This window comes from Sipha flava, unplaced genomic scaffold, assembly GCF_003268045.1.
Source record: "Sipha flava isolate LNK unplaced genomic scaffold, YSA_version1 36_pilon_pilon, whole genome shotgun sequence".
Classification (NCBI taxonomy): Eukaryota; Metazoa; Arthropoda; class Insecta; order Hemiptera; family Aphididae; genus Sipha; species Sipha flava.
In genome coordinates, this window is record NW_020273076.1 from 1,744,400 (window position 1) to 1,868,275 (window position 123,876).

A 123,876-nucleotide genomic window follows, 5' to 3' on the forward strand; every position below is an offset into this window, starting at 1 on the left:
TCCGTTTTTCGGCTTGATAGTTTATACCGTTAAAACAACTGTTAATACAAATAATAATAGTTAATTTTGTCAAATTGCGAAACAAAAATATGACTAAAAGTTAGTTAAGTATGTTTTAACTGTAAAAAAAAGGTCATAGGTAAATGTATCTTATCTTCTTGAGTATAATATCATCATAATTAGAATAAATATAAGCGAATCAATTTCAATAAACTTAATAAACTATTAACTAATAATAAAAACTAAAATGAATTTAGTTCTACTGACTTTTTATATAAAGAAAAACAATATCCATTGTTCTCGTGTCAAAATTTAAATATGCGTATAAAAAGATAAAAAAAAAACTTATAAAAGTATGAACTTACACAATCTGTGGGGAGTACAAATATTAAACTTATATATAGAGGGCGGTCTATCAATCGTAGGACATGATTATATTCTCGTGTTTTTCTTGCCTATTAATAATTGAAATTTATATAATTAATTATATACAACTAGGCTATTTCACATCATGAGCAAATGCTTAAATCGAAAATTCAATATAACATCCAAGGACTCCATAAACATAAATCAAAACAATTTTGAATAGATACGGAACCTAGATATCAATCAATGATTATTTTATGTTATTATATGTTATATCCATGGCTCGGAAGTTGTAGCACTAAAAATTTTACTTTTTAGCTCTTAAATATGCACTTAAAAACTCTAAAATATGCGCTATAAATAGCACGAAAAATCAAAAAATATGCATTTAACTTAAAAAAAATGTAATTTTACAAATTTTTGAGCTCATGAGGCACAGTCTGGACTGATTGAATTTTAAACTGTTAACAAAAATGTTAAATTACTTAAATATATTTGTAAAAATGTACTAATTATTAAATTATTTTATATATTTACCTGGGAAATTATCCTAGATTATTAAAATGTTTGATAATCTAATGCAATGATATAATAAGGGAATAACAATAACGTCACTAACTATTTATACATCAAATTGTCGATAAAAACATAAAATAAATTTGATGAAGTCTATTTATTTTCTATAATTAAAATATTTTTTAAAATCATAACCAAGTAAATACAATTATTATCAACAATATGTGATTATTTCCTACATTATGTGAAAATATACCTGAAAATAGCATCATAAACCCTAAATTAGCAAAATAGCAATAAAACCCGTAAATATGCAAAAAAAAAAAGAAAAATTATATTTTGTATATGATATCCGAGTAGTAAAAAACATATTTGTATCTTACTTTGAATGTTCTAAGATGAACCAAGAAAAATATGCATTTGCTAGAACTTCTGAGCCCTGGTTATACCTGTATTTTAACATCTTGCTTCGACTGGTCTTTCATTATGATATATATTAATATGATATATTTCTATAGTTCGTTGTCATTACTACATAAACCATAGAAATAAATAAAAATAATAGATAAGTATAATATATAAGGTGAAACTCAGAACATTTTCCATAAGATACAAATCTTAAAAAATTAAATGACGTTTAAAACTTAAACAATAACCAGAATTTTGTAAATCAAAAGTCATATAGTTTGCGTCCGAAGTTAGAATGAATTTCAAGCTATTGACCGAAGAATTTTAAGGAGATCAGTATAGATAAGAGACCTTGTTTTAACCACAGAGGGTAACTTTCCAAAGGGCAAAATTATTGGTTATGGGAATTTAGATTAGCTATTCCACCAAAGTTTTGAACTGAATTACTGATGGAATTGTAGCAAAAACATTTTATATGGTGGCCAGATATTGACCTGGAAATAGAAATAATTTCCAAAAAAATGTTAGAAAATTTATTCTGCATAATAATAACCGTCTTAAAATTATGTTAAATTAAATAAGCATTGGCTGAAAATATTTCTCAAATACTTAATTCTGATTTGTAGGCTAATTGAAAATAATGGCGTCAGTCATAATGATTCATTCGTACTAAAAATGGATTTTTGTATAAAGTATAAAATACATTATATAAAACTGTACTTAATGCATTGGAATATTTATTTTTTTTTGTTTCTATAGCTGAAAATTACAAAAACAACTGATAACCTACGAGGGGAACTTTTGGTGATGGTAAAATATGGAAGAGACATATACCAATCAAATAATAGCTTGTACTTATTTTAACAACAACGATAATTATACCATGAAGAAGAATAATACGGGAGCAAACTAAATTAAGGATAACAAGACTACGAGAAACATAGACAGTATAACTGAAATAAATAGTGAACAAAAAGGATTTCGCGTATTTTCATAGTTATAATCCTATATTTCGTTTTTATATTATACAAGTGACCATTATTATCATCATACATTATCGCCTTGGTGTGCGATTCAACAACTGATACGAAATATCTGCTATAATATTTTGTTTCGCGATATTGTCACCTAAATAAATATCATCGCCAGATGTGTAACGAGCAGTTCGCTGTTCGGTTATTAAAACATACTACAAAGTGAGCGGAACACGAATCTGCTGAATACGATTTTATCGAAACCATAATAGCATACATCATAAATATTTAAGCGCGTCCGTCGGAGTGGACACGATCACGTCGTGCTTGCATGATGCGCAAATAGCACACCGCTATCGTTCGCCACCGACGAATCAATCGGACCGAATAACCACCGAATTGTTTTCCGACCGTGAATCGTTCGCGCGCATACTTTCGGCGAACGAAAGAACACGCGCAGCGCAATAGAATGTAATACGTAAAACCATACGCACATCCGTATTATAAGCTGTGCGGCGGACGGCTGAGGGAGACGACGAAAAGGTGTTGTTGTTGTGGAATGTATCGATTTTTTCGTTAAAACCATTTCCGACCTGTTGCGCCCGAAACCGCGAGTGGTTCCGAGCATCAGAAAATCGACGGTGACAGTTCCCACGCTTCGCAGATCACTGCCGCGGTACAAGAGTAGTGTACGTGATCGCATGAACTCCGCAAGGGAAATCCGAATTTTGACACACATTTTACCATAAACGAATTTGACACGGCAACCGCGAAATAATAATAGAAAAACAAAAAAACAAAAACCTAGAAGAAAAACGATTTAAAATGCTTATGTAATCACGTGGTATAAAAAAAACATCAGTAATCATTAAAACAGGTTCATATTCAATGTCGTTCTTCCGAACTATAATACGGATTACGTTAGACGTATAATTACACATTTAAATCCCCTATTTCAAGCGACGAACAACGCACCTTTCCCAATCTGTTTATGCGCTTGACCCCGCTGATGGTTCTAGTATTATAAAATACACGAGTATTTGTTGATTGCAATGAACAATGATAACTCCAGACTGTTATTGTTGGAGACACAAATCGAAAAACGTTTTCGTTTAGAATGAATAAATTGTCTAGCCACTTAACCATATCAAAAATCCTTTATTGGTTATAAAAATGTATTTTAACTAAAAAATTTAGTAAATTATGATATAAAGTTATTTAATTATCGTTTACGTTAGAAAAATGAAAACAAACGCGAACGTTTTAAAGCTATTAAATTAATGTTGGAGCTTTATAAAACTGATCTACCAGACTAATAATTTCACGGCTCATTATATATGAATTTCCATGAATTCATCATAGGACACAAAAAAGTGCATCTAAATTAAATTTAACCTCAATATTTTTCAATTTTCATCTATATCACAATTATTTAATGGGCCTCAACAACAATATATTATAATACACAACTATCCTACAGACAAACAAATACTTATAACCGTATCTAATATAAATATTAGTCAACAACTTAAAGCAAAAAAAAAACTTTAGGCTTACAAATTTAAAATTGAAATTCACAACCTCAAAACATAAAATTAAACAATTTAAAGTATACGATTTCAAAGGATACCTTCATAATTTAAAACCTTCTTCTTCTTTTTTTCTTATGTGCCTTCACAACTCTGTAAGAGTTTTGGATGCCACCATCCATCACTAATCTTTAAAGCCTGATTATAAAATATAACAAATTTATTGTAACTATGAACCATACTAATATTTTCAGGATCATTTTTAGAAATGTGTCGAATAAAATCATTACACTTACGTAATTGTGAATTTCAAGAAAGTAATCTTGGATCCCTCAGCAAGCATTTGAGTATGAGTATGAGTTGCTAAAAACAATCCTATTCTAAAATATACTTCCAATGGCTATCTGATCTAGACAAGTCAAATATACCGGTGATCGTTATCACAGTTCCCAATATCACAAAAAACAAAACAAAAAAACTTCCAAAATATTATATGAACTACGAGAGAAATCGTTAAACGAATTATAGAAACGACGGTTATTTTATTAAAACGATTTCTAACATAAAATAAACCATATACAACTCAAAACCAACAGATTCAAATACATTTACGAATATAATAGTATACCAACCAAACATTTTTCCAAATCGCTTAGGAACAACGAGGTACGGGACAGTAGTGCAATGTTATACATGTGTAACCAATACTAGCATTAACCATGTCAAATAAATTACATATTACGATAATATTTCACGAAAACTATTTACTATTTACTATTACCACTACTAATAGCTATTGAGCGATTCGCGTAGAAAATAAATGAAAAGCAATCGGTCAGTTTTCCAACATAAATTTCTTAAAACCCTACACTGATGAAGTTCCACAAGATCACATTTTATATCAAATGATTAAGAAATCTAGGAAACAATATTACAATAGGTACCATAAGGTATTCACCAAAATACGTTTTAGAAATAAAAACAGAATCCTAGGCATTTTTCATTTCCTTCCTCAATCCACTTATTATACTATTTTCTCGTACATTGGAAACTAATCAGAAACTGTGATTATTTTTGACATCAATCATCCAGTTAAAAATCGTATGCTAAACCAAAATAATACTCATATCCATGTTTATTAATTATTCGATTGTATAAATAATGACATTTATACGATTTATAAAAAATAAAACAGAGCGTAACAATTATTTTTTATAATACCTCCAAGGGGTAAAATCCTAAATACCCCATCCGCTTCCACGTTGATTGAGTGACATCAACGTCATGAACAATAGCAAAGCAAATATTATGATATTGTTTGTTTATAGTTGTTTGCAGCATCCGAATCGGGTTCTGTAATGAAAATATTATGCTAATTTGATCCCAAAGTTGACAGCAAATAGCGGACATTAGTTGAGTCCCATAAAAAAATGCCTACCTTTCCACAATTTTTATAGATTTAGGATTTGATGTACAAATATTTATTTTTTCTGTTTTAAATTTATCATATCTTGAATTTAAATATATATGTTTATAAATTCAATTTCTAAAATCTGAAATATATTTCAATGCGCATTATAAAACGTAAGTAAAGTGTAAAACATTACTTAAATAACACTTGATCGCAGGAACGTATATCCTTCTCAAAAAACTTTAGTTTCATTTTAGATACTGAGTGAAGCGAAGGATCTTTGATTTTACAATAATATTTATTTATTTTTTTTTCTATTACAACTAATTCGAATAGAAATACTAGTCCAAAAGTTTCATATAGTAACTTTAGAGATTCGAAATCAGCCTACGGTGGTACTTTAAAAGAGTAATTTTTTCAAAATCTCAACAGTTTTTTTAGACGTGAGAAAATACTACCGAAAAACCGAATAAAATCACGTTGTAAACGAAATTTTCACTTTTCAGATTTTAATTAAATCTCCAAAAGTAATGTGGCTAGAAACTTGAAACTTTTACCATATAATATAAGCGTATGTATATAAATATATTATTAACGACATTTTTTTTCTTATTTGATAAAAAAATTTAAGCACTTTAGTTTAAATATAGAACTTTTAAAATACCACATTTTTTAAAAGATTATATGAAATACAATTTTTATTTTTGGATATTAAGACTTGAAATTTTAACATTCTTTACTCATATACATTCCTAACGATAATGTAAAAATTTTAAAAATTGTTAGGCAGAATTTTATTTTACAAACGTTTAATTATTAAAGCGTAATTTATTACACAATTTGTAAGTTACTATTTTTACATTAATTTTCAACTTTAAATGTTTATTTAAAAAAAAAATGGTTCGGCCAATTATAATGAAACGTTTCATACAAATAGAATAACCTAAAGAAACTAATTCTGTACACTTAAAATTCAATTAAATTATACTCATATACTTCTAACCTAACGATAAAAAAAATGCAAAAATTGTTAGTCAACATATTTTTTATAATCGTTAATTAAATTTGTATACAATTATTATAGAATTAAATTAATTATTTTATATCAATTTTTAACTTTGAATCATTATAAAAAGGAATTCGTCAGTTCAATCGGAATGAAACATTGGATACAGATAAAACAATATGTTTTGAATATTTTTCCTTCGTCAAACAAGAAAATTTAAAATAGGTTGATAAAAAAAATAAAACCTACCGACAATGAGACTAAAAATGGTAAAATAAATTAACATTATATATTAACATTATACTGAAGCACTGCTCAGAATCATTTTAATTAATGTCAATACTATACTAACTAAAGCTCAATACACTCATTACCATTATCCAGCCCAAAGGCCCAAGGGGCGAGTACAAACTTCCGCCACTATTATGTTACCGCTATTTATTAATTATTATTATAACATGTTCATATATAAAAATGTATTTTTGTGTTAAATGTCGTTTTAAGTTTGAGGAAAATTACTTATATATAATGTTCCATGGATATAAAATGTTTAAGTGTGGTGTATGCCTATGATTGTTTGTTATTCAAGTATTTTACCGAGAATCTCAAAATGTTTGTATAGTACAATATTTCTTATTTTTGTTTATCTGAATACGTACTCTACGTGTGTCGTATTAAAAATTAAGAACAATTGTACAAAAAAAATTTAAACCGAGTCTAAAAGAGTTAAATTACGATTGAAACTATTTGTATGTTTTTCATGTACATCTGCATCGCTTAATATCATTATTCAAAGGTTTTGTGAAATAAAACTGATACCCATCGTTCATCAATAACAAACATCCTTTTACTTTTTACACTCATACATTATGTTCAAACTATTTTCAGGAAGCCATGAAATGTAAATGTTCGCAGACAGCAAATATAAGTTATATTGTAAATCCTTTCTAATTATTTTGGCAGACCCAATTCGAATTCACCGCGTTGGAAATCTTAAAGGTTGTATGCACCACATAGTTGGAATTTGATATTAGTATCGAACTTTTTTCAGTCATGTGTGGACCAAATTATAAATTATAACACACCAAAAATAATCACAAGTCCTCATTTAGATGCACCATTTTAATTTTGTAGATATATAGATACTAACATCAGGCTCGCCCTATCCGACCATAACCTCGTACAATTCTTGTTTCACATTTCAATACAACTGCAATAACCAATGTGATGATTCATCATTGATGAATAACGCTTTAATAACGATACCTAGTTAATTAAAATCATTATACATTGGTCGGGAAAGTCATATGTCACTGATCTGAACTACAGAAAAGTAAATTCGAAGCAACGTATGAATTTAATATTACTATTTTAAAATATTCATAACACGATAATTATTACATTAGCCACTTCCAAGTAATTTTACTTCATGGATTAAGAACGAAATTGGCTAATATGCATGGTACCAACCGATTTTAGACTCCAACCGTAACATATACATATTATATATAAAATAATTGCAGAACAATCAATCGGATATTTTATTGTTGTTGTCGCTGAAGGTTCAAACATTTTTACAGATGTAACTGTTACGGCACTTTACCATTATCTTACCTTAATACCTGAATTTCGAAATCGATAAAATACTAATTAAGCGTGATTTTTTTCTACTATTCGACTTAAAAAATAATATACTCATTTAAATGAAACTTAACCATTATAATCAAATTCCCCAGAACAATAAGCTACATCACTAGATACTTATATATTTAAAAAAATTTCTAGTAGTATTTGATTTTTAGATTACTTTTTTTAACGCACTAATTCGTCTTGTTTATTGTCCACTGATCCGAACCAAAACAATAGTAATACTACCAAATGGTGAAAATCAAATAAATATAAAACAAGTCAGATTTTAACTATAGCTAGTTTCATAATTTTGTAAACGATAAAATAGTTTGAATAAATTACTCGCTCAAGACCATCAAATTGTTGAAACTGCACAGAAGTTATTGTATAAAACGTTCACTTCCCTGCTGTTATTTGTCTCGAAGTAATTTTCACAAAACCATTGACTTTTAAATGATAGGTAATATAAACCTCGTTCATTGTTCAGCTATTCGGTGATGTGTCGAAATTCAAAAGCGTTCAAACACGCTAAGGAAAAAAAATTTGAATGATTAAACATTTATTTAATAGGTTTTATTTAGAAAAATGTGACGGGGCAGTATTAACAATCCACGGTTGTCATCGCTCTATAATATATGGTTTCCGAATATGGATGGGTTTGACGCTCGATTGCTTGCTACACCAACAGTTGCGGTATCACATAGAAGTCGAAATTCACATGTATAACTGAGGACATAAATATAAATTAGTCGTGTAGCACGTAAGTCGGCCGAAATGTTTATGTCTCATCACCGCAGAGACGGTAGAAAGGGAGGACGTATGGTAACGTCCGATCGCACGGGGTTCTCAAAAGGTAAGATTTGACAATAATACATTTCAACGAATACGGGTTATGCAACCAACCGCGCAAAATTCACTATATATTATTTTGTTTTAGATCACAGAACCGCAAACATATTGCTACCAATACAAGATGGCAATATGTCAGAAATATACAAAATAAGGCTTTTAATATTTCATCGGCTGAAACTAGGGTAAACACAGCTTTGAAAATTGCTTAACACTTTTTCATACGATAAATACTGATATTACTATACATAACTACTTGTATATATACATATAAACTTAACTATTTTACGACGTCTTAATTAGTGATACGTCTTACTAAAAATAATGAAATTAAAAATAATGAAATAATGAAATAAATAAATAAAATAATGAATGTATAAGAATATTTGACTCTATCATGTAACGATTTGACAAGAACTATAGAAATAGTTGCAGCTTTTGAAAAATGTTAACGTACAGATTGAAAAACGAAGACATATTTATTTATCTATTTATTTTTAATTTTTACATTAATTATTTAACTTTGACTTGTATTCAATTTATACGGCAACAAGTATGATCTACTAATTATTACATTGTTAAAATGCTGTTATAGTCATAATATATTGTTAAATAATCTGTTGTGAATTAATAAACAACACAAAATTTCCTAATGCAATTAAGAAAAAGTTCTTCTTGAACGCAAGTAAATTCAAGGAATCCATCGAAATATTTCTATTGACAATCCACTACTGTTTTTAAAATTAAATAATAATCTAAATCAAAGTAATTAATAATTTTCTATTTCCCAATCTGTTAAGTCTACTATAATATTACAATTTCTAATTTCGTCAATGTTTATAAACTCAAATACTTAATACCATCTTCGGAATTAATTTTTCGATTGTTATTAAACGGAAATAAAAATAACTTCAATATTTCAAAAACCATATGATTTTTTAATAAATTAAAAAAGTCTAATTTGGTTCAACAATCGAGGTTCAAAACTTATAAATGCTCAACATATCTAAAGTCATCCACAGTCACGAACTAATTAAGCTTGATTTGCAAATGGCGCAGACTGTACAACATTTACCCTGAACATCGCAGTGTAAATATGTACGTACTAAACAACGTAATTCGTGATGATAACTGAAAACAGAAAATCATTAGACTACTAATATCAAAATATTTAAACAACAGTGAATTCTGCAAAAAGTACCTACAAGATAAATTATTGTGTTTAACCCGTGATTAATAATTTTTCGGTATAATATAACTAAAATATAGATATATACATATATAAATATAAATGTATGTAGATATAACTAAAATCGAATAATTATCCATTCTCTTAAATAACCGATGGTTAAATATCCCGTAAACCCGAATAAATAACTTATACGACGGTCACGTACACGCACTTATACATACACGAGTATTTGCATATACATCCTTTAAATCAGGGGTCTTCAACCCGCGGCCCGCCCTATCATAATATGCGGCCCGCGATCACATTTTAAATTTAGCATTTACATTTTCTAGTTCAATAAAATTATAACAGTTAAGCTATCAGAAATATGTGATAATATAAATTTAATTACCTACCAATATACAATTATTATTGTCTGTTGGTTCGTAATCGATTGTGGAACGAGCACAATATTTTCGTTTATGTGTAAAAATTTCAATTTCATATTTTTTCTTCGTAATATTTGTACAATATGTCGGTGAGTAAAAAACGCAAAATCTCGGATGAAAAACACGTTTTTCAAAAAAAATGGTCCAATAGCAATTTTTTTTAATTATTAAATTTACTAACTTGTAATTTTAAATGTACCAACCTAATTTTAAAAATTGTAAGAATAAAACTAAATTTTTATACATAATACATGTTTTTACAACGAATGCAGTCCGCAAGATTTAAAAAAAATAATATGTGGCCCTCTGCATAAAAAGTTTGAAAACCCTTGCTCTAAATCACAGCAAACTCAACAGCATCTAATTATTTTTAGTTTCCTATTATAAACATATAGTAAACTGCCTAAACCAAAAAAAAATGTGCATAACGTGTGGGTTTAGGTTTATTATGTACCTACATTGCTAATTTACATTTGTCCAAACCATATGAAAATTTAAATATACACAACAAATGAAAACTTTTACAAAACGAAATAATAAGAATAGTACTAAAAATGAATACATTATAGCGGTCTATATAAATGATTCGCACGATTATTCTCTATGCGACTTTCAGAGCCAAAACATTCAAACTTTGATAGTTCATTAGAACCTAGTTAAATCTTTTATAAAACGTTTAATGAACAGCAGGTTGTGAAATTATTTAAGAAGTGATAGTTACTTCATACTTCTAAAATAATTTGGTCGTGTTTGTTAAATTATAATTTTCTTTTTTTTTTATTCAAATACACAGAGTAGTAAAAATACTTTTCAACCGTCTAAGCGATTTTGTTCATCCAATTGGTAAATTGTATAAAATTCGTTTAAACAAACGTTCGTAATAGTTTGTTGAGCTATTGAAATATTTTACTTATTACCGTAGTCCAAAAGGTATTCATATTTTCACTGTGTGTATCAGTACGTGTAATGGAATAAGTAATATGCTACCTACAAACAAGTAGTAAGAATTTCGATTATATCAAGTAAATCAGTAGTATTATACTACGTTTACTTCCAAGGTCAGAATGTTTTCTTCATACAGTATCATTTGAGGAGGACTGTAATAAGGATTTCAACATCATAAGTCATTGTCAAACACGGATATCAATTATTTTTGCAGTTCAAAATAACATCAGTTTCCATTCCCATAAATGACCATGTTTGAATGGGTTAATCATTTTTAATCAAACTTCTCTATTTACTAAGATCTACATAAATATATTATAAATATATTTAAAGCGACCAAATGGATTGACTAATGATTAATGATTACTAAGTGTCGTTTCTATAGTGACAGATATTTGTGTATAGGAATCGTATAACACAGTACACAACGTGTACACGTGGGCCGTGTCAATTTACACATGTTCTTCGCTTGATGAAATACGTAGACACGTCCGTCTGTCACTTTCTCTCTCTCTCTCTCTCTCTCTCTCCCTTATTTTCCCCTCGCCTTCTCTCTCTCCTTCCCTCTTTTTCCCGTTTAATACACACATAAATTAGTATATATACAATGCAAGGGTAGGATACACCTAGTATAGTCGCATGGGGTCACATTAGAATTTTCACACATAATCATTCATTCAAGCGTATCAGATTCAGTTAACGTCACTGAGCCTTCCCATGTCGCTTTTCGTGATAGCTTAAAACTGATGTAAACATCACACAGCTACTTCATTATCAATACAGATATATTCGAATTAAAAGTGTAGTAAATAACTTAAAATATTATAATTTCTGTAAAAAAAAAAAAAAATAATAATAATAATAATAAGAGGAAAATATAAATAAATAAACGTGTTTACCATGACAATGTTTGTGTGTGAAAATGTTGGGTTGGTGTACAAGCAAAATCATGAATTAATTCTAGGAAAAGTGAAACACCGACCAGTGGACGTAAATTAAATCCTCTACTGATTCCATTTTCAAGAACACTGAAAAAATAATCTGATTGATCATAATATGATATCGAGTGGCAGCTACAGTAAATTTACCATGTGCATCTAAATTACTGAAATCTGTGGACACCCTCCCACCAACAACAGTATTTTTTTTAATATGCAAGAACATCTATATAAGATTCTGTACATGTACAGTGCCGAATTAATGACCGAATCTGCCCTGGAGCAAATTATGTTCCCCCCCCCCAAAAAAAAAATGAGGTTTAAGTGAGACCAAAAAAAAAAAAAAAAATTATGGTTTCTTTGTATAAATTAAAAAAATAAAATACTATTATAAAATATACCTAATATAATTATTAATCTACTTACACTAAAAAGTATAATTATATGTTTAATTCCACAGAATAATTTTTCAGAGAATTTTTTTAAAATAATGGAAAATAGTCACAAATTACAATCATAATATTAATAAATTGGTTCAAAAATATACGGATAATAATTAAAGTAAATTTCAATTAAAAAAAACAAATATAAATTATTTTTCTTTAAATATATTTGTTTATGAATTTAATAGTTACAAGTTTTTGTATTAGTTAAATTTATCTAGCTAATAAAATAGCTAATAAATTTAGCTTAATTTCATCGACCAAATCAAATTCTATGCATAAAATTGATAAATTGGAAATTTTTTCTTGTCATCTTAAATAATTTTTTATACCTACGTTTTAAAACAGAAAAATATCTCTTGCCACTTGCATTTGAAGAAGATAAAGCGCAAATAATTTTAAAATTATTTCAATATTAGGAAACGATACCTCTAAAGACGATATTTTCAGTGTTCTCAATAGTGATGTAAAAGTATTATTGGTTCATGACGGACAATTTTGAACAATAGTTTTGAACTGTACCAACTCTTCTACAAAATATGTTTCTATGTCTAAATTGTACAATTTAACTATTAAGAAAACAACAACTGAAAATCAAATCGAAATCATAGAAAATACTATAAATAACAATAACAAGTCTACCAACAGAGCATATAAAAATTATGTCAGATTCAAAAGTTGTACACTTAATGAAATTTCCTCCATATTTTTTTTTTCTAATCATTATTGAAAAACTTTTGCTTAAATAATTAAAATAATTGTACTTAATATTTTTTTTTTGATAATTATATTTATGCTGCCCCACTAAATTTTCCACCTTGGAGCAAATGCTTTTTTTGCACCTAGGTTAATCCGGCCCTGTACGTGTATACAGTCATTCGAACACACTGCAAGCACCTACTCACCCATCCACCAAAATTATATGTATCCATCGATACACCTGAGGTAAAAAATATTCACCACCATAGGTTAAAACTAGAGGGGCGCAAATGGGTTTTTAGCACCCCTGAGTTAAAATGTAGCACTATTATTTTTTTCAGATCTAAATAACCTATAGTAATTACAGTGAAATACCGTTCAATTTTATTTTCAGCAATTTCAGCACCCTAATATTTGGGCTTTAGTCAGGGCCATCTCGAAGGGGGTTCTTTGAGGGTGTCTCAACCCCCCCCCCCAACGAAAACAACAGTCGGCAGTCGGACTTGTTTCATTATAGCCTAGAAGGACCTAATTTTACTTACGGAAAACAAATATTACATATTTCGTAATACAATGTATATACGAATAAAATTTATATAACTACTTATTATACAATATAACATATATATATATATATATATATGTATAATTAAATTGTCAATTTTAAAAACGCACGACACTGACACATATTAAAAAGTAAAAATACGACTGAATATAGTTAATTATACTACATACATTGAGTAAAAAAATTGTAATTAGCATTTTTCATATTATTCAACCCCCTTGATTTTCATCTTCTGAACGGCCCTGGCTTTAGTTGCTGATGATGATATCTAATAATATCTGATGATATCTAACATCATATTATAATGTATCATAATCAGTGGCGCCCACAGGTTTTACATGAACAATGCAGTTATAATTATAGGACCCCCAAATTTATTTTGGTCTTATATCTATTTCGGTTTTACATCCATATGGCCATATTCATTTGATTGAAATAATCTTTTTTCAAAATTGATTTTCAAATGCATATTTAACTCAAATAAATTTAAAAATATTGCAAATTCCAGTAAAACATTTTTTTAATAGGGGTTTGAATTTAAAATTTGACAAAAAAAATCTTCACCGGTCGGTATTGTTCAGGGCAGTTTTTCAAATACAATAACTTTTTTATTATTAAAGATTTCAAAGATAATACTATAACATACATAATCATTTTGATCATTGATTTAATTTAAGACATTGAATATATGTCAACTTTTTTTACAAAATATATTTATTACTTCATCATAATTTATTTCTATATAGTATATACATTACATATTAACATAAAAGCATATAAATCTTAGGGCGACTTTCTGAGCCCTGATACTAACTACAAACACAATCAACGTTATTATAGTTATTTATATTATTTATTATATATTTATATTTGTTTGCATGTTTGGCATTGCCAACTCTTTACGTTTAATTCAACAATCTAAAGATCCAGATTAGTTGGTTATTTTCGTGTTAATGTTTTTAAAAAATCAAAAGCGTTTATATGATTTATGAATATTTGTAAATAAAATGTCCAATTAAACATATTAAACAATTTCACACTTTGATTTCCAATGACAAAAAATTGACCATAATCAGTGATAACAAAAAAAGGAGTTTTAAAATTTACAATAAATCTTAAATTAATCATGTCAAGACTGAAATAAATTTGAGACGGCGTAACATATAAACAATTGGAGGACATATTTTTAAAAACTCGGGTAATTATTATGGTTTTGTAAATTGATGGAACTAAACAGAATCATTTCTAGAGTAGGTACATTAGAGTGTATTAATGAAAAAGAGAAACTAATATTTTATTAATAATACAATTTTAAAAAATATAAGTTGTAAACACAATAAAGTTCTAAGAATAACAAAAACAGAACAATAAAATACTCGCCTCAGTGATGCATTTAAAATGGTAATTGAACAAAGAAGTAGAAAAAGTCCACTTTATTTCAATTACAATTTCAATATAAATAATAACACACAATTAATAATTGATTATAATATAACTTTATAATAATATATAAATAAATAGACAGTTTGCTTAGACCATTAGAAAAATTAAATATATACATGTACATATAATATAATATATATAATGTACATATACATTTAATGTTAAATTTTGTGATTTAGAAACTTTTCTAGATAATATTATTATCTCGTGTAATAATATTATTAAGTTAAAAATATAGTCATATAATTGATAACAAAAGTCATTATAACTGTTTTTTCAAGTTTATATTATTAATGTTTTAAGCTACGTATACATAAACACACTTATTTACTGAAAATAAATGTTAGCCTATTAATAACAAAACAAAACTATATTCAAAAGCTTTACAAAATCAATGTCAAATTGCAAACGATTTATAAGTACATAAATATTCTATTGAAGTCAAGAAACATATTTTGTGCTGATTTAATTTTCATTGGTGGCAATCAGATGATGTACAACTATCAATCTACTGTTTACTAATTAACAGTCAAATATGCTCCTAAACTTAAATAGAATACAAACATAGTGATTAATAATAACTATAATTTAAATATATTTTTGAATACTTTTTCTTTAAGATAGTAGAAAGAACCGAATGTAACATATAAATAAGATCAAACATAAATACGTTTAGTCATAACATAACAATTCATAACTACAAACTAACCTACTACAGAATTTTAAAAGAACATTGCTTCTTTAAAAAGCTTTCCTGTATCACTAGTTAATAAATTGTGAGATGCAAACATTTTTCTTAGGTATGTAGTCCATTTTAACACTTATAGTTGTTAAAAACTTGATGAATAATAAGTTGTAAAATCAGTTTTACAATGTAAAAGGTGTAAGTTAATCTTTGCAATATTATTCAACTTTAACATGAAAAATAACTGTTGTCTATAAGCTCAAAATTTCATTCCATCATTATAAATGGTAATATTTAAAAAATAATAATGTATAATTTAAATTACAAGTGATACAGAACAAAGCATCTAAATCTAGTAAAAACATATTCTCTCTGATATAATAACTAAACTTAATTGTAAGAAATATTTTGTGCCCGCTTTCCGTTTTTTTTAGAACCGTATACTTTACTGTTTTTAACATATTTGGTATCACCCTCTTCTAAATAAATATTCTAATATAGTATCAAGTAAATCAAAGTTAATTTTAATTATAATTAATAAATAGAGTCCTTAAGAAATTAAATAAAAAACCAAACTGTTGTAAAAAAAATTGTTTTCAAAAACTTGTTTACTTTTAAATACTTCACATATTACATCATATTTAAATAGAAATTTTTTAATTTAAACAATTTTTCATTTATATTTTCAAAAATTATTTTTACAATAAATAAAACATACATTCATAACTTAGCAAATAAAACTAACCAGTCTAGAACAAAAATTAATAACTTAAGGTTCAATTGAAAAATAACTAATAATTTTGAGAAAAAAATTGTATTTAAAATTTAAAAATAATGAATATTGATAAATGTAATCGATTTTATAGGTTATGGCTTGTAATGTCCAGTCTTATCAGTTACACGGTTCATAAATGTTACATATGTTTATTGTGCATAGTATGCATATTAATATTCATATTATGATACTTAAACATTGATAAAAAAAACTGCATTATTTATATTCAAAAATATGTATGCAGTTTTCAAATTAATGCTATTCAAGTTTATCTAGAGTATAAATATGAATATGAATTAAATAGTATAAAACAATTGTATATAAATTTCAGTTAAATTTAATTTCAACTTCAAGAATAAACATTGCCGTAGTATTTTTTTTAATAAAACCGTATACAATTTAATTTAAATTTTCTTCATTAATATCTTAAATGATATAATTTAGCATAAATACTTTAGCATACTTCAATAATTTATTAATTGAGGCTGCATAATAAGAAATATAATAAAATAAATTTAATTTATTATAACAGTTTGATAATTATGTTATTTTACAAACAACTTTACTAATACACATACAATACAAAATTTTTAATTTGATTACAAATTATATAAATTAAATTTCTATGTAAAAAAAATTGATTTGATATTTATCACAAATGTATTGTTGTATTTTCATGTAAAATTTATACATGAAAATAATTTTGTTACTAAAATATATAAAATAATAAAAATATATTTGAACATAAACAATAATTGAATGAAAACACATTTTTGAAAAATAAACAATTAAATATGTAGCACAGGTAACTAATTATACCAATAGACTAATATTTTTTCTCGTAAATTAAAAATAAACACATCACCAAAATTAATTATCAATGAGATTTGTTGACTGCAATGCTGTCTTAAATATAAAATAAATTAATATTAATTACTATCCAGGTCAGAGTAAATACAAATAAATATTTTGATTCATTCATAATACACTACCCACAACCAGCTGAAATCAAAATGGATTGGCAATGTGGAATGTGTTGAATGGTTAAATCATTCAACAAATTACTTTTTAGTCTTTATACCGCTCATCAAATGATAACAAACATCCAATGGCACCAAAGTAACCCTGAAAAAAAATGTTGATTAACTAATGATATTTAATATGAAAATATAATTGTTTTAACAATTAGGTATAAGGTTAAGGTTAATAACCATGCAAATTAGCTAAGTTCATTACTCAACTTTATATTTTGTTGAGGAACTATATTAGACAAATGTGACATCATATAACACAATGGTATACTAGTACAACTAAAATAGATAATATTATAAATAGATAATAATAGACAAATGATAGATCATTTTCTTCAACAATGTCAATGTAAATTGTATACATATTACATATTCAATTAATTTATTAGTCACTATACATACATTTTAAGAAACAAAAAAAAACCCTTCAAAAAAATCATACTATATCCAAAGTAAGATTAGGTTAGGTTATGTTGTGCATCATATTACTATTTTATTATTTTAAACTTGAAACCAATTACAATTTGAAAAGAGTTAATTTAGAATTTGATTCCTGGTTTTACAACTTTTTTTTCAATATCACGAATTAAATACTGATTTTCAGCACTTAAACAAGTATAATTGCATTTATACCATAGGTTTATCTAATTTTTATTATTTAACTAACATAATTAATTTTTTTAATTATGTATAAAATTTAATTTGTAATATTATACAAATAAATAATCTAAGTGATAAAAATATCTATTATGATTATGTTATGAGTCTATGACCTTATTATTAATGAGCATTTATGAATGATATTATTTGAACTAAATTTCATAATAAATATTATTATTATTATTATTAAGCAATAATGCATATAAATATATACATACTTCGTGATTTAAAAATATAGCTTTTTGTGAACCATTCGACCAATAATCCATTGCATGTGATAATAACTTCATTGATATTGGGTTCACTCGCAAAAAGTTACCAACAAAGCATACCTAAAATAACATTTATATTTCATAACTAATTAATACTATGTAATTACAATAAACTATGAAACAAATATTACTCTGTCAATTCTTTCATTTAATGCACACATCCTTGCAATTGATGCAATGTTGTTTGTAATGGTAACTAAAGTTGCTCGAGCCAAATCTTCTCTGGAAACCTGTGCCCGTTTCTCTTTAGAATTCATATGACCAAAACTATAAAATAAGAAACAATTAATTAAAGTAATGAATCCCATAATAATCAATATATTACCTGCTAGCTACTAATTCTCCAGGCAGACCAAATCGACTATAACTACCACCATATATGTCACGCACCAATTTATCAACTTTTGTATTATCACCATTAGCAGCCAATTCAATAGCCTCCTCAAATGTATTGCATCCAGTTAACAAACTACATAATCCCAAAAATGTACCACCTCCTATACTAAAATAACAATAAAAAAAATATGATTTTATGTTGAAATGCATTTTGTGTGATTGGAATATGATAACATTTTTTTTTACTAACCTGGTTCCAGAAATTCTTTTATAATTATTTGGACCATAAACTGCCAAAACACTTACGCCAGATCCTATATTTACTACCTACAAATCACAATAAAAAACAATTAATCGCTTATATAATCATACAGGTAAAATTATTTCTTTGTTTATAATACTTACGATAAATGGATATTTATTATACTGGAATGTATACTCTTGAGTTGAACACTGTTCATCTTCAGTACATTGAGACCAAAAGTAACATTCATTATTATTGGAAGCTACTGTAAATAATAAGCCGCGAATCAAACTATCTAATTCATCACATTTGCATAACTTCAAATTTAATTCCTGTTAAAAAAATAAAATTATAATTTTTTTTTTTCAAAATAAATATTTGACGTTTTAAGAAAAATAATATATAACAATAATTATAATATTAATAGTAATATATACATATAAATATACAAATAGATTTTATATTTAATTTATAGATTAATACTTAAAAGTATTTCAAACAAATCAATAACAACAACTTTAGTAAGTAAATTTAAGTAAATTAATCAATGAGAAATCAATTTAATTTATTAATCAAAAATATTATTAAATAAAATAGAATCTAATAACCTAATATCAGAGAAATACACCTAACTTGATGTTTAATAATATTTTGATTTGTGTAATTTATTAATTTTATATAATTAGGATTTTGTTTTATTAATAAATACATTTAAAAATCAATAGATAATTATGTTTTAAAATAAGGAAATCATTTTAAAAATATTTCATACTTGAGAATTTATCTTGAATAAATCACTATTTAAATTACTAATTACAAAGAACAAAATTTCATTATATGATTATCCAAATAATATTAATATAAACCGTATTTTTTGATAATAAATTTAAAATATTAAAACTTAAAGCCAACCTAAATTCAGATTAACAGCAGATAACTGACTAATCAGTAAATTTTGAAAAATTTATAATTTATTGATTCTTGACGAGTATGTTAGTTTCACATGTACATTGGAAACTAACAACACTAGATTACCATGGTTCAAAGTCAAATCAACACCATTAACAATAACACAGTTATTTTTAAATATACTCATTTTGTTATCCAAAAAATGCTTAAGTTATAAAGTATAGTAGTAGTAGTTTAAACATGTCAATATATTACACAATATCAAGAGTTCTATATGTATAATATATAGTGCCTACACATTATCTTATAATTATTTGTATAACATAGATCTAAAATTAATACTTATTAAAATTTAAAAATCAACCCACCAATTATATAAAAAGAGAAAGATAATTCTATATTAAAGTAAGGAAATCATTTTAAAAAAAATTTCATACTTGAGAATTTGTCTTGAATGAATCACTATATAAATTACTAACAACAAAGAACAGAATTTGATTATTTAACTATCCAAATAATATTAATACAAACGATATTTTTTGATAGTAAATTTAAAATATTAAGACTTAAAGGTTTAGAGGTTAGAGACCGCATCAAGAAGAGATGGAGGACAAGAGTACTGTTACAATATAGTTGAGAGAAAAAGTGAGGATAAAGAAAAAAATTATTAATATTATTATATGTGTAATCGATTATATAAACAAACCTTTAAAATTAATATATTATTTTTATATTATAATTATTAAAATTATCTAAAAAAGTGTTTTATACCCAATTGAGTATTATTTTAAGTCGCGATTTTATTAAATTTGTATACACCTGATGATGAATTTTTAATTCCAAATTGGTTATATTTAACAATATAATAATACTCTAGGCTAAGCTTTTATTTATTTCTATATATATACTATTTGTTTATTTATTTATATATTAAAATTATCTAATAAAAGTGATTAATATAAACATTGCTCAATGAAAACAAAAAATTAAGATACCTACACGAAATTACCACTAAGAAATACTAGGTAGTTTTTTCGTTATCAGATTCCCTAATCAATATCATACTAAGTAGAATTAATTAATTTAGTAGACTGAATCATTATTTTAAGACGTATTTAAATCATATAAAATGAAGGTTAAACAAATAATTTTCTGCATAATACCTAGTCATATATATTTAACGTTTACTATAAATAACTTTAATTAGGACAATTAATATGTTTAAATTATTTATAATTAATATAATTTATGTATTTTTTAGGCAAAATAATCAATTTCCGAATAACCACAAAAACTAACATTAATGCAAATTGAGTCTTGATAAAATAAACATTAAAAAAATTACTTAACATTAATTGCTAAAACATTTTAGAAATTATATTAATTTAAAAATTTCATTTTATAATGATTATTAAATTTTAAGACTTACATTTTTGAAATTTTCTTCAAATTTGAAAGCTCCACCACCAGTAGCACAAACTGTAGATACACTTGCTGCCATACCTTTTCTTTTGGCTAGTTCCAAAAAATTGTTCATTTCACTAGTTGGAAATCTGATAAAGTGCAAAGTACCTATCCTATTACAAATTTTCACATTGTCCATCTGAAAAAAAACCAATTTAATAAATTTGTTTAAAATAAATTAATTACAAACATATATACCTGTTGATGTGCATCTCTGTGTCCTGATTTTCCATAGGCAGAATTTTTCGTCAAATATTTAGTAACATTGGACATGAGTTGAGTTTCATCTTCAGTTTTTTCTGAAATCGCATCTTTTGGTTCGAAAAATACGAGTTTTGAGAGTGTCCCTCCGATATCCATACCAAACCATGGCATAGCTAAAAAGAAAAACGTTATAATAATTTCAGGATTAAGGTTTTCGAAGTATTTATTAATTCACAAGAATTTCTTTTAAATAAATATAGACCCGAATTAGTAATTCAATCTAAATTATTAAATGTTTTACTAAAATACAAATAATTTTAATGTATCATGAACATTATAAATTTTATTTTACTTAAATTACAGCTTTTGCACATATAGGTACAAACATTTTTATTAAAATATATACATAATATATAAACAACAACATAATAAATTAATAAATATACATCTAGAATAATAAAGATAGTTTTAATAATATAATTTATTAATGTAATTTAATTTAAAATACGGTAATAGTAGCTAGCTTAAAATAATATGAGTATTTCAAAAATGTATTTTTAATGCCTAATTATCAATTTACTAATAAATAAATACATAATTTCAACTTTCAACAATAGGAATACCAAGTACTACACTAAATTAAGTACTTACGTTCATGTGTATAATATTTAAATACCTTTAGTTTTAACAACAAATATAATACTCTACTACAGCGGTCCCCAAACTTTCTTTTCGGCGGTGTCTTTTTCTTAGACTCATATTAGCCACGGTGCCCTACTGTGAATAATTTAAAAGAAATACTAATAAAAAATTACTAATAAAAAAAATACTTATTGATAACCAATATTACTAATTTTATTCAAATTTAACTTTATTATAAATGAATGAATTTTTAAACTTAAAAAATAAATAAATAAAAATTATTATTATTATTATTATTATAATAATTACATAAAAATATTAAAGATTAAAATGAGAAACCTCTCAATGTCCGAATGTCCGAATGTCCGATTATACAAATGAAAATATTTCATTATTTGCTATAAAATTTTTATGAAAACAATTAGAAAAAAATTCTATACATTTTAAACTATTTGTTATAAACCATAAACTACGGTACCCTTAGAAAGTGCTCGCGGTGCCCCTAGGGCACCGTGGTGCACAATTTGGGAACCACTGCTCTACTATAAAGATTTAATTTAATTTTGAATTAATTAATTTCATATTGGATTTTTATATAGTTAACAGTTAACTCTTACAAACGTATGTAATCTCCTATATGGGTACAGTGTTAACTCCTTGATGCAAAAAAAAAATTTGAAATTATTTAATAATAAAAGTATGTAAAAAAGTAAGTAAAAAAAACTTTTTACCATTTTGACTGTATATAAAATCCATTGTAATAATTATTTTATTATTATTTTACAAAAATACTACCGACTCTAACGATGGATGCAGGAAAAAGACTGTTCATACGGCGTATTTTCGTATTTTTTTTTACGTTATCGAACATACACGATAAGGTAAAAAACCTTTGATAAGATTCCAAAAAAAATATATGTAATACGTCAAAATCCTAAGTGTTTGTACAAATATAAATTTATACTATAGTGTATATAATGCTTATTATGAATACACAGTAATAAATATAATGAACAATCAAACAAATCAAATAAATATTATGAGATATGAGTATAATGCACAATACACCAGCTCGATAACGATAGAACGTTATATTATGCAACAGACTATTTTTAAGTATTTGGCGTTTATATCATGTAGTTTTAACACCTATCTAAAAAGGGTTTGTATAGTTTACACCATCTTTTACTGGCAGGTAAAATGTGTTTCTGCAGGAAATTACACTATGTTTTAAATTTAAGTAAAAAGATCATTTGTGTAGAAGTTTATATGCAGCCATGCATTTATACATGATAAGTAGGTATGATATTTTCTAGTTTCTTTTAAATCACCATACACATATTACATACCTAGTATATAAGATCTAAAACAATAATAATGGTAATAAAATGGAGAATAAGAAAGTTTACAACTCACAAGTTTAGTATACTTAACTATTGAAAAAGAATTTAGAAATCATAATTAGATGGAGAAGTTTAAATTATGCATTCGCCAATAGCCGTTCGACATTGAAGCGTAAGTAAAACTGGTTTCAACATTTCCGGTACTAAAATATAGACGAATATATACAAATAAAAACATCAATGGAGATAAATATGTAACCTTACCTTCATAATACTACAGATCTAGATATGTTACACGACAATAATAGTACTAAAATTCTAAAATAATTAGAAAAAATAAACATTTATTTTCAAGGTAATCAACCAATTACTGACAGTATTTATATTAAGAATAATAAATTTCCTAGTGATTGTTATGATGATTATATTCAAATTATTTTCTAATTTTTGAACGAAATTAAATTTTAAAGAAATATAAGTAAACTTAGAAATTTAAAAATTGCGCATCATACACTTGCCAAATAAATTTATTGCTATACATTTATTAGTTCCATTATACGTACAGTATTATACACCAATATTATAATAAAATAATTATATTATATAATATTATAATATTGGTAGTATGTCTTAAATCCCAATTCTATAACTTACCCAGGTACTTAATCACTGGGGGAGGCAAGAGGCAATACATTGTCTCCTTGGAACTAATCGTTGCCCTCCCAACAAGTATTAAATGTGCATATGTATTTTGTAGTGGTATGTATGCATTACCTATATATATTTTAATGTCCCCCCCCCTAAAATTTAGTTTGCTCCACCTGATCATTTGGTCTGGCTAAAGGCCTCAACTGACCTAAATTTAGATAAACATAGAATTTATCGTCATTTTACTATTTTTTTTTTCTTTTAATTTTTATGATGACAATTTCTTGTTTTGTGTTAAAATTATAATTACATAATCAAGGAAATTTAAGATTTTAGAAAATAGTGTAAATTAATTTTTCTTGAAATTTACTCAGAATGATATTGATCAGAATAAGTTCACTAATTCATTAACAGAAATTATTATGATCGGTTTTAAAAATATTTAGAGTAATATTGAAGTATGAATATACATTTTTTCCAAATTTTCGGAAAATCCACGATTTAGTAACACTAATATAACCTAGATAAAACATAAATAATAAATAAAATTTGACGTTTAATTTAAAAAAATTTCTTTACAGTTTAATAGTAATATGTTTTTATGTTTTTTATGTTTTTTAATCATTTGTTTGAAATTTAAGACTTTAATAACTGTTCAAAATTAATAATTACTTCATTAAGTATAATAACTGAGTAAGCGGTTGAAAAACTTTATTTTTTAAATAAAATAAATTAGTAATTTTGTTCAATAGAGTTCGATGAAAACTGATGAAATAATTCGACTTATTTTCATTAAAAAAATACAATATATTACTTTTAATTCAATTACCACAATATCTGTCCACATTTGGTATCATAAAAGAGCAAAATAAAAACGTTATAAATTCCTATATTTAATTTTTCGATTTAAAAATAATTCAGAATAATTTAAAAATATCAGATTCTTATATTGAACGACTATCTGTGATATTGTGAATTTTGAAGGTCAATTGTATTTATCTGTTTATGACTTATAAGTTATTAACGTAATAAGTACATTAGTAAAATTATACCAATTAGATGCAACTTGCAATTGTGTGGATTAAATAGAAATGCACATGCAAATAATATAAGTTTAAAAATACATAATAAATTAGTTATAATTTAGTTTGTTTATACCATGATATAATTAACTAGGTATGATGTCAATAATCGTATTTTAGTCTTATATTGAGTAAATATAGCACTGATCTTTCGCCACTTCCCATTGGTTCATTTATTATCATGATTTCAAACTCTTTTGGCGATAACCGAATATCTAGTTTTTATCAAAACTTTTGTATTAAAAATATTCACCTATTAAATTAGTGTTAATGCTAATTTTTCATGTTATTAATATTTAATAAATATCATTATTTTAAACAAGTAAATTTTCAACTAATTACAGTATGAAATAATTAATTACAAGTCCAAATAATCATGTTCGACAAGTTATTAGAATCTGTACTTATCACAATTATATAATATACAACAAATGAAAAACGGCGAAAGTCCGGCGTCATATAGCACTATAAAAGTTTTGGGTGGCAGAAGAGTGTATGCATATCATGAAACAATACATCACACCTAGTTTAATATATTATGATTTATACTATACATATATATATATATATATATATATAAATAATCACTATATAAATTATAATCATTTGTCACTTATTTAAAATCAATATACCAACAAAAAAAATTGATAATATTCATAACTTTTTATAATTTCATATAACACGCTAATTAAATTTATTATTACTTTACTAAAAAAATTGCGTAGTCTTCTAAGTCGATTTTTTTTCCTTTTTAATAAATCTTCTAAAACACATTTTTAAAAATATCTACTGTGGACTTATCAATTCAATAAATCAATCGTTTTATTTTTATTTCAATACTCCTAAAAATTAATAAAAATTGTGACACTTAAATATTTAAGATGAATACTCGTATTAGTAAGTATAAATAAAAGTCATCATAATTCTAAATAAAAAAATTTTAATTTTAAACTAAGTATTTCAATACTGGAAATCAATTTCAGAATTAATCAGACACTGTATATGGCATACGTCATAGAACAAACAAATAAAAATAATTATCATAAATTCATCGTGAAATATGCATATGCATACAATAGTACTAACACTAATACAATAAGAATATTTTAATTTTTAATACCATGTTATTACAACTACATAATTTAATAGAAATATATACCCTGAACACAAAATAGTCAATATAGGTTAATATATTTATATAGTTGTAATTATTTAATCTTATATTCGTTAATTTTCTTTAAAACTCATTAAAATGTACTTACTGGAATTTTTAAAATTAATACTAAATAAATTAAAATTATTATAAAAGTTATAAAAAGCTGAAAACGAATATCTGGTAATTTATGAATGATATTTTATTTATTATTACTTATGACCTTACATACGTACAATAAACGTTAATTTTCATGTCAAAGATATATTTCACAAGTAATATTAGTAAAAAAAAATTAACTTAATCTAAGATCATAAGTTAATTATTATCTTCAAGTTAACTCATAATTTTATTACTAAGCTTATTATTTATTATTTTATTATTAATCTTGTTTATAATTTTATTATTATAATTATTATCTATTAACTTCAAAGGGTAAATAACAATTTTCATAAACTATTAATTTTTTTACAATTTCTATTTTAATTTACTTAATTGGTTTAAAAAATATCATCACGGTTTTCTTAACATTAAAATCTCTTATAAGAGTTAAGTAAAATATTTTTAGGCTACTACAAATAATAACAAGACTTGTTTTTATTAAAAAAACAAAATAATTATGTCATAGAACAGGGGTCTTCAACCCCCGGCTCGCGGGCCGCTTGCGGCCCGCCCTATCATAATATGCGGCCCTCGATCACATTTTAAATTTAGCATTTACATTTTCTAGTTCAATAAAATTATAACAGTTAAGCTATCGCTATCAGAAATATGTGATAGTATAAATTTAATTACCTACCAATATACAATTATTATTGTCTGTTGGTTCGTAATCGATTGTGGAACGAGCACAATATTCTCCTTTATGTGTAAAAATTTCAATTTCATACTTTTTCTTCGTAATATTTATACAATATGTCGGTGAGTAAAAAACGCAAAATCTCGGATGAAAAACTCGTTTTTCAAGAAAAATGGTCCAATAGCAATTTTTTTTAGTTATTAAATTTACTAATTTTTAATTTTAAATGTACCAACCTAATTTTAAAAATTGTAAGAATAAAACTAAATTTTTATATATAATACATGTTTTTACAACGAATGCAGCCCGCAAGATTTAAAAAAAATAATATGTGGCCCTCTGCATAAAAAGGTTGAAGACCCCTGTCATAGAAAGCAACTACCTAATTGACATAAGACTTAAAAGTATGATAAATAAATAATTTTAATATCACATAACTTTTAACAATTTTATTATTTTGATTGACCGAAAATAAAAATTTTCAATTGTGTATTAAATCATAAGCTATCGTTAAGAAGATTATTTTGACCAATGTAATACACACTGAAATAGAAATAAAATAAATATTTGATAATTACAAAACTAATAAGGTAAACAGTAAAATGGAAGTAAGACCAAATTGGAAGATAGCTTAAAAAAGGTACATTTCATAAAAAAAAATACAGTTAAATATGTACCTATACACATTCATTACTTGTTATATCAGTAACAAACTGTAGTATCTGTACGGTTTTCGAACATTTCCTGTTTCGATATTCAATCACTTTCAAATTCAATATTTATGTATGTATGGCGTATTACACTGTGCTTGTATAATTCCGTAATAGTTATCCGGTTTAGGTTTATTTGTTTCGTAATCATCGACAACATTTGATAATTTGTTAATAAATTATCAATGACGATTTTTTTTTTTTTAAATTAAAAACATTTTTTGGAAAAAAAACTTTAAAATTTAACCTAATATTATAAATACAAACCTAAGTCTTATCAAAAATCAATAAACTTTCGTCGAACTTTACAATATTTTAATATTAGTATTAATGACAATTCTGTAGCAATTATTAGTAATTCTAAATTAAATAATTAAATATATAATAAATTAAAAAATAAACCTCATAAAGGATCAATCAATTTTCGATTAGCTCATTCTTAGATTTAAATGTCTAAACGATAACTCGGAAAACTCATTGTAGCAATTACATACAATACGAATAAGTTATTAAATACCTAGTTGATTAGAAATACGATAGAAACAATGAAATTATCGTTGCATCATTTGCACCACGACATAAATTGATTAAACATTTTATTATTTTAGCCCAAACAACCTTCTGTTTTTAGCCCTATCAATTAATGACATATAAATATTTTTACATTTTAATTTAATATTATTTTTAAATAATTAGATAATTACAATTTAGTAACTACACATTCATGTTAAAAGTATAATGATAGAATAAATTATGTTTTCAAAAGAGTCCACTTTCTTTATATTATATTGCAAAATTGAACAAATAGCAAAATGTCGAAAGTAGCCTACTCAAAAATATACATAATAAATAAAACTTAATAACACTTAAAAATAAAATAACTATTAAAAAAATGATAATATATATGATATAAAAAAAGTAGAGTTTAAATAGATAAATATAAATACATTAAAAATATACAAAAATAACCTACTACAGTATTCATTTGTAATCATTTGAAATTAGAAAGATTGAAATATTAATGAGACTTAATTCTCTACAAAGAGTTTGAAAATACGCTTGATATAAGACTAAGATCAAGAAAACCATCATGGGTAAAAACCAGAGAACTAACTCTGTCATAGTTCTACAGTGCAAATATATCGAAGGAAGATTAGCTAAATTAAGCGGGTTTACATAAAAATTTGATAATGGTTCCACACAAAGAATAAAAGGGTTTGAACTCCCACGATAAGATTAGATATTTCTTAATCGACTAAGAAGGAGATTAAGAGTAAGTGGAATATAAAGAACAGCTAAGAATGTGACAGTATAAATGACAGTCAGACTATGAGACATATTAAAAATAATTTCCTGAATAGAAAGTTCGATTTGGGAATCAATGGAATCAATGAAATTACGAAGGAAACCGTTAGGACGTTGAACGTAAAAATCAAGAATTGACTACATATGATACTATAATGTATTGTTATTAATTTATTTGTAAATATATTTTAAATTTTACTGTGTTATTGTCACACAAGTATATGTATTTATATATACATATACCATTTGAAAAATTATTATATTGTCAAAAAATTATTATATAAAGTGATACACAAACGAATTCTAAAATAAATTAAGTAGTTATCATATTATGGAAACCAGTTTTAAAGAATGAATATTTTTAATTTTTTGAAATTAATTCGACGTGTTTAACATTTAAGAACCAATATTTAATAGATAGTTTAGTCGTTTTAAATTATTCAAAAATGTATTAGCATAAAATAGTTTTGATTTCACGTACAAAAATAGTAATACATATTACACTGTTAATTAATTATCTATTATAAAATACTACAGTTACACATAATTGATGTAACCTACCCTTAGGTATATAATTATTATCATTGTTATAACTTTACATAAAAACCTATGATTATTCAATTATAATTGGAAAATGTAATGAATACACTTTATATGCATAAATATAATTAAACCCATCACCTTTTATTTCAGATAAAATTATTAATATTTATGTGTAAAATACAATAAAACTATACTGATAATCTACCAACATAAATAGGAATACTTACGTGGAATAATACCATTAAAATGGCTTTTACGTATTGATATGCCATTAGTCAAAGAATTTGAAATCACTGTGGTGTGGCTCTGTTCCATAATTTGTAATGCTGAACACTCTTTACAAGTATATGGACCCATGGTTAATACCTAAAGGGTAATAGAAGAACAATTAACTCGATCTAGTATTGGTAACTACTAGTTATTGGTAACTAATAACTATAAGATTTAACTTTGTACACAAGTCAAATCTAGAGCGCTCCTCAATTCCTAACGAAAGACTAACTGAATGATAGGTTACCAGAATATGATGGTTATGATATAGGCATACCACTAAATAAGATGATAGAGAGAGGGAATGTGCGTATGGAAAACGACTAATTAATTTACTACTATGCACCTTGAGCACGTAAAGGAGAAATTATTGTGCACAATTAATACATGACTATAATATAAAAGTTAAATTTTATTAATTTGGCAATATTTTTACAAAAAATGTTTTAAAACATAAATTGTTAAAAAATAATTTCTATATTACTTAAATTTAAGACATTTTAAATTAACTGATAATAGCTTCAAACTAATCTTAATTTTTATTTTACAATATTATTAAAAAATAGTAAATGCACTGATTTATTGATTATATTGTATAATTTTCAATTATAAATATTTATTCTTATTTGTTAAGATATTAAAAGATAATGGTTTGTTTTATACATTTTATTACTCCTAATTTTAGAACCCAAATTCCATAAAAATGATTAGATAAACTAATATATTCCACCGAATCCATAAATCCATAGATTTTAGTACAAAAATTAAATAAACATGAATGTAGATGTAAAAATGTATATGTCAAATTAGCAATGTAATCTACGTGCATATTTTTAGCTACTAAATACTTATATAATTAATTATTAATAACTATTAATAAAATAAAGGTATCGAAAAATATAATAAAATTTAGATAAAGTTCAAGACTTTAAGTATATTTTAAGATAGTTAGAACTAAAATAAAATCGAATAATTTACGAATTGATTATAAAATAAAATCCATTAAATTAACAAAAACAACAAAACAATTGACTGTGGAGTTAGAAATTTCAAAATACTAACAACAAGATGATGTATAAAAAAAAATGGTGTCGTTCATTTTTGATATTTTTTATTATTATATAGTGTAACAATATTTTGTCTGTTAAATCAGTTAAATACTAGACATTTTTGTGATAGTATTAATACGCATTTAAAACCTGTTTGAGAGTAAAAGAGATTGACCTTCATGACATTGGCGGAATATTTTATACTAAGACTATGAACTTAGGATGCAAAACTTATTTATAATAATTTAAGTAGAAAATATTATCGTTAAAATATTATTTATATTAATACTTTTATGTTTTTCGCGTAATTCATTAATAATATCTCACCCAGTAACTTGTAAAATGTTACGTTATGTAAATTATTATAACTTATATGAATTAAAATTTGTACAGACAAATAATACGTTACTAATAAAAATATGAAAACATATTTTAAAAATTCCTAACTATACCTATATATATATATATATATATATATATATATATATATCTAAATCTATATACCTATAGGTATAGTTATATCCATCATAGATTTTCTATAATCAATAATATATACTAAAATAAAATTAATAGTTAAATTATAAATACGTTATTAATAATAACTTTATATTGACTATTAATTACACTTAAACTATAACCCATAAGAATCGTTTTATTATCTTTTTAATTCGAAACTTAAATTTATAATTTATTAATTAATATAAAATTATAAGTTTCTTTACTTCTCTAAATAAAAATGTATATTATATAAATTATCATTATTATAAGGTTTAAGCTGATTTTTAGAAATAATATTTTATAATACAATATATTAATATAATTATAAATTATTTAATGGTAATTAAAATTTAAAAATATATTTAACCAAAATTATGGATAATATATTAAGAAAAAAATTATATAAATTATGAAGTTATCGGACATACAATAATTAAAATAAATACATAAATACTTCAATCTGTGTACCTAACAAAAATTATAACGAGAGTTAATTTCTAAATCAAAAAATTATTATGTAACCTAACACTAATTATTTAATATTATAACAATTCGAATTAATTATAGCTTCTATAAAATAATTATAGTATCTCAGCATATGAAAATAAAATAATAAATACGAAAAATAGAAAAATATTATTTATTAAAAATAGTTTATGTACGGAATTCTTTATAATAAAAGTCTACGAATAAATTGTTATAGATAAATATATTATATACATACATTGACACATAATAAAAAAATAAACACACTATTTTTCACTCAATATCCAAGAACTGGTAATTTCAAATAATTATTTTACCGCATAATACATAAATGAAATCGATTATTTAAAGAAACACTGTTACAAGTTGAAACACGACTCTACGTTGTCGCGGACATAATCAACTGATAGTCTTTAAAAACCATTTATAAATGAACATATGCTTAACTATCGAAACAATTCAATAAAAACTATCGATATTTCAAATGCCTTTGGCCGTGATACCAAGGTATTGATATTTAAACACAATACATATTTCTACAGAAGTTATTAAAAAATGTTGCAACTTTGATATCAAATTGAATGTATTATTTTTTTATAGTTTTAGTTATAAGTCTATTAATAAAAATATATTGTAATATAATTATTACGAGTTATTACATATTATAAGTCATTATTATGTTTAAATAAATATATCCTAATACAAATCTTAAAATAACCTAATAAAGTTAGTTAAAAATCACGCATAATTTATACAATAAAAAATAAAAAAATGTAACAAGGTTTATAGAATAAAGTTGTTATTTATCAATTATTTATACTTAATAAAAACATTACAAAAATTAACAAAAAAAACTATTTAAGAATTCATATTGGATTATAATGTATAATTAATCTTGATCAACATTTAGGTAAATAAAATATGTAATACCCACAAAAAATTTCAACTTTAAATTGAAAATTAATTTTTATTTCAAATTACTGTACCATTTAATGCTTTAATTTTACTATTTTCACAACACACAATAAATAAACTCAACCTTGAAAATTCCCAGTATGTCATACAAAAACAGATTTTCGAAATAAAAATATATTAAATTAGCCAAACAATATTATTACGTATACTATAAACATCACACTACACGAATAAAAATACACTACTAATATAATACTCTTTAATATATACAAATGCATAACTACGAATTAATTGGACATAATTAATTTGACCAATTACTTACAATATCTTATACTAAGAATCAAGTGAACACCTTTTAAAAACCAAAAAAAAATTCTTTTGGCTTTATTTTAAATATATCATTATTATAAGCGACAATCTAAAAATAATTGAATAAACCTTATTTGAAAATTAAAAACAGTAAACGTAAATAAACAAAAAAATTAATCTTATAACTCATGAAATAAAAACCTATGTATTAGTTTTTACTTTTACTTACATCGAAAACCATTGCTCACTAAATATTTTTAATTTATAGTTTATTTTATACAAAACGAAAAATAAGGTAACTGTACCCAAAAAAAATTTGATATAATATTCATGTGCAAATTATACATTGGATTCGTTCAATAAAATTAATAAATTATGACGTTATTGATTTATGAATGTTTCAGAATGTTTTTATGGTTATATTAATAATATATAAAATTAATAACTAAGTATTATAAAAAATTAAGAATAATATTATTCTATTTTAAGTCGGAAATTAATATTGCATTTTTAATAACTGACAAGATAAGTTAAATGAAAAAATATAACAATGTAATTTGTCAATAAGTGTGCTATATCAAGTAAATTTACTGAAAATACTTCATAACACTCATCTAATGAATTTGATTATTAATAATTTCATTCAATTATTATCTAGGTTTAATTGAACTAAGATTTCAATGTGTTAGTAAAATTATTAATTCGTACTAAATATTAATTGTTTTTTGCCTTACAGCATTATAGCAAAGCATAGATTAAATATACAACGTATAAAACGTAAAACAATGTATATTTAATCTATGAGTAAAGCTACTACGAATATAAGTTTGGCATAATTACATAAATGCATTTAACATACATTAAATAAAGAAACTGGTACTAAAAATGAAATTAATGATTAAGGATTTTTTAAAAGAAGAACGTAAAGTAAGAAGAATAATGATGACGAGAGAAGAATATCCCAAAGGAGATGTGAAGTCACAATAAGTCTGATGAGAACGGGAAATGTAGACTAGAGAAGAATTTAGAGACGAAATTAGTGAGTAGGAATGACAGCCAAAGCGAAGACGTGAAAAAGAGACGGCCGAGGAGCGGGGGAGATTTGGAATCCGAGAGAATAAGAAATACTAGAAAAAATTGATCTATTCCAGGATGGAAAATGAGGAGGACTATGCTTTTTCTAGGTTATGTAAAAAATGTTTATCTTACAATTAAATATTTGTTCCATATTACTTTATCAATTTATATTAATAGAATTATACCGGGAATTATACATACACATCAATGTATTTATTAATTGTAATTCAATAAAATAATAAATATTATTAAAAAGTATTGGACCTAAAATAGTATACCAAACTAAAACTAAAATCTTTAAAAACATTAAATCTGACAAGGATGTTTTTAATTATACGTTAATATTTCAAATATTATAATAAAAATTGTTAGAAATTTAAATAAAAATGTTGTACTCTATTATGATATCTAGTTTTAAATACATTTTCAACAAAATAAAAAAAACAAATATATAAACAGTATAATGAATATGATATGATGAATATATAATATAATATAAAGAATTCGTTGGAGAAAGTTTGTCCACAATATATTACAGTTAATTCACAAAATGATACAAATAATACTATAATCAACAATTGGGATCTTAAAAATATTTAGAAAGATTGAAATATAACCTAATTAAATTATAAATACCTATAAATTAAAAACATACACGTAACATCATCTTCCTTACTATCATTCTTATGGGAAAGAAGGATATATTAAAATACCAGTAAACTGCACGCATTTGAAAAATAACTATAATTAGCTGTCCAAAAATATTTTAAATCTTCGATATACACTTTCCAAATCACAATAGTTCAAAATCTAATGGAAAAAATACTTTATCACGTCCATAATAATAAACAAAGTAACAAACAAACAAATTCCCAGGTCAATATCGCCATTGTCAACAAGATATTATGTGAAAATAAACATTATTTAAAATCTTGTTTTATAAACAAAAATATTTAACATACTTATAAACATAGTTTTTTCAGTAATTTAACCGATGACTACCGATGAAATATATGATAAATATTTTAACTTTCTAAAGTATACATATAACATGTAATAAATATTTACTGAAGACAATAAAGACATAATAGTAGAGTGTATTAATGCATAATCCAAATTACTCATCTAACATCAATACTTAACCATAAAGCCTAATAATTAAACTAACAATTTTCTTACAAAACGAAGAGAAGTAATTTGTAAATTGAAATTATATTTCAAAATTAGAAATGAACTGTAGGAAATACTTTTTCTAGTTCTTTATCTAGAAATTTTTTTCCCCTGTATTGTAAACCCAAATTCAAGAAAAATGAACAACTTTTAATAAGCTTAAGAGAAGAAATCAGTATATTCAAAATGATAAATTAAAGTGTTAATTAAATTATACTATAGTCTATCCAATGATGACGAATCTATAACACACGTGTCACAGAGTGACCCGCGTACATAATTTCAGTGATACGCTGCTTTAAATATAATTCATAATTTTTGCTTAATTTAATACAAAAAAAAGGATAACTACTGATGAATATACCAACTGAAGGTTAGATAAAAATGTAATATATTTTCTTACAAGCAGATACTAAAAGGTTCATCATACCAAGTCCATTCGTTTATAAATATACTCCAAGATTTCAAAATTTTACATAATTTGAAGTATTTATTCTTTTTCCAAATAATACCAATAAATTTACAAGAAAATATAAAAATAAAATTTTCTATTCAAATAGGTATTTTAATTAAATTTTTAAAATTTTAGTAAAAAAACGTATTTATATTGTGTTTTAACTTTTAACTTTGATGACATTTGAAATACATATAGGAACATTTTTATTATATCAATAAACCATAAAGTAAATTTATGAACTACTTTAAGTTATCAAAATATAACTTTAACGGATTACTATTTTTAATGGATGTATTTATGTATGTTTGCATTAATGCAGATTACTATGGATCCATATTCTAAATTTTAGCAGATTTTATTTTTAAGAAAGGTCAAAGAAAAAATATGTAATAAATAACTGATAACCTCATGACTCTGAAGTAATAAAAATCTGTTTAAAAATGCCCGTAGGAATCATCACTTAACAGTTGATTTAACTAAAAAAAAATTAAATATTTAATTCATTACTTAGTTTAATATGATAATTACCATAATAAATAGTTTAAAAAAATACTTTTCATATTATTATACTATATACCAAAATTCAATAAAAATTAAAATAAATACAAATTAAATTAAATTAAAAGAAAAAATACAGCAAAAAAATAAAATAAATTTATAATTTTTTTAGAACTATTTAAAATGTATGCGATATTGGGAAAGTTAAAACAGAAAAATAATAAAACTACTCATTTATATTAAATCCATTGTAAAAATATAAACAAATTGTTTTCGGTACTGAAAATAAATTATAATGAAAACGTAATACTTTCGTTACGTTTACTATCACGGTTATCTAATCCTGGTTACTTAGACTGAGACATTACGTAACGTTACTACCACGGTTATCTAACCATAGTTACTATCTAAGATTAAATATAATATTGTATATAATAAACAATAATCGATTTTATATAAAATAAAAATTAATTGTATGATAATCAAACATAGATCATATATGAAATATAATTAACTCATTTGATAATCATTATAGATCATAATATGATATATATGTATATATATGTTATATTATAACATATGATCGATTTTAAGAATGAATTGTAATATTGATATTTACTTAATTATAGAAATAATCGAATGATTTCAGTGATCGATAAATTATTAATCGAGACATTCACTAGATTAAAAGAATCGAAATATTATTGTTATTAAACTTTTTTTTATTTTAAAAATGCTAATCCACATACTCGTATAATAGGTGTTATTATAATAAAAAAATAAAACAAAATACTTAACAATCCTTAGCGTTAGAAATAAAGATACTAATTACTATTAAATCGATCTAAGTATAACATATTATATCATATTAAAATTACTAATTAAGAATATTATATAAGTAATCTAAATATTTTGGAGACAATATCTACAGTCTATTAGTTCTATTAGTTTAAGGAGATTCAATCCTGGTAGTTTTTAAGGGGTTGAATATAGGCAATTTGTCACCATTTGCCTGACCATATTATTTGGCTGATGCCGGAACTAGTCTAACCGTAGATTAAACGCGTGGTTCTTGTTTTTAGGGAAGATAAGTCATTTATCTGTAACTCCCGTGTTTAAATCAGGCGATATCTCTGATGTTTGTAACCAACGTCCGATAACCATTCTTAGTCATATCTCTAAGCTCTTCGAATCCCTAGTTTTGCGCTATGTTTAACCAGTAGTTAATCCCACCTTAATAGAGGAACAATAAGTGAACAATATGTCACAAATAAATGATTGGGCCGATAATTTGGGTTTGAAATTTTATATTCAAAAGTGTTAATCTATGTCCTCCTACAGAACTCGTCGTCCTATTACGTATAATTACTTATTAAAAGGAGTATCCATTGATGTTATTAGTACAGCAAATGATCTCAGTATCACATGTGATCAAGATCATAACTTCCATAATCATATAAAAAATCTTGCTATAAAGCACTTAAGACACTTGGTTTTGTAGAGTTTCCACGGAATTTAACTTATTAGCTCCAATAAAATCTTTGTACTGTGGTCTAGTGCGATCTATTCTAGAGTATACTGTGGTTATATGGGACCCTAATACCGAAATCGCTAAAAACCAGGTAAAGAGGGTCCAATGGAAATTCTTGTATTTTGCTGCCAGGTTACTCCATATTACTCACCGGCCACACAACTATGAACCAGTATTAACTAGAGTTAGCAACAATAGCTGATACGCGTATTTCTACTAGTCAAGACTTTTTGAGAAAGCTTATGGATGGATCTATTGATTGTCTTGATTTATTATATGTAATTAATTTCAAAGTCCCTAACTTCTATTCTAGATCACAATATCCTTTCTTCATCCCGATCTGCACTACTAATTATTCATATAATATACCTATTTTCAGGATAATGCGCATTGCAATTGAGAACATCTCCAACTTCACTTTTGTATAACTTGTTAGATCAAATAATTATATATGTATGTCTGCATCTACAAAAAATGTACTTTATGCCTCGGCTTGTTTTGTAAAATAAATAAAATAAAATAAATAAAAATTTAAATATTGACTGATCGCCCTCCTCCATCCAAGAACTATTATGTTGTTTGATTATGTTAGATAAGAAAAGATTAAAAATAATACATAATGATTCAGTATGCGGCTTATGTGGATAAAGAATTTGATACGACTCGCGGTTGCTATGTAAATTTGCACACACTAACAAGTCTTATCGTACTAGACCTAATGTATTGCCTATACATACTCCTTAAAATATGCCTGACTAGACCATTATACTCGTATGTATGAACTAAATAGTGAAAAATATAAAAATTTATTTTTATTTTTGACCAATGCTTATAAGGTTATGTATCCTTATATGGTAAAAAGTCGGTAATATTTTAACTGCATTTTTTTCTTAACTGCTTCATTTTATTTGTTTAGCACAATAAGTTTTCAATAGGTTTACACAATAAGTTTCACAATAATAATATGTAATTATTTCGAATCTGGTAAATTAATAGCTACTACTAAAAAATATTCTTAAAAGCCCCCTGTCGTATTTCAAAATGTAAAGAAATATATCCAGATCTTAATTTACCTCCTGAACCAGTCATGATAAGATGGGATACATGGCTAGAAGCTGTTTAATACTATTGCGATCATTTTGACAAAATAAAAAATATTATTTGAAATTTTGATACTGAATCTGCCATAGATATTGAAAAATCAAATTCACTGATCCGAAATATAAATTTAAACTAAATAAACAATTCAATAAAACAACTTGGCACTGATTTCTGCAAATTTTTATTTTTTGGTTTAGACAAACAATTGGAAACTTAAAACACATTTTTAATAGGAAGTATTAACATTGTAGAAAAATCTGCAGATTTCTTTTTTTTTATGAAGCTTTTATACACCATTTAGGTTCTTTGCTTTTAAAACCAAATACTTCTCGTGCGTAAGAAATCTGAAAAATAATCGTAAAAATTTGCAAATAACAAAATATCAAAATATCTGGATCACCTGCTGTGCTGTAAACACGGAAATAGCATAATAAAGGATGTTTTTATTTTAAATGTTACTAAAAAAAAAAAATTCGCGATTCTACCGTCATTAGTGTCAGTCGTTCATAGTCGCTATAATTGTATTATTATTCATTACGATCTGTTTCGTTCGCATGCGCATTTATTAACATCTCGGTTAATTAATTAAAATAATTTTAATGTCTCTGTCCGGATTAAAATCATATTTTCATCGGCTACCATAGCGAACAATTTTCTTAATTCATCAATTTTATCTAAGTTTAACTGGTCCTCTTCCATTCCGTCTTCTTTGATATACTCTTTCGGTGCGATACGGATCGAACCGTCATTTACGAAAGAAGAGTTTTGGGACGGGGTTGTTGCCGATTTGTCTCAGGTTTTAATAGAATTTCCTCGTACTGAGACGGTTCACAGTCATCGTCTACATAAATTGAACATAAGTTCAAATCGATGTCTCTTTTGTTTTATTTTCACTTTGTATATTTATTAATTATTTACTCATGATTTCATAGTAAATCATCACATTTGACAGAATAATATTATATGTATATTTTGAATTTTCATATAAAATTAATATTAGACAGGAGACCTAATTTATTTATAGCCTAGGGGGCCTTCCCTATTTAGTTACACTACTGCCTATAGATATATATCAATATACAAATTAATAAATTATAATTTATAAATAAATATTATAACGTAGAGTTACATATGTTAATACCAAATAATAAAATAATATTGTTAACTAGCTTAAAATTCTAAAAATCAAATGTAAGAACTAAAATGATCAAATGAATAAATTGAAAATAGAGTATTAAATAAGTATTATGATAAAAAAATATTTTAAGTCTAATAATTATTGATTTATATGATTCGAAATGATGAATAAGTAGATAGTTATTGATTTATTAATTTTTGTTCTATGAATTCAAGTATTATATCAGATATTTTTTATTAATAGTAAAATAAAAGTATATGTTATTACTTATTAAAACTCGAGTAACTTAAGAGTATTTTATTATTAAATGCTCAGTCATTTTTTAATTTGATTCTTTTCGAGTAACTATAATTAATTAATAATTACTCCTATTATTTGATTATTTTTTCCAATATTCAAGTTGATTAAATAAATCCAAGTAATTGAGTAACTCAATTATTTTCTCTTGATTGTTTCCATCACTAATATTTACAACTTACGGTATCTAAAAATGATAATTTGTCATAATTCAGTAAAAAACCTCAAAAAACACCTAAAATAAATATTACTATCAATATATTTTGTTATAATATATTATATTAAAAATTTAGCATAAATAATGGTCTGTAATATTTTTAGTGTCAACTATTTTCCTATTAATAATTTAATATTAATGATTAAGTTCTTCTGATTTATAGTTTATTTTTAAACAAAAAACAAAAAATTTAAGTTTTAGATACCTAGTATTTTTCACATTTTGTTCAAAGCCGTCCAGAATTTTCATAATTCAATAAAAATAAGTAAAAAATTTTTTTTTTTTATATAGAATACTAATGCCTACAGGGAATAGGATAAAAATTGAAATTTATACAAGTTGTAACAGAATAGATTTATTCAAATAATTTTCCTGCATACATTTGTAAGCAATGGTAGGTAATTAATGAATAATCGCACTTAGAGTGAAGGTCTCTATATTATAAACATAATAAACTTAATGTTTTGTATCATCATTAAGTGGAAAATTATAACCAACCCTCTTAATATTTTACCAACATTAGTTGGTTTCTAAATTAAATTATTCTATATTAAATTTTAAAACAAAAACATATTTTAACAAAATAGAAAAAGCAAGAACATATTAAATTTGATTATCTAATTTATAAAAGCAAAAAGCATCATGAACCAATCTATATGTCTTATTTAAACAAATAGTGGAAGTACACTAAAATGTAAACACTATCTCGTTATATCATGAGCACATAAGAATTTTAACTAAATAGTCAATTACATAAGGTATATCAAATATTTACTTTTTTTTATACTAGCAACTAGTTAACTAGTTTATAATTGAAAAGTAGTAATTTATACCTAACATATAGTACTAATACCTAATATACCAAATCATTAAAATTGAATAAGCTTAAAAAATTTATTTTTCTATAATAAAACAAATAGTCTAATTCAAAATATTTGGATACCTACTGATTTCACAATTTATAATGCTAGTGGATAGTGGATAGAATGAGTATATCTTATATTATTACACACAAAACATAAAAATGTATAGAGCTTTTCAAAGATAAATTTATAAATAGTCTATTAAATAAAGAGAACCAATGTCAATGATTTGATAAGTAGAAAGTGATAAAATAAATACGATGTACAAAATCAATTGATTATAATTTTGATTAAAGCCATAACCACCATGTTGGTGTTAAATTATAAGTCCCACTGCAAAAAATTACTGAACAAAAGAATTAAATTTCAACCTGGAAAGCAACCACTCAGGAACTTAACATAAATATTCTACAATTATCAGCGTACGAAAGCAAATAACAGAAAAATTAATGAAATATCTATAAGATTTTTATACTTATATTGAAAAAAATTGAAGAAAAATAGCCAAATCATTAATATCTAAATTATCAAACAAGTCCCTAAATAATAAACATTAATAATATAATTAAAATGTTAAACTAAAACTCAACCAAAGCACGTCATTACCAACTAGGAAGCAAAACCTTTAAAAGACGACTTTGACCTTGACTGCCCAGACATCCTCCAAACGGATACTGAGGAACTCTGATCAGAAGATGAACAATAAATGTATCATTATAATTATTATATAAATGTAAACATTTATTTATATAATGCAATCATAATTTTAATAGCACAAAATGTGCTGAAACATTTTAAATAAATGAAAAAAAAAGTAAAATTTAAACTAAAATTATTCATCAAAAAAATTAATTACTTCAGTATTGCAACTTAACAATAACATACAATTATTATCTATTATAAATATAAAATTATTAAGTAAGAAGATTTAAGGCCACATATAATTAGGGCCTACAAATAAACAAAAATAGTACTACTTCACTCAAATTGCAGAAATACAAAAGATTACAAAAAACGTATAAGAACAATATAAATAAAATAATTAAAATGATAATAGTTTACTACTTCTAGTAGCTAATTTATTTACAACATTGATTGATTCTATTTTATTTGATAAATATTTTTCTACGTTCATCAGCATTAAACATTCCAATATATCTTGCTACGAGGTAATTCTTAAGTAATTTTTAGTATATTTCAATTTGGAAAAATTTCTTTTGCAACCTAATTGCATTACAGACAAAGTTAACATCAGCTTATAAGCAATAAATAAACTGGGATATGCATTAGTATATAAATTCTATTCCACTAAAACACCATAACTACGTAGAATTGTACATTTATACTGGCATTATGACTGCATGATCCTAAATCTTCATCACTTGAATATTCTAAAGAAAGAAATTTATAAATTTTATAATTAATATAATACAACAAATAATTATGATAAAATAATAAAAACCTGTTACAATATCCAATAAATATCGTCGGTATTGATTATTATTATTATTATTATTATTTTAATTAATTATTATATTTTAGATCTTTGTTATACGAGTACATAATCTAGTATATTTTAATATCTACAATCATACACAGATGAACTTTGTTATAAAAATGGAGCAACGAAACCTTAAGAAATATCAATAGTCATCTGTAGGGCTGGGATTTTAATGCAAATGAATTTTTTTACTGATATCCTAATACATAGGTTTGCAGTGGCACAACTAAGGGTGGAATTTAGGTGTTGTAACCCCCTCCCCCGAATTTTTGATGAAGTTTTTACAAATTCTACATAGGAAAAAAAAAGGTTTATCTTGAACACGCGAAACGACCGATTGATATGAAATATGAATATTATTCGTATTATAATTGATAAAAATAATAACATGACAATATAGAACGTTTTGTAACATTCCGTTCTACTTTAAAACATTTATAACCTTACTAATACGATTTCTCGATAGTCGATTGTATAATACTTTTTTTTGTGGTATCACAGCATGTAATAGAATTTAAACAGTTTAATTTATTTAAATATTTTACTCATAAGCCTAACTTAATCTTAATTTCTTATCCCCACCAAACACCTGCAGAAAATGCTTATTTTTTCCAAATTCAGAAAATTTATTTTTACTATGGAATTTTAAAGTATTTCAAGACACCAATAATAAGATAATTCTACAAATTGTGACAACGATAGATCACTATTACATTGATCATTTTTATTATACGTGAAAAATGTGTTACTTTTACGGATGTATTGAGTTCTTTGTACATCGTACCACGGTTCATTCTTTTCCTCTTTATTTACGAGCCACAATAAACACAAAGAGGAGTGTCGATTTCAATAAGTCCTCTTTCATAAAAAAATGTATGGTATTTTTCTTTGATTGAACAATTGAATAAAATAAAATTGTTTAGCTAACATAATGCTTAGTGTTTAAAAACTGTAGAAAAATGTATCACGTATAACAGCACGAACTAAACTGTAACGGATTTTCTAATATTTTTACGATTACAGTCACGATTATCGCCAGACTTTATTATTGAAGTTCAAACTTAATCGCAGTCGAATAAATGGGAATGACCTTATATATATATATATAGATGTGCAATAAATGACAGGTTAGTGGTAGACCAAATATGAAGTATAGAAACATGCATGGTAGACAAGTGAGCGATAAACCTCATACGACTAGAATACCAAACCGCCTGTATTTTTTTTTTAACCTACTCTCAGAGTTTCGAGGTTGGTTTTAATTTTGATTTTATGACAGTATGAAATTTTTGAATCACAAAAAAAAATTCAAAATTGATCTATATAAATTTTAAATTATGACTATATCCAGCTTCGTTTAAAGTTTTAAGTCCATTATATCACAAAGACAATGACATAAAAAATAATATCTAAGTTAATTTATAGTAAGCAATAAAACAAGTAAAATATATTTTCAAGTTAACTTCTTAAGACAATGAAAAATCTACCAACTTAGCATTTTTTAACTATTTTTTTTTTCTAACTAAAATAAATATTTGAGCCAGAAATTAAATACACCATTGAAGACAGCATGTTATACAAGATATAATTTAAAAAGAAGCAGTTATATAGGTAAACTACATTGGTATCATGTGGTTTTAAAATTTACTTACTGCAATTCATCATAATTCAAAACCTTTTTTCACTTAATTTTTATTGTTAAAATATCAATATACCAAAAAAAGAATCTAAAAATCTAAACTGAAATTAAACCAAAATCTTAGTATCTACATTTTTATATAATTTTAACTGGGTATTATTCTTCTCTAAACTATGTCTATGTTCAACATATCTCCACAGTTAATTATGATATAAATATTATAAACAATGTTTAACAGGTTGAACTTTGCATTTGTAATATTTACATAACTATCGTTATTAGTATTAAAACTATTATTTATTAATATAAAATAAACATGATAAGAAGTTGTATTGATACTGAAATATGAATTAAAATGCTAGAATATAACCATAAGCATGTGCATAAATCATTGGCAGGATAATCGTACATAACACGTTAACATTTAATAATAACAACAAATTTGGATGGGGTAACTTCATTTAACTTAATAATTATATTTTTCAATATTCTTATTAATATAAATAATATAATATTGAATATTTTGGTGAGGGAGGGAAGGTTTACGGAGTAGTCAAGTATCTATCTTGACTGCTTATACAGAGTTGCGTACAGCACACTTATGTACATAACCTACAGTTTATACATAAAATATTTACTATTTTCTATTAAGAATTTCAAAATATGATAAATTTAACTAAAATAAAATGTAAATAATAAATAGGTACGATTCAAAATGTTTTCATGATATTAAAAATGTTATCCAATCAAAAAATCAGAATCAATACTATCATAGAATGATAACATAGACTAATTAATAGACTAATTAATTAGCAATGTTATTAATATTTTTTTTAAATAATCATAAAGAAAAACTGTATGTTAACCGACAAATATAGACAAGAAATTTAAACCTATAAGTAATTGATACTTATTCTTAATTATCTAATAAACTTCAGGGACAGCATCAAGAAGGAAGGTAATGAGATAGTCATCCTTCTATTGCCTCTTTTTCTTTTTTTTTATTTATTATGTATATCACACTGATAAACTTAGTTGATTGATTCTACTATTCACATTAAATATCCTAAAATAGTGATATATAGAAAATATAACAATTTGCATTACTTATACTTATATAGTGTAGACAACTACACAATACAATGTCCCTGTAAATTCATAAATACATTGATAAGAAAAATACATTATTATTGAACTATCTCAACAATTAACATATATGTAATCCCATCAAGGCCACTAGGGTTAACAAATAAATCACTAGCAAGACTTCTAATTTTAAAACATTAATAATAACCCTTCAACATAGGTATGTACAGTGTAAATTAGATACTTGAATTTATCTTATGCTAATTTATAAAAATTTAGAAATGTATGCACTGTAATTTTCCAAACATTGAGTTAAATATAATATCCTCGATAAAAGTAGGAGAAAGCTAACAACGTATCAAGATTTAATTTTAGGAAAAGGCAACAAAAACGCCAGGTATTAATCACTCACCGAATTAACATAAAATTATAACATTAATACTCACCATTCATTTCGGTTAAGGCCATCAGGTAACAGACGAACAGATGCAAGACTCTAGACGTTCTACGCAGTCGTAATGTTTTCGCGCTAAACTCAATACTAGCAGCTTACGTTGAACGGGAAGGTGAAAAAATATCGGTCGGGGAAAAAAACGGACGAAATAAATTATTGTGTAACGATCGGCGGATCCTCAGCCTTCTTCGCGATCGAAGACCCCCTTAAGTTTTATCTTGAGTACCCAAATAAATATTAAAAATATACCGTAAATAATCTGATAACGTAGCATTGGCCACCACCACAAATCTACTAGTATTCACGATTTAAGGTGGTCATATTTTAACCCCTGTTAACCACGTACTATCTTGTACCTACAGCCGTGGCCACGATGGCAATCTCAAACCGTGATAGCATCGTATTCGCCGACGATAACACAATGACCGTCGCGTCAGTCTCATAACCAACCTGCAATTTATTACCTTTTTGTATTTATTTATTTTCTCATGAAACAGACGGACTAATTTATCACAGCAAGTTGTCTTATCATGAGTTATCAGTTTGCCATTGATAACAGGTTGTAACGGCAGTCGAGCTCGACGAAATTATTGTGTTCTCGTTAAGTTGGTTCGTGTGATTAGCTTTTAGCTTATTTATTCGTTTTCGATTGTGTAAACTTAGTTCGAAAATAAATACCGTTATCGAATCGTTGTGGAGCATTTATTAATGTAACTTCTATAAAGTGCTTTGATATATCGAACATAAATATGTCTAATCAAAAATGGTCTGAAGGTTTATCTAATGAACGGCTTACAGTGTTGATGGCTCCATTTAAAAATCGGGAAGTAAATGAAGTAAACTATGACAATAAAATGAAGTTCTGGAAAAATACCATTATAGCTGAGTGTGAACGTCGATATCGATGTTCATTTTCTATAGATGAATTAAAAACATGGTTTTTGTTCAAAGGACGATCACCGTTGTGTCTACTAATTGTTGTGGAGAATATGTTAAGGTAAAATTGGCTAAAACTTGGATATAATATATCATAAAATAGACTGATGATTATTATCTTTTGTACATTAGTATAAATTACTAAATAAAACTAATATACCTAATGAATATTTATTGCTAGTAATTTTTCAAATTCAATGATTTATAATTCTTTATAATTTATAAATTCTTCTCAAACGTATACAAACAAATAAGACTAAATCATAAAAAGAACTGACAGAATTTATCTCTTTCAATATAGCTTTTTGTATTATGTCTTTCAACTTTAAAGAAACACGATTAGTAATTAAATATTAAATTTTAAATTTTATATTCATGTGACTTTGTAAGTTCTATAATATTATCCATCTCTAAATAAATATTTGTTCAATATTTTACAAATAAAGTTATTAGGTACAATTTAGATTGTTTTTATATTAAGTATTATCTTTAAATGTAAAAACTGTTAAACATGTTTTGATATTTCAAGATTATTAATCCACATTTTAATTTTTAGAGAAGGAATTATCAAATTAAAATCAAATTTCGAACAAATGACATTTCAAAATAACAGTAATTGGTCAACTTGGGCAGTAAATACATTAGTTAAAAGTCCATTATCGTGGTCAATTGGCAGAATAAAAGAATCAATTATATCACCTACTTCTGTTATTGATGAAAAATCTGAATATGTAATTTTACAGCTAAATGAGGTAATATATCATTAAACTGTATTTATTTGTTATTATTTTTAAATATAGCTTAATTTAATTTTTTTTTTTTTAGGATCAAGCAAATGAACTATTTAATGCAATATCCTTAAATGAACAGACACAAATAATGTTTATGGATGATTTACAAAAACGCTTACATAATATGTGGAATCATGAAGTTTCAATGAGTTCTACTGAATTAATTATACATTCATTGGAAATTCGTAATAAAGCTTTTGTTGAGCATGATGAACATCTTGTAGCAAATAAAACATTAGTTAAGATTGCTAGTTGTGGGAAAGATGTTGAGCCTATATCAGAATTAGAAAAAAACTTTTTTAAATTAAAACAAACCGAAAAAATATTGATTGGTGAAATTAGCATTATGGATGAGGAAAAAGAATCTCTAGTTAAAGTAGCTAAAGATTACATTGCCAAAAATATGAAGCCTATAGTAAGTTTGTAAATAATTAAGAAAATATGAAAAAATTTAAATTAAATTCAATAATAATTGTAGGCACTTACATACCTTCGTAAAAAGAAAGAAATTGAAAAACGAATAGAAAAACAATTGAAAGCTCTTGATAATGTGCAAGCTTTGATTTCAAGAATAGAAGAATCCAAGTATAATACTGAAGTAAAAATAATTATTAATTTTCAATTTGAACTGGCATATAACCTTTGATATAATTCTTCAGGTATTACAATCATATACTCATGGACTTGCTGCCTTAAAATTAACTGCTAAAGATACAGGTCTGACAATTGACAATGTTGATGAAACAATGGCAGAATTAGCAGAAGTATTGACTACAAATAAAATATTACAACGAGCATTATAATTATATTTATCGTTTTAGGTAATACATGAACATGAAGATATGCAATCAGCACTAGGCAGTGTAGTTAATGTCAAGCATAACGAACAAGAATTAGAAGATGAACTGGCCGATCTTTTAAGTAAAGACAATCCAGCCGTATCAATCCCAAGAAGCCATAACATTCCAGGTATTATCTGTTACATGTTATATATTGATTTCATTAATTAAGAAATTTATTTTTTAGATCTTCCAAGTGTACCAGATAATAGTTTAGAAGGTGAAGAATTAGATCTTGATCAAAGGTTCCAATTGTTGAGAGAACATTAAATCAGCCATACAAAATTCAACGTATTACATGTCTGTTATAATCTTTATAATAATGAAATTATGATTGCTCAAATGTTATTGGTTTTCTAATTAACATTATGGTAATACTTTTTTTTCATTTCATTGATAAATATATTTTTGTTTTTTACTGGTGGAAAAATTAGGTAAAATATTATTTTACTAAATACCTAATATCTACTTCATTAAACACAAATTTATTTTTGGTAAAACAGGTTAATAAAATTAACATAAATTGTAATCACAGATTGAAGTTAAGCAAACTCTTACATAAGTGAACTTCAATTTTACAAACCTATTAATAATAATAATAGCTATATTTTTATTAATAATTATTGTACTAAAAATACATAAAAGTTATTATTGATCTATAACAATTCAACAAATAAATTATGTGAATGTACCTACTCTTTATAATTATTATATAAATATTACAACACATTTTTAAATGAAGCACATGGTTTACTTCTATAAACTAGTAGTATATAAATACTGAACACTAGTAAACCAATTATTCATCTACAAATTAGTGAGAAAATATGTATTTTAGATATAGTTAAAAATGCTTTTCTTCATTTGAAACCGTCCAGTTTTTTAAAATATTTCATAATGCCTATGAAAATAAAACCTATCTAAAAGCTTATATTAATTTGTTGAAATAAATACAAAAAAAAAAAATGAGATTTTTTTTACAATTAAAACTTTAAAACTATCTTTAAAATCAAAAACTAAATTCGATACATTTTTATGAACAACTAAAAATATGATTTTATTATAATAATTTACGTGATCATTACTGGAAGATAGTCATGCATGAAGATACAACGTATTCTAAATATTTATAAAATCACGATTATCTGGAGCAATCCCAGATTATGATCATTTTGGACCCAGGGCCAAACAATTTTAGGGGCCCATAATCATAATCAAAATATTGGTGATCCAGACATAAATATATTTCAAAGACGAAAAAAAAATTATATTCTAATTTATTAATTTATTTCTTGCTTTTTTAAATATAAAAATAAAAATTTTATTTGTATAAATAATTTTTTCCTGCTTCTTGGGAAGCAAACCTTTTTATTATATCATTGGTAGTAATTACCTCCAAAACATCACTGTCGTCTGAACCCTAAACCATAAAACTATTTAAATTTTCTTTAGAACTGATCTTTCTATACTTGTTTTTTATATGAGGAAAAAAAACTTACTATCCACCAGGGGTCCACTATTGTTTGATATCCGTTGTGACCCTGGGTCCATGACCCCTCCCCTTAATCCGAGTTTTATCTGGATTTATTATAGAAATGAGTCACACGAATAAATGAAAACCAAAGTTAATCTTTATTTTACAAATTTTAATTAATTATTATAACATTATATTTAATCTATATTATACAAGTACATATTTCATTTTTTTTAAATTTTAAGGTCTTGACATTTGAAGTAATCAGTTTTTGTTTTTTTGCGTTTTTAAATTATTTTTTTTTATTTCTACTGTTTCTTGAATTCATGTCATCATGGAAGTCAACATTTTCCTGCTCGCAATAGTTCTGGAGAAGTCCATAAATCTTTTTAAAATATAATTCATACATTATTTATTAAATTAATATTATTTATCGTCATTAATCTATATACTGTTTATTTTTGGTACACGCAAATTTTTAGAGGAATAACACGGTTTACAACCAAGATTACTTTATATTCAAATAATACTCTATATTTGACAAAGGTCACTTAAAAATTCACAATTTTTGGTGCTTGTAATCCAGAAATATTAACAATGTCATACATCAATAAATAGTTAAATTTTGAATGTATAACTTCAATAAATATAGTCATTTGTTACAAAAATAGAGTCATTAATCAAAACGTGTAACACGGAAACCCGAATCATAGATAAAACATACAACTTAAGTAACACAAAAATCAAATTCATCTTAGCCGGTCTGTAGTCATAATAACAACCTTCACGTCTAATTAATTAATGTTATTGTAATATTTATTTGGATTATTAATTGTAAGAATCTTATTTATACAGAATAAAACATTTACTCTAAATTAAGTAATATTTGAACACTTTTTCTGGACTTAACATAAGTATTCAATTAATATATATTTTTAGATGTTCATAGTAGATAATAGGATCATGTTATATCTCTGCTCTGAGATCAATTAGAACTTAGTTTAATCACTTATTAAAAAAAAAAAGTTATATTAAAATAAAAAAATTTTTCTTTGCTCAGAATTTAAAATAGAATAAAAGAGCACATTTTATTTCGTCACTTAAAATTTATGGCTGTTGAAACAAAACGGCCTAGTACTTTTATATTTAAAAATTAATTGAAGCCACCGTATGCATTGTAACATCTATAACCAATTACCAATTTTATAAGATAACAAAGAAATGTATTTTCAGGTGTGTAATAAAAATATCTATAACATCAAGAAACCAATAAATGGTCATATAATACCAGTTTTACTTTGTCATTATAAAATCATTTTTTATACATTTGGTGCAATGTATCCTACATTAAAAATTAAATTACTTAGTACCTCAAACATACTCTACTTAATGTACAACTCTAATCATTCATCAGCCTTTTTAAGTACTATCTAGACCAAAAATGAGGAACCACAAACACTGAAACTTAAATAATAGATATTTCAAAAACAATATATTTGAAAGGGCAGTTACTAAATTTGTTCCAATTCATTAAATATTGTTTAATGAATTAATTGTTATGTAGCATGTTTAATAGGATATAATTTTTTGAAATATCAAAGTTATATTTATGTAACTTATGACAAATACACAAAAATAACTTATTATTATTTCATAATTTAAATTAAAATTATTTCTTTTTTGAATATTCTCAGTTACAAATATGATTAGAGTAAATATAAGTAGTTGACTTCATTGGAATTGAGAACCCTTTTTTTTTTTTTTTGTAATATAAATAGTATATTTTACAAATTTGAACTACTAATTCCAAAAAATAAAAATAAACAACTGTTGCAATAAGATTTACAACATATTACAAAAAAACTTTGTACGTATTAGATATTAAGCTTCTATTTTTAATATTTTTTACAATTAAAAAAAATATATATATATATATATAAAATACTAATATAAATTAGGCTAGTAGTTAAAAATAAAAAGAAAAAAAAAACTACTACCTATCTGTCCTACACAAAAGCATTTCAATAAGTCACAAATCCTAAGGCCACTTCTGAAAGTTTATTATACTTTAACATTATACATAGTACAAATTATGAATTCTATACTATCATGTTTATTAAATATTTGTACTTCATCCAAAAAAAAACATAAATACTTGTTGAGAAATGTTTTGTAACAATTATTTTTCAAAGATCCCGAAATTAAATTTTATCACTTTCAAAGCATGGTAAATAAATCTGAGTAAAATAGAATTTCATTACCTTCATAATGATGAAAAGGAAGCGATAAAAATATTTATCAATGTGGACATAAAAAAAAATGTACACTCAAAACAAATTTGATTAAAAGATTTTCAATCTAATTATATAATATATTTTATAGCAGTTGAGCAAATTGAATAAACAAAATGAATATGCAATTGTGACTTTGCAATATAGTATTAATAAATGTTGTCAGACAAAAAGATTTCCTAATATAAAGCTTGAAGAAAAAACAATAGATTTCAATTACAATAATACCATTAAATAAATAAGAAAAATATAAATATCTACATAAAATATTAAAATTATATAATATTAAAACTATGTATATAATTATTTTACATGTATAAGGATTAAAAAAGGATGTAACACAAGATTTGTTTAACTATCAAAAAAGATATTTTCATTTCCAATTGAGTTTAAAAATAGTACACAAAAAATATATTAATAGAAACATGAATTACAATACCAGAGGATTATAAATAATTTTAAAATAAGAATCCTTGAAGTTCATTGTGTTTACATGAATTTCTTTCTGCGTTAGAAAAAAATTATTTCCTAATGTCTTTAAAATCTAAGCATTCTAAAACAAAATTGTATTCCAAAAACCTGTGTTAATAAGAATGCATCACCCTGTATTATTCATTGCATTTTATTAATGGAGTACTCAAAAAAAAATAAGGGCTAACACAAAAATGAAGTGGTAAAAAATATATATATATATATTTTTACAATTAATGGAATTATGAATATTTTTTACTTTTGAACAAAAAGATAACAAGTATAGGAAATTATTAATGTTTAAAATGATAATAGAATTCTTCATTTTTTTTTCAACATGCTTATGCTAAGATGCACTGTACTTTTTTGAAGTAGCCCGAAGGATTCAATTGGTATCCTAATTATTATCCATCTAATAATCGTCAATATCATAAAGTTCATTTGGATCCAAATCATCACACTGCATACTTTGGAAATCAACTTTGTAACGTAATAGTCCTGAAATATATAATAAAATAAGGTTAACCAAATATCAAACAGAATAATTTAATAAAAAAAATCAAACATGAAAACAGTATAAAACTAATAAAATATGTTTATAACTAAGGCTGGTATTTCAATGAACTTTCCATTTGTTTCAAAAGTTTGCTGTGCAATGCTCTTATTGTAACAAACTTGTTTCATTTGCTTTTGAGAGAATATAAAAAATTGTATTTAGCATTTTTTTTTTATATTTTATGAATATTTTCTTAATTTTTAGATTTTTTAGTGTTTTAGCAGGCATTTTTAAAGACTTTAAATAAATTCAATTTGATTTAAGATTTTACACACAATATGTTGTTATATAAATATAAGAAATTATATAATAGGCACTCATAATTCATATTATATAATCAGACAATATTTGACATCAAAACCTAGATAATAAGGACCGGGGCTTATAATCTCTTATGTGGTGTATTTAAAATGAGAGATCGAATATTTAGAATTGGTATAATCAACATCTGATGATATCATTTAATGTGAGTTTTATTTTATTGTAACTACCATATGAATTAATATTTTTTAATTTAGTTGTTAATTTTCTGAGGCATTTTTTGAGTTTTTCAGATCGTTTTTGCTTTTTTTTTAAGAGCATTAAAATCCCAGCCCTATTTATTGCCTATTTTTAAACCATAACTCAAGTATAATAAAAACTATAGTTTCCAAGTAAGCATGTTACCCTCCTCTCTAAAAAAAGCAAAATATAATCAAAAAAAAAAACTTAAAACTTGACTTAAAAAACAAGCATATCAAATTATTAAACATATATTTTACTATACAAGATTTTCTTTGCATAAATATTAAAAACAAAAGATAATTTACCAAAAAGTGGCTCTACATATATAATATTAGAACAGATAAGACTTTTTACAAAATAATACAACATACTTAAAATTAATATAAGTGGCAAATATAATAAAATTACTTTGTATAAATATTCATACTTCTATGGCCAATATAAATTATTATTATAAATGTTTATATTATAGCGAATAGTTTTATATAATATATAATATATAATCAATGATAATATTTAATAAGTATATTATTGATTATATCAAGTTCATAAATAGTATTTTTATGCAATTTTAATGTTGGAATATTTAAATTTCATTTTCTTTAATTATAAGGATGGTAAATTTTTCTCGATACTAAGTAGTTATATATTTTGAAAAATATAATATAATGAATGTGAAATTAACAATTCTAGACTTTATATATACCATGTAAATGAATATAAGTATAGAAATAGTATGGAAAATACAATGTTTTAAATTTAAAAATAAAGAGTATTACTTAGATAAATTATACAAATATACAGAAATGGAACATATCTACTATGAACACAAAACGGAATAATTAAAGAATATTAAAACTAAAAATCAAGTGGATCCAAGTGTTAATGATTGTAAGTAATAAATCTTTATACTTGGTAATTTAATTCTGAACTAAGGTCTATATGAAATAATGAACATCTTATCTTATCTTATACGATTAATAAATACACTAAATAAAAAACCACATTTAAGATAGAAAAGATAAATATTTTCCGCCTATACATACAAAAAAAATCCAGAAATTAGATATTTATTACTATAGTTTTATGTACTTAAGTATTGTTTTTTTTTTTTTTTTTTTTTTTATGAAATAAAATAAAGAAAATATATTTCTCATTATTTTTTCTGAACTTTGTATAAAACACAATTTAAAAAACTATTATCATTCAAACTAACTTACAAAAATCTACAGTTAAATATGTTAAGAGCAATAATTTTTACAAAAAAAATAATATATTTAATTAAAATATTGTTTAAAATAAATAAATAAATTGGTGAAAGCTGTACTATTTTTTTGGTAAAAAAATACCACACATATTTCACATGCATAGTTATCAAATCATAATACAAAACAAACTCATGCTTTTAATGTAACACATAGCAGTACTTGTTAATTGAGAATGAAGCTACCTTAGGTTAGTAAACAAAGTTTAGTAATCATCAAGATTCACATCGTCCAATGGCTCATCCGCTTGCAAGGACTGAAAGTCAACCTTGTAGCGGAGAATGCCTGTCAATAAATTTAGATCTTTATACTTTAGAAAAATTCTCTAAGATGTATCAACCATAATTTGAAAACCATTTATATTATATAAGCTTAATATTAAATATCACAAGTTATAAAAAAATATGTGACCAAATAGTTTGAAAAATTTTTGATCAGTATTATTTAAGTTAAATATAAATTATTTTAAAAAAAATACTGACCTCCTATGCCACCAAATCCTCTTACAAATTGTGATCCTTCTTGAGATTTATCTGTAATTATTTCTAAGGTAGCTCCAAACATTTTGTAATTATTTGCTAACCATTCCAAAAGTGGTTGACATTCAACTAACTCCAATTCTACTCCAGTCTATAACAAAATAGTTTTATAATTAGTTCAAAGTAGAATCATGTTATGATTTCTGAAATATGCATTTAAAAATATATATTGGAAATATATTTTATTAAGACTTGTTTATATTGAAACATTATTATTATTGGTTATTTATAATTTTAACATACATCTCTTTCTGTGAAATGTGTTTTGTCTTTTTCTTGTTCTGGTGTCAAATGTAATATTTTTTCTTCGGATGTGGTATGATTTTTTAAGACATATCTCTGAATATCTAAGTTTTCCCAACATATTAATGTTTCGACAGACCCAAGTTCAAGAGCTTTTAAAGTATCCTCAACACCAAAACAGTATTTTCCAGTATCTTGACTAATCTCATCAAAATAGCGACCTAAAAAAAATTTACATTGTAATTCAAAGAAAAAGAACTATAGTAATTGTCTTTAATATTAAAAAGAAAAATAGATACATAAATATTATTTTAATACATAATGCTTTAAATCTAAAACAAATTTACTCTATAAAAATAAAATAACATATTTTTAATGACTTTTATTTTATAAAATATTATATTAGAGCAGGTCATTAATTAAAAACTGTTAGAAGCATAAGAACTAAGTAACTGCAATTACATTAGCCGTATTGTTTTTATCAATAAATACCCATAGATCCTACACTAATAAACAGATCATTTTATTAGTTCCCCAATGGTCAACAATGACAACGCTGATCACAAATAAGTTACTGAACATATGATATAATTGTATACAATTATAAATTTATAATTTTACTCGGATGGCATTACATTCAATATGCCATATCTCGCACGTCTATCAGTTTTTATGTACTCCATCTATTAGTAAACAGTTTATATTTTTCAACTATTTTCTATCAGTGATCAACAAGATGTTATTTTATTTTAAACAGCTTAAGATTATTTTGCCATATATAGAGTAATATGAGATATAATAAATTTATTTCTTACCAATTAATTTTTTTTCTTGAATAAATTTAACATTTTGTAATGATTCAGCAGCTAATTCAATAGCTTGATTAAAACCATTTTCACCACCATATGATACATCAACTAATTTAATAATTTTAGCTTGCAACCGCTAAAACAAAATTAGAATATTACTACATAGGTACCATAATATTAATGAATATACTTACAGGATCAAACATATCAGATTGACTAAGTTCTGTTTTGAAGTCTGCACTACCAGCCAATATTAATCCAGCTATATTAGGTTTGTCATTTGTAATAAAAAGTTGAGTGGCTACTTCTGCTACTTTACGAACATAATTGTGACGTTTTTCCATACGTAAACGAGCAAAACGTAAAGCAGATTGACCTCCTCTACCGTGCTTCTTAGGTAAATCAACAGTAAATTTATGCAGAACCTTAAAATTGAAATAAAAATGAACAAAATAAATAATTAGCTAAATATAAAGGTACTGAAGTTACCTCTCTGGTGTTTCCTTGTAATGTACCAAATAGTGCTCCATTACCATCCATCACAATGAAACCAAATTTATTGTCATCTGCTAAAAGTGCTGTCAATGCTTCAGTATGGAACTATAGCATAATTGTATAAGATATAAATGTTGTCAAATTAAAAATACTTGAAATATAAATAAATAAAATGACTCACCTTATTATCACAAAGGTATAAAGAAGTATTAATAGGTTTGAATGGCTCAAAGTCAATATTGACTTTCTTTTCTTTACCTTCCTCAGTCACAATGGTTCCACAATATACTACTAATCCATTAGGGGGAACTAAAAAAACAATATATATTGTTAATATACATGACAAATAAAACGAATAAAGAATTTAAAAAAATTACCTTTTGTGTACAATTTTAATCTTTGTTGTACTGATGTAATAGCACCCAACACTGACAATCTGTTTACACGTGACTTGATGTTTGATGCAGTACCATATTCATCAGCCAACATTTTACTTACTCTAGAAATCTGATCTTTAGGTGGTATGATTAATGAGATCATACTTGTTCCATTCCTAAAAATATAATAAATAAGATACTTATAAAGATTCTTTTGAATAAAAATTAATCTTTTAGTTGTTTCTGATAACAACAAACTGATTAATTCAGCAACTCAAAAATGTTACAAATGTAAAAATGATGTTCCAAGTATGTATGTTTAATGACTATAGACCAAGTTGAGTAAGATTATAAGATGTGAATCAAACACTAAAAACATTATGCTAGACCAAATATAACTTTAATTTTCAATCATTATTTGTGTGAGCACCATAGAGCATTGAGTAAGCTTAATCAAACGTAACAGTTGGTAGCGCAACTAAAAAAAATGGTATATTTTAAATAGAAGAAATCGCTGCATGATACAAAAAATGCTGTGGGCGAAACCAAATTAGTTAGCATATTTCAAGCGGGCATTTACAATACAGTAGTACCATCAATAAGTCAAAAAATGTTTTTTACACAAGAGGCATGATAATAAATCTAGCTAGGATGAATTTTCAATGATCCATTCAAGAATTAGCTGAGTGATCGAGTACACAGAGGGGTGGGTGGAAGGAATAAGAAGATCGAGTATAAACCTCGGGAAACCGTAGGTCAAGGGGCAACGTCGACAAAATCGACCTAGCATTGGCCGAGACGTTCGAAAGCACGTAGGTACGACCACGTCAATAGCGGACACGTTTCCGACGTGTTGCTATCGATGACACGGAGCAGGTGCGAAAAACACGCGCGGACACCATGGTGGCCATAAAAACTCCAACGTCGGGTGGGCCGAAACGATGGCCGCTGCATCCGACCGATCGCACTCCAAACCCGCAAAAAACTCACCCTCTAGCCATCTCCAAGCTCTTGATAAGCTTCTTGATCTTCCATATTTCTACGTTCCGATCGGACGTGGTTTCCTCACCGTTCGTGGTCATTGTCGTTAAGTTTCGGGACGAGAATATGAAAAATGCACACGAGTATCGGCCGAATGACAGAAAAAAAGAGAGAAAGAGAGTGAGAGAGAGAAAAGAGAGTGCGATCTGTGTGCGTGTGTTAACGATAAATAGAGAACGGCGGGGGAGAGGGGAATAAAGGTATGAAACGATCGTGGGGCAGCAACGCGACGCGACGGAAGACAACGGACAGCCTGGACGAACGCGTACGATCGTGGATATCGGAAAACCGGGAAAACGTATTGTTTCGCGATCGCTTTGCAATTTGGCGAAGTAGGTTAGGCGCGAGGAACACACACTGGTCCGCACACGCAGACACACTCACTCGATCGGTCGCACGCACGCGTTGCTGACGGGATCGCGAATGGTGGTGCGGAAGAGACGTTCGCGGTGCCCGTGGCGTGGTCTCCGTGTCGCCGCCGCCCGACGACGGGTCTACGGTGTGACGTCCGCGAGTGATAAGACGGTGATAACGCGCGCGGGACACATAGTCGCGATGTGTTCGACCACCTCTCGAACTTCTATCCACGGAGCCACGTTACTGACGTCCGCTTGTCGTGAACAAGTTATTATTTACCAGTTCTACGATTTTATCGCGGACCCTACCTGTACAGCAACGATATGCGGTATACTTATTTAAAATGGGCTATTTTGGATAAACTCCCGTTCAGGTTCTTCGCGATTTAAACGATTTATCGGCGGGGAACACGTCCCGTCGTGTCCAGTGACGTATTTGCGGAGGCATAGATCTTACCCTTATCTTTTACCTATGATCATACCCCTCTTGAGCTACTTATTTTCTACGAGTACTTTTCAATATTATATTACTTCTGTCTTGTAAGAATGCTTAAAATTCTTATGGGTATGACAGATGTGAATATTTTATCTTGGATGTGACTTTTTTAAAACTAAAAATATGTACATATTGTTACTATCGGCTAATAGGTAAACGAATTATCGATTATCGATCCCTATAGTTATTATGACGATCGTCGGCGTACTGTTATGCACACGAGTAAATATTAAATCGCAGCTCCCAACGTAAATGACCTACGATTTATGATTAGTTATCAGTGGAACGAAACGATCAACGAACGACAAAAACTTTCCAGCTGTTCGATTTCAGATGCTGTTCCGAAATTCCAAGCACGTGTACGGGAAAGAGGGAAATCGATGGCTAAAAAATAGCATGGCCCGTAGAGGTCAAGGAGACCACAGCGACATCTGTGAACAATGCATGCGATGGACGTCAATACATTGACTATATCACATTGTATAGTATTATGATTTATTATGATTTCGTGTCTTATTTTTACTTAAAAAACTCAAGTACAACCACATACGGTCTGCTCAGTGGTTGCGTCCTTTTATTTCGTACTATAACTGAAAGCCAGAGGATTGACATTGGTGTAGGTCTCGAAACCCGTATTATTTACGATCCTACATTATAGAAAATAATATATACACTACATAATTCCTGTAAAAATGTCTATGCACTGTAATAACTAAAGACTGTAGTTTTCAATACCAATATAAATTGGTAAAATATTAATATTTGAAATCGTGGTAATTACATCGAATACATTTTCAAACAAAGCATGTTATGACCATTCCTTAATCTACAAAAACACCAAAACTTGTGCTTAGTGATAACAACATGATCAATTTATTTTGATAACAGGATATAGATATTAGTTATCTCTCAAATTTCTAAAATTTAAACTTTATTTCTTACATAGACCTTTAAAGATATGTGTCTATAGTTTATACATAATTTGTTTATTCTAATTTCAACATTATAACTTGCAGACATTTTATGTTTCATTTATTCAAATATGAATCTTCTAAATCAATATATTTATATAATTAACATGTTAATATTATTTAATGGAAATTGATGGCTTCAAATTGAAATTATGATAATATAGGTAACAAAAGTATGCCAAAAAAAAATAAAAAACTTTTTTCGTCTAGATCTCTTAAACATACAAAGTAAGTACATTACGACTATGAATTAAAAAAATAATCATAAAATACTAAGTTCATGAATTTTATAGTATTATATAAATTAAAGATTATTTAAAATACTATAATTTCTAAATATTTTACCTTAGTCTAACCTACTTTCTTAACTAATTGAATTCATCCAAACCATAAAAAAAATTATAATTTATTTTCATTTATCATATGCCTTAATCGTCTAAGTTATCAGCTTTTCTCATTTTGCTTCCAATTACCTATATTTATTTTTTTAATCAGTTAACTCTTCCTATAATTCCTCATTAATATCCCCGACGATTCTTAAGTACCCTTATAATTTCTCAAAAAATCTAATAATTTTCTATCACATTTCATCCATGATCCTTCCCTTATGTTTTACCTATATTTTTAAATATATATAAATACTCAATTAAAAAAAAAAAAAAAATATGACTTTTATCAATTTAAAAATAGCAATTTTAATATTTTTCTCAACTAAAATAAGATTTAGTTTTATTTATAATTAAAAAGATTAACTTATGTTGATAAATGTTAACTCTCAAATAGATTTTAATTTTTAATTTATCTAAAAAAATGTAATTAAACTAAATTTAATTTAAGTACCTATTACTCTTTTCTATAAAAAAAAAAACCTAAAAATCTTGATGATTATTGAAGTTGAGTTGTTGGACCATCAATATTTAAGAAAATCTTTAAATTTAAATGTAACTTTTATATTTAGTTAAAAAATAAAAAAGAAGGTAATTAAATTTTTGAGTCATGTGAATTAAGAATATAAAAAAATATGATTATCTTGTTAAAACAAGAGATTTAGCAACTAATATATACTCATAGGACAGGATGTATTCTTAAAAAGTACATTCTGATGTACAAAGAGGACTTATATTATTCATCTGATACTTTATTGAGAATTATTATCTTTTGAAAAAAAACTTTTCATTTGTTTTTTATCTTTTAACTGTCGCATAGTGTTTTGTTAGGAAGAGAAGAGGGAAAATATAGAAATTACAATTTATCATTACTATATTTTGTATAAATTCATTTATTTACAGATATAAAAGTATTACTAGGTTATGGTCTCTTTGATCCTTTTGCCTACTACTGTTCCTGTACTGTAATTATTATTTCAAAATAATTTTTTTATTGTTCATTATATATTGAATCATTTATATTTTAAATATTGATTTCCATTCATTAGAATTTTTATTATTTTTTACAAATATTTTTATTTTATCGTGTATAATAAATTAATTTTATATTTTTTTTAGGAGCACAGAAGAATGTCTAGACATTATTTCCACTTCTTCTTTCTGGACAAACTTATTAGGAAAAATTAAAGAATTATTAAATGAATCTAATCCATTATCAATCCTATGTTATGGGTTAGGAAATTTCTTGGAAAATATACAATCTAAATATCAATTAAGTTTACTTTTAGCAATTAAAAATGAGTTAAATGTTGAAAAATGTTATGTTTATGATCCTACATTTACGGATAATGAACGTATTTATTTAGCCAAGATTGGATGCGATTTGATCAGTCATAATGAGGAAGGAAAACGGAAATTGTCACCAGATACATTTGTATACATGCCACATTGTCCAAAGCAGTTACTGAATAATTTACTATGGGCAAATTGGGATAAAGTTGTACTAACAACTTGTATATTTGTTTGTAATAGCATTGATCAAACAGTTACTTCAACACCTAATAGGATTTTAAATAAGGATGCATATTACATACAAAAAGTATCTCCATATGTCAATGAACAAAAATTTCCTAATGATTTTATATATGATGATATATTCAATGATATGTCACTTCATACTTTTCCCTATGAAAAATTGAATGTATTAGAAGATATTTTTTGGAAACGTGGTGAAGAACCATCTTATGACAATGATGTATTAGAATTTATAACAAAATTTGAGTGTATGTCATTTCGTTAATAAAATTTAAGTTTTATGTTATAAATTATAACAATACAACTATTTACTTATTTCAAATATGTGTTGTTCACAATTTGTTACTTATTCAAAGTTCTTATATTAGTCTATATTATAGTCTATATTAGTCATAGAGTAATATAGAGGTCATGGAGGCTATAATAATAACCCAACAGCCCAACATTTTCGAACAGCATATAGAAAATTAGTGATCAAACTGAATAATGTCCAATGTTTTAATACTGGAAATTACATACCACTGGAAGATATTGATATTTTGTACTATTCTAGTACAAACTCTATCAAAGTATTGAACAATAACTCCTTAGGTATAAATTCAGATGCAATAATTAATGAAGATAATGTCAAAGATATAAATTAATTTATCATGGATAATGACTATATTGGTAACAGTTTTCAACATTCTTTAAGCCAATTCACAAAAAAGATTATATTTTTATAACTGGTTTGTGTGGTCCATAAACTTTGTAATTCTCTTAAGTGTGATGAATGTAGTAATATAAAACTTGCATTAGTGACTGTGAAAAAAAATTGTTTTTCTAAATTCTTTAATTACTCTAAAGTAAGTGATGAAATTTAATTGCTATCTTTATTATGAAGAAATACTATTTGCAGGCAGGAATGGACTTTAAATATTTTACCGGGCCGGATCAGGCTGGGCTTACACAAATAAAATATTATCGGGCTGTAAATTATCAGCCCGTGCAAACCTCTACTAATTAGGTGTTCATTTATTTTATAATAACATATTTTTTATTATTCTAAATATTAAAAACTCAATTTACTATTATATTATATAGGATATATATTGTAATAAACAACAACTTTTTTCTGTTTCTAAATTTTTTATTTTTTATTATGATTAAAATAGTATAAAAAGATTATTCAGCTTAATATTAAGATTATTAAGCTAAAATTTATTTATTTTAAATATACAAAGAAAAATAATTATTTTTCATATTCTTTTTTAATAAACTTGGCGATAGTAGTTAGTTGCATATTTGTTGTTCCTTCATAAATTGGGCCAACTTTACAATCTCTATAGAATTTTTCCTGTGGGTAGTCAGTTGTAAAACCTACACCACCCATCCAGTCAATACATACGGATGTAACTTTGCCTGCAACTTCTACAAAAATAATAAAAACCATTTTTTGAAAATATTTTATTTAAATGTCAAGGCAAAGGCGTGCCTACAATTTTTTTTGAGGGAGGGGGTTAATAATTTTACTACCTCGTATTTCGAATGTATTTATTTTATAAGATGATAATGTTGGTAATTATATCAGTAATAATCGTATAGTACTAGATAGATCGACTATGAATAATTTAAAGAACCCTGGCAAATGTTTATAATATTAAACTAAATTGTGTAAAAATATCAAGCAATACTTTTTTTCTAAATTAGTTAAAATTTCAGGAGATTTGAACACCCAAAACTCCCCTTAGGCACGCCTCTATGTCAAAGCATTATTATTTTGCAATCATAATCAAATTATTAAATTCTACCTGAAGCATAATATTTAGCCATTGCTGCTTCTTTAATGAATGGCAAGTCAGCTTCTACTAATCTTGCAGTATTGTATACCATTAGTCTAGCAGTTTCAACTTCAGTTACTGCTCGAGCAATTTGATGCTGCATAGACTATAATAAATAATTAATATTAACTACAATTGTAAAGTTATTTAAATGTGCATTTTTTAAACTTACTTGAAAGTCAAAAATACTTGAACCAAATTGTTTTCTTTCTAATGTATATGGTATTGTGTGATCCAAGCATCCCTGAGCTATACCTACCATTTGCGCACCAATTCCTATTCTTCCTTCATTCAGAAAATTTATTGCTATTTTATAACCTTCACCAATTTTACCAATAATGTTATCTTTATGTACCTTAAATAAGTAAATAATTAAATTAAAAAATATATTAAATTAAATATTCTCTAATAATTATATTAACTTTGACATTATCGAAATGAAGAACACATGTTCCTGAAGCTTTCATGCCTAGTTTATCTTCTTTCTTAGCAACTGAAAAGCCTTCTTGATCTCGTTCTACAATAAAACAAGTGACACCTTTGTGACCCTAAATAATATCAGTATAATTTATTTAATCAAAATATTTGATAATAATTTTAATTAATTAATTCATATGGTTTTAGTAGTGGCGTATATCATGGGTGGTTTCCGGATCTCACCCTGGGAAAAAAGGTCATAAATTACTTGCTATAAAGGTACAGAGAAAAAGAACATTAATTCATATCATGTAGTTGTAATATTTGTACGATAATATAATACCTATATAATCTTATGATAATTCCCAAATTCCATATCTCCTTTTCTAATAATCTTCCTATGACTGCTTCATCTTACATTGCTGAAAAAACTTAGTTATTTCCTATTATTAAACCCGTGATTTTACACTCATTTTACCCAGAAAAATATATATTTTCTAATTCTAAACCTCGATTTGGCCATACATTACTTTCCTCTCACTCTTTTAAACTTTCTTTGAATGACTCATCTCTTTGAACCCTATATCACTCTCCTTCTATTTGCGACATTCCTCATATTTTTTTTGGCTGTTTATTCTTATCCACGAAGCGTATCAGTTTTTAAAACTACCTACTTAACTCTAACAAGATCTCCTTCAACTTTAAATCCATTATTTCTTCTCAATCACCTCTAGTAATTTAATTTGCCATTTGTTTCTTTTACCAGGCTGCTGGCTTTTTAATTTAATATTTAGTTTAATTGTAAACATTTTATTCTTAATTAGTTGTTAAAGATTATATTTAGTTTTTTAGTTTCATCATTAATAATTGTTGAACAAAGTATAAATAAAAAAATAAAACATTGATTACATATATAATCAATGCTTAAATGTATTTTTTATAATATTATAAAATCACTTAATTTTTAGAAAAATTGTAAACCCACACAAAAAAATTGAAAATAGGCCACTGGATCTTAAATAATATAATATTTTTACCTTAGAGATATCGACATTAGCAAAAACGTAAAAAATGCCTGCAATATCAGAATTCGATATCCACATCTTAGTTCCATTTATGTAATAATGATCTCCATCTTTTTTAGCTGTGGTTTTTAAGGCAAATGCATCTGACCCTGATGAAGGCTCTGACAAGCAAAAACTGCTAACCTAAAAGTATTGTATGTGTCTATATTATGTAATAATTTATTTATTTTATACATTTTTCAACAAGAAAATCTTTGAAATTGGTAAATATGTTTAATTATTATTTGTGTTATTTGATAGTCTTTGCAGTTTGATAGAAACATCAATAAATATATACATTATGTCAATTCACTTACCCATGAAAATAAATATATTTGTTGTTGATAATACAAAACAAAAACTAAAATCTTGAAAACGTCACTAATACAAATAAATATTTAGTTCATTTTTGGAAGATATATTTCTACTACTAGTAGGTTTTAGGTTTTCTATGTAAGCACATAGCCAGAAGGTGGATCAATGGGGTCTGAACCTACCCCCCGAATTTTTTTAATTTTAATTTTTACTTTTATTTTGTACCAATTACGTTTTAAAATATAAAAAATCAATGATTTCATTTATATTCCAAGACCATGGAAAATCATATTATGTATAGTTCGTTATAGGCGCTTGTCCCCTTGTTTGTCTGAAGACATCACAGATATGTGTAATTATATTATAATATATATAAATCTTTGGGAGGCATCAACTAAAGATAACATTTTGATTTTCTTTGTATACCTAACTGAACATAGTATTAAATTTATATTTTTCACTGATAATAATTATTGTTGAACTATTCACCATGACAGTTGCCAAGTAGTAAGAACGTTTAGTTTTGTCTTTTAATGTGCGGTGTTATCGAATAAGTACATAGAACATACGCTTATGCGCAAAGAGGCCGTTTTGAGTAAAGTTTTATTTTTGTTGTTTTTTAAAACTTTCCGTAATGAAGAGAGGTATACTTGACAATTATTTTAAAACAACTTCTAAAAAGTATGTGACTAATGTGGAACCAAAAAATGAACACCTAGGCATCGGATAATACTTAATAGTTGATGATTTATTGAGTTGTTCAACTATCAGGGCGAACGCAGAAATAAAATTAGAGAGGGGTTTTAAAAAAATTTAAAATATTCATAAATATTATATAATTTTATTGTATACATCAATTTACAAGCCCGGGAAACTTTTAAATCACTGATAATTTTTTTAATTTATTTATTAGTACCTAATACATTTGTAGGTCAGATAATTTATTTGTTGTTCCTGATATTTCGAGGGAAGGGGGTAAAACTCCCACCTCTCTGCAGTCGCCCCTGTCAACTCTCGTATTACAAGCAGCTAAAGATGTGAGTACTTCTATTTGTTATGATTTGAACTTGTTTTTTTCTCTCAACATTATTGGTATTTGGTGATTGTATGTTGGACCCCCCCCCCCAAACAAAAATCCTGGTTAAGTGCCTGTTTGTATGTAACATTTTTTTTATTATTAAAACAAATATACTATCTAAATAGTTCTTATTTTAAATATTTATTATAAAGTAAAAGTGAAATTGCTTAGTTATGGTACCTAAGTTATACTCCATAAATCACCCATTTGATTCTGAAATGTATATTTAATTTACCCCTACCAGTAATTAAATCGTCTTGTTGACTTTTCCCTTGAATATGTATTGACGTTACTATAATATTACTATTAACACATATATTATTATAAATTCTGATTGATCGAAAATTGTTTGACTCATTTTATCATTATTGCTATAATGTTCTTCATTAAAGCCAATTAAAAAAAAAAAAAACAATTTTTATCTATTACCAACATATTAATTATTATTAACTGATTACAGGAGGTCAAAAAGAGTTCTGAAAATAAATTTAATCAAACCACGGAAATGATCAACACCTGATATACAATTAAATTATACTTAACATCTTTTTAGATTATAGCAATTTATGTCCATCGGTAATTATTATTAACGGAATACATAGATGTACATCTATTTTACCTTAACTATCAGGATGAAATACAGATATTTTATCATTTTAAGTACCTTAAGTTATACATTATGACCAGGGCTCGGGACTTATAGCACTTAAAATCATTAAAATAAGCGCTTATAAAAGCACTTAAAAACATCATTATAAGCACTAAAATAAGCATTTTAAAAATTAGAAATTAAGCAAAAATATTTAGTCAAAAAACTATAAAATTCTAACTAAAAAATCAAGCAAAATAAAAATAAATCTACACTTTCAAGACTTTAAGGATTTTATGGATTTTCCAAGGGATTTTTCTGAAAAATAAAATATAAACTGTTCTCTCTGTTCTTGATCATTCTGACGTTAAACCACTCAGTTCTATTTTCAACGTTGGAAAATCTTTGTTAACCATACAACAATGCCTTGGACGGCGACAAACTATGTGACAACGTAGATAAGATAAGAATTATTTTTTAATTTTAATTCTATCAAAAACGACTTTGCAAGAGAAAACTATAAAAATGTAAAAAAACTGGTCAAATAAGCAAAAATAATCAGAAAAGGTGGAAATGAGCATTTTTTTTGAAAAATTGTTGAAAAAAGCAAAAAAAAAAAATAAGGCACTTTCAAATTTCATAATTGTATGTCTTATAACTTGACATACACTTCTATAGTACTCTGCTACATTTTAAGTCAATCCATAAAAATTAGTAAATTCTATTACTCCCGAGCCCTGCTTATGACATTACAAACAATACTTAAAAACATTTAAAACATAACATTTTCTTTTTACTACAATTTTAATAATTTGTTAGGTTTATATTAATAACCAAAATAAAACAAATTTATACTTAAAATTAAATTTTAATTAAAAAAAAAAGATATTTTCCATGGTTAAAGAATCATTTTATATCAACGAATTTGATGATTCCTACTCAATTTTACAGTTAGTATTTCACAATTTTAGTAAAAAACAACGTTAGTGTTAGCACATCTAAATGTAGTGAAACTCTTTGTAAACCTTACTATATCTCCTAATGTTAGGAGATATTTACAAATATAAATATTTTAACAATTAATAAATATTGAATATTATGACCATAGTGACACATACAGCTATACAGGCACAAATTCGAAAAATGGTAATACTACTTAATTGGCTATTTAACATTAACCCTGCATCAGTCTACTATTGTAGCACAGTGGCAATCAATTTAATTTTAGATAGTTCTGGAATTTTCTAATCACAATGGTAACATTAATACCATGGAACATATGACATTATATTATAGAAAACTGCTATGATTTCGAAGTTTATCATTAAGTGTAGATTTCATATGTAGAACATTTACATAAATTTTGATTTTTATAATTATGTAGATACGTGACTTCTTAAGTGATATTAAACATCGAGAAATTGATATTGTCAATTGGTTACTTAAAATAGTTTTAAAATACGTGTGAAATCATGATCGTATTTTAAAATTTAAAGCGTTATAAAAATCGATCAATATACACTAAAAATTAATATAATTTAGTCGCATTAGAACTCATTTGTATAATGTGCATGATATAATATTGATAATTAATAATAATAAATTTGATATATTAATGCCATATCATTCGTCATATGAAAGAAAAAAAAGCCATATCATTTTATTTTTTTAATGCACAATATACATGTATACATATTTCTCTACACCATACATTTAATTATATTACATTTTTATACAAAGAAACAATTTATCATCATAAGAAGTTATACATATATATTTTAAATGTAGATAATAATAATTGGACTTCGAACAAATTATAGAAGGATATCAAAACTAGTAATATACATAAAATATTAAAACAATTTTAATTATGGTATATAAATATGAATATTTAAAAAAATCACTGATCTGGGGTTATATACCGGTACTACTCTCTATAATCCTAGTTGCGCCGGTACCTATGTGAAAATGTTACGAATGCATTACCCAATTTAAGTGGGTGATGCCGTGGTGGGGACACTATTATTATAAGAATTGTATACGAATTGTACTATTACCGTATACGTTTATTATTATGATAATTAGAGTAATAGTATATGAGAATTGAAAGCCTCAGCCTGCTATGTACTGTCATATATGTTACCAAATAAAAATACCATAAGGCTATTTGGGGAAAAAATAGTGGCGGTAATTGTTTAACTGAGATTTTAATTTATACCACACCATGTGAAATTTACATGGGCAATATTGAATATTTTACTCCATAAAATTTATAACTCACGGTGTTCTGTGCAAGTCGTGGTAAATACTTTTCTTTTTGTTCTTTATTACCCATCTTTATCATAACATTGTTTCCTAGAGTATTTTGTAAATCAACTAATACTGAAACTGAAGGATCCACTTTTGCTATTTCTTCTACAGTTAAAGTACTAGACATAAATGATGATCCCGATCCACCATATTCTTGGTCTATTTCAATACCCATAAACTGAAATATTTTTAATACCACTTACAAATTATTATTTCAAATACATGTAATGTCGAATTATGGTCATTTAATATTGTAAACTTACGCCGTTTTCAAATAATTTTTTTACAAGTTCGTCGTCAATTTTATGTTCATGGTCCATTTTTTTTATTAGTGGTGTAATTTGTTCTTGAGAAAATTTGCTAACTGTAATTAAATATAAGTTAGTGATATAACAAAATTTTCATGAACATTTAATAGATCATTTATAAGGTTTAATAACTCTAATACAGATAATCGTATATTCTAATTAATTTTAGTTCGGCAGATGTCCCTAAAATCAATATAATTCAAATAATATAGATTTGTAAAATATATGTTACTTTTGCATATTTTTCCAAATTATACAAAGTGAGTTATTATTAATATCGAATAAATCAATGTTTAGCTATAAAAGTTAGCTATTAAGTAACATATATTATGCATTATATTATAATAATCTATAATACAAATTCAAAAATATGATAAATAAGAATATACAATATATTAATTTTGTATACATACCTTTGTTTACATGGAATAATTTAAATAATTTAAATATTTTTGAAATATAAAGATATACACCATGATGTAACTTAAGATATTATCATTTAAAATTTAAAAAATGCCTATCTGTACATACTGCATATTAAGTATCTACATTACATCCTTTGGGTATTTGTTACTAAGTTATAAATATAAATAATTAAATTTTATATTATGAATTAATATGGTCATTTTAAAAATAAAACCAAATCAAACCTGTTTCCTTGAAAAATTGTTCATCCTCGCTCAAAATAGATAATGGACCATGAGTTGAAGATTGATTTCTTCTCAATTTATAATTGCTGCATTTTACTAAATTGTTTAGACCATTTATGAACAATCCCGCCTAAAAAATGAATATTATTTACATCCGGTTTAAATGATATTGTTTAATAAACATTAGTTACTATTCCCTAACATAATATATTCCATATATTTATATTTTATACAGATAATAAAGTGAATATTATTTTTAATTTTTTTTTAAAGAAATATTGAAATTATTTTTATCACAAATTATTATTAATGTAACAGGGAATTATATTTTAGAGTTTATTTATTTATACTTATATGTATTGTTTTATTCAAAGCTATAACATAATTTAGTTACATAACATTTAGTTATTGCATTTATATTGAAAAAAAGTCTTCCGGATAAGTAGGTACACGAAAAAATTGTTTGAAACAAAACTGTATAGAAATGTATGTTTAACAATTAAATAACAATTTAACAATTATTAACTAACTAGGATTAACCTAAGGGGTAATTTACAGAATTTTTGAAAACTTTCATTGATGAAATTAATCAAAGGGCATTCACAGGGAAGCCAGGGAGACAAATTCTTTAGAATATTATAAAAAAAATAAGCGTAACATGTGTTTTAATATTAATACTATTTTATTATTCAAACATTATGTTATTTGACATAGAACCAAACATGTATTTCTATAAATTTATATATACGCTCTTCTAAATTTCTACTTATAGGTGTCCTTGGAAGCTACAAGGCTTGATTATTAAAAACTATATAGTGTGTCAAACACTTGAATAAATATGAAGGTGTTTTATTTTAAATAAAATTAAAAATCAAGAATATTATTAAAAACAATTTATTTAATATCAAATTCATCATTTTCTAAATGAAATTTAATTATGATGAATACAATAAAAACCTAACCAAAATATTATTTAGTTTCAAAGATTTATAATAATCTACATTACATACCTTTAATTGGCTTCTTAAAATGATTGATCTCATGATGACTTAATGAAAAATTAAAAGTATTTAATTATAGTTTAACAGTAACTAAGTCTAAAAATATATGAATTCTTTAACACGTCTGACATTTAAAAACTCTTAATTCCAACGTTGAGTGCTTGCTCAATAGCTATACGCAACATATCTCGCTATAGTTCTTAGTTTGCTACTAACAATTAGGTTGGAGTGGTTCGATGATGTTTTAAATTCTATAATCATATTTTATCAAATACCGGTTTCTATTATGACATCATAAAATATATGTATATACAGATTAGCCTGTTATGTATTTAACATTATAGTTTTTTAAGTAATACTCTTTATTATATAATAGTGAACTAATTTATAAATTCAAGCTTACATTCATGTATAAATTAATTCAAATTTGTATTATACATTTTTTATTTCCATCTTTTATTATTTCTTAAGTTTATAACTATCAATATATTTTTAACACATTTATTATTTAATTATATATAATAATTATTTAGAATATACTAAATTCACAATAGTATAGATATATACTAATTAGTAATTAACTAATTCAGCGTTAGCGATTAACTCAAAAGGAGAATTATTAAGAAGCGCAATTAAAAATAGTTTAGAAAGTAAAAGGTATATTGTATGAATTAGACAGAAAGATATTTAGCTAATATATAACACAATTTTTGATTTCATTTACAAAAATCTACAATAATTAAAAAACAGAAGGAACTCTTTTGTCGATCGCTTTTTTTTAAAACATCTTTCGGAAGTATATGTTCCGTGTCTTCCACTCCTATATTTGACCTGCGCCAGATAGCTTAGTGGTGGGACTTTGACTCCACAAGGGTTCTCAACATGTTATGCTATTTAAAAAATCTATTCACATAACTTTGTTTTGTATACTTATTAATTTTATATTTTAAATTAGACATTATGCAAACTTTAGAAAACTACAATTTAACAATTTAAATTATATTAATTCATTAAATCATTATTATTGAGTAGGTTGCGTGCTTGTTCGGTATACATATTTTGACAGTCTTTTGTCGGATAGGTATTTTATATTTTTTGACCATTTTAACCGAATCTTTAGCCACAATGAATTTGTGACGGACACTCTCCGATGTTATTAATAGTTAAATAATAAATATCGTTTTAACATTTTCTTTGGTAAAGCGAACTGAGTACATTAAAAAACAAATGCAAAACCCTAAGGGCTCCGCGGAGAACAGTTTGGAAACCGCTAGCTAAACAAAATTAAAAAAAAAATAGTACCGTTTTGGCGGCTGGAGCAGCCTACATTTTTCATGCATTTAGACCAATAAGCTGGAACAAAATTCACCTAGTTCTAATTGTCCGATTTGAATTTTGAAAGAATATTTAAATTTTTTAGCTTCTTTACTATGTTTTATAGGAACCACAATTTTATTATTTTTTCTTAATTTTTTATTAACTTGTATGCTAAATTTAAAAAAAAAATAAAAATTTAAATGCATTTTATTAAATAACTTGAACTAAAATCAAAAATCCGTTTCCTACAAAACATAGAAGAAAAGTTGAGAAATTAGAATATATTAAAAAATATATAATCGGATTACCAGAACTAGACGAATTTTGTTCTAGCTTTTACCTCTTTTCACCAATTTGAAAAGAACAAAAAAATAGTTTCATGCGTTTGTGGTTGTTCAGCTCGAGCAACTGTACAGCGCATACGTGCAGTTCATAATTCCCGAGCTATGTTTATACATTATTCGTTAATTTTATCGGTTTACGATCTAATTTTTTTTCAAATTTAATATAAAGTCGCAGCAAACTTTCAACTCATATTATCAAACCACTTTAGCACCTTCAATCATCGCTACATCAAGAAAAGTAATGTATTTAATTAATTAATTACTTAATAATAACAAGAGAGAAAAAAAAATTATCTATATCAGTCACTCCAGGCACCGTTAACGCGGTGACCTTTGGACTGCAAACCAGATAACCGCACCATGCAATCTAATCCGCCTAAAAGTAAACAAGCTAAAACGGTACAACCAATTAAAATAGTTAATAATCAAGTGATTAACAACGCTCTTCCATTATCAAGCCCCGAATGGCAGCAACAACAAAAACATTCGAAACGTAGTCTCCCCTGTTCACCAAATAGCCCGAACAATATCCAAGAGAAAAAATTAAAATTGTTTTCCTCGCCAAACCGATTCTCCGTATTATCTGAAAAAGAACCCGATGACACTAATAATCAAAACGAACCTGCAATCACACAAACAAACCAAAAAGACCAACCACCATTAATATATGTAAAAGGAACACTTAACTTTTCTAATCTTAGAAATGCAATTGGCGATCTAATTGGGCAGGATAGCTTCACTTGCAAATCAACTATCACGAATCTAAAAATACAAGTAGACACTCCTGATAACTACAGAACACTTATACACTTTCTAAAAGACGAAAAAGCAGAATACCATACCTTCCAACCTCAGTCAGATAAATCACTCAGAGCAGTTATAAAAAATATTCATCATACAACCGAACCCACTGAAATCACTTCTGCTCTAGAAGAGATCGGCTTTACCGTAAGGCAAGTGACTAATATAAAACACCAAAAAACCAAAAAAACACTACCATTATTTTTCATTGATCTTGCTCCCGAAACTATAAGTAAGGAAATATTTAATATTACTTCCCTACTAAATACAAAAATCAAAGTAGAAGAACCTCACAAGCGCCGCGAAATTCCCCAATGCCTAAACTGTCAGACCTACGGCCACACAAGGAGCTACTGTTCAAATTCTCCTCGCTGTGTCGAATGTGGTGGGACTCATCCTACCGCAAACTGTACCAAATCACCTGAATTGCCGGCAAAATGCGCGCTCTGCAACGGCGAACACCCTGCAAGCTACAAAGGTTGTATTATATACAAAGAGCTTCAACAGCGTCGCCGCCAACCTCACAACACAAGAAATAACAATCAGCAGCAACAACCACCACCAACCAATCACCATTCGCAGTCCATCAACCAGCCAACACCACATCCATCGACACAAATTCCAAGAACTCAACATTACTCATACGCAGAAGTGGCAGCTACTAATACAGGTAACACACCACCGCCAAACTTCTCCGACACCCAACAAACATCTACCATTGATAACAATGTACTAACTAAATTTTTAGAAGACTTCAAATGCATAATAAACCCACTTATCTCTCTCCTCACAACAGTCATGACCAATCTTTTAAATGTCAAACACAACATATAACTCATTTACCAACAACTCTCTCACGATCCTCTCATGGAACGCAAATGGCCTAAAAAATCACAAAGACGAATTCTTAATCACTCTACAAGAAAAAAGAATTGATGTTGCATTAATATCTGAAACGCACTTTACAAACAACTACTCACTCAACCTACCAGGTTTCCGCTCATATCAAACTAACCATCCAGATGGAACTGCACATGCAGGTGCACATACTGCTATTTATGTTAGATCATCACTTGCATCGCACCAACTTACTAATTTTCAAACAGACTACATCCAATCTTGCGCGGTATCCATATCAATTAATAGTATTCCCATCTCAATAGCAGCTATATACTGTCCTCCCAAACACGCCATACATTCAAATCAATTCGATCTTTATTTTCATACACTTGGTCATAATTTCATAGTTGGTGGCGATATAAATGCCAAACATATTCAATGGGGATGCCGCACCACAAATCCGAGAGGAAACTCACTCTTACAAAGTATCACTCACAATACCCTACGAGTCATCTCACCTCCCAACCCCACCTATTGGCCAACGTCTCCTAGAAAGAGACCGGATATTTTAGATATATTTATAACAAAAATCCCTAGCACGCTCCACTCGTCAATTATAAATCTCCACGCTCCATGCTCAGATCATTCCCCCATTCTACTCACAATAGACTGCCAGCCTTTGCCCAACCAATACAATGCACCACCGTTACATTCTCAAATCAACTGGGAAAATTTTCAAAAATCAATCCTACAAAAAACTACTTTAAAAGTCCGGCTGAAAACCACAGCTGACATTGATGACGCTGTGAATCTTTTAACATCCAATATACAAACCTCAGCATGGGAATCAGCTCTACCATCGAAACCACACACACCCACCGCAATTCTTCCTTTATATATACGTACCCTTATAGTACAAAAACGTCGCACTCGCTGTTTATGGCAAAAACTAAATACCCGGCTGATAAATGCCACTATAATGCACTCGGGCAAAATCTCAAACGCATCCTAGCAAATTATCGAAATGAACCTTCTACTAAACACTTAATATCACTTACGACAAAAGACGGTTCTCTCTGGAAGGCAACGAAAAAACTTCTTCGCGTGCATAACCCTCCAGCTATCCTATGCGACGCCAGTGACAATTGGGTACACTCTGACATGGACAAAGCTAATATATTCGCAAACCACCTCGCTGACACATTCCAACCACACAATACCATCCTTCTACCGGAAAAAATCAATGAAGTTGAGCGATTTCTTGACATACCGTTACAAATGTCCCTTCCTCCTAAACACTTCTCTCCAGCTAAGGTAAAATATACAATTTCGAAATTTCCCCGAAAAAAGTCTCCCGGATACGACCTAATAACAACAGAAGTACTTAATCAGCTCCCCAAAAAAGTTATCATACTTTTGACCTACATATATAATTCGATGCTCAGATTATCCTACTTCCCATTACTATGGAAGTATACCTCTGTTATACTTATCCTGAAACCAAAAAAACCTCCAGACTGTCCATCATCCTACAGACCAATAAGTTTGCTACCAATACTATCAAAAGTTTTTGAAAAAATGCTTCTAAAAAGACTTATTAAAATCGTTAAAGAAACAAAAGCATTACCCGACTCATAATTTGGTTTTCGTAGCAAACATTCCACCATCCATCAAATTCACAGAATAGTAGACAAGATATCTTTCTCCTTAGAGGAAAAACAATACTGTACAGGTGCTTTTCTTGACGTTTCCCAAGCGTTTGACCGCGTCTGGCACGCAGGTCTACTGTTCAAATTGAAGCTCATTCTACCAGCTAGCTACTACCTGATTCTGAAATCCTACCTAGAGGATCGCTTCTTCTCGGTACGTTACGGATCATCCACCTCCCCACCGAAACCAATCAACGCAGGAGTCCCTCAAGGTGCAGTCACTGCTCCTCTTTTATTCAACATTTTCATATACGACCAACCAACAATACCCACTTCCCTTGTTGGTGATTTTGTCGATGATAAGGCAATAATAACCAGCAATATCGACCCAATCACTGCCTCCCTCAAAATCCAAGAACATCTCTCCCTCCTCGAACAATGGTATAAGGAATGGGGAGTAAAAATTAATGAATCTAAATCCATACATTGTACTTTCACTCTTAGGAAGAAAAAATGTCCACCTATCATCCTTAATGAACAAATTCTAGCTGTTGCACCATGCATTCGCTACCTAGGCATCACCATCGATCAACGTCTCACCTGGGCTCCACATATACGTAATAAGCTCTTAATCCTAAACGATCGTTTTCGTCTTCTCCGTTCTCTTCTTACTTCTCATCATATAAAATTATCCACTAAATTATTAATATATAAACTCTACTTAAAACCAATTTGGACGAACGGAATCCAATTATAGGGCTCCGCAAAACCTACAAATGTCAACCGTATCCAGCGTTTCCAGTCCTAAGTCCTCCACGCTATAACCAAAGCACCCTTCTACGTATCAAATCATACATTACATAACGACCTAACCATCTCTCCTGTTAACGATGTAGCTAAGACCTTCTACAAACGTTTTAATTTCAACCTACTAAACCACAAAAATCCTTTAATCAAAGAACTTGCGTCTATAAATATACCCGGCAATCCACAAAAAAGGTTGAAAAGGCGGTGGTGTAGGGACCTTTTAGTCTAAACCAATCTAACTCCTTTTGTTCTTCTTTCTATATTCACCTTTGCTATTTCCACTTATCACATTGTTTAACACTTTTTTTTTAATTATTTTTTTTCTCATCTTTAACTGTAAAATTGCCTTCACGCCATAGTTATCTATTTCATCAATTTCACTTATTGTTCAAACTATGTAACAGATTGTGGAAATATAAATAAAGTAAAAAAAAAATGCGTTTGTGGTTGACTTGTGCATGCGCGTATGAGAATTAATGTGTTCTCGAAATTGCGATAACACGCGCAGCGACTGCATCGGTTTAGAGCCGCGACCTGATATTTTTAAAGTCGACCGAAAAACTAATTTTGTACACATCATAAAATTGTATTGACTATAATAATAATAATATTATAAGCGATAGCGCCACATCACAGTACTATGAAATTATTTTTGTTTGTTGTTTTGTGGATTCCAATTTACAATTATTATACGAGTATAATATTGTATCATATCTCATTCTATTACTATACGGTTATCAAGAGAATTTATGAGTATTATTACAACGTGTTATTGATTCAATTTTTGAACTAGTTGTCTAGACAAAAAAGTTTATTGTAATCATTTATTATTAAAATGAGGTCTATGTGTATCTGAATAACAGTGGCGTAAACTGGGGGTCGCTCAGAGTCACGAGTATCTGTTAACGACTCTAAAAAACCAGTTGTACAGATAAAATGTAACCCTTATTTATGCCACTGCTGAGTAACGTAGTGAGTAAGTAGTGACTATTTTAAATTTTTATTTGTTGAACACAAATATAAAATAAAAGGAATAGCCACGAACAATATATTCTTGTCTCTTCTTGTATTTATTACCGTTAAATCTATTGTCGTAGTAGGTATCATTTTTTATGTATTTTGTGCTACAGCCGGGGTATAGCCAATAACCAATCCATTAATGCTGATTATTGATAATTGATAATACAGAAATTTTTATCACCACGAGGAATGATTCAAGATAGTTGATAGTAGATACGACTCTAAAGTTATTTGTTGATAACTATATAAATATTATTTTAATAATTGCAACTAAAATTATTTTTTAATTATTGATTATTATTTAATATGAATATGGATAAATGTTGTAAGTTGTAAGTATTAATTAATTTAATTTTTCTAGATTATTTCAATTGTTGTTTATTATCCGTGTGTATTTTATAAAGTTGTACAGAAAATCAAGGTAAATATGTTTGTCCAAAATGTGGAGCGCCCTACTGTTCCTTATTGTGTTACAAGTCTTCAACTCATTTGGAGTGTACTGAACAATTTTACAAAGATTGTATTGAAGAAGAACTTAATGTTCAAGATTCAGATGATGCATGCAAAAAAGAAATGATTAATATTCTTAAAAGAGTATATGGAACAAATGATGAAGATTCAGGTAAATATTTAGTATTCTACTTTATTATCATATAATTTAAAATAATAAAAATTAGGTTTAAACTGCATATATAATTTCTTAAATAATATATAATAGATAATTCTTAAAATGTAATTATTTATTTAGGAAACTTTATGAATCTAAATAAATTAAATAGGAAATATGCTTGTTTAACTATATAACAATAAACATTGTTATAAACAATTTTTCAATACTATTTTTGTTCATAAATTTAAAAATTTCAATTTATTCGTGTAAATAGTATAGCTTGTTATTTAATTATATTATTATTGTTTGTAGTAAATTGATATAATCAATCATCATTAAATTTAACTACATTTAGTGCATTTTTAGATTTTTGTTGTATGAATGTAAAATGCATTTACTGTTGTATATAAACTGCATGTGGAAATATAATTAAACATATTATATTACATAGAAAGTGATTCAGATGATGAAGAAATTACAAATCTTGATGAACGGTTGAATGGAATTAATCTAGATGATGCAGAGCAAGTTTGGAGTTCTTTAACGGATTCTGAAAAAGCTGACTTTGAACACCTTGTTAAGTCTGGGGATATCACTAAAATTTTACCTCCGTATACTCCTTGGTGGTGTTTACCGTAAGTAACATTTAGTTATAATAAAAATAATTTTTTTATAAATTCTGAATTTCTTTTTAGAATTGAAAAACAGCTAGTAACTGAAGTTGGAGAAAATATTAATGAAAGCAAGTTTCCATCTTTATTAAAAAATATACCAACATTTTCAATTATTTCAGTAAGTAATTTTCAGTTTATAGCAAAATATTAATAAAAATTAAATAGTCAATTAATTTATTTGTAATAATTAAACAAAATGTTTTAATATATTTACAGTTAAGTTTTTGTGAAAATTTATAAAAAATATATTACTTCATTATTTTAGATTATGAGAAAAAAAAAAATAATAATTGATTTATCCAATATTATATTTTTTCTTTCGCTGTATCTACACGACCGTCTATGATCGGTAACATAATGTAGACCTGACCATGGTTGGTAAGATAAGGAATGCCTGACCATGATGAGTTAAGACAAGAAATACATGAATAAAAAGAGCCTTAATTTGAATATTGGCGGTGTATTTTATTTACTTGTATTATACTTTCTATATATACTTAGTAATTGGCTTGACAAAAATATACTCAAAAATTACCATGCGACTATAATGCACAAACATGCATAGAAAGTCATTTTAGATACAATAAAGGCCAAATTAAAAAAAAACATGACATGGATATCCTCTGTATGAAACTATGACATTGAATTGGAATGTGTTTTGTGTAATTCTTATTAATTGTGGTATGATGTGTCTTGAATTGTATTTAAGTTAAACAAACAGGAATTTATTGATTCTGTACATATTGTAAAGTAATAAATACCAACAATAAATAAGTAATAACTTAATTATTCATAAATCTTACATAAATTTTTGTCATTCGAGTTCCTCATTATTAGGTGTTCAAAAATTCGATAACATGAATATACCTAATAATAAATAATAAGAATAATAAAATTACCAATATACACTACTCAGTGTTACCGAGTGTATGTGAGTTATTGTCTCTAGTCGTGCAATACTTATTTTATCAATCATGATTGGGTGTATATTGTGTTACTTACCATGTTTGGGTCTAAAGACAGCATTTTTCTTTTTAGTTATAAATCTATAACATAAGTTTCATGAAGTTACTTTCTAGATTAGAAATTAGACACAGGCATGGGCGCAAATAGTATTTGAGACTTGGGAGAAAGCTGAAAAATTGTTCATAATCCAGCGCGACTGTAGTGGCGCGAAACTAAGTAAAAAAAAAAAAAAATCGAAGCGGTCACTACCGTAGTATAGTTAGTACATTACACGAGCCAAAGTTTGCCCATTAAAGGTGTGTAAATTTGCCCATTTTCTTTAGCCAAGGCTATAGACCTAATGAATGGACGGATTAGTCCGTTTGTGGTGTCAATAGATCGGGCATGATGTGCAGATTATACCTTTGTTAATTTTGAAAAAAATAGCTGAATACTGCCAAATATATTAGCAAAAAAGTGAAGTATTTTTGATGTAAAAAGATATTGTCCTCGACCGTTTTAGTTATAACAATTCTCGTAGCTGCGCCAGTGATCGTATAGCTCCTCTATGCCGTAAACGTTTTCGTTGCGGTCGTACCCTGAGCAGCGGTTTCCACTAGGGGTGACGGTATTTTTTTTCCCTTCGATATTTCGGTATGATATTTTATACCGGTTTGAGTCAGTATACCGAAAATATCGTTATACCGGTATTTTGATTCGGTATATTCGATATTTTCAATATTATAGATATTCCGCTATTTTCAGTATTAGATTGTATAATATATTTTAGTTATGATTTAATTTATTATTAAAAAGAATAATATATTATAAGATTAATATTATTTAATTAACTTCTTAAAACTACAAAATAATACTGACCCGACGGTCCTACCCGTATCGATATTTGAGATATATTTATTATTTAGTATATAAGTGTTAATATAATATACAAGGCCCATAGTAATTTCTTACTGAAAATTTTGTACAATTTAAAAATAGATTAAAATACTAAATGACCAATTTCGGTGTATCAATATTTTCGATACTTTGGTAATTCGATATTTTCGATATTATCGGTATACCGTTTTTAAAAAATAGACGGTATACTAGTGTACGGTATTCCGGTAATAGACCCCAAATCGTTTTACCGATATACCTAGTTTCCACCATTGCTATATAGGTTTCCTGCGAATTAATTTATCGTATTCGTATTTCTAGTGACATTCTGTACTTGTATATTATACAACTTTTATATATACAATATATAAGTATACTTCTGATTTGATTCAGTAATCAGTGTATTAATGTGTACGTTCATTGTTCATGCGTGTATTCGCCGTCGCGCCATATTATATGAAACCTCGAGTAATTGTTGTATTCCATTGTTGTAGTGGGCCTTGTGGATCGTCAACAATTAATATTAATCATTATTAACTAAATTGTTTACTAAAATTTCTAAAATGGTTTGTAAAGCTTATAAAAATAAAATACGAAAACAAAGAACTGTTTGAAAAAAAAAATACAAATACTATAATAATATCATGTAAGGTTGAAAGTCCAAAAAATAATTCTATCATTATAACCAAAAAAAAAAAATGTGTAAAAAATCGAAAAAAAACTATTTCCATTTATGGAAGCATAGAAAAATGGAAAAATAAATTAAACTTATGATAAAATAATTTAATAAAATAAACTTAGGAGTAAATTAAATATGCTACTTTATAAATCTAGAACTAATATTGATAGAATTTTGAAGTGGGTTCTTCCATACAGAAAACAAAATGTAGTTATTTATCAAAAGACATTAAAAAATCTAGAAGAAATAATAAATAAGAATATTCACCAAACGGCCTAGTATTCCAGCTACTAATGAACTAAACTGTAATTTTCTTAAATTTATATTAGGCAGTTTTATCATTCCAAGTATACAGAACCATTTTAAACAGATACAATATAAAGTTTTAGTTCAATTACCACTTGTAAGTAAATGAGTTGTCTCCATTTCTTCCTATGCAGGTCAAAAAATATGATAAATATATAAATGCGTTAGAAACTATACATTTGTGGGAAAAATTGTTTACATATGATGAATTAACAGAGAATATGAGACAAAAAAATGATCCTATATACTCGTATGCAAACATATTAGAGAAAATTCGAAAAAACGATATCAACCAATCTGCCATAACAACAATAAATTAACGAAAAATTAATTTTAAGATTAATTTAAAAATGCTTATATTATAATAATGGAAAAAATTGAATATAACATTAAATAAACAAACATAATAATGATATAATAATATTATAAACAAATAAATAAATAAATAAAAACATGAAGACCTGCAAATCATATTACATGCTGGTACATAATAATATGTTTTAAAAAAACTACTGATATCCCAACAAAAACACTTCATCGAACTCCGTGTAAAAAATTGTTAAGTCAAAAAAAACTGGTCATCTTCAGCATTATAAAGATGTGATATCATGAATAATTGCTAAGTATACTAAATTAAAAAAAAAAATGTATTCTATCTTAATAATTTATTTACTTTGTGAGGATTTATTTTAATTATAAATTAATAATTAAGACATTTTTACAAAACAAATTTAGTAATATTTCTAATAGAAATTTTTTAAATAATCCAATTACAAACAGACATGTTTATTTGTCAAAATAAATTTTGCAAAGTAAATAAATTAAAATTTTTTTTATTGGAATATATTTTACTATGTACAATATATTTTATAGTGGAATCATTAGATTTTGTTGTGGTTATAGGCTAAGTCTACCTGTTCTTATTTATGCCTATTGACACAGATAGTACTTTGAACATTTTTTTTTTTCAAGAGATACAAAAAACTTAAACTATTATACTACATAATATGTGCATTAAAAACTATAATTTGGTTGTAAAAAAGTATGTTTCTATAATAAATCTATGTGTTAATTAAAACTCCATTTTTTTTTTTTTTTTTTTAGAAAAAGCAACCATCAGTATGTATTCAATGGAATTTAGTTAACATAATAACTGCATATGTGTTTTTGATACGATACTATAATGGTAAACATAAATCTTATTTGTCAGAATTTATTAATGGCATGTATAATTTGTCAACAAATCTATCTGCTAACCAGAATTTTGATTCATATGATACAGCTGTTAAATCTGTTGAAATTTGTATTCAAGAGGTAATTAACATTATTATATTTATTTATTATCTGAGAATACTAACGCCATTGAAATAACTCATAATTTATTTATTACATGTTTTAGCAAGAAATGTTCAAAGGTTTTCAAGAAAGTTTTAGGCTAATAAAATATGATTTGGAAACAATTTTTAATAATGATTTGGATTCCAACTCTAATTACAACATACTATTAGCTTTATCTGATATACATAGTTTAATGACTGAGTATAAAAACAAAAATAAAAATAATTTATCAAGTATGTTGAAAATAGTTTAAATGAATTATTTTATTTTATATTTTTATTTTATTTTCCAGAAAATACAGAACAAGGGGAGTTTAATAGAAAATTTCCAGATGCAAAAGCTAGTTATTCCATCCATGTTGATATTAAAAAAACACGTTTATTATTGAAAAAAATTGAATACTTCTTATCTTGGGCTGAAAATAATAAATTATAAAATTAAACAATGCATAATTCTTTAAAATTATTACATTTTATGTACAATTTGTGTTAGTATTAATATTTGTTATTAACATATTGTTAATAATTAAAAATGTATAAAATAAAATGTTACACACTAACTTTGAGTTGTTAGTTACAACTTATGAAAGATATTTATTATTAGAAGTACAATTTATCAAATTTACATTTATTTTTAATAATAAAAGTAAAAAAAAAGGCTGAAAAGGACTAAGGAAAAAAGTAACAGATGCTACATTGGAATCTAAATTTGACAATTTGCAATTTGCCCAAAAAAAAAAAAAAAAAAATATTAAAAAGACAGTTTAATAATGAAGTTTATATATTTTTAATTGAGATTTTTGATATATTTCTAAAAGTACTGGGAATTAAGCTTGATTATAAATGTATTAATAATTTTAACTTTATTGATACTTATGACCCAATATTTTTATTTATAATCATTTAGTAACAAATAATTGCAAATTATTATGTTAAAAATAATGTATAAATGAATTTCATTGATATTTTAGTATTATATTTAATATAAAAATTATTGCTATTAATAAAATTCTCAAATGAATGTTATAATTACAACATAATCTCAAAAATGTTTATAAAATTATAATTTATAGGTAAAATATGGTTTTACAAGTACAAAATGTTCCAATATCAAATCTTTAAGTATAATCGTTTTTATAATGTTGGTGAAATAATTTATAAGCTATAGAATTTTTCCAGATCTTACTAATTTTGAACAAATAAAATTAATTGAAGTTCATCTAAATTATTGGTTTTCAACCTTTTCAACTCGCGACCCATTTTTCTTATCATATATTTTTTGCAACCCATGTAAAATTCGTTAGCCATGAAAACCAAAAAAAAATGTTTTAGGTAAAGTTAGGTTTAAAATTAAGATTTACTAATAATATTTGTGATACTTAAGAATGTAATAATTTTTAGAGTTTGGCTTTCGCCAAATACTTTTACTATGTTGGATAACATGTATAGGTCGGTGCATATTAAGGTATATTGTGTACACTCCTCAACTTAGTGATTAAACAGAGGTGTCGTGACTCAATCTTAAAACTTACGCGACCCACCGGTTGAAAACCACTGATCTAAATCATTAAGCGTATTTGCATAAAGGCTGTTGTGTCTCTGAAACAAGGGCGTATTTGAGGAGGGGGCGTTATTCGCCCTCCCCCCATGGCTCGTATTTTTCTTGAATATAATACATTGATTTATTTAAAAAATGTAATGTATAAATAATTAAGAATCTAAATTACTAGTCTATCATTATACCAAACAGGAACATAAACTATATATTATTTTTAAGTTTGTATTGAAGAAAAATTAGTTTTGCCCCACCCCCCATGATCTCAACTCAAATACGCCCTTGTTCTAAAATGAATTTTGAATGTGATTTTATTTTGCTCAACCAAATCTAATACTTTACTTCAAATACTTTTTCTATGTGCTGAACCCTCTGTACAATTTAAAATAAAATTACAAATCAATTATTTTTCAATTCAATCTAAAAATTAATTTATATTCATGCGTATTGAACTATTTTCTTTGCCCGCTAGTTTGTCAATTTTATAGAAGACATCTTTGGAAGACATTATAGTCCCGTTATATTTGATTCAGAATAATTATAAAAAGAGAAATTATATTATTTAATTTATGTTGCCTACACTGTGATAAGCGTCCGCGTCATATATCGATCGAGTCTCGACGACTGCATACCGACCACCATCTTGTAATGCCGACGGGGAACAACACTTTTCGTCCTGGGACCGTATTATTGACTTATTTACTGAATAGTTTCTTGACTTTTGTGTTGTGTTCGTGAATCTTTAACTATTATTAATTAATTTTTCATCACATTTATTCGTTTTATATTAGTTACTTTAAGTAAACTACACGTTAATTTGTATTACTGTTTTTGCTTTTGTTCGTGTTACGAATTACTTCATCAGCCATGGGATCAGACGTAAGTGTAACGTGCTAAACGTAAATTAGTATATTATTTGTCGACAAACAATGGTGATGTTTGTATTATATGTTAATATAAAAACGTTCGCGTGTGTCAACTATAACTTGGTTTTTTCTGTTCTAGGAACCAGAACAGTACAGAAAGTTATTCATTGGTGGTTTGAACTATACCACAACTAATGACTCCCTTAAAGATTTTTTCGAGCAGTGGGGTGAAATAGTGGATGTTGTTGTCATGAAAGACCCTCAAACTAAAAGGTATTCGTTTGTAATATAATAATTTGTGATGAGTGTTGTTTGAATACTGAAAGCGTGGAATAATTACAATTAACAGCAGATATAATTTTGTGGCTCTCGTGATTATAAGATGGCCTATAAAAGTGCCATCCCCCATCTAACAGTGTCAATATTTCACTATCTTATCCTGAGTTTTTATTGTTATATAGTTGTTACTTATGTATTTTTAACAATAACTATATATTTAATTGTTAATTATTTATAGATCTCGAGGATTTGGATTTATTACTTATTCACAGTCGTCAATGGTGGACCAAGCCATGTCAAATAGACCTCATAAAATTGATGGTCGTGAAGTGGAAACCAAACGTGCTGTTCCACGTGATGTATGAAGATATTACTTACAGAATATTTCTATAATAATATCTCAAATTAAAAATTAAATTTTTATTTTAGGATATTGATAAACCTGATATTGCTGCTACTGTCAAAAAAATGTTTGTATCTGGTATTAAAGAACAATCAGAATCTGATCTTCTTGATTATTTTGGCAAGTTTGGAAATATCACTAATGTTACTATAGTAACTGATAAAGATTCTGGCCAAAAAAAAGGCTTTGGTTTCATTGAATATGATGATACAGATTCTGTTGACAAAGCTGTTTGTAAGTAACTTTACTATTTAAATTTGAATTATTTTACATTATTGTATTGTATTTATTTAGTGATTAAAAGTCATCAAGTTGCTGGAGGAAAATTAGATGTGAAGAAAGCTATTAGCCGTAGTGATGGTGGTGGCGGTGGCCGTGGAGGACGAGGTGGTCGTGGTGGTGGAGGAAGTGGCAACAGGAATAACTGGGGTGCCAATCCTAGAAACGATCAGTGGGGTGGTGGACACCATAATAGTAATTATAATTTTTATTAACCTACAGTTTATTTTCATAAATTTTATTTATAAGGTATCCAAATTGTATTGATTATAATTTATAAATTCTATTGCTATTTATGTTATATTTACTGATTCATTTACAAATATCTTTAAATTTTCTAATCAAAACATAGTGATGTTACTTAATGAATTTTAATAATTTGTAACGTTTATAATTTATTTTGTCACGTACATATATATTTGGAATTGTAATTTTAAAATTATATAATAGCTTATGGACTGAAATAAAAATAATATTAATTGTTTTAAAATGTTATTAATAAAATTATATAATTTTGTTTTTAAGGATCAAATGGCGGTGGTGGTTATGGAAATTCTGGAATGGGTGGAGGTTATGGATCTGGTGGAGGAGGGTATGGTGGCAACGCAGGTGGATACAATTCTAACTCTGGTGGAGCATGGCAAGGAGGTGGTGCTCCTCAAAGTTGGGGCAACAATAATCCAGCCTGGGGCAATCAAGGAGGTGGCGGTGGAGATGGTTGGGGAAATTCACAACAACCAAGTAAGGGTTTGAGATGTTTTAATACAGAACAATCTGTTATGTTAGTTTTGTTTTAATTTCTATTTAATTCAATATTTATATTATAGGTAACAATTGGGGAGGTCCTAATCAAAGTTATGGTGGTGGCGGTGGCCCAATGAGGTCAAACTATACCTCTAACAACCGTTCTACACCTTATGGAAACCCAGGTAGTTGTATTTATTACATAACTATAGTTATTTAATTTGTTTTTTTTTTGATTAAATATTTATTGTTTTCATTAATTAACTAATCAATTTATGATTTAGGAGCTGGTAATGTTAATACTGGTAATGCTGGTGGCTATGGTCAAAATCCTGGTCGGCGATATTAAAAACTTTCTCACCTTAAAGGTATTCAAAGTTAATATTTTATCATAAATATAGATATTGCATCCCAATATAATTTCTGATATATAACAATAATATATTGAAATAATTTTAGGATTTTAATTAAAAATGGTTTTTTTTTTTTTTTTATTTTTGAAAATTGTTAGGCAGGATCCGAGGAGGCAGTCTGTTAGGCAGTAAAAACAAAAATAGGAAACCCATACCGGTTATTTCTATGTATAATTTTAAACCACTCATGAGTTGGGTATTAATGACACAAGAACCAGTCATTTGAAAAACATTCTCATCCTCGTCTACTGCACATTCAGTTTATTTAATTATCTAATAAGTACAATGACGTGTTTTGTATTGGTAATATACTTTTTATATTTCTCAACTATATTTTTTCTTTTGTATTTTTATTTGAAGCTTTACCTAAGTATTTGACGTCTTTTCATCAATTTTGTGTGAGGAAATTGTGTTCACAATTTTATATTAAGACAGTTAATTAGGATTTAGGTTACTTAATAATTAATATTATACATATTTTCATTACTATAAGTTAAAATATTAATGTATATTATTCATTCTACTTTTGCATCATATACAATTGAATTAAAGATTATAAGTTTTTATTTTTTCCCAAATTGTTTTGAATTCAAGACTATTGTTCTTTCAAATTTTTCTTGCAATAGTAATGTTAATAATAATAATACTTATTATAATAAACTATATAAAAACTAATTAAATTATGTTTATACATCTTATTTAGGCATTTGTATAGAATTAAATTGGGTAACACTAATTTATTAATTTTATGTATCAACATTAAACTTTTATTATATCAGTGTATGTAATTGGTGTTAAATATGCTTCTTGTGTGGTAAAAATACAAATATTAATAAATATATTTCTGATTTTATTTAAATAGTATTTGGTTTTTTAACAGTATTAAAAAAAAAATGTTTAATAGTTATTGAAAACAAATGTTAAATTTGTTTTTAGTCTAGATACATTGTGTAACGAAAAACCCAACAAAAATTATACAAAGATATTATTTCTAATTTCTTTTTTATAGGTAAGGTGTTGCATTTTAAATATCTTATTAGTCAATAAATTATTTGTGTATCTGTATGGATATTTATAATATATAAATAGTATATATTTTCTTATGGTATCCTTGACATTTTTTTCGTCTTCTAGGGATATTTCATAATTTTATCGTTAAGTAACAAATGGATTTGGTTGGTATAAATATGAAAATTCAAAGTAGTTTTGAGTTGCATAGCAATTTGAATAATAACAAAAAGTATTTTAAAGTTTAGTTTAAGTTACTAGATAGTAATGACTTTTATAAATACCAGAACATATTATTTTGTTATGTGAATTTTATAATTCTGTAATTTTAATTTTGATAAGATAATTGTTAATATAGTTAAGACAATAAAAAGAAAAACTATTTTTAAGTTTATTCATACTATTCATACATTGAAATTATGAAACAAAATTTATACTATTGCATCAACTAAAAAAAAAAAAATCATATTTTACTGTTAATTTTTTTTTTATGTTGCAAATGTTGCCTTTATTCTGTTAGTTAAATAGTTAAATTTAGTCACCACCATTATAACTGTTAATTCTTGTATTTTATACTTATTTTTTTGGTAAGCATTTCATCACAATAATTGAATACTATTAATATCCAATAGAGTTTAAATTATTAACATATTTTTATGTGCAAGTTATTGAAAATAGAAATTGAATTTTAATTTGTTAAGTGTAGGTTTATTAAATATGGTCCATAGGAATGTTAGCCTTATGCTTAGGGCTTATGCTGTCGGAAAATGCATATAAAGCTTTCATCATCCACATAGGTGATTCAATTTAGGGCAGCAAACCTCGATTGTGAATCGTAGGTAGGTCATCCATACACTAAAGGTAAACTGTTTGATTTTCCTGTAGGGTTATTATATATGCTTATTTTTCTTACCAGAATGGATTCATACTTAGCAACAAATTTTGGCATTATTTCGCCTCACAAATATAAATCTCATAAGATACTTAATTTAGGTAGTAATTAATTAATATAAAGTATATGTTTAAAGTCGTTGATATAACTTAAGTCAACCTGAATCCTCCAAAATTTGTTGCATAATAGGGGATCTAAGGAAATTCTCAAATTTATTTATAGAATTACTGTTTTTTATTACCTTTAAAAATATGCTTTTTTTTTTTTATCAGGTTGATCAACAATTGAATATCATGAAAAATCAGTGTGAAGTGCATTCATCGTGTATGCTCCTTTTATATGTATGATGAATACATGAGAAGTAAGGAATCAATTATGAATTTTTCATTGAAATGTGTTAAGTTAAATTTTGCTCAAATTCAGAATTTAATTTAGTTAAATTTTCCCATAGCATTTAAAATATACTATTGTTACAATTTATATATGTTTTGTACCCTGCAAACTAAATTCTAGTGATAAATATTTGCAAAGATTTTTTAGACAACAAATATGCATTATAATTAAAAACTAAAATATTTGGTAAACCAATGTATTCAGGTAGCTGCTATTTTGTTATGAATATAGTTTTCTCAAGTTACTTCCATCTCTTAATTATATATTGATTGAAAAGAGTTGAGTTGTGCAACTTTTAATTCAGGTGTATAAATCTATATTTAATAAATAAATATGTAATTATAAGTTTGAGAAATATCAAATCTTCCAAAACTTTTTATTGAAATACTTTGTTATCTTAAACTACTGGACATAAAAGTTTAAATGAACTCCCAAACTACTATTTAACAGATTTTTAGAAATGTCTCATAAAATTCTAAAAACTTATTTATGAAGCATTATATATATTATCAATAAATGAAATAATTTACCGACATAATCTATATTCTTCATAACAATAATATTTCATGATATTTATTGTAGAATAAATGTATTAATTTTATTTTTTCATTATAAATAATTTTAAATTATTTGTCTAGCAATAGTGAAAAAGAAAAAGACTACTTTGAATCACGATCATTTTCATATTAAGGTGACAACCTAACCTAAGCGTCACATCACAGAAGAACTCGAGGCCTCAAGCTCTTTAAATTTGAGAAGCTTGAAATAATACTGAACAGTGAATTTACCAGTTATGGTTGCAAACCTAATGTGAACATTCATGAAGATAGAAGAAACCATGAATGGTATATTAAAAATGCATTGATGACATTTTGTTTTGTTTTTATTTAAATAAAAAAAAAAAAAACAATTTTTCAATTTTTTTTTTCTTTTAGCATTAAATTAATCTTGATACATTTGGATATACTGTTATGGACATACATAAATGTAGGTCCTTATTAACATCATACTGAGGGACCACGCAATGAACATTAAAACTATTATCACATGTTAAAATAGCTTTTACTACAAATTTATGATGAACAAATAAAAATTTGGCTATGTGATTTCTATATTCTCGAATTCTCGAAGCTAACTATTTAAGTATAATAATAAGTATCAAATTAATTAAAATGTATTTAAGCGGACTGGTATACTGAACATATATAGTATAGAGCAGGGAGGCAAACCTTTTGAACACTGCATGCCCAAAATTACCTTTTTTTTTTTATAGAGCATGAAAAAAATATTAAAAATATAATTTGTTATAACTTGATTATTTAATTAATGTATTAGTATAAAAAGGTTAGTTTAGATACATAATAATATTGCTTTGTTCATTATTTATATTATATTATAGGTACTATAATATTATATATTTTATGATATATATTAGTAAGAATTGGATTTGCCATCCCTGATAAAAAGCAACTAAATTACGAGTAGTTTGTCCGGAATAGAAAATGTCACTTGAAAACCCCATAATAATATACAAGGACGGGGTGTATGTAAAGGGGTATGAAACAAACCTAGAGTAAAATGAACCTTTTCTAAATAATTAAATGTTTTGTACTTTGAGTATTCACAATAAATAAAAGTTTTTAACTTAAATTGAGTAGTTATTTGAAACATCACAATACACATCTGACGTCAAAACGTTTGAACTGATGACACAACAATATGATAGATCAGTGGTTCCCAAACTTGAATGGCGCTGCAGACTACGGTTTATTATTTCATAAGTAATAGCGTTGATTATATATTACTATTATATAATCAATAATAATAGTCAAGTCCGTGGTCGACTACTGCTGATTGTTCATAAATCTTCGTAAAAATGTATGTATGAGTACATAGTTTTTTTTTGCCGGCAATTGTTTCCTAATATAAATAATAATAATAATTAAATTCCAACTATTCTGATAGTATATTTTCCAATTACAAATCCATTAATCTAATCTATTCAAAAATCTGTAGATGGTTACAATTTTATCGACGCCCATATGGTGTATAAACCATATAATGATAATTGTCAATAGTTGACAGACGCATTAAGCTGCGTCCTTAGTAGAATAGAATAGGCCTACACGACCAAAGCAACCGAACGCCTATGTATCCACGTTCGGCGTTGGCTGTGTTTAGATGTAAGAACATTGGCTGTCTAAACTCATTCCGAATTCGTTGTTAATCCGCGTTTGGAAGCCTTCGCTGGTTAAAACTGCGAACGCACACAATTTATTTTATACATCCGATCGGACCACATATTGACGAAACCAAAATATCAATAAATCGTATCTAAACTGATAACAAATTCCTTTGATGTACTGCTCCCCGAGCGAAGGCACATTCGCCGTTGTCGTTTGTTCGATCGCGCTGTCAACATCTAGACCAACATCACCGAATAAGGTTGTGCCTTCGGTACCCTTGGTCGTTTAGTCTGGACGCGGCTTTATATCATAGTAAAATAAATGGTAAACGTCTATAAACTTTAAGGTCTTTAACTATAAATATAAATAACACCATTCATATGAAATATTAGATAGGAGGTTATTGAAAGATACCATTTGCTTTAAAATAATATTATTCAATAGTGCTGAGCAATCCTTTAGAATGCTTTTAAGAATAAAAAACTTTTATCGGTCCTGTTTTACACAGACAAGAGTTTCCGCATTAACAACTCTTTGCTTAGAATCAGCGTTAGCAGGTCAGATTAATTTTATAATAGTCATTGACTCATTTGCATCTTAAAAAGCAAGGAAAGCTAATTTGAAATAACTTTATATTATATTACGTTAAACATAAGATAAATACAAATTCATTAAAAATAAGAAAATATTTATATAATAAAAATTAAAAAATGTCTGTAAATAATTGATTTATAATATTTTTGAGTAGTTTTTTTTAAATGATTTATTCCACACCATTTATATTCATACTATTTTACTCAGTTACCTGACAAATGTAATTTAGGCAGTCAAAAATAATGGTGCCCTTAAGATATACCTCTCGGGCACGGGTTTCTCTCTCCACGGCGCTGCCTATTGATACTAGTGTCGTGTAATTAAAATAGTTAATAAATATTAATGCAAGATTGATTATTGATTAAGACTTGATAAGAAAGATCCTAGGTGTATTGTGACTGGTGATGATTGGATAGTGGGTACTGTCAAGAAGTCGGTAGTATTAATATTTTAAAAGTTAGTGAATAATAAGTAGTTACCATTTAATAATTTATAATGTTTATTTTGTAAGTTATGATAACCAGGGCCGTCCCGAAAGGGGGTCTTGGAGGGGATGTCTCAACTCCCCCTCTACGAAAACACCAGTCGGATTTGTTTCATTAAAGCCTAGAAGGACCTAATTTTACTTATGGAAAACATAAATTACATGTTTCGTAATACAGTGTATACACGAATAAAATTTATAGAACTACTTATTATACAATATAAAATATTATTATTATTATATATATATATATATATATATATATATATATATATATATATATATATATAATTAAATTGTCAATTTTAAGAACGTGCGACACTGACATATATAAACATGTTAAAAAGTAAAAATACGACTACATATAGTAATTATACTACATACTATATTTGCACTATACATTCTATTGGCTATTAACAATAACGCGTTGCTATGACGTTATAAAATTTAATTTTTTAACTAATAATAGTTCCTACGAATTATTTGTCACATCATCAACGGAGTTTTAAGTGAACACTTATAATTTTCTTCAAAAGTTTCATTATTAGTTTAAAGATTCAAGTTCAAGCAGTTTTAACTTAACAGTTAGGGAACTATTTTTGCAATATCGCTGATCAGTAGTCGATTTGTCAACTTTTGAAATAGCGGGTTTGCCAGTTACCGGAGATAGTCTATGCAGACGTCCAGGGGCGGATTGGCAATTATTTTCGGCCCAGGAAATATGAAACAAACCGGCCCATGAACCGCATATTAAACTATTTTACTCCTCCCCATCCCAAAAAAATGCTTTATTATGCATTAATTTCAAAATTTGTTTAGTTTCACCCCTAAATTAGTAAAATCTACAATAACTTTTCTATAATTAAAGCTATAATAGTTTTGGGTAAGTCACATAATTAACCAGTTAAAACTTGAACTGAATTTTGATCTTAATACATCTTTAATTTTATTTTTATTTGTTTAACGATTTTTATTTATTTTACAAAATAAAACTTTTTTTTGGTAATTACATATAATAATCTATAATAATCTAAAGCAGCCCAAACAAGGACCGGCCCATCGGGAAGATTCCCGATTTCCCGATAGGCCAATTCGCTCCTGTAGATGTCTATCGAGCAGATAGTTTCACCATGTAAAAATATTAACTCTTTTCTTACCCTTTTTAAACCTACATTATGAAATATTAAAAAAAAAAATATTTTTAAGAATTAAAAAATATTTAAAAGAAAAAAAATTAAAAAAATATATTTGTTTTGTTTGTTGTTTTATTTTTATCTTTATATCGCACGCATAAGCTTATTGTACCAATACATTGAACAGATTGCATATTATCTTAGTACAATTTAAAAAAAAACAAAAAATTGAAGAAAATTGTGAAAACAATTATTTTTGTAATTTATGAAAAATTTACTTAAGTTTTATAAACCTTATTCTTAAATGAATTATTGGAAATTGCCGGACACAATTTCACAAGATCACCTTTTTCATTCTAGTATATTATACTTATAGGCATGTGGATAACTGTATTTCAGAGGTGTCTAATATACTTTTGGGCCTTATCTTAACAAAACGTATAAGTATATTTAAAAAATTATAATTTATAAATAGCTAAATAAACATAAATAAATTTTTTTATTCAAGATTGTGTTAATTAGTCCCAATTAATATGCATTTCTTTAATCTAGTACATTTATTATATTATTATTATTATATATTGTATTATATTTATTAGATAGCTATAATTATTTTGATTTGTGTTTTTATAGTCAATTTCAGCTTTTATATTATTTTATTTAGTTTTTACACGAAAATTTAGTTTGTTTACGAAATATAATTTATTTTTTAATAAACATTTTAGAATAAATTACATTTAATTTAAACAATATAGTTAAATACGAATATCTTACTCTTAGACTTAAATTTTAGAGGCCCCATTTACAATATTTCGAAGAATGCCCTGGCACAATCGGCACCCCTCGTGGACACACTTATGATTATACTCTGGTAACTGACCATTTTGATTTTGCAAGTATAATTTTAACTATGATAGAAAGGTTCATCCAAATTAAAAATCCTTTATCTGCTGCAATGTCATCACTTCCACGAGCTCCAAATCGCTTAACTGCAAACGAATGGGATTTGATAACAGATTGTGCTCCAATTTTAAAACCATTCGAATATAAGACGACTGAATTATCCGGAGAAAAATACCCAACTTTATCTTTAATAATACCACTTATAAGAGGACTTCAACATACGGTTAGAAATTTAAGACCAGAAACTGATGCCGGTATTTACTAAAAAATAGTTTAGTAGCTATCATCGCGAGGCGGTTAGGATCTCTAGAAAAAGATAAAATTGTCTCAAAATCAACTTTATTAGATCCTAAATTTATATATTAATTTTAAATTTATCGTACATTGGGTAACAATTATTATTATTCTGTGGTCACACTGATTATAGTTTCATCGGCTTGGAACTATTTTGGTTTGTTGTAAGTTATAGGCGTCACTGTCTGCCTCAGCGTCGGCGGTCATCTTATCACAATTCTACGCCCGTCGGGCAACCTGTATGGATTTATATCTTGCTTCCTGATAATACTATGTACTTAGTGCGGTTTGAAGTCTTCGTTTCGTTTTTTCTTGGTAATTTCGTAGCCTATTAATGCTATAGTAATTTTCTTCGGGTATACGTTGTATAAACAATTTCAACCCAGAACTAATTAATTGTTATTATATTTGTATTATTAATGTTTGATAATAACTAACATTGTATAACACTTGTTATTATTTGGAGTCTTCCTGTCTTAACTGTCACAGTACTCACAATATTTTACATTTCTTATTGAAATTTCTTGATATCTAACAAAATGAGTGTATCGGTAAGAATATAATTTTGGTATATTGCTTTTGTATATAATATTTTTATTTGATTTTTTAACCATATTTTTAATAGGGTGAAAATACTACTGAAGAACTAGAACAGTTCAGAAAATTATTCATAGGCGGACTTAATTATACAACTACAAATGATTCGTTAAAAGAATTTTTTGAAAAATGGGGTGAAATTGTTGATGTAGTTGTTATGAAAGATCCGGTGACTAAAAGGTTAGAATAATTATATAAAAATTATTATTGATACTATTAATTTGAGTATTATTATATATTTATATTGAATAAATATTTGATACATTACCATAAAAAATATTTATTCATATTTATACTGAATTTTTTTTATTATTAAATGAGTTAATTTAACATATTTGTAAAATTTAGATTTTCCTATATAAGTATGAAAATTTTTGCAGATTGATAAATATCATTGTATTACATTTGATCGTATTTTAAAATAATAATGATTTTTTTCTTGTCTCTTTTGAAACTTAAATAATTTATAACTAAGTATTTAAGTAATTACTAATTTGTTTAAGATTTTATTAATTCTTTATGGAACAGTTGAGTACAATTTTTATCAAAATAGAATCATAAAAGATCTATCGAATATTTAAGCAGATTTCTTAGTTTTTCAAAAAGTAAAATTATTTTTCGCTAGATTACAAGATCTTTTCCAGCAAAGATTCTGATTATACAAAGTCAATCTTATACATTTAAATGCTCCATTGTATAACTGTAAAGTTATCCTTTCTGTTTATTTTAATAAAATTTGAATATTTATCATTTAGATCACGAGGTTTTGGTTTTATTACATACTCAAAATCATCCATGGTTGATGATGCTATGGCAAATAGACCACATAAAATTGATGGCCGTGAAGTAGAAACAAAACGTGCTGTGCCCCGTGATGTAAGCATTTAATTAATCGACTGTGTACATTCAAATAATTCAAATCAAAATTTATTTATTTTATAATTCACTGTACTTTATAAATTGTATATTTAATTATAGGATATAGATAAACCTGATATAGCATGGACTGTAAAAAAAATGTTTGTTTCTGGAATTAAAGAACAAACAGAGGAAGAACTACGAGAATATTTTGGTCAGTATGGTAATATACTTAACTTACAAATTGTAACCGACAAAGAAACTGGACAGCGTAAAGGTTTTGGATTCATTGAATTTGATGATTCAGATGCAGTTGATAAAGCTGTGTGTAAGTATTATATCATAATTTTGTTTTAAAAATTATTTAACAAAATTCATTTATAGTGATTAAAAGCCATGAAGTTTGTGGTAATAAATTAGAAGTTAAGAAAGCTGTGAGTAAAGATGTAGCTTCAGCAGCTAGAGGTCATAGAGGTGGTCGTGGTATTGGTAGTGGAAGAGGACAAGCTTGGAGAGGCCATAACAATAACTGGGGAGGTATGTGTATTACATTAATTTATTTAATATTTATAATAAGTAATTAAATTATAATTTTAAAATATATTAGTATTCTGTGTGATTTTATTAGTTCTTAAAAATTATAATAAACTGATAATTATAAATTAACTTATATTCATTTATTTTAATTTCAGGTAATAGTTTTGGGGGTTATGGTGGCGGAAGCAGTGGTGGTTGGGCTCAAGGTGGCCCTCAAGGTTGGAATAATGTTTGGGGTAGTCAATCTAACCAACGAGGTTGGGGTAATGGAGGTATCTATATTGGTTATAATTAATTTAATTTTTTTATTAAAATTTAATTCATATGTTTCATTTGTAGGAGGAAATTGGGGAGGAAGTCAAAGTGGATATGGTGGAGGACCAATGCGAGGAAATTTTGGTAACAACAGGGCTGTGCCATATCACACAGGTCGAGGTAATATTTTTAGTTTAATTCCTTTTTATATATTTTAATGTTTTAACCATAAACCCTTAACCCGCTGTTAGTCGCATCATGGTCAAAATGACCGCACTCAAATATTATGATTTTTGCAGAATTTATTCTTCAACATATGTAATTAACACTTTTTATACCTTTTAAAAAACTCATTAGCTATTATTATATATTAAAAACTATGAATTTGAACAATTATTTCCAAAAATAAATAATATTGAACAATGATATATTTAATTGCGGTCCTATAAACCAACCCGCGACTCATCATATTCCGAGAACCAATATCATTTCAACATCTACATTTTATAAACTTTATAAACATATTACAACATGAAGCTGGATCATCCTGTGAAGGAAGATGCTATTATTGCGACAGAAAAAAAAAAAATAGAAAAACAAAAACTCAATGTAAAACCTGCGAAAATTAAATTTGCAAAGAGCATACAGTAACGTATTCATAATTCTTCCAACAATCAGATTTATGGAGCAGTATAGATAAATAAAAAAATTAACCAAATCAACTTTTTAAGTATAATATTATATTCTATTATATTTCATATATATTTTTTTTTATTGTACACAAAAAAAAATCATTTTGTTTGTAAAAATACATGAAATAAGTATAAAATATTTTTTTTTAGAACTAACAAATTTTGTGTAAATTTTCTTGCGTATTGATAATAATTAAATATTAATAAAATTAATAGATTGTAGAAAATAATATTAGTGTATAAAATTATAGTGCGGTCAAAAAGATAGCAGCGCGACTAACGGCATAAAATATGCTCGCGCGACTAACGTCGGTTTAATAACAGCACAATCAGTATTTAAGTTCAGTTTTTTAATATTAAATTTTAATGTTTTGTAGGAGGTGGGGGTAATTTTCATCAAAACTCAAGAGGACGGTATTAAAGTAAGTATTATAAACTTCATATTAAAATTAATTGTAAATTTATTAAATATAATTATTAGCTCGAGTAAAATTAATACTGAGGTTTTTTGTGATTTTCATGCATAATGATTATTTTTTTCTATCTTGTTAGGCAGGTTGCTGAAACGAGGCTGGTAGGAATCAATAACCATCAAATTTATCTTCTTCAACTTTTGGGTATTGAACTATTCAAATGATGGGTTTTTCAAACAAAACTAACTGCTCTTCAAATGATACTTATTGCCATTTAAAAATCACTAAATTATGATAGTACAATATTTGTTTTTCATGTTCGTTATGATTTAAAATTTAGGTGAAATAAGTTAAAAACATTTTATATACCTATATCTATACGTACATATATATTTTTTATATAATTCATTATTGTTTTATTCCAATATAATTTTTTATTTGATTTTACTGATTGATTGAAATTTAATGCATTTCATTTAAAGGTGTATAATTTTTGTGTAATTATATATTATATTATAAAATAAAAATTACCCTTACCTATTCAGGGACCTCTATGCAATTGTTGTTGACTCAATATTTTTTAATAGTTTTAATACAATTTTTATTGGAAGAATCATTTTCTGTTTTGTAATAATAATTATAGTAGGCATAATTTCTACTATAATGGATTAAAAATCGTAAGTAGTATGTTGTTATATTCTAAAATTCTGTTATAGTTTATTAATGGCATTATATCCTAGTATATTTTATTCTAATCGTATAAAAGTGAAATCTCTATATAATTCAACAGATTTTTATAAATTACATCTTTTCTTATTCACTGAATATGTATATAAATTTAAATAATCTTATTATATACTCCATGATCTCAATGAATATTTGTTCCGGTACCATTGATTTATTTTATATAGAGATTTCACTATATGAATCGATGATTATAGATTGTGGGTACAAGATAAGTTAGGCATATAATTCAGACCAACATTATTGAGACTCTTATCATCAGCATAGGACTTAGGTCCCTGGTTCAAAGATAGTAAGTTTTTTAGGTAGGTTGGAAATTTATAAATTATTTATTTACTAAATAACAAGTATTATGATGTATAATCAAAGACAGTTTGTATATATTTTATAAATAAAATGGTTATAGTCAAATTAAAAATATGAAATTTCATATATTCTTAATTTTTTTTTTAAAATATTCATTAATATTTAAAATAATTTTGTACCTAAGACCTAATTCTACATCAATTTTACATATTTTATATTTAGCCAATGATTATACTTATATGTATGATAATTAAATTGTTTTAATATTTATTTTATTTTATTTTTGATAGAATCTGTTTAGACTCGATCTTCAAAAAGTACAATGAATTATTGTTTTTAATGATTGGTGAAATTATTAAAGGTAATAATTTATATTATTTTAGTCAATTAATAAAATTTAATTTAATAATTGAAATGAAATAATTTATTATTTCATTTAAATTCATATTTTTAGTGGTCATGGAATAATTGATTGATGAATTGAAAAATTATTGAAACTTCATAATTTGAATTAATGATGGTTAGTATAATTTTGTATTAATATTTATAATCAATTTTTCTTTTGACTATTTTAAATAATTATAGTGTAACTGACTTTTTTAGTTTTGAATATATAAAGAAAAGACTTAGTTACGAATTGAACCTTACTCACTATCCAGATGCATGTAATAACAAGTTGTTAGCAAAGAGAAAATTTATGTTATTTGTTTTGTTTATTTTACTGCTTTAAATAATTGAAGAGAATGCATAAAGGTAAAAATGGTAGTATATTATAATCATATTTAAATTATTTGTTTAAATTTACAGTTGTAAATAATATTATTGTCAATTTTTATATTATCAAATTTTACTAAAAATAATTGGTTTATCATTTAATTGTTAAATAAAATCAAAAAAATTGTTTTAAAAATGAATTAAAATTATTTAAATTTGTTTAATTAATTAATTCAAATTTTACCATTTGAGATATTTGAGTAAAAAACCCTGTTAAAATAATGTAAATGTTTTGTTCTTATTGCAGTGCACTTAATTTAATTTTTCAACAATTCTTATGAAAGCACTCGAAACATTGTAAAACTGTAGATAATCTGTTGAAAAATATGATATAGTTAATAAAATAAAATTTTAACTCATTATCAATTGGATAGGTTTCAAGATAAGACCAAACTTTATAAAAAAACATAATTGTTTAAAAAATTAAAGGGATTCATATTTGAACTCAAAAATAGGTGGTATAATTCAAAATAATTATTTTTTGACACACATACAATGAAAAATGAATATAAAAATTTTAAATTTTCGAAATTAAATGCAAGTTTAATGTAAGCCCTATTAATTTAAGTCCTTAATGTAGTAAGAAAAACTCGAATTAAATAAATAGTAATGCATTCGTAATATTTCTTGTCACTGTTTTCCTTAAACACATGTATACATAAATTATTTAAAAAATTATGATTTATTATTAACTTACATTTCATTAATTCAATATATTTCTATAAATATACCATTTATTTATATATTCATTTACGAGTACTAACCATTTATTATATTTTTTTTATTATTAAATATATTTTATCTACAAAAGCAAATTTAGAATTTGCGACTTGTGATCATTGGTATGCTGACGGAAAATTTTCCTCATCCCCTCACTATTCTCGCATCTTTATACTATTCATGGAGTTACATTTTTCACTTTCTAACCGTTTGTCTATACACTGCTGCCTGATAAAACTCGAGCAACTTACACAACATTTCTGACCACACTAGAAGAACTAAACACATCATTAAAACCTAGTACATTAATGATAGACTTCAAGGAAGCAGTTTAAAAATTCGTCACTAAAGTTTTTCTGAAATGTCTAGTGATATGCTCTTTCTTTCATTTTTTCCAGTCAATATGTCGTCACATTCAATCTCCATCTTTGCAACAGCGATATATGAACGATTCTGAATTTGCACTAAAAATTCGTCAAATAACAGCTCTTGCGTTTATTCCAGAGGAGGTTATGAAAAAAGCGTTTCAAACTTTGATTGAATGTGAATTTTACTAAAATAATGAAACAGAACTTTTTCCTCTTCTCAGTAATCTTGAGGATACTTGGCTGGAACGTCTAGATAGACGTGGACGTCGGCGCAGTCCTCTATTTCCTCTGTCTATGTGGAATTGTTTCACTTATGTGGTAAATCTACCTCAAACAAATAATGGCGTTGAAGAATGACACAATATTTTATTCTCACCTGCAAGCTACACATCCTTCTATTTGGAAAGTAATTAACACATTTAAACAATACGAAAATCTAACGAGGGTAAAGATAGAAAGTTTTATTCAGAGGAAGGAAAATGCATCTCTGAAGAAATTTTATCAAATATTAAATTCAAGAATATAGTCTACTTGTTCTAAATTCCAAAACACCAACACTCAACTACTTACGTGGCATTGCTCACAATTTGCAATTCAATGTATAAAATTTAATTGAATGAAAGAAGTAAAATAAATTAGTAAAATTATTAAATATGCAATATAATATAATGTTAATAACAAAGTCTATATTATATGAAACTGCGATAAAATATAAATAAATGAATGTAAAATAGTAAAAATAAAAAATATCTACGTTTTAAACACGCCTATTTGATAAACTTCAAATTCAATTTTTTGGCGGGAATTTTGTCCGGCTAGATTTTGGTCGCGGGATTTTATCCGAGATTCATTTTAGTAAAAATATTATCAAACATGTTGAATATTTTTCTATAATTTACTTCTTCGAATCAGTATTCATATTGGTCAATTATTTCATTGATACTAAAATAGCAATTTAATGCTACAAGTACTATGTTATGTAAAAAAAAAATCTAATAATTATCCTTTTTTCAAAAACCATTTTATTCTTTTTTGTACTTATTAGTATATTAAATTAAAGTTTAGACAATCGTTTTAACAAAGTTAAAAAAAATTTGAATATGTGATATATATTTGAACAGATGTTTGAACAACACTTTCTATAATTCAAAACATTATTTCTACCAATAATTTATTTAAAGTAACATAGCTAAATAGCAACTTGCAGTATAATTTGTGAATTGTAATTATTAAATGTTTTTTTTTTTTTTGGACCACTGTTACTACAATTTAGTTGACATTGTCAATTAAAAACATGTTCGTATTTGAAACATTAAATAATTTACATACTAAAGAATTTCATGAGGGAAACCAAGCCATTTAAATCAGGGACTGGAACCGTACCTAAAAGAACCGGTTTTGGAACCGAAACCCTTTGAATATTGGGAACCGGAACTTCACCGAAACCCTAGTTTAAATTAATTTTAAAACCGGAATCCCACCGGAACCTATATTTGTATTTATTTAAAAATCAGAACCGATAATATTTTATAAAAGTTTTTAACTGTTAATTTCAGTGTTGTTATAATTGCATTTTTTTATTTATATCTGTCATTAATGGGTAATAAGAACTACACAAATATGTAGATTTATTATTATTACTATTGGGATTAATAATATTCAAAAATAATCATACAAGTACTTACAGAATTTAGACGTGTCATTAAACTATAAAAGTATACAATGGTTCTATCATTGATTATAGAATAGCCAGCGCTCCATAGCGGTTGCATCTTACGAGTAGTCGCCAAATATTAACATTGCGTTGACTATCTATCTATTCTATAATCAATGGTTCTATGTAACAACTGATAATAATGTAATACTATAATAGGAATTGCAACAAAATTAGTCATTATTTACTGCATGTGGGTTTTCTAATTCCCATAATAACGAGAATTTCTAAAATTATGTCTATAAATAAATTTTTTGTAGGCATGTTATGATTGTGATTGTGACTATCGTTTTCTGATGTAAAGCACGCCTGAGTTATATTTTAAAAATTTCAATATTGAATAATGATATATTAAGTGACAAGGACGCCGGAACATAATATATTTTTGGGGGGGACAAACTGAGGGTTGCCTCTAATCTTATCATACTAATTTAAATTTTTTTTTTTCAAGACATTATAGTTTTCTCGGCAAGATAAAAAAAAAATTCAAGTTATTTTAAAATACTCAACAACCTTATAAATAGGTAGTTGTAAGTAAATCAGTAATTTAAAATCACTCAAAAAGCCATGCAACTAAAAACCACGGATCATAATGACATAATAATATTACGCAATAATTACTACTGACTAGGCATAAACTGTACGCACTACACACGACAGTATCAATACTATAGAAACAATACTTTAGTCAAAAACAGACAAGGTGCATAAATGTATAATGTAATAAAATTTAAAAAATTAATATTGATAATACGTTTGTCTTTAACATTTGCTTTTCTTTATGATGAAATAGCTCGGACAGGTGAGGACAAATTCTGTATGGCACTGTAGTCTTATGTTCAAATCCATTTTTCACTTATAGACAGAAATACTGTGTTAACAGATAATCCCATGGTATATTTAATTAATTTAATCTATGATCTTAGTCATAATAGATTATTATTACCGAAAATATTATATATACTCAGTCCAAATTCTTCTCCAAGCTGTTCCACATGAAGTATCAACTAAGTTTGTACCTATATTTGGAGAGACGAAACATACTCTTTGCCCTTTTTTTTTTTAACTAATTTTTCATTTTTTAAGAACCGAAAATAAACCGAAACCGAAATTTTAGTTTTTTTTTTTAACCGAAAAGATACAGAAACCCAAATTTTATTTATTTTAGAATCGGCATCAAAACAGAAACCTTTTTTTTTTTTTAGGAACCGGAACTGGAACCGTACAATTCATCAAGGTTTCTGTCCCTGATTTAAATTACAAAGTATTTATCTGTAACGGTACTAGTTCCTTCTATATACATTTTTCACAGTCTAGGTAATTCATGATCAACAAGATACTTTGAATGCTAAACAGTTTACGAATATAACCTCGAGTGTAGCAATGTCTATAAAATTAAATGTGATGATAGCGTGGAATGTAGTAAAAAATGTAATTCATTAAAAGTTAATCTGCAAAATCCATAAAAATATTATAACACAATAATACAATTTCACGGAGAATCTCCTGATGTATTTTCATGTATCAATTCGATGTTGACTCATAGATATGATCGATTTAATAATAAGAAATGTGCATGAATTAGATATAGGTTGTTCACGAGCGGTTCGTCCAAAACGAACAAATCACTTCAGTGAACATTTTGATTCAGAAATGAAAGGTAAGAACGATTCGTTCAATATCCTAAAAACGACTCCAGTTGACGAGTTTCAACTTTCATATAATTTACTATTCATTAATAATTTCTTTTGCAACAGGTTTTAAATCTTAGAGTAAAACCCGAACCTACATAAATTTAGCCGTAATAACATTGATTATAATAACCATTGTAATCAATGATTCAAATTGATTCATTTTTCCCATCCCTAGAATAAATTGAAAAACTACGAGTGCTGGAAATGCGATTGGGAGTTAGTAATCAAGAGTAGAGATGTCAACAATACATCGCTAAGTTAAAGATATTAATATATTTGTCCGATACATCGATTAAGTTCTTCGATAAATATTTACTATCGATAAAATCGTTCGATATGACAATAATATCATGGTCAAATATATTTAAACAATATTTATTTTATTTATTTTTATTAATTTGCACCAATAATTAGTTATAATCTAATTATATTTTTTGAGCACTCTGACTTTGGGTAGCCTAACGTTCGCTACCTCTGGCATATGACTGGTTGATGTTTTAGTCTAAGACTTCGGCCGCGTTTGTTTTGTTTTCGACACCAACCATAGCGTGTTACTTCCGTTCTGTAGATACTGGATCGTACAAATACAGTACGGTATATAACGTGTAGTACGTTGAGTCGCCATATACAGCCACGTTGGTCTTCGGTTTTTTTTTAACGATAGGTGTACTAATATCGATTTTAATTGATACTTAAACAATGATATTTATTGTGATCGATAATAACGGTTTTTTAAATTGATACCTTGAATCATTGATTTAAATATACATAGATAGTCCATGGTATAGGAAAATATGGAAACCTATTAAGTAATAAAATAAATGTGACAATAGATAGCGTTAAGTGTCATAATTGAAAAAATAATTATTATCGAATTTAGATAGACAGAGAATGACAGGGGGATCAAGTCGTCTGATGGTCCAGGAAACTTGTTTGAGTATAAGCGCGTTCTCAAAAGTGAAGTTTAGTTGACCGATTATAGTTGATCAACAAAAATTGAATATAAGTTGAATCAGTTTTGTTCGCACATTGCAACAGAACATATTTCAATTTTATTTTCAACTTAGTTTTACACGTAATGTCAACACGTAGTCAATGCCACTGTCGAACTCATTTTATCACATATATCAATACAGTTGAAAATGACGTTGAATGCAGTTATATGTGAAATTATAAATACAGTAAGTATTTTAGTAAAAGAAGAATTAAAAGCGATTTTAATTAATATTTGTAAAAATTGTAAAAACGTCGTTTTTGGGTTAAAATTAAAAATATTTAGTACATTAAAAATTAAAAAAAAAAAAAACACACAAATGACAAAATAAAACATAAAATACACGTGTGACTGTCCACTGGTTGAAAACAAACTGAAGTTCAACTTGAATCAACTGTAATATAAGTTTAAATTGAAACCTGTCTTGACACGTAAGAACAACCTAAACTACAGTTGATTCAAATTGAACTTCAGTTTGTTTTCAACCAGTGGACAGTCACGTGCATTTTATGTTTTATTTTTTTAGTTATGTTTTTTTTTTTAATTTTAACGCATTAAATATTTTTAATTTTAAAAATGAGCCTCATGTGGTCTAAAAGCGTGATGCTAAAATTCTTAGAACTTTATCATAAGCATGACAGTTGGTGTCAACTACGTGTCGACCGCGGCTTTTCAACTGAGTTCAAAATAAAATTGAAACATGTTATGTTGAAATGGGTGAACAAAAACTGATTCAACTTATATTCAATTTTTGTTGATCAACTATAATCGGTCAATTAAACTTGACTCATGAGAACACGCCATAAAATAACCTGAGATAAGAAAATATATTCAATTTATAATTGTTTTATACAAACAAAATATAATTTTGTTTAACCACCTATAAAGTGAATTGGCCTGTATCTCAAAACAAATATTATATTTTTAAATTGTTGAATCAAACATTTTCAAGGAAGTAATTATCATAATTGTGTCATTTAAATTTTGTTTTAAAACATTTTAACTATTTTTCTCATTGTTTTAAATAATTAAATTCTGACGATTTATTTTCTATTACAAACACAATCTAATTTAATTTAATCTAATATAATCGAAAATCTGGACAGTTACAATTTTATCGACACCCGTATGGCATATAAATGGGAGTTTATCGATTCCGCCAAATATTTGTATATGTGATTGCGCCGAATATTTTTATATATTAATTCCGCTGAAGATTAATATATGTATATAAGAATATAACATATATATTATAATATTAAAACATTTTTGGATTTTTTGAATACCTTAGATCATATACGATCATATATGATCTAAGGTGAATACATAATATTGTTTCCAGCAGATTTTCTACTAAATACTGACACAGTAAATAATAATTTATTCTACTCTACAAATTCTAATTTAAAATAGCTATGCTTTAGTGACAAAATATTTGTAGATGGTACATTTTATAGGTGCCTAAAATATTTCTATCAACCGTTTACGGTTAATATTTTTAAAAATGGACATTGTGTTCCATTATCCTATTTCTTATTGTCAGACAAAAGCACAAATACATACGCTACCGCATTTAGATGTATTTTAAAAACATGCTCAGCTCAAAATTTATATTTCAATCCAACTACAATTATTTCTGATTATTATGGTAAACGGAAAAAAGTCTCGTTACAGTATAAATAAAACGATATTTCCTTTATACTTATTATTTTATTTATAAAATAAATTTGGTTGATAAATCTGCTTGTGAGGGCTGAAACAATAGGTTTTCCCATCTCGTTGGCATTAAACATCCCAGAATTTGGAAATTACTAACAAAAATGCGTCAAAAAGTTGGTATGGACAAGGCAAGAATGGTATTGGCTGAAGTAGGAGAAATTAATCGGAAAAAAACAAAAGCTGGTAAAAAAATTGAAATTCGATTGAACATTTTATGTAAGCATTTTGATGAGGACAAATCTGCAGATATTCCTAATTTTTTAAAACAAATAGGTAAAAATATAAGAGATCTTTTATATCTGAATAATTGCATTCTTATATTTTTTAAATAATTTAGACAGTGGCGTAATTGTGAGGGGAAGAGGAGGGGCAAGAGGGGGGCAAGTGCCCCCTCTGTAAATTTTTTGAGAGATAAAGGTATAATTTTGCCCCTCCCAGATAATCCAACAGTACAAATAGCACCTTTTATTAATGAACTCTTATGGACATTATTTAACAATATTGGTACCTAGTACATGCTACCTACAATTTATGTTTATCTAAACCATGAAATGAGTTAAAAGACTTATGTAAAATCAAACAATTAGATATAGTGTATAAAATACATACAATAAAAATATGTTTTAACTGGTAAGCGGGAGGGGGGTGTCAGGGTTTTGTTAATAATAAATATATTGTATTGCCCCTCTAGGTTTTTTCCCAGTTACGCCACTGATTATAAATGTTTAAGATATTATATTACTGTATTATAATATATTATATAATTATATTATATGTTATTGTATATTTTATTTTGTGCATAAAAGACTGAATTTAAATCAAATATTAATTTGGAGACTTTTTTCCGTGGGACTTTTTTTTCCAAATATCGATTATTATATATATATATATATATATATATATTATTATTATATATTTATTCTATAAAATGTATATGTTTTTTTTTCTTACAATACCGTCGTGATAGATATGGTATATATATACATTATATATATAATATAATATATACTATATTATAGTAATGTAATGATATATATTTTCGGCGCAATCGATTGGTTTCTTACAGGTAAGAAGACCTTTTCTGCGGAGTCGATACACGCCAATATAAACCATATAATGATAATTAACTGACGTATGAATAAAATTGATTATAGTTTGTCAGCAATGTATCAACACAGAATCCTTACACTGTGGTATAAACATTGATCACGGATAACAATAAATCGGAGATTACAAATGTTTATATGGAACGCCAGCGCATTCTATTATCAGGAATCCATTACTACTACAATTGTGGCTCCATTTGAGACGTTTCCAATATTTATCATTGCGTGGGCTGTCTATGTATATTAAATCAATGCTTAAAAATTGTACTTTTGGACGATACCGACATTTCTAGCCAAGAGATGCGCAACGAAAACACGATTCTTAACAGTAACGGGGCGATACCCGGTCGCGCCACCTGTGACCGATATAGGTACGACGGTTTCAAGCCGACACGTCCGGCTGCACTGGTCGGACGGCACGTTTCGGTGGCATAGAATTTATGCTCGATGGAAACGGGGAAGTGTGCCGCTTGCACCACCAACTCGCTTACGTCACGAGCCATACGTGTGCTCCACGGATGTATTATGGTATATACGTGTACCAACAGGAACCGGCGTGGAGGAGTGAAACAGCGCGCTGCACCCCTTCCTCGACGCGTGATCATTAACGAGCGTCTACGGCGGTGGTGGCGGTAGATTAATCTATTCCGTGGTGCCACGGCCGCACGAGCAGTTTGCCCCATTGCCGTCCGAGCGCGCTGCCTGCACGCACCCGTTGCGGCGTGCACGAGTTGTTCCGCGCGTCCACCGTTTCGCTATTACATTTCCCGTTCACCTTCCATTTTCGCGAACGATACCGTGATACCGGTCGCGCACCGCACCGTCCCGCCCGTCCGTACACTCTTCCCCGCGCGTCGATCGCCCGTGCTCCGCCCCACCACGTCGTAGTTAGCCGCCGTCGTCGTCGTTTCTCTCGCCGCCCGTGTTTCCTCGTGAACCGCCGCGCAACCATCGTCCGTCAGCAATCACGCCGTCACTGCACACGTCGTCGTACTCGTCGTCCGCAGGCCGTCCATTTTTATTTTGTTTTTTTTATTTCCTCCGTTACGCTACTATCCGCTAGTGCCGTGTTCGACGCGTCAACAGTCGTCCGACAATACCGTGAGTATACAAATCATTGCGTTTATTATTACTTTTTGTCGACCGACCGTGCGCTGCGCAAACGGTTTTCTTCGTCTCGTCCTCGTACGTTCTCTCACCACGTTCCCGTGGCTCGAGACACGCGTTTCAAGTGCACCGTATGTGTGCGTGCGTGCGCGCCCGCTCCTACCAGCGTGCGTAACGTTACGGGTGAAAACTAGGGCATCGCGAAAAGTGTTTGAAATTCCCGTCCAAGAACTTACGTTAGGTGCACGGGTGTTCTCATGCGTCCCGTTGCCATCGGTCGTTCGTTTTTCCGACCGTAGCGCTGGCCCCTCATCAGTGCTCGCGGCCTCGGGACAGTGGACACCCCCGACGAGAGTGACGCCTGAGACCCATGCCGTGTCCCGTCACCTTATCTTTGGGTCACGGCAATCCGAACTTTCTAATCGGTTTTCTTTGACCACGGAAAATCCGACGCGACCTAGTCGGAGAGGGTCGACTCTGCTCTGTCACTACCTCTTATACGTGTGCCAACGTTTATTATAATAATAGAGTAATATGTGTAACAATGCTATTTTATAATAATTATTATCCTTGGAACGAGTAAAAAGCGAAACGTGTTTGATGTTATCAAACTGGTTTTTTCTTTCGCCATTCGTACAATCTCTATTAAGGGAATTGGAAAGTTCATCTCACAAACATTATCTGCTGCTGTTTTATTGGTTTTCGGGTAGCGTGTTATATATGCATGATGCTCTGTTTTACTCTCACATATCTATGATTCAGAATACCTATTTTTTACTTCGATTTTGTTTTTTCAACGTTGGATATTTGCTCAAAGGTATTGTATAACCGTTTGTTTACTTACCACAATGGGTAAATTAGTATAAAATTTAGTATAAAATATTATCTACCTACAAATGAGTATTTATTGCACAATGTGTACATGATGTTGAAAGTATATTTATCTGTGGTGTTTCTAAATTGTATACCATTGATTGTACTTCATTAATTTGGTATCCAATGGTAAGTAGGTATAGCCATAAATTATTTTATCGTCAAATTATTGAAGTAACAATCAACTATGTCTAGCAAGAGCATGGTAAACTTTGCTTATGCCAGGGGCTCAAAATTGTGTAAAATACGTAATTTTATTTTACCTTTAAAATGAAAACTGTCCATTATACTTTTTGAAACATGTAGATCTTGTCTAGTTGTACATTTAATAATTAAATTATGAAAATAACACAAGGGAATAAATAAAAGAAATTTCATATGAAGAAATTATCGATGAATTTGCCAGCCTTAAAGAGAGAATAGTAAATTTTCAAAGTTTAAAATTTACTCTGAATATAGCTTCTAAATTGTATATCTAAAAAATAATATTTGTAAACTATAGGTTAACAAAAATACCATATAATCAAATTTGAATTGGTTAAAAAGCGTTTTCTTTTAAATTTGCCTGGGGTGCTAGCAAGTCTTCCTCCACCATTGTATGTATTGTCTATTTAATATTTGATAGGGTTTCAAAAGTATTTATAATGTTGATAAATATGCATACATGATCTGCATACTTAAATTAATTGAATCATATATGAATATAGTTCTGATGCTATACTTAAACGTCAATATTCTATCATTATTTATAATAATGGTTTAACTATAAACACATATTTCTATGTTACAGGAAACACTTCAGGTTAAATATTAATTAATAATGAAGGTACCAAAGGAAGAGTCTAAAGATCAAAATAATGACAACACACTCAATGATGATGACAATTTGAGTAATCCTTATGATACCGAATCAAATTCAGATTCAATTGATCCTCCAACTCGAGATGGTGATTTTTCTGAATATATGTGGATGGAAAATCAAGAAGAATTTGATCTACAAGTATTATGATTTATTTCTTTTCTTTCATAGTAACTAGAGGAGGTTCAAATGTACTTTCTAATTATGCTCTGCATCTTTTATTGAATAGTTGTATGGTGGATATACCTATTTAGAGTTCAAATATTGAAAATAATAAAAATATTTACAATAATTATTAAATTATTTACCAATTTCTATTTTTTATCGCATATAATTTATAATTAAGGTTTTTCTATTAGTTATAGGCATCTTATGTATAACTGGTGTAAATTGAGTTTTCAAATACCTAATTTATAATAGTGGTGAAATTTTAGGTAGTTTGTCAATATTAGACCTACACTCTTTAAATCACTTCTATCAATTTTTCTCTGATAGTAATTCATTATTTTGTACATTTATTTTTTAAATTAACTCATTGATCTTATTGTATATTTATTTCATGACTGAAAATAGTTAATTGATATTTAGTATATTTACTGTAAAGATATAAATTTTTTATTTTCTTAGTTGAAAATTTTAACTTTAGTAAAGATTTAATGTTTATTCTTGTAGCTTCTGTATAAACTAGATTTCTGTATGTATATATTTATATATATATCACTTGTTTGCTACAACAACAACATAACACAAAATCATCATTTTTGAGTTGTTACTAATAATAGTGTTTTTTATATACTTCTATCATGATATAATTGAGCATACTAAATTAGATGCTAGATGGCAATTGTGACATTATTGTGCTATCATTTATTATCCGTATGTTTTATTGTAAATTAAATTTTCAAATTAATTTTGTGTATGATTAAATTTTTTGTGTTATTTTGTTATTATAGCAATCAAATTTTTATATTTTTATAAATTATGTTATTGATTTGTGTTCAAAGGTTATGAAAGAATTAGAAGAAAAAGAATTGATGAAGGAATGTCTTGAGGCTATGTTAGATGATGAACATAGCAACAAACAAAATGGTTCAACAAATGGTGATATTCAAACGTAAATTCAAATTTTTGTGTTAAATATATTATTATTCTTTTAAATATTATTTGAACTGTTTTTATTGTATATAGAAATGGGTCGAGCAGTTCTACCTCAATGATGACACATAGACTTGATCATATGAGCTTAAATTCATCTTGTGATCAACCAAGGCAATCTACCGTAAGTTAATTAAACTTAATGATTAACTTAAATTTTTTTTGGTTTTTTTTTTTTTTTATTATTTGATAAATTTACTTTTACCTTCAGTTAAGATATTTATTCTTATAGCAATGTAAAAATTTGATTTTATTATTAAGTATATACTACATGTGGGATAACATTATATTATAATTTTTTATTCATATACCTCATATAGGTAGTATTACTTAATACTGTTGAGTATTTAAAGTTAAATTTAAATGACTACAATATTAGATTCTGGCTCAATATTTGTTAATTTTGTTTTTCGTTTTAAATTTCAAATTAGGAATTTCAAAAGTTATTAATTTAGCCATAAACTTGTATAATATATGATTAAAAATATTTTGATATTTTTTTAGCTCTGCAAAACTATCTTATATGAATATTATATTATTTTTTACATATTATTTAACTAAAAATTAGGAAAGAAAATTTATATTTTACAGTATTAATGTATTTTAAATGTTGTTTTTTCAGAGTACTTTAAATCCAGATGCAGCTGAATTCGTACCATTAGCAACCAGGTCTGTGAATAATGCGTCTGTAGTGGTAGCAAGTCCTTCATAAGTGAATAATACATTTATTAACATGCATCTATAAATATATATTTATATATATGTATACATATATATATATAAAATAAAGTAAATATTAATCTATCATCACGAAGTATATATTTTCATATTAAAGAAAAACTTAAATATTCAAAAATGGCTGTGGTGAGATTTTGTTATAAATCTTCATTATACTCATAATTATTTATTTAACACAGAAATCTTTTTAAATTACTGAATTACGCAACTATAGTAGATATTGTGCACATATTTTTGATTGGAAATTGCTTGTTATTTAATTTTTCTTATGTCAAGAATGATAAATAATAGAAAAGTCTAGATTAAAACAAAAAAAATAAAATGGCTAGTAAATTGTTAAAATATATTGCCACTTAGTCATCTTGTCATATTTTTCAATTTATTTTAATGTTTATTTTATATGTATTAATTTAGTGTTTGGCATTGTAAAATCAATTTTTTTATTATTATTTTTAATTTTAACAATGGTTCATAAATAAACAATCAATAACATTTGTATCATTATTTTGCTACAATTCTATAGAGGTGTATTACATTTTTAGTGACTACTAACACAAATTATTGTATATTTTGAATAATAGACTTAATTATTAAAACTTAAATGTTTTCTCCTCTGGAAAAACATTGTCTTATTACTATTCACTGGAAAATCCTCCGTGAATTAATAAATACCCTTGGAAATCCCTTATTTAAAAGGGTTTAAAACTTCAGATGATACGATTGAGAATTTCTTTGATTTATGTGTATACTACATTTTAGGGGAGAGGGGATTCAACTATTTGTAATATTTTCTATAAATTCAGAAGAACCATTATATTATATACACACACATCTATATATTATATTTAAAATTTATGTTGAAAGTTAAATTAATAAAAATAAAAGCCAAATTACTAATATTTTCACGTTTATCATGATTTTTATTCTTTATAGTTGGCCTTATAAATAATTAATAATATTTTAAGTACAAAAATATGTGGTTTACTTAATATTATTTTATATAATGTTTTAATTATATACTAGTGATGTGATAAGTAATATTTTTGTATGTTTTAATTCTTTGTAGTTGTTTTTATTAAGAATCATATGTAGTATCTCATGGCTAAATTAAATGAAATACAAACATTTTAATGAATAATTTTCTTATTTGAGTTAGCCTATAATTTTTTTGAAATTTTATTTAATAAATTGTGTTAGTTACTTTTTTAATGTTCTTATGTAATTATAATTCACATTTTGGTTTTGGGGATAAGATAAATTTACTTTAAATATCTAATTTTTGTCAAAATTTAATATATTCTACTAAACAAATAAATTACATTTGTATTTTTAAAGTTGTCAATATTTAATTTAAACTAAAAAATGTTATTTAAATATTTTTCATTTCTTTGTACAAATTCAGAAAAGTTGTTTATGGTATTTATTTAACACATTATATTGTTTTAATTACTTTTTTTTTTAACTTCTGTATGTGTTAATTTTTTATGAACATTTTAAATCCTTTGCCTTCGGTTGTAAATAATCTGAGTAGTCAACTTATCCATAGAAGTTTATTTGATTAGAATTCTTAAATAAAACGAAACATCTCAGATCTGTAAGGATATATTCATTTAAATGCTGGTGTGTTATGTAGTTAAAATATGTTAATGTGTATTGACAAATTAATATTCATTATTGTTACCTTAAATTTAAATAGTTTATTTCATACTATAATATTTATTTACTATAAACTTTATACTGAATTCTAACATGTAGAGATATTTGTAAATGTATTTCATTGGTTAAGCTATATCTTACTATAAGTACAACTTAAATCTAATGTATTAGATATTCTAAATTATGTATTTCAAAAATATATATATATATATATATATGTAATACTTTTTTTTTATCTAAGTTTTCAATTTTGTTAATCAATCTTTAGATACATTTAATGTAGTGTACACGTTTGTGAATGTAATATACTTTGTGATAAGTCTAAGTATTTTTTTATTACTAATATTAAAGATACTAATGATTCATGAACTATCATGATTACATTTCATTATATTTAGTTTAAAATAATTTTCATTGAATTATTTTTTAATTGACTACTTTTATTTATATCTAGAATATTAAGCCATTCTTGTTAGTAAAAATTATTTTTTTGAATTAGTTTGATACGGTTATTCTTAAATATTATATTTTTCAAAATGTAGTAGCTCTTGCAAAACTGGCCATTTGATTTTTTTTACAGTGGAGTATATTTATATATCATCCGGTGTACAATAATATGACTTCCGCTATTATGTGATATTCTGTTTAGATCTCAAATGTGATCTCCCTGTTTTATATCCATTACTCATCTCATGAGCATCACTAAAAACGTATCGCAAAAAAGGATTCTATACGTAGGCACATTTAGATTGAAGATGTAATGTAAATTATTAATCTGTATGCGAAGTACTGTTTGGATCCGAAAATTGATTACATATTTATATTTCTATGTGTCATCGCATGAAGTTAGGGATAATCTAGTTTCAATAAGGACTTCCATGCGTACTTAAGTTTGTAATGAGCAAGGCTCGGAACTTTAGGCATTTGCATATTTGTTTAGAAAGTGCATATTGAACTTCTGGTTCGATACAAATTTGATCCATACTACGTATATTTCAAATATAAAAATTTTTGTTGCATAATTTTGCATATTTCGTCATTTTTTGTACGAATTAGCATATTTTAGGTTTTAGAACATTTTTATGCATATTTCATAGATTTAACGAAAACAATTTTTTTTTTTACATTTATACAATTTAATTATAGTTAACAAAATAAAATTAGATATTTTACAAAATAAATTTATCGAAAAATATGTCGTTAGATATTCTTATATTGCTCCCAATGCATTTAACAATAATATTATATAATCTCTAGTACTGAGAACTCGAAATAGTTACTGCCGACCGGCTGGCCCGTATTTATTTTTATCCAAATTTAACACGGCATTCATATATTTCATATATGAACCCTAGGAAATTTGTAAACAATTATGTTTAACCATTAGGTTGTTATCAGTATTTATACACCATATTAATTCTGTTCGTTGTAAATTAGTATTATTATTACAACTTGTAATACTACGGTCTACGTGCGTACCGGTTTCACTGTACAGTGCGACCTTCGAGTGCACATTAGTCAGTCGTCAGTATTAAGCCCGTCGCGTGTCGCAGTGATAATTTTATTTTTTTAATATTTCTGATTTAACGATGCCTAAAGATAAGCAATCATTGTCACGACGCCTTAAATCTTTAAGCTCTGAGTTCGGTGAAGATGTATTCTCTATTGATAATGTAGTTCTATTTTGCAAACTTTGCGAAGTGAAAATGGATCCCGAAAGACGATCTAGTATTACACAGCACATAAAAACAGAAAAACATCGTCGTGCTGTAGAACGTAAAATAAATCAAAAAACAGCCAACAGCTATTAACAAATCTAACGTCGAAAAAATCGACTTTAATATGGATTTATGCAAAGCTTTTATATCAGCTAATATTCCGCTTAACAAGTTACAAAATACAGAGTTTCGTCAATTCTTACATCTATACACACAAAAAGATGTCCCCACTGAATCGAGACTTAGAAGTTTTATCTTGATGATTGTTACGAGGAAATGATGAAAAACATAAGACAACGTGTGTTTTTAAAAAAAATTTGGATATCGATCGATGAGACGACTGACGCTGAGGGAAGACAAATTGCAAACGCCATAATAGGAACTCTAGAAGAAGATAGAGCAGGTGATATATTTTTATTAAATACCGACGCATTAGAAAAAACAAACCACTCTACCATATGCAAATTTTTCGACAAATCGCTCAGTATTTTGTGGCCTGACGGAATCAAACACGATGACGTGTTATTATTTCTATCGGATGCGGCGCCTTATATGGTTAAGTGTGGGAAATCACTTAATGCGTTATATTCAAAAATGGTACATGTGACGTGCGCAGCGCATGGTCTCCATAGGACTGCTGAAGAGGTACGTGGACAATTTAGCACAATCGATAAAATTATATCAAATGTCAAAAATTTTTTTAAAAAATCGCCATCGCGTGTTCAGATATTCAAGACACATGCCCCGAATATTCCCTTACCACCAGAGCCAGTTATCACACGCTGGGGCACGTGGCTAAATGCTAGCATTTATTACTGCGAATATTACAAACAAATTTGTGAAATTGTAGAAATGTTAGACTCAGAATACGCTTTAAGTATAAAAATAGCAAAAAAAAATTTGGTAAAAACATGTGTCAAAAGTAATCTAGTATACATAAAATCAAATTTTAAAGTACTTTCAGATTCAATTTTAAAATTACAAAGCAAAAATATGCCTTTAGCTGAATCCTTAGATATTCTGGAAAAAGTTCAAGTTCAGTTACAAATGGCTCAGGGTTATGATGGGCAAAAAGTGTATAAGAAATTTGAAACGGTTTTAAACAAAAACAGCGGATTAAAAATACTAAAACAGATATCAAAAATAATTGGAGGAGAAAGTGACAACATGGATGATCTACATGAAGATCTTACCACAAATGATTTAAGTTTTTACAAGTTTGCTCCAATTACATCGGTTGATGTGGAGAGATCTTTCTCGATTTATAAAAATCTCTTGACGGACAATCGGAGATCATTTAAACTCGAGAACATAAGGAAACACCTCTTACTTCAGTGCAACACGGGTAAAAAATAACCTATCTAATTGTTTAAACATTTAATAATTCTAATTTTTTTTAGTAGGAAATCAAGAAGGTTAAAGTTTTTTGAAGATATACAGGCAGACAGCAATACAAACAAGTGTGCAAAAAGTTTATTTTTTTTTAAATTTTATTTTCTCATGTACTTAATTTTAATTTTCAAACTTTGTGTATAAAATTTATTTTTTATTTAATAAATTGCATATTTTTGCATATTTTCCAAATTTTTACTGCATATTTTACCGCATATTATGATGTTTTTTGACGCATATGTATGCGCATATTTGAGAACTTTTTAGCGCATAAAGTTCCGAGCCTTGGTAATGAGTAATGACCATGTTAAGTGAAAAAAGAACAAAATATATGTATTTAACGTTTTCTTGCAGTCTTAAAATTAACGAAACATGATTTGAAATACCCGTTTTAATTTGCTCAGTACATTATATTATTATTATTATTATAGACCAGCGTTTCCCAAAGTTTTTTTCTACCGGACCCCTTAATACAAATAAAAATTAAAAAACAATAATGTATAATTATACTTTGTATATTTTAAATTTACGTTCACGGACCACATTTTGGGAAACGTTGTTATAGACTATAGTTATAACTATGATACAAACAGTACCGGTCGTGCTTCTAGTAATTATGGGACTATGGGTTTTTGTTGAATTGGTAAATCTATAAAATAAGATTATATTTAACATTTTCATTATGCTTATAATAAACATAATAGTATGATCGAAGTAAATAAAAAAAACGCACATTTATTGATGTGTTGTGTACGTTGGGGCTGCATAATAATAAATTATAAGAATTACCACGAAGGGTTTTACCCGCAACATCATATCAAATCGTATCATTCTAATTGCCATCTTTTCGAATATATTGATATTGTTATAATTAATATTGTTATATATATAATTATGTGTTATGGAATATTGTATATTTTTGTCATCCCGACGGTCGTTGTCGAACTGTATACTTATGGTTTGGTTGTGGTTTATGATTTATTATTTTATTTTGTGGTCGTTGCTCGCTATTTTATTACATTTCATTTTACGTTTTATGTTTGAATAACTACGACTATACCTATAATATATACTACATTACTACGTTGCACATTTATTATTTTATTTGAAATATCTAATATAAATTATTTAACGACAATAAAGTAGTAAAGTATTTATTATTAAATATGAATATAATAAATTATACACCTAAATAATTGATTGAAAATTATTCCTAATAATACCAAATAGTTTATATATTATAATGTATCGTAAAAATAAAAATGTATTGCAAATACAAGTATATTTACCACCAGTTTCGATATAAAAAACCATCATCGCATTATTTATAAACTAGTCTGTTTACTTTTACTTTTAATATACTAACTTATTTATTGCTAAGTGTCTCGATAGGGTGTTCCAGTAGTATAGGTTTAGGAATAGGTAGATTAGGGGTGAATGGTTCGAATCTTGGCGTGCGTGAATTAAACTTCTTACCGTTTTTTTTTTACTTTCTGGACAACAATCATTGCGAAGTCTGTGTGCAGAAAATGAGAAGTTCCGTTAATCTTTATGTACTAACATTATTAACCTCTCAATATGACATTATTAACTACTCATAGTACCTAATCTCATGTTGATATCGCATACTGTAACTTCGTTCAACCTGGCGTTAAGCGTCCATAATATATCTCTGAGAAATCAACAGGCACTTATTCGTAACTTCTCAACCTAGCTATTGCTTTCAATAGTGATGGAATACTATTATTATATTATTGTAGCAATAGTGAGTTATATGTCTACTATTAATGACTGGGTTTAACCGTCATTGAAAGCAGATGACAATATACACTGCATTTAAAAGCAATTGGCAAATGACTGAAAATTTTTATATTTTGTCTCATTTGTGTTATAAAATTATAACTAACATCTTGATGTATTTCAATGAAAATTACTTGTCAAAATATTTACAGGAAAACCTCATTAAGACGCTCTCGAAGGGAAAATCATAAAACCGCGTATTATGTGTGATAGCGTTATAGGCGATATAATATTTATGGTTATAGGTGTTATAGAACTGGAAAAAATCCACGTAATAAGCGGGAGCGTTTTAACGAGGTTTTACTGTATTTTAAATATTGTGGTCTCTTTGTATCTTTTACAAAATGTAAGTTGTTTATTTCATATTCTAATATGATTAATTTTTGAACATTTTTTAGGTAATTTAAAACTACTAAGAATGCACTGATAACTCTAAAAATATACAATTATTAATGGTGTTTATATGTTAAAGATCATTACATTGTCAAATAAATGTTCCTTGTTCTGTTCCTTTTGTAATGTTCCCTTTATTGTTTATTGTGTATATATCATTTTTAAGTTTGAAACTTTGTATCTAAGTAAATTAAGTATTCTTAGTACCTCAAACAGTTTGAAATTTTTCATTTGATAACTTACATCAAACCTAAGTAAAATACTTTCAATTTATTTTCGAAGACAAAATTGATAAATTACGACTTCCTTGGAATTTATACTGCGCAGAATTCATCCAACATCCGTTGAACGTCGTTCAACCCTCTGTGTCTTCTATTTCAGTACAGATTGTTGCTAGAAAAATCTACAACGTCATAATTTGTCGCCATAATAATTTTTATAATTCTCAAACTACAAAAGTAAGACTTAAATATCTTACATGCAAAATGTTTAACAACGTCATACGTGAGTATCCTAAACTATAATATTATTACTATAACAAATCAAATACTATTACTGTTATTGGACGGCGTATATACGTGTGTATAAATCCGAATTTTTTTGTATTGTGACGGTAAGATTTAAGTTTGGGATAGGGACTTAAAACTGATTTCCTCAACATTCTCCGAGAATTTTAATGGAACGCTTAACTATTGGGTCAAAATAATTGCTGAGGTTAAAAATTATTAATAAGTAGGGCTTGGATGTTTATGAGCTTAAAATTACTGTAATTTGCTCTCAAAAATTAACAAATATAAATTTAAATAAAAAAAAATACAAAATTCAAAATTAGTTTTAATTCATGAATATTTATTTTAATTTATCCTATTTTATATATATATATAAATGAATCCCTGTTTCCCTTGGTCACGGCATCACGCGTCAACGGCTGGACCGATATCACTAATTCTTTTTTTGTTGTATTTGTTATTGTCGGGAGAAGGTTCTTATGGAAGAAAGTTGCGCAGACATAAAATAAAATAAATAAACAAATTATAAAAAATAATGATTTAAAAATAAAATTAATAAACATAAGTTGCACAAACACCGAATGCAGATTCGCAAATTAAAAAAAAAAAATTATTTTGAAGCATTAATTTTAATCGAAGACTTGTCTTATAAAAATGGATTTCTGTCTGTTTATTTGTCCTTTATGCATTTCTAAACGGCTGCAAGGACGGCGTGAGGAGGTGGGTAATAGGGGCAGTTGCCCAGGGCCCCGCGCTTTAAATTATATTTAAGGCCTCGCGGTTCTGATTTAACTGAATTTAAAATATTTTATTAATATAAATTATAAGACCCAACGTTTATTTTTCCCAGGGCCTCGCAAACTATCATCGTCATTGAACGGCTGAACCGATTTCTACAAAATT

The 123,876-nt window shown here is 26.6% G+C and overlaps 10 protein-coding genes across 24 annotated transcripts; 7 read left to right on the forward strand and 3 right to left on the reverse strand.

Moving 5' to 3' along the window:
• Positions 1–17,584: 17,584 nt before the first annotated feature.
• LOC112687895 (pantothenate kinase 1) lies at positions 17,585–46,782 on the reverse strand. 7 transcript variants are annotated; one of them, XR_003149027.1, is made up of 11 exons: positions 46,695–46,782; positions 30,374–30,512; positions 21,916–22,094; positions 21,683–21,856; positions 19,506–19,676; positions 19,351–19,427; positions 19,090–19,266; positions 18,896–19,031; positions 18,711–18,824; positions 17,794–17,926; positions 17,585–17,703 (listed from the first exon to the last, which is right to left on the reverse strand). XR_003149027.1 is itself a non-coding variant. In XM_025560873.1 (10 exons), the coding sequence occupies exons 1-10, from the start codon at positions 46,695–46,697 to the stop codon at positions 17,870–17,872; spliced, it is 1,227 nt and encodes a 408-aa protein (XP_025416658.1). In that variant the 5' UTR covers positions 46,698–46,782; the 3' UTR covers positions 17,585–17,869. The 7 variants fall into 7 exon arrangements, 5 of the variants coding, with proteins under 5 accessions (XP_025416658.1, XP_025416659.1, XP_025416662.1 ...); XR_003149026.1 differs by having other exon boundaries at positions 17,585–17,707; XM_025560873.1 differs by having other exon boundaries at positions 17,585–17,926.
• A 660-nt stretch (positions 46,783–47,442) lies between these two features.
• Positions 47,443–49,686, forward strand: LOC112687894 (charged multivesicular body protein 7). Its single transcript, XM_025560872.1, has 7 exons — positions 47,443–47,699; positions 48,195–48,390; positions 48,464–48,844; positions 48,908–49,027; positions 49,089–49,193; positions 49,251–49,398; positions 49,456–49,686. The coding sequence occupies exons 1-7, from the start codon at positions 47,452–47,454 to the stop codon at positions 49,536–49,538; spliced, it is 1,281 nt and encodes a 426-aa protein (XP_025416657.1). The 5' UTR covers positions 47,443–47,451; the 3' UTR covers positions 49,539–49,686.
• A 3,951-nt stretch (positions 49,687–53,637) lies between these two features.
• Positions 53,638–59,784, reverse strand: LOC112687905 (eukaryotic peptide chain release factor subunit 1). 2 transcript variants are annotated; one of them, XM_025560890.1, is made up of 10 exons: positions 59,283–59,784; positions 58,293–58,468; positions 58,097–58,224; positions 57,910–58,020; positions 57,615–57,845; positions 57,427–57,556; positions 56,612–56,832; positions 56,312–56,459; positions 56,015–56,114; positions 53,915–54,002 (listed from the first exon to the last, which is right to left on the reverse strand). In XM_025560890.1, exons 1-9 carry the CDS (start codon positions 59,372–59,374, stop codon positions 56,035–56,037), a joined length of 1,317 nt encoding a protein of 438 aa, XP_025416675.1. In that variant the 5' UTR covers positions 59,375–59,784; the 3' UTR covers positions 53,915–54,002; positions 56,015–56,034. The 2 variants fall into 2 exon arrangements, with proteins under 2 accessions (XP_025416673.1, XP_025416675.1); XM_025560888.1 differs by lacking the exon at positions 56,015–56,114 and having other exon boundaries at positions 53,638–54,002; positions 59,283–59,779.
• A 1,500-nt stretch (positions 59,785–61,284) lies between these two features.
• LOC112687907 (SRR1-like protein) lies at positions 61,285–63,368 on the forward strand. The gene is made up of 2 exons (XM_025560891.1): positions 61,285–61,384; positions 62,662–63,368. Exons 1-2 carry the CDS (start codon positions 61,332–61,334, stop codon positions 63,341–63,343), a joined length of 735 nt encoding a protein of 244 aa, XP_025416676.1. The 5' UTR covers positions 61,285–61,331; the 3' UTR covers positions 63,344–63,368.
• Positions 63,369–64,270: 902 nt separating this feature from the next.
• Positions 64,271–72,672, reverse strand: LOC112687897 (short/branched chain specific acyl-CoA dehydrogenase, mitochondrial). Its single transcript, XM_025560879.1, has 9 exons — positions 72,640–72,672; positions 71,630–71,759; positions 70,935–71,035; positions 70,643–70,849; positions 66,353–66,523; positions 65,321–65,446; positions 65,071–65,253; positions 64,869–65,004; positions 64,271–64,488 (listed from the first exon to the last, which is right to left on the reverse strand). The coding sequence occupies exons 1-9, from the start codon at positions 72,670–72,672 to the stop codon at positions 64,310–64,312; spliced, it is 1,266 nt and encodes a 421-aa protein (XP_025416664.1). The 3' UTR covers positions 64,271–64,309.
• A 7,034-nt stretch (positions 72,673–79,706) lies between these two features.
• Positions 79,707–85,292, forward strand: LOC112688057 (zinc finger HIT domain-containing protein 2). The gene is made up of 7 exons (XM_025561077.1): positions 79,707–79,740; positions 79,813–80,030; positions 80,470–80,653; positions 80,714–80,810; positions 84,624–84,833; positions 84,919–85,090; positions 85,150–85,292. Exons 1-7 carry the CDS (start codon positions 79,715–79,717, stop codon positions 85,290–85,292), a joined length of 1,050 nt encoding a protein of 349 aa, XP_025416862.1. The 5' UTR covers positions 79,707–79,714.
• Positions 85,293–87,036: 1,744 nt separating this feature from the next.
• LOC112687958 (heterogeneous nuclear ribonucleoprotein 87F-like) lies at positions 87,037–92,600 on the forward strand. 2 transcript variants are annotated; one of them, XR_003149035.1, is made up of 10 exons: positions 87,037–87,290; positions 87,417–87,550; positions 87,795–87,915; positions 87,986–88,193; positions 88,254–88,433; positions 88,764–88,979; positions 89,066–89,170; positions 89,267–89,350; positions 91,568–91,656; positions 92,327–92,600. XR_003149035.1 is itself a non-coding variant. In XM_025560960.1 (9 exons), the coding sequence occupies exons 1-8, from the start codon at positions 87,279–87,281 to the stop codon at positions 89,329–89,331; spliced, it is 1,041 nt and encodes a 346-aa protein (XP_025416745.1). In that variant the 5' UTR covers positions 87,037–87,278; the 3' UTR covers positions 89,332–89,350; positions 89,494–89,728. The 2 variants fall into 2 exon arrangements, 1 of the variants encoding a protein (XP_025416745.1); XM_025560960.1 differs by lacking the exons at positions 91,568–91,656; positions 92,327–92,600 and adding an exon at positions 89,494–89,728.
• A 4,919-nt stretch (positions 92,601–97,519) lies between these two features.
• On the forward strand, positions 97,520–104,184 carry LOC112688025 (heterogeneous nuclear ribonucleoprotein 87F-like). Of its 4 annotated transcripts, none has more exons than XR_003149040.1 (12): positions 97,520–97,833; positions 97,908–98,059; positions 98,635–98,755; positions 98,858–99,065; positions 99,122–99,274; positions 99,430–99,546; positions 99,614–99,703; positions 100,599–100,643; positions 101,975–102,045; positions 102,139–102,204; positions 102,288–102,437; positions 103,577–104,184. XR_003149040.1 is itself a non-coding variant. In XM_025561036.1 (9 exons), exons 1-8 carry the CDS (start codon positions 97,822–97,824, stop codon positions 100,640–100,642), a joined length of 897 nt encoding a protein of 298 aa, XP_025416821.1. In that variant the 5' UTR covers positions 97,521–97,821; the 3' UTR covers position 100,643; positions 100,774–100,966. The 4 variants fall into 4 exon arrangements, 2 of the variants coding, with proteins under 2 accessions (XP_025416821.1, XP_025416820.1); XR_003149039.1 differs by having other exon boundaries at positions 97,522–97,833; positions 99,614–99,709; positions 100,602–100,643; positions 103,577–104,183; XM_025561036.1 differs by lacking the exons at positions 101,975–102,045; positions 102,139–102,204; positions 102,288–102,437; positions 103,577–104,184 and adding an exon at positions 100,774–100,966 and having other exon boundaries at positions 97,521–97,833.
• A 7,237-nt stretch (positions 104,185–111,421) lies between these two features.
• LOC112687908 (polyadenylate-binding protein-interacting protein 2B) lies at positions 111,422–115,556 on the forward strand. 3 transcript variants are annotated; one of them, XM_025560892.1, is made up of 5 exons: positions 111,422–111,874; positions 113,544–113,753; positions 114,617–114,726; positions 114,801–114,891; positions 115,390–115,479. In XM_025560892.1, the coding sequence occupies exons 2-5, from the start codon at positions 113,574–113,576 to the stop codon at positions 115,477–115,479; spliced, it is 471 nt and encodes a 156-aa protein (XP_025416677.1). In that variant the 5' UTR covers positions 111,422–111,874; positions 113,544–113,573. The 3 variants fall into 3 exon arrangements, with proteins under 3 accessions (XP_025416677.1, XP_025416678.1, XP_025416679.1); XM_025560893.1 differs by lacking the exon at positions 111,422–111,874 and adding an exon at positions 111,943–112,697; XM_025560894.1 differs by lacking the exon at positions 111,422–111,874 and having other exon boundaries at positions 113,574–113,753; positions 115,390–115,556.
• A 3,579-nt stretch (positions 115,557–119,135) lies between these two features.
• On the forward strand, positions 119,136–120,418 carry LOC112687909. 2 transcript variants are annotated; one of them, XM_025560895.1, is made up of 2 exons: positions 119,136–120,224; positions 120,280–120,418. In XM_025560895.1, exons 1-2 carry the CDS (start codon positions 119,156–119,158, stop codon positions 120,297–120,299), a joined length of 1,089 nt encoding a protein of 362 aa, XP_025416680.1. In that variant the 5' UTR covers positions 119,136–119,155; the 3' UTR covers positions 120,300–120,418. The 2 variants fall into 2 exon arrangements, with proteins under 2 accessions (XP_025416680.1, XP_025416681.1); XM_025560896.1 differs by having other exon boundaries at positions 120,283–120,418.
• The last annotated feature ends 3,458 nt before the right edge of the window (positions 120,419–123,876 follow it).

Coding starts and splice junctions, on each gene's coding strand:
- LOC112687907 (XM_025560891.1), top strand. CDS start 61,332: ATGCCAAAAAAAAATAAAAAACTTTTTTCGTCTAGATCTCTTAAACAT. Junction 61,385..62,661: donor AGATCTCTTAAACATACAAA/GTAAGTACATTA, acceptor TATTTTTTTTAG/GAGCACAGAAGAATGTCTAG.
- LOC112688025 (XM_025561035.1), top strand. Junction 98,060..98,634: donor AAAGATCCGGTGACTAAAAG/GTTAGAATAATT, acceptor TTTATCATTTAG/ATCACGAGGTTTTGGTTTTA. Junction 98,756..98,857: donor AACGTGCTGTGCCCCGTGAT/GTAAGCATTTAA, acceptor ATTTAATTATAG/GATATAGATAAACCTGATAT.
- LOC112687909 (XM_025560895.1), top strand. CDS start 119,156: ATGATGAAAAACATAAGACAACGTGTGTTTTTAAAAAAAATTTGGATA. Junction 120,225..120,279: donor CTTACTTCAGTGCAACACGG/GTAAAAAATAAC, acceptor AATTTTTTTTAG/TAGGAAATCAAGAAGGTTAA.
- LOC112687897 (XM_025560879.1), bottom strand. CDS start 72,672: ATGAGATCAATCATTTTAAGAAGCCAATTAAAG. Junction 66,524..70,642: donor CACGACTTGCACAGAACACC/GTGAGTTATAAA, acceptor CAATACTTTTAG/GTTAGCAGTTTTTGCTTGTC. Junction 64,489..64,868: donor GGCTAAATATTATGCTTCAG/GTAGAATTTAAT, acceptor TTATTTTTGTAG/AAGTTGCAGGCAAAGTTACA.
- LOC112688057 (XM_025561077.1), top strand. CDS start 79,715: ATGAATATGGATAAATGTTGTAAGTT. Junction 79,741..79,812: donor ATGGATAAATGTTGTAAGTT/GTAAGTATTAAT, acceptor TATTTTATAAAG/TTGTACAGAAAATCAAGGTA. Junction 84,834..84,918: donor TTGAAATTTGTATTCAAGAG/GTAATTAACATT, acceptor TACATGTTTTAG/CAAGAAATGTTCAAAGGTTT.
- LOC112687895 (XM_025560873.1), bottom strand. Junction 19,677..21,682: donor TTGAAGAAAATTTCAAAAAT/GTAAGTCTTAAA, acceptor TTTTTTTAACAG/GAATTAAATTTGAAGTTATG. Junction 18,825..18,895: donor TAAATGAAAGAATTGACAGA/GTAATATTTGTT, acceptor ATGTTATTTTAG/GTATGCTTTGTTGGTAACTT.
- LOC112687958 (XM_025560960.1), top strand. Junction 88,980..89,065: donor GGGAAATTCACAACAACCAA/GTAAGGGTTTGA, acceptor TTTATATTATAG/GTAACAATTGGGGAGGTCCT. Junction 89,171..89,266: donor ACCTTATGGAAACCCAGGTA/GTTGTATTTATT, acceptor TTTATGATTTAG/GAGCTGGTAATGTTAATACT.
- LOC112687908 (XM_025560892.1), top strand. CDS start 113,574: ATGAAGGTACCAAAGGAAGAGTCTAAAGATCAAAATAATGACAACACA. Junction 113,754..114,616: donor AAGAAGAATTTGATCTACAA/GTATTATGATTT, acceptor TTGTGTTCAAAG/GTTATGAAAGAATTAGAAGA. Junction 114,727..114,800: donor ACAAATGGTGATATTCAAAC/GTAAATTCAAAT, acceptor TATTGTATATAG/AAATGGGTCGAGCAGTTCTA.
- LOC112687894 (XM_025560872.1), top strand. CDS start 47,452: ATGTCTAATCAAAAATGGTCTGAAGGTTTATCTAATGAACGGCTTACA. Junction 48,391..48,463: donor TAATTTTACAGCTAAATGAG/GTAATATATCAT, acceptor TTTTTTTTTTAG/GATCAAGCAAATGAACTATT. Junction 48,845..48,907: donor CCAAAAATATGAAGCCTATA/GTAAGTTTGTAA, acceptor TAATAATTGTAG/GCACTTACATACCTTCGTAA.
- LOC112687905 (XM_025560888.1), bottom strand. CDS start 59,374: ATGACCACGAACGGTGAGGAAACCACGTCCGATCGGAACGTAGAAATA. Junction 58,225..58,292: donor ATTAAAATTGTACACAAAAG/GTAATTTTTTTA, acceptor TTGTTTTTTTAG/TTCCCCCTAATGGATTAGTA. Junction 54,003..56,311: donor AGGATTTGGTGGCATAGGAG/GTCAGTATTTTT, acceptor TATATATTTCAG/GACTATTACGTTACAAAGTT.